This window comes from Calypte anna, chromosome 19 (assembly GCF_003957555.1).
Source record: "Calypte anna isolate BGI_N300 chromosome 19, bCalAnn1_v1.p, whole genome shotgun sequence".
Taxonomy (NCBI): domain Eukaryota; kingdom Metazoa; phylum Chordata; class Aves; order Apodiformes; family Trochilidae; genus Calypte; species Calypte anna.
Window position 1 is genome coordinate 9,298,239 of NC_044264.1, and position 137,699 is coordinate 9,435,937.

A 137,699-nucleotide genomic window follows, 5' to 3' on the forward strand; every position below is an offset into this window, starting at 1 on the left:
GAAACTTGGAAAGCTGAGCAGCCATCAGTTGCAGTGAATTGCAGCTGAAGGGGCTGGAGGAAGACTTCAACACCTCAGTGGTTTATTTGTATCTTTATCCTTTTGCTTTCCTTTTCCATCCCTGGAGGTATTTAAAAGTCATTTAGACCTGGTCCTTAGGGAAATAGTTCAGTAGTTAGCTTATAGTGTTGGTCAAAGGTTAGATTGGATCATTCTGGAGGTTTCTTCCAACCTAAAACATTCTGTGATTCCTTTGCCTTAGGGGGTTTTTTTCTCCCAGGATTTCTCCCAGGTTCAGCAGTGCCTGTTAGGACACAAAGAATTATGTTTTACCGCATGGAGAAAAGTACTTTTTGTAATGCTGAGAGCTTCATGTACAACACACTCAAATTATTCTCAGTTTTCAAAGATACAGCATTCTTGATAGAAAATGACTATGATTTATTTAGGGCTTTATCTTAACATCAGTACAATCAGCAAAATGTAAAGCTTCTGCCTTCCTTTCTCTCTCATAAATTCTTCATAACCACACATCTGGAAACTAATCAATCAAGATCTTTTGCTACGTGCTGGGAACAACGAATAGTCTTAGTAATGTGGGAAGTGGATGGGTGTTGGCATTATGATGGTAATTTCAGTCAGTGGAAACTAGGACATTTTTACAAGGTTCTCTTCACATCATAAAAAAAACGGGCATGGGACAATTCAGCCAGGAGGAGATCGATTATGAGAAAACAAACCCCACATTTATTAAAATAATATCAGCTGTTTTGTTTTGTTTTAAATAAGAACCATGTTTGAGTACTACATGTCTAAATAATTTCTGAAGATATTGGTAGGTATTAAAGAAGGAAATAATCCAAACTGATTCCAGTCTTATAGCTTTTGTGTGATAACTTTGAATGCAAATTTCACATAACTGCAAGAAGCAAAATGATATCTCAGAGGCATTTCAATTAATTGCTATAGTTAATTACACTCATAATTTTACTTGTGTGACTAATTATAATCATGTTTTATGCGTTTGTATGGATTTACTTCTGATACTAGAAGCGCCGAGGAGCATGTTATTTTTAGGAAAAAACATCTACACTTCATAATGAAAATGGCACGTTCGCATTCTCAGAGTTGTGTCTGTGTTCAGAAAGAGTTTGGGGGACATCAAGACAAAAAACTGCTCAGCCTGGCTGAGGAGGTCCCTCCCTTCCTCATGCTCCAGATTCTTTGGTTGCTTTTTCCCCTGCCATGGGCACTGGAATCGGCATCGCTGCTCCCAAAATGCTGCTTCTTGAGGTGCAACTCTGCCACCAAAAGCCCCAGGGCTACAATATCTCAACACACAGTGGAAAAGGCATCTCAGGGCTGGATTTTATTCAGAGATGGTCCCAGGAAAGGGGGCTCAGGGCTCCCCGGGCGGCTCGGGGCTCCTTGGGCTCCATTGCTCTGACTGAAACGGCTCCTCACAAGATGGCGGCCAGCAGCTGCACACAGCCTGTGGGTTCCCAACCCCTCACCTGCCGTCCCTGCCATGCTGAAAGGGTCTTTTTGTCTTTTCTCCTCATTCTTTCTTATTTTTTCCTCATTTTTTCTTATTTTTCCTCATTTTTTTTCCGTTTCAGTTAATCTTTTAACTGCCAAGCCTGCCCTAGCCTGGCACTTCAACCCAGTCCCTCACAAGATGGCGGCCAACAGCAGCACACAGGCTGTGGGTTCGCAACCCCTCACCTGCCATCCCTGCCATGCTGAAAGGGTCCTTTTGTCTTTTCTCCTCATTCTTTCTTATTTTTCCCTCTTTTTTTCTTATTTTTCCTCATTTTTTTTCCGTTTCAGTTAATCTTTTAACTGCCAAGCCTGCCCTAGTCTGGCACTTCAGCCCAGTCCCTCACAAGATGGTGGCCAACAGCAGCACACAGGTTGTGGGTTCCCAATCCCTCACCTGCCATCCCTGCCATGCTGAGAGTGCCTTTTTGTCTTTTCTCCTCATTTTTTCTTATTTTTCCCTCTTTTTTTTTTTTTTCCAATTAATTTTTTAAGTGGCAGGCCTGCCCTTGCCTGGCACTTCAACCCAGGTTTGATGACAGAGGGTGCCTGCCCCGCCGCCATTCTCACCTCAGAGTGGCCCCAGCGGGCATCCCGGGTGCATCGGCTGCTTGTTTGTGGGTGCTTCTCCTTGGGTTGAAACAGATGATTTCATAAGGTGCTGTACACAGCCAGGAAGGGAGACATTGGATGTGTGAGGTGGGTTTTAGATGCTTCTTGTGGAATAATCCCACAAAGCTGTGGTCAGCTTGTCAGGCTGGGTGCCATGGCCCGAGGCTGCCAGTCTCAGCCTCTTCATGTGTTTTAGTGCACCTCAGCTAGAGTTTTATTGGCTTTTCCACAAATACACATTAATTTCCTAGTAAACCCTGAACTTTTTTTTTTTTAATTTGTAAATTATTTTTTCCTATGGGAAATGTTTTCCATGGCCACCCCTGCCTGCACAGTGCTACCATGATGGGTTTTTCCTCTGTCATTTAAATCTCAACTATTTGTAATGCTTATTGGAAGAAAATCACCATTTTTGTTGTGGAGTGTTACCATCTGTGCAATGTAGGAGCTGTAGGAAATGGACTCCCCTGTCTCTGGATCAGAGGTGAATGATGTTACACCAGGTAGTAAGACATTAAACTTCAAAACCAGCCTGGGAAGCTAGGTAGGATTCTCTGTATCCTTTTTTTTTGACTCCAGGTGGATGGAGGGATATTTTATGTGGATTTGCTATTTAGCATAGAGAGGGATGTGGATATGGGTCATGTGGATTTGCTATATGATACCTGTTTACAAGGAAGGCTGCTGGCTTTGCCAGCAAATGCTGTCTTCCCTGTGAAATCTACTTCTGGATGGGCAAGGGAGGAAAGGAAGAAGCAGAAAGCTCTATGCTTTTCTCCAAGCAATCATGGAAAAATAATTTTTTACAGGAGAGAAGTGCATTTTGAGCTCATGTTGGTCAGAAGGAGGAGCTGACCACACAATGAAGCTGGCAAGTTTGTTGAAATTCTGTGTGGATGGTGTAAATATATTTCTTGTGAGTAATGGCTAGGTTTCCTTGTCTCTTTCTGCTTCCTGAGAAAATGTTTTGCTGCAAACATATTGTATTTGGGATTTTTTTTGTGTGTCTGCCCCTCCTGTCACCCTCCCCTGCTACTGTCAGATGATTGTGATAGGAGTGAAGCTGGACCTGTGCTGCTGTAGTAGATCTGCTCCTACACCTCTCAGACCTCTGAAGACCTTGAATCAAGGTCTGGTCCAAACCTGGAAAAGGACTGGTTTTTGGATGCTTTATGCACCACCATGTAATCTCAGTTTGGTATCATTTTAGAAATAGGGAGAACCTACTGAAGGCTGTTGAGTCCTTAGTGGTAGTTGAGCTTTTTGGTGAATGGGCTCTACCCTGACATTCATTACAGGTGAACCCTACACCAAGCTGCTTCCTGGGCTTTCACAAGCAAAGCTACATCCAGACTTGGATAATCTCCCAGAATGTTTTGGGATTAGTTAGTACGGCTGATTTTCTACAATCCAAATGTTAGCATACTCCTGCTGGTCTTTTTTGTGTTAAACCTAAAACATACATTTCTAGTGAATTTTATTTTCCAGGCTCCTTTAATTTTCTCTTGTACTCCAGTTTGCAGTCAGAGGAGCTAAGCTGTCTTCAACTCTGGCTCCAACATATGTGAAATGTATTAGGAAAGTTCTGTGTTAACTTTTCTGTACATGGGACAATGCTGGTCTTTTAGATACCTATGTTCCTTCCCCCACCCTTTCCTGTATTACCAGGGCTTGAGTATTTGTTCTTCAGGAGTCACTATCATTTCCTAGTGTCTTTGCAATCTAAGAAGTTTCATGCCAAATGTTGTACAGACAAAATTCTTGAAAATTTTGAAGGTACCTCTGAAACACTTTTCCATAACTATCTTCACAAAAGGGAACAATGTCCCACTTCAAGCCTGCTTGTACAGAGGAGTTAAATGGGTAAATCCACAGTGCCCTTTCTTTTATTGTAGGAAATTTGCCTGTCCTTTACCTTCCACCTTGAGAGGCTGGGTGTGTGTCCTGGGTCTGCTGAGCAAGGTGTCCCACACAAAGCAATTTTGCTGTGTACGGATAATACCATAATGACCCATGTGAAGTAAAATGTACTGCAAATCCCTCCCTTCTTCACATCCCCCACCACTAAAAAAAAAAAAAAAAAAAAAAAGTAAACCCAACCCTAAATGTTGTGAAGAAAACAGGGAAAAAAAATTGCATTACTTTTCTGATGGAGTGTTCTCTGGATTCCCCTGCAGCAAGGACAAAAAGAATAAAAACTCAAAGCAATCATAGGTCTCTGTTCAACTTTAATCCTTCATTTATGTTCCCTTCACAAAAGTTTTTCAGCTAGCTGAAAATACAGTTAAAGTCTTAATCATTCCTCTAAACTTAAAAAGGTGAACTTGTCTTCCTGTGTGGTATTGGGTTTTTTTTTTAAGCTTATATTATTGATTAAGTATGAAAATAATTTTTCACCCTGCATTTCCTCCTTTGGTGAGCTGTGGTTAATCTCACTGCTATTATTTGTCTCAAAATGGCCATAGAGCTGTAGCATAAAGTCATCTCTGCAAACCAAGCCCAAAAGAAAAAAAAATAAAATAAATATACAAGCCAGCTAATGTGAAATCCTATTTTGGTGTGGCCAAAATCTAAAATTCTTAAAGAAGCTGTAACATTATATGGCAATAGAAAACTGTTGTGTCTGTCTTCAGAGAGAGAACTGGAGAACTGGAATAATAAAAGGAAATCCCATTTCCCAGTATATTCAGTAAATAATTGGGTAAGATCTGAAGAAAACAGTTCAAATGACAGTCTTCTTGGAAAAAAGGTATGAAAACTGTTAAGGATCATCAAAGTCTGATGCTTCAGATGCAGCCCTCCAGAGAGAGGGAATTTCCACACATGTGCCACTGTGCTGAGATTCCCTTTATCTTTGTAGCACAACTTATTGGCCATGGGCATCCCAGAGTAGGATTCCATACTAGGAGAAATAAATAGTTTAGCAGAGAAGCCTGAAATCCAGAATCAGTAGATCAGATGAAAGGAATCCTGTATCCTCAGCTATAATTTAACTTTAAATATTCTGAAGGAAGAAGGGAAAACTGTGTTAGCACAGATGAAATCTGTCATGTATCCTTCACTAGACAGGATGACCCAGATGTTGCTGAGCTGTGTCAACAATTTTTCTTTGCTCTGTACTGTACCTTCATGAAGGACAATGTAGAGATGATAAGAATTACTCCACGTGTTACTGTCTTCCTGATTTGCAGTGTTGAATGTAAACATACTCCAAACAAAACCCTTTCTAGGCACTTAAAAACAGATTCCTCTTGAAGGTCCTCTGTATAATTTCTAGAATGTCCTCCAGTGTTAAAACTACAGGCTTGCAGTTAATCCATCCTAATGTTTCCTGTAGGTGTTTTTTGTGTTTGTTTGTCTGTTTTTTCTAAATTTGAATCTTCATAGCTTTCTCTTACATTTCCTTTGAATTCTTGTGATTTAGTGCAATGGGTTTCATTTTATATAGAAGCAGCAACAGAAGTCCTTGGTTAGTATCTGGAGGAGGACAAGGTTAAAGTCTCTATTGAGATAGGATTCAGAAGGCAGTAGTTAAGAGGCACTACTTGATACAAAGAGCCAACAACAAAAAAACCCTCCAAAAAGCCCAGAGCCTTGAATGAGGTGAGAAGTATTCACTGGAACAGAGAACTCAGGATGTAGGTGAGCATCAGGGCCAACATTAAGACCTTAGCAGGAGGCAGGAGCATGCTGGCATTGGACCAGTACACCTTGCGTTTGTTCAGGGACTGAGCAGGCCGGAAATTTTCCACCATGAAGGTTGAGTTCTTCCCTTCAAAGTGGACTGTTGAAAAACGAGAAATCTGCAGACACCAAAAAAAAAAAATTTTGTTAAATCCTTTTTCCACGGTACATTGGAAGTCATAATATTATATATGTGCAGTGCCTTAATCTGTGGCATTGTTTTGGAGTGTGTGGATGCATTAAACTTTGCAGGAAATAATGTGATGGAGGCCACTGCCAGAGGTCACCAACAGATGATTTCTTTCAGCCTTGCAAATCATGAGGACTTCCTTTCTGCATGAGCCAAATTGCTTTGTCCAGCTCAAGGGCCAGGTTACACCAGTCCTCCTGACGCACACAGTCCTGCCCTTGTCCATCACATCAGAGGGACACAAAGTGAGATGACTTGGATTTATTTCTTTGCTTCAGATTTCAAACTGCTTCAAACTGGGCAAAGCTGGCCCAGAGCATGCAGATGCTCACCCTTGTGTACTGTGCCATGCTGTGTGACTTAAGTGATTGAAGTGATTATGAGTACACTGCAGGTAAGGAACTAAAATGCAGATGCTGGCTCTGGCCCAGGCTATGCTGGCTGGTAGTATTGCTTAGAGATCACTCCAGGACATCTGAATTTTTTAATCATGTACTCTCTCAGCTGAACAATCTGTTTTTGAGGCAGTCAGTGGTTCAGTGTACTGTTCCTCCCTATAGGCCAAAAAGGGGTTGCTTAAAGGTGATGCTGGTAAACATAAAGTTTCCATTTTCAAGTATTCTGTTCTGGTATCCTGGCACTTAAAGCAGGAGGAGAAAAGCAGTGATCTTTGTGGGGGAGCAGATAACAGCAGTGGAAGTGGTGCTGACGAAGTGCTGAGCTAGGAGTTTACCTGTGGGATCTTTTGGCTTTCTTCACACTGTCATTTCCCTTTCCTGCCATTTTTTGAGAGATGATTTAGTAGAGTTGAGAAACTGGCACCAGGGACTATGTTTAGGTTAATGCCAAGAGTGTCACGGGAACACAGCAGCAGAGCAGCTGAGAAATCCCTGTTAAATTATGGGAATGAGCAGGCAGAGGAACAAAATAACCATCAAGAGACCTTCCAGTCTCTCTCCCCTCTGTGACTCACCTGGGAAATGCTGAGTTCAATTGGCTTCTCAAATATTGTCCAGATGACACCCTCGTGGCAGTCAGGAGTGGTGAGGGAGCCCTCATACCGATAGTACCTCCCAAGCTCCTCCTTGGGTGGGAGCAGAGAACTCAGTGCCAAAGCTTCCATCTGTGCTGTTTGCCCTAGACAAACCATGTTTGTTACTGCTGGTGACAAGGGGGGCTCTGAGTGCTTGAAAACCTCATCTTTATCATTTGGCTTTGAAATTCAAGTAACAATCTCTATTACAATTAGGACAGGATTGAACCACTTGATCATCTGTGTGCCCAGAATACATGTTGCAGTCTGACCAACACAAATATCTTACCTTTGTATTTAATGTTCTCTAATTCATTTATGAGAGATGCAAAGTTTTTGTTTTCTCCTTGAACCTGAAATGGAAATATTTGTATTCTGAATCATGTGCTTCTCAACAACTGGTCAATTTAAATGTGAATAAAACAGAAAAGAACCACAAGGCTTCAAACATAACAGCAAGCAGAATATGGAGAAGGATAAAAGAACTGCAGAAGATAGGGAGGCTTAGGTCTTGGACTACTATAACTTAAACAAAATTGATCACTCAGCCAAATTGCTGATAGATTTGAGATGAACAATCAAAAACTTGGCTACCTACCTTTATAAAGAATGCTAACACAGCCACCCCATCTGCATTTTTCTTTGCTTCTGTTATATCCGAAACATCATCTCTGATGTGGACAATATGAAGCTGTAACACAATAGTCAAGGCCAATTATTGTTCATTTTTCCTGTATAGTTTTAAGCTTCTGTTTTTTCCCACTGTTGGGATTTCATATGAGAAGTATCCAATAGGTTTTAATGCAACAGTATCTTAAAAAGCTAGAGTTCTGGAGTAAAAGCCAACAGTCTGACCTACCTCCATGGCTTGTTTTTCTCCATCTATGCTGTGCTCTGAGCCAGGCAGGTACTGTGACACCCCTTCAATTCCCCAGTGCAGGTGAAATTCTATTGCCTTGTATTTTCTTCCCAGACCACCGCCTCCAATTTTAGGGGATGTGTTTAATATTACTTTAACTGTGGAAAACAAATAGGGATTGTTTGGTTTTCTATTTAAAAAAAAAAATCAAATCCATATTAGTAGTATGTGAGAATAGAGAGATGCATTTTCTCAAGATTGACATTTATCCTGCTTTTCTTGTGTTTCCATACCAGGTCTTCCAGAAGTTCAAGGCTACAGAGGCTGAACTCTGACAAACTGTTGGCTGGGGTGAGTTCAAGAGGAACAGGAGAAATGTCTTAGTCCACTCTGCAGGGCTATGCAGTGTTTAGGAATCCCTTTGTGGTGCAGCCCTTGGTGATTCTGTTCCCAGTTCCACCTTGAACTTGAATGGCCTGTGTAGACCCTCACATGCTGGAGAGCTGAGCTACCCATTCATTCAGCTGAATATATAATAACAACTAAAATACATTAAGATATGGATCTCTTTTAGGCAGGGCTTAAAGATGTTCTGGTTTGATTTAGAGTAGCATTGCAACTTAAGCCTAAGCTTCTAAGTAATTTTATCTGCTTAATGTGATGCTTGATCCATTCTTAACAGCAAAACAACATTTTCTTTGGTGTTTTTCTAGCTATAAATCACCATCACTTCCTGTGCTTGAGACATTTGGGATATATTTATAAAATTTACTTATTAAGACCTCTACATTAAGCACAGTATTTTTCTTTCCATATGAAAAATTGTTTTGACCAAGATTGAAGCTCCAGAGATTTAATTTCTATTCTGAATTCCAAATGAACTGGAAGCTTGCATGAGTCACTTGGTTACTTTGCTTTTTTCTCTCTAAATGGATGAGCAACCTATCTTTGGCTTCATTTATCTGGATTGTAAGACCTTTGAGACACTGACCTTTGCTCTCTGCACATCACTGAACATAATGGCAGCCTAATCTCATGTAGAGCTTCTAATTGCAGATGTAATTTAAGCATTAACAACTCCAATGTTGTACTCATTGTAGCACAGGAGTTGGTTGCCCTCGGAAGGAAGACATTTTAAAAGCCCAGTTTAAAAAAAAACAACTTAATCCTTTTGCAGGGCTGAGAAAGATGAGTTCTGATCAATCCTTATGAATAATAATTTTTGTGTAAAAGAAATTTCTATGCACAGTTGCTATAATGTGGAGATTCTTGAATATCATCCTGTAATGGGAAAGTCATTAACCCAAATGCTAGTGAAAAGTCAAAACATGTCTTTTTCTCATTGTCTGTCCAAATGCCAGTGTTTTTCACTAGAATCTCTGGCCTTGAAAATCTGCCCAGCCTTCCCACCTTCCTACTTAAAGTTAGGAAAATACTTGCCACTTGCACCTTTCCATTTCAGGGAGTTGGCAGCTCAATCCCTCAGTGATTTTAAGAAGCTTAGATATTTATTTTCTAAAAAAGAACAACAGTTTTATTTTTAAAATTAGAGTAATTTAGCATAATACTGCTGAAGCATCATCATTGCTATTGATTTTACTGGAGAAAAGGGGAGGGAGTCAAACACTGAGTTCCTATTCACTGATTCCCTCCTTGCTTACTGACTTGTTATTCACTGGTTCCCTGTTTACTGCCTCTCTAAGAAGCTGATCAACAAGCCAACATCAGATTACTCCTGTTTGTGGAGAAAACAAGGTTTTAAGTAGCAGTAGTGATACCTAACAGCTTGTTAAGACACGGAAGAAGTAGCTCCAAGTGCAGGCACAAGTAAATCCCCTAGAACAGTAACAGTTTGACAGTACTTGCCTGTATGTCCATTATTTTCTAGGTTCCATTTTGAAGATCCCCTCACATCGTATCCTTCAAAATTCAGTGGCTTAAGGCTGTTGTCATAAATGGCATTTCTGGTGACAATATTGATAGGTGACTGCTTGTTTCCATTGCAGGTGACTTCTCTCAGATACCAATGCCGAGGATCTATTTAAGAATGAATAAAATAATTTTTCTCTGCAGACTGCAAATTCTTAATAAAGCCAAGCCACCCAACAGTCAACATATTATTGCATGGAGAACCATGCAAGACACTTTTGGAGAAAAGCTCTTTGGATGTTGGAATTTAATGCAAGAAGTTTCTTAGCATATAATTTTTTATACCTTTAAAAGTTTTAATATATGTCAAGAATGTTCTGTTAAGCATAAAAACATAATGGTTTAAAAATGGTTTAGCAGTACCTTCACAGTCTGGATGTTCATGTGTCTGTGAATAATAGCACCAGTGGCTTCCAACTAAAAAAGAAAAAAAAAAAATCATTGAAAACTCAGATACTAAAAAGCTGTGCAAATTGTCCCCCCAGTGAGCAGATGGGAAATGGATTTGCAGCTTGTGGATCAGAGAGTGATAGCTGGGTACCCAGTTTTGACATCACCTTGGTTTTGCCTGCCCAGCTTATTGAAGATGTTTAATTTCTTCCATATATAAACAAGAGTGGCTGGTAAGAGGTGAGTGCTTCAGCTGTAAAGAAATTTTCAATTGCTAAAGATTTCTTAGCAGTATGGAGCACACCATCCAGCAAGTCTGGCTGGGTTCTATTATCAAATAATTCCAAAGAGAACATAAAAATTCTGCAGTTGGCATCTCTGTCCACTCTCTAGGTGTCCTCCAGTCTTTAATGAATCAAAACACACCTGTTAATGCTCCTCCAGAAAACTGTGCTAGCAGGAAATACTGGAACTCTAAATGGGCTCCAGTTTTAAATAATTTGGTTTGGAAACCTTGGCTTCAGCAACTTCTTGAGCCAAAAGTTCCACATCTGAATATATGTAGTGCTAAAATAAATTTGCTTTTATCACTTCTGCACTTGCCATCTTTTCATGTACCTGTAAATTCACTTAGGCAAGAGAGCATCTTGCTGCTTTCCAGGAACTATTTTAAAATTACTTGGTACAATCAGGAAGAAGAAATAAAGATTCTCATTTCTGAAAGAAATGAAGAATCTTGCTTCTAACTCAGCTGTGATCCCATGCAGATGGCTGCAGAATTTTTCAATAGAACATCTGAATCTTACATTTTTGTTGCCAGAAGAAATACAAAATTCAGAGGGAGCTGATTTAACTTAAATGCTGATCCAGTCAGAGAAGTCAGGACTAGTCTGTTTATCCAGCATGCTGCAGTGGCAGTATATAACTAAAAGGAATTAATTATTGGATCAGTAACAACTCAAAGCCTCTTATGATTAATACCATAGTTCCTGTTTGTCTGTGCTTTATAGGCATCTTCCTAAGTAGCTAATCAGTTTTAGATTATTATGGAGAAGTCCTGGCATTAGATTGCTAATTACCATAATTTGTGCCCTTTTATAATGTGTCTGCTGGAAGGCTTATTGCTTTTAACACCTTTATATTCATATCAGTAACACAGCAATACCATCCAACCAGTACCATCTAAATACCATTTAGAGGTTATATAGAGAACCTTGGTATGAAATGTGGCTAGCTGCAACAGCAGAGGGAAACTTGGGTGAGCTTTTGGCAATTCATTTGATCTTAAAAATGGTACTTTTCTAGCTCCTCTCACAAAAAAACTAGATTTTTGCTGAAAATTATAAATAATGTTGACTCACTTTCTAGTTTAGCAATATTGAGATAAAATGCAAGCAACGTTGCTACAGTCGTATTGTAAGAACTGCAGTGACATCTACATTTGGTTTGTTATTATATTTAAAAAAATATTTCAACAAGACTTTATTTATTCCCACAGTTCTAAACAAACACCAAAGCCTGGCTCTAGGGCCTGCCATTTCTAAAACTTGATTGTTGCATTTTTTCAGCTGTGTACACAAGACACCAGCACCTCCAGCAGAGCTGAGCAATTTCTCATCTCCACGGGGAAACAGAACCAGAAGTTCCAAGCACAGAATGACACCAAGGGCCTTAATCAATATTTTAATCAATAAATGCAGAGCAAATACCAGGTAAGCCAATCTTCACATTGCTTGGTTATGTCTCATCTGTGGTAGTGTTTGCATGGGTGAATGACTGCAGACAGATTTTTGGCAACTGCTGTAGCCCAGTGGTCAGGGTTTGATTTAACAACTGCTGCACTAGCACCCTGTGACAAGTTGGATGTGCAAGAACCTTCAGAAGAAAAAAATGCTGCATTGTTGAATAACATGGACAAAAAAAAAAGGATTTAAAAGGTGAAAATATCTGCAGCATGAAAGGATGGGTACCTGCAAAGGTATGGGATGTGAGTTAAAGGAAAGAGGAAATTTGTCAGGTGAGAAATCAAGGTCAGTTGGTATTACACTGTGTTTACTGTCAATTCCTGGAACAAGGTCGACTGTTCTGGGTTTGTGCAGTGCCTTGCACAATGGGATTGTGATCATGCCTTAGACATCAAAGTGTTACTGTAATGCAAATCAAATTTTATGGTCAGTATGATTCACAATTAGGAGTGAGTGCAACAAGTGCATTGTTCACTGGGTGCAAGGCTGTGAACCTTTCAGACCATGACCACAGAACCAGGATAATCAGGGACAACCACAGGAAGCACTGAGGGAAGGTAAATATCACCAAATCTTCTTGTCAGTGGTCCTGATACAGTGGCTCTGTATCAGAGGGGTGAAGTAGAAGTCAGTTATGGAGCCTTTCACTGCTGAGTCTGAGTCCAACCCTGCTCAAACAAAGCAACCACTGATTTTTTTACCAGCTGAGAGGTGTTGGGCAGGTTCTCTCAACTAAGCTTGTGGGTTTCAATCATGCCTTAGTAGATTGATGCAGGAGCACAGGAAAGATCTTTCAGCCTGCTGGTCAAGATGATGGGAAGAAAAAATGGTTTTAAATTCAATTTTAAAAAATCCAGCCCTCAAGTGCCAGCTTACATCCAGCATCCTGGAGTATTCTTCCCTTCTTCTGTTGAATGCAGTGTACTCCAAATAATTAGTGTCTAATTTTTGTAGGCTTTCTGAGGAATTCCTGATGCCTACAAGCTAACAAAGAATTGGTGTTTTTCTATCAAGTGCTTATCACAGGTGTGGTTTAGAAGGTTGGGTGGCACCAGTGAATTAAACAGGATCTAATTTAGCAATTCCTATGAAAAAGGGCCTGAAAACAGTTAAACCTTAAACTGTGAGCTTAATTAAACATTGCAGAAGGCCTGAGCAAATAATGAATTAATGTTTGATGTCAACTAGATGTTATTTTATATTTGTGGTAACATAACACTAGATAAAAGGATCTTTTGTGTAGATGTTGCTCAGGAGGAACCAAACTGCCATACCCTGTGTGACAAGGAAAATTTGCATTTTATTTGAGTCCGATGCGATTCCTCCTTCTGTATGGAGACCTTGCAATTACAATGGTCCTTTTTTCCCCTTGGGCTTTATGGTTTTATTTCTGAAGCAAGAAGGAAAGATACTTGTCACATCCAGTCAGTTGTCTGTGGTCTTGGGCATGATTGCACCCTAAGGTATGCTGTGTAGTCTGCTTTTAATTGTCTGTGCGGCTCCTGCCACTTCCCTTAGGAGACTTTTCCACAGTCTATTAGCCTTCACTGTCAGGAAATGTTTCCTGTTTAATAGCTTACATTTTCCACTTGCTTATCTGCATCCCATCACTCCTAGAAATATCACTGAACCACCCTAAACAATTCTTTTCCCTCCCTGGTGTTTACAGCGTTCAAATAGTTGCTTCATAATCTGTAATTCCTGTTCCTGCTTCATCCATCCTTTGTCCCATCCCTTGACAATGTGCCCTTCACCTTCCTGCAGTCCCCTCACCTGACTGCTTTTTTGGTCAAACTTCAGTTTATGCAGCAGAGCATAAGGCCTTTTTTTGGTGTTTTGGTGGGGTTTTCTGTTTCTTTCTGCTGCTGAGGTGCTGCAACCATTGCTGTGACAGGAGCTGAGCTGCCTTGGGGTGGGTGAGAGTTTACTCCTATACCTGCTGAGGGGGGTGAGTTAAACCATGAGCATTCACAATTTGCTCAGAGTAGTCTTATTTGTCTAAATGTCATTAAATAAAGACATTTGCATTGTTGTCACCACTGGAAGTGTGTAATTCAGTACACTTTTACACCTAGAGTCAGAGTTGCTGGATTATCAACTGTAACTGCCCCTTAGGTTGTGTTATGAATTCTTGGTTCAAGTGGTGATACCCCATATTGTGGGTGTCACCTGGACTTTGCTGGGTTTTAATTTAGAGTAGGGCTGAACAGGGCTGGAGGCCTCCTCTTCCTTCACAAAGTTCAAGACAGTTAAATTTAGGGAGTCTCTCTTGGCAAGTAAGCAGTCCCACTTATCTCTGTTTCTTCCTTGTCAAATTTACAACTGGTTTCCTGACCAAAGCTGTTTCTTGGCACCAGAACAGCTGGAAAACAATACAATTACGTATTGTTTTCATTTTATTGTGAATGTTTTTGATTGTTTTAGCTATCAAGCCTAGCTTGGAAACTTGAGGCAAAAAAAATTCCTTCAGTTGAGAACTCCCTCTTCTGTTCAGTTAGGCAGCTGGACAGAGGACAGTGCATCTGGCTGGGAGCCAGCATGTCTGCAGTTTGCCAGTGTGCTATTGTGTGATCTAGGAAAAGACCCTTAAGCTCTTTGGACCATGGTCAGATTGCCTGAATTCCATAAAAGTTCCTAAATCTATTATTTGTTCTACTTGTTCCCTGCTTACTGCTCTGCTTGGACCTGCTGAGTGGCTGTTTGAAAGCTCACGTCTGCTCTGATTCAGTGCTGTGAGGCAGGTGGTGCTCAGGCCAGCTGGAAATTGTCAGTTTGTCCATCTGCACAAAAGAGCCACTAAAATAGGTTTTGTCCTTCTGGAGAAAGTGGTTGGAAATGTATTAAAAATAGCTAACTGCCAAAATATAAAATTATTAACTGTAATCTCTTGAAGTGTGAGTTACCTTTATGCCACTAACAAAAACCAGCCTGAAGCAGCAAGACAGAATATCCTCTGTTGCTTTTTAGTTAAAGTCTCTCTTTTAGTTAAAGACTCTTTCACTGACTGACTCCTTTGTTTGTCCCTCTTGCCACCCTCTTTCAGCCATGCCCTCTCTGACAAGCCCTTGTTTTCTGAGCCACCCAGCTGGGAGTGCTCCCCCTGCACTGCTGCTTTCCAGAAAGCCCAGCCTGCCCTCCCTGTCACTGTTCTCCTTTCTGCCCTCTTGTCCACCAGTTTCAAGTCCTTCCCTAGAATCTCTTTTGCAGCAGGGGGAAGGCAGCCTTCCCCATCAACATGACAAAACTTGTGCACTTTTTAGCTTGCTTTGTGAAACTTATTATTTTTAGTACAAGACAAAGTGACCTAAGTATGTGGAATCAAAGGCAGCTTTTCTAATTAGTGAGATTGCTGAACACAAACTGAGCAGGTAGACAGAAGTCTGTTTGTACATTCTTAAGTACTACACATCCTCAGAGAAGTCCTGATCCAACCCCTTTCACAGGCAAAATCAGTTCCAAATGCTTTTCTGGGTACCTATGCAAACCCAAATGTTTGTGTTCATTCATCTCTCTCCTGTTCACTTGTACCTGCACATTTTCTTTTCATAGTGATATACATCTATATGTACCTGCATTCCAAGATACTGTGGGGAGTTAATCTTGAAAGTAAACTTCACTGTAGTAGTGAAGCATTACAAATTACCACATCTGATCAGAGCACAATGTTTATAATTTGCACATGTATATATAAACTACGTGCTCAGTGAAGTTTTTTTAATACTAGAGGAAAAATCCAAAGAGATTGCAGAATCCTTGATAAGCCCTATAAACAATTTCCTTTGTGTCTGAGAGGGAGGAAAATGTTCTTAGTTGTGACCTGTGATACTGCTCTAGCCTCTGCCATATATATATGTGTGTGTGCTCATGAATTTGCTGTATCAAAGAAGGAAGCTGGCCTTTAGCAAAAATGACTATCCAGGGCTAAGGTGATTTGCATCTCTGGGCTATTTTGCTTTGCTTTGTTTGCAACAGAGGCAGAGCCAAATAAAATTCGGAAATCCTCTTTTAAGTGCTTTTAAAATTTAATTCAAACAAATTACTTTGTGGCTTTGCTCTCCTTTTGTTGTCTTCTGTGCTGGGTTTATGACGAGTGATCCTATGGCTAGAAATGTGACTTAAAAATGCAATAAGAGGCCATTAAATATATTCTGAAACATATCAAAGCATCCCCACAGAGGGGAAAAAGCCTGTTCTCTTGGAGACAGGCACTCACCTGAGAAACTGGACCCCTCAGCAGGTCTTGAAGACCTAAGTGTGCTCTTTTGGGGGGGCAGCTGAGAGAAAGGTGTTTCACAGCAGCATTTGTCTTTGAAACTGCTTTTCTGCTTTCAGTCTTGAAACCTAAATGTAAGGACTAGGAGAAACCATGGCTCCAAGTTTTTGAAGTGTTGGGGTGCACAACTTGAAGCACGTGTGAGATATTCCAGTTCTTTTGCTCTAGGAGAAAGGACACCAATTCTTAAGCTGAAGTAATGTCACTTCTCACTTGTGTCTGCCTCCTGTGCATGGTTTCTGCCATGCTCCTGTCCTTTCCCCAGAGCTGAGGTCAGGAGCAGCAGGGAAGCAGCCTGGCTTGGCTGCTGGAGAAGGATGAGGTGATGCAGCACACTGCAGTTCTGCAGGAGCTCAGCTAAACTCTGAGTTAACAGAAATTGATGACAATGTAGTGTACTCAGGCTGGGCAGGCTGAGCCTTAAATGGAGCATTAGTAATGTGATTGGGTCCACTGTGTACATGGAAAATTGCCCACTCTTTGCATCTCACCAGAAACAGTGATTTTGGGACTCAGAGCTCTGATGCCCTTGAATTCATCAGCCTAGTAAAAAATCTGCCTGCTCAAGACCCTTGATGCCTATCAGCACTCTGGGATGAAAAGTTGCATTTTCAGTTGCTTTAGAAATAAGAGTAATAACTGCAATATAAGACCTGGAACACAGAAAATGCAATAAGCCATAGCTGCTCTAGGCAGTAGTCCATGGGTACTTTAGGAAACTCAACTGAATTGCCCTCTCTCCACTCACCTCATCCAGCACATGATGAAATGGAACTGACAAGCTATCACTGACACTATCTCAAAGTAGAGAGATAGCTAGAGATGGAGATGGAAGAAGTTAAAAATCTCTTTTTATGGTGCTAATAGAGATATCAGGTGTATTTGAATGGCCTGGGGAAACATCAGACTGAGAATTAATTCTGGCAACCTCAGTGCCACCAGCATGGTTATGTAAATTTTATGTTTGTGAAAGTTAAAAGCATGTAAGTAGAAGTATAGAAAATTAGAGAAATCATGTTCTATCATGTATCAATCTTCTGGAGCACTAGAGCATGGACTGTGAGAGAATGTCTTTGCATGGCTGAGTCCTGGTCTGTGATAAAGAAAAAGGTTAAAAGTTGCTGGGGTTCATTCCATTCCTTTAAAAGAAAATTATTTTCCATTAACACATGGAGCATGCTGTAAACCCACTACAAAAGATGGATGTATACTACTGTCCTCTACAGCTGCTTTTCTCTGGTTGGCACTGGGCTGAATCTACCATTAATAAAACCTCTCTCAAAAGGTTTGAAATATTCCTGTTGGAACATTGCAGGCATTTTGCCTCTCATCTGCCTGTCTAATAGCAGCACCCGGGGGTTATTGATCCCCCAAAGGAATCAAGCAAGCCATCTGAGGTGCACCAGTGCAGCTATTAATGGAATATGCTAACTGAGAGCCAGCAAAGGCAGTGGAGGAGGTGCTGGACAGAGATTGAAGGTGGCTGGGTTCTGTTCTTGGTGCTGGCTTATCTCTGGCTGCACCACTGTGCCTCCATTTCCCTTCTGTAGAATATGGGGATAATAAAACTGGCTTCTTTAGACAGCCCTGTAAGGACTATCAGAAATAATTCCCAAACATAGGTGCTGTGATATTAAGGTAGGTCAAGGCTGAAAAGCAATTGGGAAGATTAGCAGTCAGCTGTATTGACAGATTTATGTAGGGTGGTGAGATTAGAAAAACAGCCCTGGTGTTTGTGCAATGAGCTGTATGGAGGTGTATGTGCAATGAGCTGGTAAGGTAGTGCTGGGCTAGTTCTAAACAGTGGTAAGATAGAAATTAAATCCTTATTTTTTTAACAAAGAAAGATACCTGCCAGATCTAACAAAAAATAATTTATTCTGACTCTCAGAAGCTGAGTTTTCTTGAAATGTGTAAGATTTTGCTGAGCAGAATGTATCCTTTGGAGCTCCTACTGCAAGTGAAAAATAAAATAGGGGGAAGAGGAGGTTTGTTGTGCATTAGTGACTCTAGTTGGCCTCTGCACTCAGGGAAGAAGATGGAAATAATTATGGCTGGGGAAAAGAGCAGCAAGAAGTATTCTATGCATTTCCTATCTTATTTCCATCTGCTAAAACACAAATTATTAAAGCTAATCTAATAAAGCCCATAAGGGTTTTTTAAGTAGTATCTCCAAATCCTGTAATAAATCCCTTAGTAGAGCAGTAGCTTTAGCAAAGTGTTAATCAGCCAGTAACAAATATCAAGCAAATTCTAGTTTTAGACTTTGGAAGAGTGAAGGTTCTTTGTATTCACCTGCACCACATGTAGGAAGCTCCAGAGACAGAATCTGCACAGAACACAAGCTAAAGAAGTGGGAAAGTGTTTGAACTGCCCAGTAAGAACTGGAAAAGGCAAGTTACTGAGCCAAGGATATGGAGAATTCATTCAGAAGAGAGAAATAAAATGTGGGAAACACCCCCATGTCCCTCAGGCAGAGCTTCTTAAGGCACTTTCTGAGCACCTCAGACCTCTGTGACTTTAAGCCTGGCAACTGAATCTTGATCTACCTTAAAACTGTCCCTCTAACAGGCTCCTGGTGCAGTGCTTCCCCGTGATACCTCTCATAATATTGTAGCTCTTTTTTTTTTTTCCCCTTAATGCACTCTAGTCTATTTTAGTGCAAACAATAAACCCTTCATTAGTACTAAGAACTGCAGTGTTTATCTTTAATTTTGAGGCTGTGTGCTGATATTTACATAGGAAAGGTAATTTATTCAGTGTTATAGGACTGCTGATCTAATAGAAGCATAAAAATATCCTCTGCATTTTTCAATCCTAATTATAGATTGCTGTTTAATCTAGGCATTGCAGGAGCAGAGGGTACTTATGTACATAGTGCACAGGCTGCAAAAATAGATGGGTCTGCTGGGCTGATGCAGCAGAGACACATTGTTCCTTCTCTCTCAGGAGGCAACCATAAGGATTTCATCTTACATCTTAAACAGCGAAGTGATATGAGTAGAAAACTAAAACAAGTTTAAAGAAGTTTACATATAGAGAAATTTTGGTTTTATCTTTTAAATGTACATCTATAATTAACTACAGAGATTGAGTCTAACTTCATTGATTTTTCTTGGAGGAGGAAGGCAATTAGAATCTCTAAAGGTGGGGGGAAAAAAAAAGCCCACTCGTTCATTCATTAGAAAAGTCTGTACTTGATATTTTACCCCAAATAACAGGCAGAAAAATAAACAGAACATTTTTCATTTGTCATATAGAAGAATTAGAGAGTCTGTACTGCAGGTACTGATACTCAGAAACAAATCATAAATAAAAGTAACCTTGGTGTACATAGGGTTAGAAAGAGCAGACAAGGACTTACCTAGTGCCTCTGTCTTGAGAATGTGCAGAGAGAACAGAACAAGGAACAGCAATTCCATTATCTATTTTAAATAGGCTCAGTGTTGACACCAGAATTGATTACGCTTCTTAGTATGTGATCATATTTCTGCTCTCAGTTTTATACTGGAGTAAGTAGTCCTGGACAGACCTGAAAGCCATAGCCAGGAAGGTGAACTCCTCCCCTTTGTAATTTCTCCAGATTGACCGTACTCCTCATTTGCCTGAATTTCTTCATTTCTCCAAAAGGAATGGCAGAAGGAACACAACTGTCCAGCCCTGTGCAAGCAGCCTGTAGAGAAGAGCTGGGACTTTGCAACCTATGCATGTTAAGTAACTTACTACTAAAATGCTACATTTCTCTGACAGCCCGGATGACATTCAGTTACTGCTTGCCTTGAGGTTAGTGTTTTGTTTCAAAAAACCCTCAATGAAACAAAAAAGCAACTTCCTCACTCCCCGTCCTCCCTGTTCCCACAACCCTCTGAACAGGACTGGAGTAATTTGTGAGGCTGGAAAATGGGACTTGTGCAGTAACAGGAAATGTTTATTAGGTGGCATACCAACACCTTCCTTATGTGTGCTTTTACACTTAGTGAATTAACTGGGAACACATCTCTGTTTTGGGAATTTTTTTTTGTTTTCTAAATACTGTTTTTTTTCTTAATTTTCCTGCCTTTAGTACTATAGCATAACATACAGAGATTTATATCTATTTTTTTTCTGTCCCCTTTGCATTCCTATCTAAATGCTTTAATCCCCTCTGTCTGATTCAGTGGCAAATTCAGGCTCTGAGGTCAACAAACAAAGGTGTGTACAGAAAACTGATAACTTTTGCTCTATATAGACACATGTTCATCTTTGCAGCTGGGGCTGGATTTTGACACAACTGAGAAAAACAGAAAAGGGAATGCAACTTCTTCATCCCCTTTCCCAATTCCTTCTCTCTCCAAAGGGGTGCAGCCCACGTGCTGGGTTGGGTGCAAGTAGAAGAGCAGGATACTCCTCCACAAAGGGCTGGGCAGAGGGGAGGCTTCCAGGTGAAAAGTTTGGGCATTCTGCTGTCAGTAGCAGGGTTGCACAGGATCAGGACCTGCAATAACAAAGGGAAATCTGACAGCTGGCTGATGAGCAGGTCATTTATTCATAAAAAGGGTGGCTATAAATAACATTCCAACAATGAAGATTTGCAGGGTAGTGTTTTTCCACCCTGGATTTAGGTAGATTAAAGCAATGAACAGATGATGATTTGCCTAACACATGGTGCTTAGATAAATAGTGACTGCAGTGACAAGAACAATGAGGGAATTTGTTGCATTTTTTTTCTCTCCCCAGTTTGGCAATCTCAGAGGAGGTGTCTGAGCAAGGTGCATGCTGAGCACGTAAAGACACAGGAACAGGCAGTGTCAGGTGGGGTCAGCCTTCAAGGGCATCTGCCAGACATTTTACTCTTGGGCTTTTCTCTTTTTTCTTTTCTGAGGATGGTCTTCAGTGAGGAGGCAGAACCAAAGCTCTTTGATTAAATTCTTTTGTTTTTAGTTCTCTGAAAGCCAAGACCCTGCTAGAAACCTAGGTTAGGTTTCTGTTTAGGACTGAAAAATCTGAGGGTTTGAAATTTTGAGCTTGAAATTTAGGATTCTTGGGGCTTTTTTTCTTTTGTACACCCTCCAGCCTGTCGTTACTAAAGTGGTAATAAATCACCCAGCAGTTATGTTCACTGTATCTTTATTTGTGCTGTAAAGTGAAAGCAAGCTCAAGGAAAGACATTCCCTTTCCTTATAAAGTCTGTAATCTAAATAAGCAGGGCAGATAGCATGTTAATTTTCTTTATTTTCCCCTATATAAACTTACCTGTCAGGTGCTTGGTTGTCAGTTTTTGATGGCATCTTTGCACTTAGGAATAGTTTGAAAGGGTTTTACACTGAGGGCTTTGGATGTTGAGCTGAAATACATATGAGGATCCTGGTCAGAGAAGCTGAGAGACAAAGTTATGCAGGGAGTCTGTGGCAGATCCCTCAACTCAGTAGTGGGTTTTTTTTCTGGAATAGTGATTGCAGTTGTGTCCATAGCTACAGAAGGGAAAATCAAAAAGGATTAAAACTACACTTAGTGAGAGCCACAGCAGCAAAAATTTTGGAGATCTTTCCCCCAGCCTGGTTTCTGAAATGCAGACCTGACATGAGCCTCTTGCTACCAGAAGGGCTTCACAGGAAGTTCAGAGGGGCTGACGTGATGGCTGATGAAGGTGTCTGAGCCAAATGAGCCTACCATGTGCTGACAGAGGATGTCCAGAGCTGTTCCTAACCTTCCAGCTGAGCAGCTGCTGCCTCCCCCGTGTTCCTGCAGGCAGGAGGGGATGGGAGAGCAGGCAGGCTCTGACTCCATGGGGCAAAATGCATGAGTCCCAGTCAAAATCAAGGTGGTGGCACAGCTCTTTGTGCTGGGAGGCTGAGTTGTTGATCTTCCAAGGAAGATCCAAGGATCCTGAGGGTGAGGCTGACTCAAGTACAAACCCTGCTCATGGATGAGCTGTCCTGGGAGGAATTGTCCCTGCAGTGGGAGAAGGAAGCACTTGCACAAGACTGAAACACAGATGGATTTTGTGATTAGTGACTTGGGAAACCTACTCTTCAGAGTGCAAGAACACTCTCATTTAGTTTGTGTGTTGTCATTGTCTTTGTTAGAGTTCCCTCACCACAGAACAGGCAATCTGGAATTTCATAGCTGTTGGTGAATCCCAGCATTAAGTCTTCATCTTTCAGGTGAAGATGGAGACTGGCTGTGATTCTCCCTGAGTCTCTTTGTTTGGCCTTCTGCTCAGCTCTGGTGCATGAACTGCATTTAGAGTTACACCCTGTCTATTATCCTCATCAGTAAAACTCAACTTCTCTTCTTTTCCCAGTATTTCTCTACAGTTCTCTTCTTTTTGTGTCTGAATAATCTTCATTTAGTGAGTGATGAAACACTAGCAACAACTCAACATTTCCTAGAATTGTGAAGAGGTGCTTAGGAGGACAGGGACCTCTGGGCTGTATATTTAGCTCTGTGTATTTATAGCCTTCAAAACTTCTGGTTTTGAAGCACACACTGTGCTGACCCTGGAAGAAGAGTCCTCACTGTGCCTCTGGAATTGTTCAGTTTAGGAGGATAATTCCCTTTATGTGGGCTGTTTCGTATCTAAAGGCTGCATTCTGGCTCCTTCACATATTACTCATGGGTGGAAGTCTTCATTTACCACCCAACCTCAGGTTTATCCAAGCTTGTCTCCATTTAGACAGCACAATACAAGTTCCTCAAAAGTTAAAATAACAATTCTGGCATCTGAGAGAAGTGTTCAGGCTCAGCACAGACAGGAGAGGGCCTGCTTACTGGGGAGGTTCTTGCAACAAGCTGCCTTTGCCATCATTTTGTGGCTTGTAGCTAACATGTCAAACAGCAAGGAGACATCCAAGGCTGATGAATTTCTTTGCTTGATGTTCTGGTGAGGGCCATGGCCACAGAGCTGGGATGTCAGATAACTCAAAAGCTGTAAAGCAGAAATTCCTCAAAGAGAGAGGGCGGAGGAGGAGCAGGGGGCTCTGTTTTGAAAACATCTCAGAAGAATCTTGGAAGGAGATCATACAACCCATTTGTGTCTTCCTCTCCAAAGAGGAAGACTTTAATCCACATAAATTAAATATAAATTGGATAAATAAGCTCCTTATTTGTATTACTCCCTTTCCTGAGTGTTCTTTATGTGCAGGCTTCGTGATGCCCACTGAAAGGCTGAGCAGGAGGATGTTCTGCTCTCAAGGCTTTGCTGCAGGTCCTGGCAAGCAGGAATTAACCTTCCTCAATACTTAGCCATGCTCCATGTCTCCTGACATTTTTTGGCTCAGGTTTTGTGCTGTCCACAGCCTGCTGTGGTGTCTGGTTGGAGTGCAGCTGAGGAGAAAGTCAAACTACTGCATTTCCCAACAAAGAAGGTCTGGTGTTTTTAAGAATGGGAGTAGGAACTGGACATGAGCTCAGGGAGAATGTGCTAGGAAAGAAACCAGGACAGAAAAATTCCTTAGCCTTTCTGTGTCTTTTTTTTTTTTTTTTTTTTTCCCCTCATATGCCCAGTGTATTCAGAAAGAACATGAAATCATCTGTAGCTTAACTGTGCTATTTTCATTACACAGGTGCAGCTTTTTCTCTGGTAGTTTCAGGCAGAACTCCAGTTTCTTGGTGGCATTATCAGCATAAAGGACATCAGAGAGAATAGCTGGTGCATTGTGCTAAGGTAAAAGTGTATGTTGTCCAAGGGTTATTACAGAGAACTAGGACTCTTAGCCCCTAAACCTAATTTCCTGTTTTGAAATGAACTTGAGCATGTCACAGCTGGGGTCTGTTGTTCTGAGAGCTGCTGAGCACTTGTGATTCCTGCTGGATTTGGAGGGGAGCTGCAGCTTACGGGGATTTTTGTAACTTCAGGCTCAGTTGGGTGAAGTTACATTTACCACAAGAGCCACTTGAAACGAGTGGCTGTTAAAAATTCAGCCTGAAGCTTCTCCTGTCCCTTTCTCAGTCTCCTCAACATGTTCAGTAATGATTGCCCTCCCTATAATCATCAGATAATTATTACTGAACTTTGAGATCCCGGACAAAGCAGCGCCGTTTCTTGCGCAAGGCAGCTACCAAAACATTGGCAATTGGGATATTCAGATAAAGAAATATAAAAACCAATTATGGAATGAAAAGGTGTTGTAGAAGATGAAATCTAGATAATATCACTCAGAGGTTTGCCAACAGCAGGGTACAGCTAGTGTTTTAAAGCCTGAGACTGAGATACGGAGATTAGATTCAGTTTCCTCAAACTGGGCTTCTGTGGGATCTTGAGCAAATAATGGGATTGTTCTTTGCCCATTGTAAAGTGTAGATAACCCTCATTCCTCACAGGGGTGTTGTGACTGTAAGTACAAGGAAGATTGTAAGGTTCCTGGAATATGGGAGTATAATCATACCTTTGGATCCAGATTGTTACATGTACAGATTTGGCTACATTGCAGCCCTCTGCCTCACACAGTATTTTCAAGCTGCTTTTCATCTGGTTTGGAGAGCTGAAATGTGATTACAGAGGGTTGGAATATACAAATCTGGGGCCTTGTGTATTGAAGCCCACTAGAAAAGCAGTTTCCACAATAATATTGTCTCCTTTAATCTAGCAGCATGGCTCTAATTTTAATGCAATCAAATGAAGGAAATAAGATCACAGAGCTTTTGTGAAGAGCTGTTTATACTACTTGATATCAATTTTAATTACGTTTTGATGTCATATTTTTTAATGTTTCATGTTTGAACACTGCATATTCAAATCAGAGAAATTTCAAGCAGCATTTTCAGGAATATCCAGGGCACTTTAGAACCCAGGTCTGTGCCTATACTTTCCTTAGTAACCAGAGTATTTTTGAAGCTGTTTCACTCTGTCCTCCATCACAGCCCTCACCTGCAGTTCAGAGATGTGGGAAACACAATCAGCAGAGATCAGGGGTGTGTGTGGCTTTGTCCAGTGTCCTCCTGAGCAGTGCTCAGCTGGGCTGTAGGTAACCTGACAGACTGGCTGGTGCTGAAAGGACTTGCTGACTCCTGGCACTGACAAAGTGACAGAAATTGAGCCCTTGTTCAGCAGCAACCTCGCACCAAAGGTGTGGCTGCTGAGCCTGGGTGAGCTGGGTGATAGGATGCAGAGGGTTGGTTATCTGGGACACTTGGAGAAAAATATTTGATAGGCTGTAACTTGATTAACATCTTTTCAGCCCCTGTTTATATAAAATAAGACTTTACAGCTCCTTGTGGCACCCAAAATACTCGTGCTCATTTACATGAAGTATTCTAGTATATAAGGAGTGCACTACTAATTGTGTACTAACCTGAATGTACTTTTATACACTTCAATAGAAAAAAAGAAGGTATAGGATTTTCCTTTTTAATCTCAACATATTAGCAGAGATTCCTTATGCTGTAAATCCTGGCAGAGCTATCTTACAGTTCACAGATTTACAGTTTGAGAGCTGAAATTGCTGTTTTACTGATCAGATGTCAGCACTGAAAGCCCAGAAACTTAGCTGAGCTGCTCTTGCAATAAATAGCATGGTATGAAATTGTTACTAATGCACTTTAATCCTTCGTTGGGGTAACAGTAAAAAAAAAAAATTAAAAAAAATTGGTATGACTTTGCAAGTAGCATGGCTTTACCTGGGTGATTTTGCTAGAGAAAAGCTGTTCAGTAGCAGATAGGCAGCAGCCAAATCATCCTGGAGATGTTGAAATCCCCATATTCCCCCTGGATGCTGTGTTTTTGTTCCAGCAGTGCCCTCTGCTGTCTGAGAGTGCTAAATCTGAAGTTAGGACTTGTGTCATCACTGAACTGGGGTCCAGGTTAGTGACACAACAGTGATATTCTTCTTTGGAGTCCATCAGACACATAGTCCCACCCTTCCAAAATAATTAAAAAAATACTGGTCTCCATTTTCAGACTCTAATTCCTTACCTATTTAATTTATTTATGAGTTAAAGCTGAATTTATATTAATTTCATTTTGGAATATCCTTAAAGACTTCCACACCACTGTTATGATCCATCATCTTCACAATGTTTAGCCAGACTTTGCTCTTGATAAAGGTCACTTGAAGCAGATCATCACCATAAACGTTTTTTCCAATTCTCTCCTAGCAACTAAAAAGTAATTGGCTATGCCCTGAGCTGGCAACCCAAATATTTAAAAGCACAAGTGGTTAAAGTTTAATCCACTGTCATGATGATGATGATGTGGCAACAGGAGCTTGGTGTCAGGATTGATCTTTCCCTGGGGAACCAGGTGGCAGTAACCCCCACGTCCTCTGGTCTCCTGCAGAGTATGGGCTGACTGAAACAGATCTCTTCAAGAGCTGAGAGTCACATTTTCCACCATGGATGGATACCCAAACTGCTCTGCTAACCACACTAACATCTGGAATCATTATTTAGTGCTTGCACTGGGCATCCCTCAGCTGACCATTAACATAACATCTGTGATCTTCAACTGCACAGTCATCTTCACCAGAATGGTGACAAAGGATCTGCACAAGCCTATCTCTATCCTCTTCTGCAATTTGGCCTTTTCTGATCTCTTCACCAGCTTCTCTGGCTTTTGGATTTCAGTGCTGTTCATCACCAATCCTGACATCACAATCTTTGGATCCCAGGACATGCTTGCACCTTATGCCCTATATACAACCTCCATTTTATCCACCATCTACAACTTGGTAAGCATTGGAATCGAACGCTATCTGGCTGTGGCTGAAAGCATGAGGACAAGATTCAGGGTTGCTAGAAGCCATTCCATAGCTGTAGTTTTAATTAACTGGGTCCTTGCTTTCTTGTTGGGCTGCTTGCCATTGATGGGGTGGAACTGCTTGCACATGGAAAAAAATCTCTCTGTCCTCTACAGCCCATTTTGTGTCAACTACCTCATCTTCATCACCATTCCCAACGTCGTGGCAGCTTTTATCATCCCTCTCTTCACTTACCTTGGGATCATCATCATCTTGAGGAAGAGAAAGCTGAGGATGAAAGCTTGCGGACAAACTACTGGCACCTACAAATCAGCTGAAATCCAGGTTGCCAGAACCAGCATTTTCATTTGGCTGCTGGCACTCATCTCCTACGCTCCTTTTTTCGCAGGAGTCATATTTGATGCCACCAACACCCAGTGCCAAATTGACCTCTACCCAGGTGTCTACATCTTCCGGAACTGCACGGCTATGCTGATCACCATCAACTGCTTGGGCAACCCCATCATCTACACCCTGAAATCCAAAACTCTGGGGACTAAACTCAAGGCTCTGAAATGCCACTCCACAGGCCGAGCCTGCACCATCGAGAACATCTAACAGGGACTGCAGCCTCAGGCAGTGGGACCAGAGCTGGCCACTGAAGCCTTTCCCAGCCCTGGGGTGGTTCAGCACCCAGTGAGCAAGCAAAATGTTATTTTAGAATCATAGAATCATAGAATTGGCTGGGTTGGAAGGGACCTCAGAGATCATCGAGTCCAACCCTTTTACCACCATTGCGGTTGCTAGACCATGGCACTGAGTGCCACATCCAGTCTCTTTTGAAATATCTCCAGACACGGAGAATCCACTACTTCCCTGGGCAGCCCATTCCAATGCCTGATCACTCTCTCAGTAAAGAAATTCTTTCTAATATCTAACCTAAATTTCCCCTGGCACAACTTAAGACCATGCCCTCTTGTCTTGTTGAAAGTCATCTGGCAAAAGAGACCAACGTCCACCCGGTTACAACCTCCTTTCAGGGAGTTGTAGAGAGTGATGAGGTCTCCCCTGAGCCTTCTCTTCTCCAGGCTGAACACCCCCAGCTCCCTCAGCCTCTCCTCATAGGGTCTGTGCTCGAGTCCCTTCACCAGCCTGGTTGCCCTCCTTTGGACCTGCTCCAGGACCTCGATATCCTTCCTGAACTGGGGGGCCCAGAACTGGACACAGGACTCGAGGTGTGGCCTCATTTCCAGCTAGTTTTATCTATGAATATTTGGTTAATTTATTACTGGGGCCACTGTTTTACTGTTGTGATTTTAGCTGCAGTACGTAGCTGGGTGGCGTGGTTCTTGTGAGACATTTGTGACTACACTTGTCATATTTCTGCTTATAAATAGAGGCAGGCTTGGGTCTGTGGCTTTTGAAACTTGCACTGTCCTAGGAGAAAACCTCACTTGAATCCTGCAGTATCAGAATTGCTGTCAAGTTTCCTGTACAAAAGAAAACAAAATAAAAATGTCAAGACCAAGTATTTAGTAAAAAGTAAAGGTCTTATCCCTTCCTTTTCAACTAGGAACTTGCTGAATCCAGGTCCATCAGATCCTTGGGGAGATGAATGATTATTTTTAGCTGTGCAGGGATATTGTCTGGAAGAATCTCACCTCTTGAACAGCTACCAGTCTGGAAGCCTTGCTGGAATGGCTCCTGGTGACACTGGCTCATCTTCCTGGTGATAATCATCTTCCAGTGTGACAGTCCCTGCTCTGGGGGTGGAACACACAGAGAGCCCAACCAAAATCAACCCTTCCAGTCCAGGCTGGAGTTCCCAGGGATTTCTTTCCAGATTGTTTGCTTTGTTGTAGTTGTTTCAGTGTTTCAAAAGGCTCGACTGAGCCAAGCTTCTTGATGTGTTCCTGAGCAGGTGTGAGAAATGTAAGAAACAGGCAAGTGCTTAATGAACCTGATACCTGGTGGTTTATGGTTATTGCCTTAAACCCCCTCTGCTGTGCTGTGCTGAAGAACTCGGGGGGAATTTCTTTTGTTTGAATTAAAATCCAGGCACAGAAGGAGATGGCCGGCACTAAACGAGACATGATTAAAATTAATAATTTAACATCGCTCAGACGAGGTGACTCCGGCTCCTTTTCAGCTTCTGAGCCCCGTGTCCTGTTCACACCGCTGCCCCCAAACCCGGGGGGCTACCGAGAGACCCCGACCCTGTGTCAGCCGAACCCAGAGCAGCTCCAACCCAACCCGTGTCAGCCGAACCCAGAGCAGCTCCAACCGAACCTGTCGGCGGGGCAGCGGCTGAAGCTCAGCCCGGTGCCTCTTTATTCCCTGATACTTTCCATCCTGCTCTCCCTTCGTCCACGCCGCTGCCTGACAACCGGAGCAGTTAATGCCGAGCCGATGGGCACCTCCGGAGCCGGGTGACAGCCGGGACCCTCCCGAACCGGGTCGACAGGAGGTTCCGAGACACCGAGACATCAAACTAACGCTCGGCCGTGGATTATCCAGCCTGGGTGGATGCTCTCGGCTCTCGGGCAGCGCCATGCGGGCTCCGCGGCCGTGCGGGGTGTGCGGGGCTGCCGGGGCCGCCAAGTACCGGTGTCCGCGCTGCTCCGCGCTATAGTGAGGGGCGGGACGGGGCCGAACGGGATGGGGAGGCGGTGGGGGAACGGGGGGATGGGGGGCAGCGCGGTTCCGGGGCCCGTCCCGGCGTTTCTAACGTTGGTTCTGTCCCCGCAGTTGCTCCGTGCCGTGCTGCAGGACCCACCGGGGTGAGTGAGTGAGTGCGGGGCGGGGGTGCGGGGGGGAACCCGGCTACCCCGCTGCTAACCCCGTGTGTTCCCGCAGAGCGATGCGCAGCGGAGCCCCAGGGTGCGGTGGTGGCGGTGGCAGCGGACAGGGCCTCCCCCGTCCGGCAGCAGGGAGGTAAGGAACGGAGGGATGGATGGGGCGAAGGGCAGCCCCGCACCCCTCCGCAACGCTGCTGTGCTCCCGCAGACAGCCCCTGGTCGGTGGAGGACATCCTGACGGCGGATGATGAGCAGGACCGCGTCCCGCTGCAGAAACTCAAGCTGCTGGGTAAGGGGCAGAAGGCAGAAGTGTAACGGGGTGGGGGCTCGGCAGCCTGGTTCATGAAATCATAGAGACCCTAAAGATCCGTAAGGGATCTTAAACTGAATGGTTCCACCCCCCTGCATGGGCAGGGACACCTCCCACCGTGACCACGTTGCTCAAGGCCTTGGACACTTCCAGGGAAGGGACAGCCTTGGGCAACCTGTTCCTGTGTCTCACCACCCTCAAATTAAAATATTTCTTCCTAATGTCTAACCTGAATTTCCCCTTTTCAAGCTTTAAACCATCAGTTCCTCCTGCAGCACTGCAGTTCACCCCAGGCAAACACATAATTGCAGGGCCTTAAAGACTTAAGTCAGGTTGCTGGCCTTTCTCCATGCCTATTAGAAAGTTTATTTGCAAAATAAGGGTGGTCTCAGCTGTGTTTGTAACTGTTTGACATCAGTGCTGATTCTTGTTTGTTTTTTTTTTAAAGGGGAATCAGAAGAACTGCGAGGTTTGCTCCTGAATCCACACCTCAGAGAGCTGCTTCTGACAATTGATCAAGCAGAAGATAAAAGCTCTCTCATGAGGAAGTACATGCAGGAGCCTTTATTTGTTGAGTTTGCAGACTGCTGCCTGAGGATAGTTGAACCTCCAGAGAAGGAGAACATTCTGCCAGAGTGAGCTACTTTGGGAACATTTTTCTTTCCTTCAGAGTTTTTCTCCATTCAGCAGCACCCCCTCCCACAGGGTGCAGCATTCTGTTTCCTCAAGGCTTGGTCGTGCTTTGTTTATGGATGTCAGGGCTTTAATTATCAATTTTGAGTTGGTAAACAGTGTCAGAGTGTTGGAGAGATTTCTGGATGCTAGGAATTAGAGTTGGTGTTCTGTAGACTTGTTTTCTGTTGGTACAGGATACTGCCAACCATGGGAAAGGTTACTTCCCAGTGACAATTAATATTAAATATATTTGCCTTTGTTTTAATCCACAAAGTAGTCTGGAATGTTTTTGTTTGTTAAACCTTGTTGTAGATGGTCAGACACCTTGACAGGGCATTTAACAGTTTTATTTAACAGTGGCATACAGAGAAGAGCTGAACATTTTCAAGACCCATGTAAGCACCAGGGATGGTGTAAAGTACCTCTGATGAGAACCTGGGCTGCCTGGCAGAGGGAATGGTGCTGGTGAGAGAGAGTTCATGTTTTGGTCCTGAAGATAAAAAGCAAAGAGTCCAGTCTTGCTTTTCCCTGAGACATCTGCTGTTAGTTCCAGCTGACTGCTAGGTACCTCCTGGGTCACAGTCAGCAGTTAGGGTGTTACTGAACCCTCGTGGTCAGTCAGAGTACTTGTGGTTGTAGCTCCTCACCAGAATCCTGCACGTGTCAGAAATGTTTGCCTGATTTGCTCTTACTGAAGCCTCTTGCTTCTCCCAGGTAGTGTCAAAAGTGTTCAGTTCAAGTATGTTTTGCTTGAAGCACCTGATCTATTTTAATTATGTTCTGTAGGACTGGTATTACCTCTGATTTGTGCATGAGTGTGAGAGGAGGGATGCTCCCCCTTGCATTCTGATTGTGAAGTATATTATAAGTACAATATCAATATGCATCAATATGGGAAGCTCTGAGGTAGCAGCAGATATGGACGGTGAGTAATTTAAAAGCAGCAGCTTGCAGACAAGTCCTTCCCTGCAGGAAAAAGTACAGAGGATGTGCTGATGGCCAGAAAGCTAGGTTGGAAGTAGTTCTTTTCTGTCCAATAAAATCTGATTAAATCCAGTGATGGAATAGGCATCCCTGTGAGGGCTGACATTTGCATAATGCAGGGGAGACTTCTTACAGTGAAACTTGACAGAGCCCTGGAAGAAGAAGAGGGGGACAGAGAGGTCAGTTGATGTTTTTGCCAGATTTTGAGGCACTTTGCTCTTTAAACTGAGTAATGCTTTTAGTAGATAACAGGGGATAGGAATAAGGACAGAGGAAGACCTCCAAAGGAACACATTTCAGAGAAAAGGAAGCCTGGAGCTTGAGAGCAGATTTCTCTGCTTGATAGCACGAGGTTCCTGCCCTCATGGCAGCTTAACTGTGCTGCTGACAGGAGTGTGAGAGGTTTGCTACCTGTGGGAGAGCTCTGATGGAAGTGATGCCACAGCCAAAGGAGCAGCTTTCCACCTTGTAGCAGTCGCTCTCCTGCAGTACTCTGAGGCATCCAAGCAGGCTCAGGTCTCTCCGAGGTCCCATGACAGTGACAGGAGCAGCAGCCAGGACAAGGCCAAGAGGCCAGAACTGAATTATAGCCTGCAGAGGCCACGCTGCTTCCAGAGAGCAAGGGGCTTTGGCTGGGATCACTGGAGCTCCAGGAACTGAGGAGAAGGCTTTTTCTTCACCCTCATCCAACTCTGCTGCTGCTAACGCAGCCATTTTTGCCTGACGAAGAGAGAGAACAATATTCTTGAAAAAGATTCCCAAACAACTTGGAAAAAAAAATTAAAACTCAAAACTAGGACCCTAAAAAAGAGCATCTCAAAAGAATAGGGCACCCTTTGGGATGTTTTCCCATTTTATGAAGGTAAGGAACAAGTTCCTTCTGCAGTCTCTACACTGCCACCCTGTAGAAGCAGTTGTACCAGACTGGCATCCATCTACTCTTGGGAAGATTTTTCTGGAGACTTGATAGACTTGACTTGTTTTGCACAGCTGCTTGACAGAGGTAGATTCTTCCTCAAACACTAAAAAACCTCTTTCACCCAATTTCAGTGCTTTCCTCTACCAAGGAACTTACTTTCCATTTCCTCCAGCCATGCTTGATCACACCCACAGCCCTGCGCATCCTCTGGAATCGAGTCCTGGCTAACCAGGAACGAACACCTGGAGAGGGAATGGAAAGGAATCTGAGCAGAAAGAATCTCAGAACCTCTTGCACACAGTGAAAAAGAGATGGCCCTTCAGCTTTCTCCATGTGCAATTAACATAACCACTCTGGCCACTTCTAACTATCTGGTGTAACTGGAAATGTCACTCGTTATATTGTGTTCAGCCACACCCTAACCAAATCACCTGTCTGGATGACAGTTGCAGCCCATCTCTCCTTGGCCACCTTCTTCTCCTTAAATCTTCTCCAGCAACACTGGATGCAGAATGCCTTCTCATTTAACACCTCTGCTCTTCTAGCTTCAAGGTGCTCCAGCTGCATTGGAGGGAAGAGCCTGCAGTTAACACTCAGGGACAGAGTCTGTGCACAACTCTCCCCCCCAACGGTCTCTTGGTGTTTGACAGAAAACCACATGCAGGTTCCATTCTCCTAAGACTGTTGGATTAGGCTTCAGCAGTGAGAGCACTTCATTAGTGCTTGTTAGATAACATGTAAAAGGAAAATAGAAGTATCTGGAGGGGGAAAAGAGTGTTGGAGGTGGGGAGGAGTGGCCACTTGCAAAGTCACAGTGGCAGATTACAACCAGCTCCATTGAAGAGGGTTCTGTTATGGATACCTCCTCCAGCACACAAGCTCTGCAAAAGTGCCTTCAGCTCCTTCACCTCTGTCACAAGCTCAGAGCAGCCACGTCTGTCAGCTGAAGCTCAGGAAAGTGAAACCTTTACTGGAACTGGGAGGATGCTGGCAGCACCAGAGGGAAGTGCAGCAGCTCCCTGCCTGTTAGCACCAAGGATGCCATTAAACAAAGTGCTTCCGATAGCTGAATTCCGATGGACGTTTGATTGAGTTCAATAAATTGAAGGAAAATGCCCAATTCTGGTCACACTGGAAGAAGTTACTTATCTCCTAAAGCATGCTGACAGTCTGTGCCAGAACCCCCATTACCCAAGCATGCTCCAGAACTCTTAGCCAAGGGAGCAGCCCTCTCTCTCACCACAGAGCTGCCCATGAACACTTTGGTTTTGCCGCAGTGCACTGAAGGGGTCCCTGCTCTGCTCCCTGATGGCTCAGCAGCAGCTTGTTCCATAAAAACATCCTGAAGGATCTCCAGAACAACAGAACGGGAGGTGTTGTCATCACCCACCACTGGAGCCCCACCTGGAAATGAAGGATTGAAGAGAAGGTGTCACCAGACTGGGAAAATGGGGACCATGTAATTGTCTTTACACTGAGACTTCTTGGACAGTTGGGGTGGGGGTTACACCTACAAGAAGAGGGGAAGAGGTGATGGCTGAGACATCACTGTCTCTAGCTGAAGGGAAAAATGAGAAAAATGTGAGCTTTCACCATGTGCTGGCCACTGGCAAACCATGGGGTGAGTTTTAACTAGGATGCAGTTTGGGTCCTCTCTTGTCACCTCTGTTATAACCTCTCCATGGGTAAGAAATGTCATTTTGGGTATTTAAGGAAGTAAACACAGAGGGCTCAGCTGTTCTCACATTGTTTAAAGCATCCTACATGGAAACGCTTGGAAGCAACAGCAAAGCAATTAACAAGAGATTCTAGCTGCTCAGACTAAATACTTAAAACTCTTGCATTAAATAACTAAAACTGCAGGAAACAAACAAAAAAAAGGGATAGATTGAATGTACCAGAAGATGCAGGAACAGAAAACAATTTCTACACAATTCTACAGCTTTCACAGGGCATCAGAAGCAGCTACAGGGACATGAGCTAAGCAGGAGTTTATTGCAGCAATAAGAGGTTATTAAAACCATTTCTGGGACATGGTGAAGAATTTTTTATGTTATAAGGCAAATGGGTTAGGCAGAATAATCCTTGGAAACAGAGGTAGACTTAATTCAGACCTGTCCTTGAAAGAGATTGTGCTGCTCAAGGCAATGCTGCCTGAGTTTCTGCATGCCCAGTGCTGGAACGTGATGGTCTTTCCCTCCTGGATACTGTTTGCTTTTCTGCTAAAAGTATTTCTAAGGAGATGAGAGCATTTTAAGGTCCTGAAAACAGATACAAGCAATTCTTGCTTACAGGAAGACATCTGGTGACTATGATGCTGTTCCTGGGGCTGGGCTGATAAGGGAACCAAAGCTTATCCCTGTGTTTAGGAAATTGGTTTGCTCTGTTTGCAGCTTGTTACCTGCTGAAGATAAAAGGGACCAGTGACCTATCACCACCCAGCATTTCAGCTAATGGCTTTATAACCCAGGGAGAAAGATCCAGTGGGTAAGTGATTCCCCAGCCTGCACTTTGTTACTCCATTCCATTTCCACAAGTGAACAGATTTCCAGCCATTTTCCTTATCTGACACAGGCTGGTACTCACTGGTCCTGCTCCCCACATCTAAACAGACCCAGCTGGTGCAGACAGGAGTCAGCTGGGAAAGAAAAGGGGGTGGCAAGAACTTGAAATATTAAAAGTCACCTCCTGATCAGCTCCTTCTTTCGGGGGTTCACACCAAAGATGTTACCTTGTAGACTGGATTGTGGTTTTTAAAGTCTGTCCTCCCTCTTGCTTAGAGAAAAGAATCACATGCAGGAGTTTGCAAAGGTAGAAGAAGCAGCAGAATCCAGGTTAAGCTGGAAGGTCAGCGTGTGCAGCAAGAAAACCAGGTGGGGAAAAAAAAGAAAGGAAAGAGAAGGAGTATAAGCAAAAAGGTAAGTAAGTGGTTTTCAAGTTTATTCAAGAACTAACTCTAAATCAAATTATTAACACGGGGGGAGCCCCAGACACCTCTGTAACTACTTGTTCTGCCCAAAAGGAGCACAGAAAAGAAGCAGTAAGATGAAAGCCTTGCACTTTTCAAAAGAGCCTGCTGAAAGTACTGGGCAGATGAGAAACTCACCTTGGTGGTAGATTAGAAAAATATTTAGAGACTAGTGGTGTCCCCAGTGCTGAATACAGTAATTGTACCTGATCTGTGTGATATCAGATGGGTGCAGTGATAATCTGACTTGACAGGAGAGGAATTTAGATGTACAGAAGCATACCTGCTTTCTCAGCAGTGTGGTGGTTGCTTTTATCCTGCACTCTGGTTTTATGGGACCCACAGGATTTTCTCAGAATTCCATAGCGCTCAGTGAAGCTCTGGCAAGGGATCCTGACAGACAAGTGCACAGTTAATGCCAGCAGGAGTCATTCACTCTGTGGTAAATAACCTCTCCTTTGAGGGAGAAAAACTGCAGAATGGCTTCAAAGATCCAGTGTGTGGAACACAAACAGACTGATGCCTCTGTGGTCACCAGCATGCAAAAAAATACAGACTTTGCCCAACAGCAGACAGTGAGTTGTGCCTGTAACAAAGCCTGGGCAGGAATTGGGCTTGTTTTCTGGTAACTGTGAGCTTCACCCCACCAGTGCTGTGCTGTCAGAATGTGACAGCTCAGGCTTTGCTCCCTCCATCCTCTAAAGGTGGTCAGGAAAGCCCAGCTGTGATGAGATGCTCAGCTCTGAGATGAGCCCTCTGAGATAAACACCATTTATAACTTCACTGCTGAAAATCTTACTGTGAAGTCACATTCAAACTGAGTTTTAGTACACTACACTCCCCATCAAAACATCTTTTTCCCAGCTGCTCAGGCTGGGAAGGTGCAGTGAGCTCTCAGACCAGGGGTGTGTTACACTTTGGTAGTATTTGGTGTGTTTTTAGGAATCCCATTGTGTTGAACACAGGTTGTGCCAGCACTTGTTGCTCTGCTGTTACTGCAGTCAGGCACTTGCTGAAGGACCTGAGCTGCAGTACCCAACACACTGAAGACCAGTCCAGATTTGTGACAGGTCTTTTTGTCTTCAAAACATGAGAGAAGTGCTCAAATAAACTTCAAGCAGTGAGAAGAATTCTTCAGATAGCTTAGAAAAAAATCAGTAGCTTTGTGGTGTGAAACAGACTGCAGAATACTTGGATTTCCTGCATCTCAGCTTTCCTGAATAACCAATAACCATCTATTGCTGGAGAAATGGATTATGGAAGCTGTTGCTCAAGAAATTCAGACTTACCTAACAGGGAAGCCTGCTGCACTGATGCTGATGGCTTCAACTATTCCACAGGCCTGAAGCTGGCTGAGAACCTGAGGCAGAAGTGGGGATGGTTTGGGTGACCAGTCTTATTCTCAGCCCAGCCCCAGGCAGCTCAGCTCAGCAGCCACACCACAGCCCTGCTGGAGCTGGGATGGGCTGGAGAGGGAGCAGAAAGGGGAAAAGCTGCTGCTGCTGCTTTGAGTGACAGCCAGAGCAGGGTCACAGCAGTGCTGGCACAGAGGGACAGTCCTTGTGTGTCCCCTCCTGTGGTACCCACACTGACTGAACACAGCAGGACAAGGAAATCCAATTTCAATGTAACTTGCATGCAACTACAGATTCTCTGAGTGTTTAAAATGAATGCAACCTCACTCCAGCTGCTTGGTTTTACATCAGATGAGGCTCTCTAGTCCAGGTCTCTCTAGAGCTTTGGCTGCTCTGCTCCCAGAGACCTGCTTGTTGGCTGATCTAACTTGTTCTAGACACCAGAAGCAAGCAAAGTTTTGTTATGAGAATTCATCATGAAGACAGCTGTGTGATCAGAGCTGTCAGGTCATCTCATTTAAGGGCTGGAAGGGCAGCAACCCAAATAACCCAGAAGCACTCTAGAAAGGGAATGTCTCATACAGCAACAAGGAAGCTGCAGCAGGCAGAACTCTGTGGCTACTTGCTCTGTATTGGACAAGCATCCTCAGTGACTCTGGAAGGAATGTTTAGCTTGGAAGCTCCAAAGGAGGAAAAGCTATTTCAAAACTAACTGTGAAAAAAGCTTTGCACATAACTGAAGCCCATAAAAGCCCCACCACCTCCAGGAAGGTTCTCACTGACTCAGTGAGGAAAGGCTTTGGAAAAATTACCTCTTCTCTTTTAAAAGTCCTGGCCTTGCAGTCAGCATTGGGTTTGATGCACCGGATGTAATGGGGTGTGGTGCTGGTCAGAATCTGCATGAGATGCTCCAGGGAACTCTGCAGAAAACCAAACACAGGTTTAATTAGGGACTCCCCCTCCACAGGTAGTTCAGCTCATCAGTGCTCTTCCATAAAAACTGTGAACTTGTTTTTTGCAAGGATGGCTTTAGAGGCTCAGGATTAGCAGAGCTCTTCTCTAAAGACAACTCGAGCTAAAAATTCACTCTCTGGATGCCTCTGGCCAATTGTGGATGGTGAATTCAGGAGTTTCCAAAATGACAGCAGGGCCACTGGTTGAGGCAAACCCCTCAATGTAGGAAGAGGCCTCAAAAAAAGCAGATGCCCAACTGGTAAAGGTAAAATTGGAGTGAGTTAAAATCCAGAGAATCTCAGGAGTCTGAAGCTATTTCTGTTTTACAGCTGTTTCATTTTAATAACCCTCACTCATCTTGGTCCAACTGTTGGTTTCTCATCCAGCTAGGAAGGTGGCAGCAGAAATCAAACACTTGACTAGGATGTACCTTGAACTTTGACACCACTGTAACAACAGCAGCTCTGCTCTGGGTTTTGATGTCATTTTGGTTCCTTTCTGTCACAGGAAATAATTTTTGAAGCAAAGGGTCCTTAGAGTTCTGCAAGACATGGACCAGCTCTGGTGGAATGGGGTCCTGCAAACACAAACACGACTCCTTAGTGGTCGGGTTTAGGCAGCACCTCCCACCTTGGAAAATGACTAAAAATTCCACATACACAGATGGAATCTTCCTTCTGATGCCAGCTTTGGTTTAACCAAACTGTAGTTTCAAACTTAACTAATTAATGAGGGTTCAGGAAAGGAAAACAATGTCTGGGTGAACATTTCCCAAACCTGATGTGCGACAGCTCCTCTTCTGCAAACACCTACCTTGTTTTTCTCCACCATTGCTGCCAGCTGATAGCAGACTTTGCCAGCATAGTGTGAAATAATGAAGTTAGGCTTCTTACTAAACTTGTTTCGACTTAAGCACTGGTTGTGAGACAGAGCTTTCTCAATCCGGGTCTGGAAGAGGTCAGGGTTGGAGGATCTGTTCAGGCGGCACTCCTGCACAACAGGGCAGACAGAATGGCAGCTTCTCAGGTTTGCCATAAACCACTGTCTTTAAAAGCTAAAACACTGCAAATTAACATGATCACCATTTTACTTTTGAGGTTGCTTTGAGTATGCAAGCCCTGAGATACTGTGAGGGAAAAAAATAATTTAAAAAAGACCAAAAAACAAGTAACTGAGGCTTCATGGTTGAATCAGAACATCCAGGAGGAAAAAAGGAAGAAACAGCATCACAGTTGTTCTGAAAAATAAGCTCTGCAGAAAAGTTATAACTGACAGGCTTCCTACTAAGTAGTGTTGGTGGTTTCTTTGGTGGCACGGGACAGAAGGCAAAAGCCTTAGGGGTTTAGAGCCACACTTACCTCATTCAGCAAAGAAAAAATGCTGAGAGGATTTCCCTCTATCAGGTCCAGGCAGTGCTGGTTATCCTGGTAGGTGATGAAGGACCACTGCAGGCCTTCAGCTGCATATTCCTCCTGAAATGAGAGAGCAGTTGTGCTGCAGCAGAAGGCAGAGCTCAAATAACTGTGTTTGCCTTTCTGCAGGTTGATGCAGCCACTGCTTAACAAGTTAATCCCAGGCTCAGGCTGCTCATCCACAGCTCAGCTCGTGTTCAGTGGCAATCTTGAGGAAAAAACAAAACAAATGAGGCTTTTCTACCCCAGGTAGCTTTTGAGTTTGTAGCAGCAGAGCCTGCTGGAACAATCTGTTTAGTATTTGGGAACCTCAGATTTATCAGGGAGGGCTGATTTACAGAGTAAACAGAGGCCACAGTCACACCAAGCCTCTGCTGGGCTTTGCTCTGAAGGTCAAGGAATGTGCAGAACTCCTTCCTTAGGCTGGGACATAGCCCCAACCCAACCACTGTGTTCCAGAACCAGAACCTGAACCAAAACCTGATCCGAAAGGAAGTGAAGACAATGGTTGAAATAATTTGTATGGTATTTCTGGTGAACTGCAGAAGAAACTGTCAGGAGTGTTTAACAAGCACAAGCTCTGGCCAGTTATTTTAAAGTCTCCTCCCCAAAGCTGGCTCAGCACTGCCACTAATGGCATTTAAGTGGCTTGGGACACAGCCAGATCAAGAGAGGTGAGAGGGCAGGCAGCAGGCAGGAGGGGGACTATAAACAGAGGTCATGAATCAGTTTCAAGTGAAATAATTGTGTGCTTGAACTTGGGTTCCATCTTCCCTGACCATTAACCCCTGGCTTATTGGTGAGGGCAGCAGGAAACAAACAGACTGGGCATCTGAAAGCACAAATTACAGCCACAGAGACACTTATCTCCTCAATAAATTGATTAAATTATGCCACGAGGCAGAAGGTGCCATAAAAATAATATCCCAGATTCCAGTTAATGGCAAAGAGCACTGTGGCAATGTGTGTGTCATGTGGAGGAATTCAGTGAGGACTGAAGTGCATCTCTTAGAGCAGCAGCCCAGGCCTGGCAGGGGCCCTGTAGCAACCTGAGAACTCAGATGAACTGGAATTAGCAGTGCCTGACCAGTTGGAAAAGGGACTGCAATGGATTTAGTGTGGTGCAAATACCTCTCCTGTGAAACCACACAACTCCTCTACCTCCTCCTCCAAAAATAAAAGCTGATGGATGGTGTCTTTCTGTCTCCAAAGGTACCAGCATAACAAATGGGTTTATGAGGCTGTTCTGCAGCAGCAGACCTTCACCAGGTACCACGTGGGGATGATGTGCAGGTTACAAGGTTCTGTGCTCTCTGTCTTCACACCAGATTCAAGCCCAGAAGCTCCCCACCCATTCAGGTATTTTACAGTTTATTTCCAGTACCCAGGAGAGAAAGCTGCCTCATTCCACAACTGCCCCACACTCCCTTCCTTAAAAAGCAAACTTTACTCATATCCCTCTGATATCTGTGGCATCAGTTACTCAACTGAAGGTTGCAGTCTGACCAGGAGCACAGAAATACAACTGAAGAGATAGAAGATGCTGTTATCAGGTATTTAAGATTCAGTCCTAGTGGGGTGTTACCTGTTGTGCCTTCAGGTAGTGTGCTACAAAGTGCTGCTGCAGTTTCTCATTGGCATAGTTAATACAAAGCTGCTCCAGGTTGTTTTCAGGGAAGGCTTCAAACCCATAAACATCCAACAACCCTGAGAGGAACACAAGAGGACAGTGTGCCCTTTGGTCTAGGAGCAACTCAGGGGACTTAAATATCCTCAGTTAAACCCAGGGATGGGTGAGCCATACCTATGAAGCTGGTCCAGACAGATGGATCTCCATAGATGCTTTCATTTATCACCAAAACAAGCCATTCAAACAACCTGCAGGGAAACAGCACTGATTAGTTGGGAAGTGCTTGCCAGCAATCCAAGCGAGTCCAAGCAGAAAGCCAGGGAAAATAAATAAATCCCTCTGGCCTCTCTCTTCCCTCACAAAAATCACATGGATTAGCAGAGCTGCCTGTGTCCTTACTTAGCATAGATGACTTTGGCAAGGCAGTCCCTCCTGGTCTCACACTCAGCCCTGGAGCATGGCTTCTTGAAGACTTGTTGTTGTTTTCCAGCAGTTATTGTACGAATTCTTAAGGATTCCAGTAGTTCCTCAACAGGTATCTTCAGCAAATCTCCAGTGGTCTTCACAAAATCTTGTTCAGGAAAAAAAAAAACAAACAACCCTGCAAGGTTATCTGGAGCATCAGCTGAGTGCAGCCCCTGTGAAGTTATGGAAGGTCCAGAGATGATAAAAGAAAAATGACACTTCCATAAAGCCACCAACCTAAGTGTGCCTTTTGGATCTTTTTTTTTGCCCAGATTTGGGAGAATGTTTAACAAGAACAGCCTCTTAACTTGGATCTGCAGTCCCCTGAGAACTGCAGGGACTCTCCTTCAAATGAAACAACACTGAGCCTGAAGTTTGCCAAAGCAGGGATTTTAGAGACTACTTTCTAGCTATGTCTGCACATCTTCCACCTGTTTTGTAGCAGAGACCTGTGATCCAGGCAGAGAATGTGAAGCAGAACATGACTAGGAAAAAACCCACAGGTTTTTGGGATAGTGAAAAATGTAATCTCTTCATTAGAGGAATGAGGATATTGTGTAGCCATGTAGGATGGATATTGTCTCTCAGAGCAAGGGAGCATTTGTTCAGCACTCTGAAACCAGGAGGTACTGAAAAAAACCATGGTTAAATTTGTACCTTAATAGTCTCCTGTCAAGCAGAAAAGTGTAGAAATCCTTTCTATTAGGTACCTGCACTAAGACACCAAGACTCTGGAGCATGAGGTGCTTATTGCCTCACCTTCGGCTTTGTCTTCTAGTTCACAAGGTTGAGATTCATCCACTGGATTAGAGAACTCCACGTTCCCAAGATGGAGAAGGCCTGACAGCACCTGAAATAAAATCAGCCCTTGAAGTTTCCTAAAACAGATCTCCAGACCCAGGCAGTATCCTCAGCCTTCCCTTAGCCACACCAACAGGACAAGGCAAAACATTTCTGCTCAAAACCAAAACCAAGTAGATTCCAAGCTAATTGAACTCCTAATGCTCCCAGGTGCCAGCTTTGCAGCCCAGTGTGTAGCTGCAGGCCCCCCACTCAGGAGTACCAAACACCCCACACTCTGTCCCTTGATACAGATTTACTTCTGCAGCAATCCCACACTGAAACAACATTCCAAACAGCAGGAGCAGTCTCAGGGTGACCATGCTTTGTGTCTGACCTTGAAAATATTGTTCTGCGTGGAGCTGTCAATGCCCAAGTGAAACATTGCATCTCTGGTCACCTCGAAGCAGTCCTCTGAAAAGCCAAACAGGTGCTGTTTAAAAAACAAAAAGCCATGCACACAACCACAGGCAAGCAGGACACCACACCACCACCAGTTTGGCATTGCCAAAGGAGAGCAAGGGAGCCAAATGGTTTTTTGGTAGATCCCTGACTACAAGCTGGAGAACCAAGTCATTGACTGAGCCCTGTGGGGCAGTTAGGCAGCAGGTTGCTGAAGAACAGCCCAAGACCAGGAAATTCCTAAGCAAAGCCACAGGGAGAGAGATGCAGATTCCCTAAGTCAGAAACCACTGCTTCAGCCTGGTGAAAACTCAGCTGAAAAAAAATGACATCAATGCAGGTGGGTTTGCAAAATGTCTGCTGTTGGCTGACCAGCCTGGGTATGGGATTTACCAGGGCAGACCCATTTCTGCCTGACTTCCTTCCAGCTGTTATTGAGGGGCAGTTTGTCAGACTAATTAATCTTTACCATCTAAATTTCTTTCAGAATTTGGCAGCCAGTGGTAGTCAGCCCCATCTGGGAGGTTCCATTCCAGCCTCTCCTCAGCAGTGGCACCTTTTGTGATCTGGAGACAGAGAACAAGGTAACAACTGAATTCACAACTCACAGACAGTGAAGAACAATGCACTGGGAGCATGATTTAATGTGGAAGCATGGCAGACAGGAAAACTTGAATATTAAAAGCTGTAACTGTGCTAAATCTGGTGGTTTCATCCTCACTGTTTGTCAGAAATATCTAGCAAAATTAACTGAAGGCAAACCTGATAAAAAATATGGAAGTTTCTTTCATTGGGGGCCTGATAGGCAACTCGGGTCTTCTCCAGAAGGAAAGTCTGAATGGAAGCACTACGCAGATGGTGGAATCTAGAAGGAGGGGAAAAAAAGCAAAGATTTCAACAAAACTTCCTCACAGAATCTGATAGAGGTGTCATGTTGTTGTGATACCAACTGACTATGAGTGCTTTGCAGTTTCCCTTCAGTTTAGTGCAAGCTTAATGTTGTATTTTAATCAGAGTTCTCAACTGCATCTCTGGTTTCCCATTGCTCTCTTTAAGACATCAGGCTGAGAGCATGCAGGAGAAATACAAAGATGTAACAATAATGTAAGCTGCCAGCAAGCCAAAACACGTTCTAATGACAGGTAAAATGTTCTGTGGTTGACTTCAGAAATGAGTTTGTAAGAACTCAGAGGCAGGAGGCAATAGGCAAGGTTTTCCCATCTCATTTCTTACCTGTCCAGCTGGAGCTGGATGTACTTCCCGAAGCGGCTGCTGTTGTTGTTCCTCAGGGTGCAGGCATTTCCTGTGGGACACAGCACCATCAGCATGGCTCCACATACAGATATTTATAAATAGCTCCAGCATTTGAAGAGTTTTTCTTTTAAGGAGAGGTCCTGGACTTGTGTGTCAGCAAAGAAAATTCCCACACTTGTCACTCCTTGCTATTACAAACCCCCCACTTACCAAATGCTTCCATGACAGGGTTGGAATCCAGCACTCTCTTCTCTATCCTCTCCACAGCTCCATTGCCTTTTGGAGAGATCACTGGAGCAGCAACAGAAGCATAAAATTTCATAAGGCAGCGAGATGTCCAGGTCTGCAAGAGAGAGGCTTGACAATAGGCTTTTGTTTTCCCCACTTGATTAGTTGTGGCAGTCAGTGGAACAGCAGCAGCTTCTGCAGACACATCAGCTGGCCAGGATGCTGAGGAGAGTCACCCTGACAGCTTTATAGCTCTAGAGCAGGGGGAATTCTCTGAATGTTTCTGTTTATATGCTATGGACACATCTTTAAATGCTACTGCAGTGGGGGTGCTCTGCTGAAAAGCAGTCTGACCAGGATGCAGCCAGCAGGAAGCTCAGCAAGCCTTCACAGCCAATATCTTAAGGTCAACTGAATATAAATGGACTTTGAGTCATTAACAATCAGCAAATCATTTTGTTCTCAGGCTTAAAGGCATCCTCAATGTCTTGCTGAACAAGGATGAATCCAGAAGGGCCTAGGGTAGGAACTGAACTCTCCTGCTGCTTCTATGTGTCCCACAGGGAATGCTGAGATCCAAACACTCCCTCCCTGTCAGACTAAGCTGAGATGTTAATTCCAGTCCAATTCCTGCTGAATGACTCAAACCCATCCCTCCCAGAAATTCCAGATGTCACCTGCAGAGCAGCTCTGTTCAGCAGTCTGTTTGACTGCAGCAATCACTTGATGCTGTACACGTATTTCAGGAGAGCTGTGCTGGAGCAGAGTGGCCACAGGAGCTCTCAGAAGTGGGTTTTTAATTCCTCTTTGCTTTTCCACTGAGATCCCAGCACTAGAGATCACCATTAAATCACAGAACTTAAAAGCAATGACAGGAAAATCTCTGCTTACCTTCCCAGCACCACTTTCTCCACTAACAATTATAGACTGGTTTGTGGGGTCTATCTGGCTGTGGATGTTTCTGTAGGTTTGTTCAGCCACTGCAAAGATGTGAGGTTTTAAATCCTGGCAGGAAAAGAGAAGATTCCTATTTCAGACAAATAATAATTACAGAGTTCAGTGGACAGCAAAGGTCTTCTCAGATTTATCTGAAAGCACTACTGCTCTTTGAACAGAACTCCTATCTCACTAAAAATGAGTGTTATCCTTCAGGATTATTTTGTTAATATGGATTTTGAAGAACTGGACACCTGGGTTCTGTGGAAGGACAGGTATTCCAAACATAAGGATTACCTGAGGATGAAGTGCAAGGTGATAATCTCTCATAAGCTCAGGTGAGTAGAGGCAGGAGATAGGCTGAAAAGGATTTAAAGCCACCAGGCTGCAGCCAGCATTGGTATAAAACAAGTTTGCTGCATATCTTGCTTGAAGACATTTCAGAACTGAAAGACACAACCTGTTAGCACCTGGGGAGAAGTGATTCTGACTCTTCCTGTTTGTAACATAAATCTTCAGCTTTGTCACCTATTAGGTTTAACAGAGAATGAGGTGATCAAGAGAGTGCTGTGGGGCTACTACACATAACCATGTCTTGAGGAGCTGCCCTTATTTTTGAAAATCTTAAGGGATCTGCTGACTGTTCCACTCAATACATCCTCAGGTTTCACACTGTCAGTCCTGGGAAGAAAATCTGTTCACCTGCAGAACAAAGAGAGCCAAGAACCCCCTGTCTGCAGCTGGCTTCTCTTAGCTGGAACATCTTTAAAAACTTGAGGAATTTACTTTTCAAATGCAATTTCATGGACATATTTTGAATCTAAGTCAGAGCCTCATATTCTGATCCATTCATGTAAGACCAAAGTGCAGTCAGAAGGCCATGCAGGAGCCCCTCAGCAGCCATCAGCTCTGGCTACCAAACCCAACAATGGAAATGCCAAGAGATCAGCATGGCTAAAATTAAAGTATTTTTTTTAATATTCATTTCAACCAGGCCAAATATGACTTTCTAAGGAGTGAATAGGATTTAATAGGTTTTCAATTTTAATTACTGTATCCATGACACTGTTAATGTGATGACAACAGTAACCACCATATGCCAGTAGCCACCAGGGCAAGTGCCTCCTCAGGAGCTGCTCCCCTGGCTGGCTGCTTACCTGTTGCAGTTGTCACTGGATTAACTTTTGTGAGGTCATCAAAAAGGTGAAGTTTCTCTTCATCACTGAGGAATGCTCTGACTTCTTCTTCCAGTGATTCACTGAGATCATTCTGGATGACAGACTCTTCTTTTTCTCCATTTTCCTGAAAAGCAGGAGAGATCAGCACCAAAAGCTCAAGAAGCACACACTGCAGCCAGGGGAGAGAAGCAGTGGTGTTCTAAGAGCTGGGATGCATCAGGTGAAGATTTGTCCCTTCTGAATCACTGGAAGTATTTAAATCTGAGCCTCTGGGCTCCCATGTCCTTGACATGAGTTGGAAGGACACACTTGTACAAACGTAATGGAAAACTTAGCCAGAAAAGAGATTTCAGGTCCTCTTTGTCATTTCTGAAGGAAAGGGGAGAGGGGCTGTGAGGGAAAATGAAAATGGAGAAAACATGCCAGTCCTGATTTGATTTTTGCTTTCTGAGTATTTCTCTTCTCCTTAACAGAAATTCCTTCAAAGTAAATTTGTGTTTAGTAGCATAAATCTGCAATTCTTTACAAGGTAACCAAGTCAGTGAGCAGCATCACCTTGGTAATAAAGTGTTAACTTCAGTGAGCAGCATTCTCACTACCTGAGCTATGCTCACTAATAGAAACATAATAAACATCCTGCAAAACCCCATGAACACACTTCTTACACAAATGAAAGCTACAACAATGAGCACACTTAGGAGTGTGATGATCTTTTTCAGACAGCTTAAGCAGCTCATTTCCAGAAATACAAAATTTTACACAGGAAAGGAGAAACCAGAAAGGTCAGCAGCACCCCAGCTGAGGTGGTGATGTCTTAGCCAAAAGAAAAACACTTTCACAGCACAACCCCTTTGATATTTGCACTGCACAGTGCATGTGTCCATTAATTTTACTGGAAAATTACCCTCAGGGATGTGCTTGCTCCATGCATTAACACCTGCCCCGTTATAGCTGAGGGCATAACACAGCTCAGAGCTACACAGTTAAATAGGTCCAGACAATTAATGAAGTAGGGGTGAAAAAAAAAAACCAACCACATTAGGAGTTACCTAATCTTGACTGCATGGATCCAAGCCAAGAATTCTTTTCTGGCAATAAAATTTTATTAGCATGCACAATTCCTGGTTTTCTTTTTACCTGTTTTGGCATCTTGTCCAGCTCTGTGGATGGGAATGCTGGGGAAGGCCTTTACTCTTGGGTCTCTCATTCAAGTCAGACTGAAGAACCCTTAAAATATATGTATAAAAAAATCAAACACCCTGCTTGTGCTATCAGAGTAGCAGTCATACACCCTTTCCTGCCCCCCTCCTGTAAATGAAGCTTATTCTGAGGTAATAATGTATTTTTCCTTACTTCAGGAATTAAATACTTTGCTTCTCTTGAATTATAAAGAAAGACTTCTTGGTTGCAACCAAATTGCAATACTGGTTTTGTTAAATTCCTCCTGTTGGGACAGGTTGGTGGGTCTGACAGCACTGGAGTTTTTGGTTTTGGAAAAGGAGTGACTTGGAGGAGATTTGTGTTGCAACAGAAACAGGATACACTTGCTTGGTGTCCTCCTCCTTTTTCCTCTAAAAATCAGTAGGAGCCAACCCAAGGTGAGTCAGGCTCACCCTCGGCATTCCTGTGATGAATCCAGTCACACAGCCAGGAAGAATCCTTTCCTCTTTGTGCTGTTACCTCTTCCCTGCCCTCCCCTCCTCTCCCCTGCCTTTGCCTTTGCCTTTGCCTTTGCCTTTGCCTTTGCCTTGCCTTTCCTTTCCCTACCCTTCCTTTCTTTTCCCTCCCTTCTCCTCCCCTTATCTTTTCTCTTGTCCTCTCTCTTTTCTCTTCTCTCATCTCTTTTCCTTTTTCTCTTCTCTTTTCCCCTTTCTCCCTTTTCTCTTCTCCTTTCCCTTTTCCCTTTTTTCCTCTTCTCTCTTTTTCCTTTTCCTTTTTTTTTTCTCTTCTCTCTTCCTTTTCTCTTCTCTCATCTTTTCCTTTTTCTCTTCTCCTTTCCCTTTTCTCTTTTTTCTCTTCTCTCTTCTTTTCCCTTCTCTTCTCTTCTCTCAGCTCTTTTCCTTTTTCTCTTCTTTTCCCTTTTCTCCTTTCCCTTTTTTTTTCTCTCCTCTTCTCTCATCTTTTCCTTTTTCTCTTCTTTCCCTTTTCTCCCTTTTCTCCTTTCCCTTTTTTCTTTTTTCTCCTCTTCTCTCTTCTTTTTCCTTTTCTCTCAGCTCTTTTCCTTTTTCTCTTCTCTTTTCCTTTTTCTCTTCTCTTTTCCCTTTTCTCCTTTCTCTTTTCTTTTTTTCTCTTCTCTTTTTCCTTCTCTTCTCTTCTCTTTCTCTTCTCTTTCTCTTCTCTTTCTCTTCTCTCCTCTCCTCTCCTCTTCCCCCCATTCCATCCTCCTCACACCAACACCCCAGGAGGTGAAGCACCGCTCTCCCTGCACACACAGCCCCCCCAGACCCCTCTCTGCCTCCCGCGGAGCTGCTGACAGCTGCCAGCAGACTTCTTTCTGCCCGGTCCCACCACCCCATCCCAGCGGACAGAGCTGCAGACAGGGCACACCCGGTCTCCTCCGGGCCCCAAGGTCGCTCCGGGGAAGCAGCTCCCTCACGGGGGTTGCGGGCGGGCGATCCCCGCGCTGTGCCCGGGCAAGGGCAGGGCAGAGCCGGCCAGGGGAGAACACACTCACCGCGGGCCGGGACAGAGGGAAGCGCTCGGGAACCGCTCGGGAAGTGTTCGAGAAGCGCTGGGGAAGCGTTCGGGAAGCTCTTGGGAAGCGCTGGGGAAGCGCGGGCCGGGACGGAGGAGGCGGAGGCTGAGGCGGGGTCTGAGGTAAACGGTGACGAATCGGCCGCTCCGGAAGCGCAAAGTGCTTCCCGCGCTGGCGAAAGTGCGGGTGGGGAGCACGGGCGCTGTTTACCTGTGGGGGTTTCGCCCCGACCTGTGAGCACTCCCGGGTCCGCTGGGCCCGGTACCGCGGGAGTCAGCGCTTAACCGGTACCGGGGACCTCCGGAGACACCGCAAGGGACGGCAGCGTTGAAATGCGGGTTTGTTCCCCCCGGTACCGCGCCGCGGAAGGTTGGGATTGCCCTAGGAGCGGCTGCCCGGCCCGGAAGAGCGAGTTCGGGTACCGAACCCGGTCCTGGTGCTGCCGGCACTGCGGGCTATGGAAAGGAAGCAGCAATTCTGACTAATGAATGCTTTTAACGTTGAACAGACTCTCTCGGAACAGGTCCCCCGGGCAGAGAGCAGAGCCCGGCTGGGCTGCGGAGAAAGGCGTTTCCATGGCAACCGGGGAGCTGGCGGCTGCGGGACCCTCATTAGCGTCCCGTTTGTACATTCCCCGTTAATTACGGGACAGCGGAGCTGGCTGGGAGCATCCTGCAGGCTCAGGAGCGGGGTGCTGGGTGTATAGCTGGATGGCTGCGGGCAGCTGTGGAGGTTTTAATGAACGAGTACAGAAGATTCATCAATTTCTACGGAGTTCTGAGACCCCTAAAGCTCAGTGTGGTTCACACGTGTGTCTCCAGAGGGAAGAAGAATGTCCCAAAAACACCTGAAAGAAGCTTTTGTCAGCAATTTAAATGGCACCACTCTGCTGGAAATCTCCCTGGGCTTGTCCCTGCCACCTCTCTGCTTGCTTTGCAGGGGGCTCCTCTTGGTTTTGTATCAGCTGCACTACGGGAAGCCTTTAACTTCCAGGAGATGCAGCCTGCTGCTGGACTTCCTTGTGCTGGTGTCTCCTCTCCTCTTCTCCTGCACAGTCCTGTCCCCAGTCCTGCCTGCTGTGCCAGCTGTCCTCGCAGCCTCCTGTGCAGGAATATTCTCCAAAATCTACAGCCAAAGAAAACCCCAGAGCAGAGTGCCTTTTGGGCAAATGGTTAAAGACTTCCAGAAGACATACTTGGATGCAGACTGCATTCCAGCAGTAACTGTGTTCCGTGTGTATCTCAACGTCCTGACATCCATCAGCATCCTAGCAGTGGATTTCCCCCAGTACCCGCGGCGATACGCCAAAACTGAGACCTATGGAACAGGAGTCATGGATCTGGGGGTTGGAGCTTTTATTTTTGGCAATGCCATCATCTGTCCCGAGGTCAGACAAAAATCTGGTGCCACACAACTGAAATTCTCCCATCTGGCCAGGCAGTTGTTCTCTGTCTGGCCCTTGCTGTTCCTCGGTGTCGGGCGCCTGCTCAGCGTTAAATCCCTCGAGTATCACGAGCACACTTCAGAGTATGGAGTGCACTGGAATTTTTTCTTTACCTTAGCATTTGTGAGGCTGGCAGCATCCCTACTTTTGGCCATATTTCCAAAAAACAAATCCTGGCTCGTTGCTCTCAGCCTGGTTGTGCTTTACCAGCTGACTCTTGACTCCACCTCTCTGAAGCTCTTTCTCCTGCAGGGCAGCGATGGCAGAGGCACTCGGGTTGGCTTCCTAAACGCCAACAGGGAAGGGTTGCTCTCTCTTTTTGGCTATCTGGCCATATATATGGCAAGTGTCCAGGTGGGCCTGTGGCTGCTGAGGTGCAGAAGCTCAGCCAGAGGCTGGGCTGAAGCAGGGTGTTCCCTGCTGCTCACTGTTCTCCTGCTCTTTGCCTGTCTGCAGGTGGTGCAGGCGGTGGTGGAGCCCGTGTCCCGCCGCATGGCCAACCTCTCCTACTGCCTCTGGGTGCTCGCTCACTCCCTGACTTTTTTCCTCTGGTTTCTGGGCACTGACCTGATCCTGGTGTTCACCAAGCTCCTGGTGAAAGGCTCCAGCCTGCCCTGCTGCTGGGAGGTTGTAAAACCCCCTACTACCAGTTGGAAGCAGGAGGGGGAGGTGGTGCCCCTGGGGAGGCAAGGCAAGCTGGAGCAGATTTGCCTGATTAGTGCTATTAATAAAAACCAGTTGTTATTTTTCTTGCTAGCAAATGTTATGACTGGTGCTGTGAATATGCTGGTAGATACAATCCACAGCCAGAGTGCATTTACATTATGTGTGCTACATCTGTATATGTTTCTTAACTGTTTGATTATGTATATATTGCAGGCCAAAAATATAGTATTAAAGTTCTGGTGAGTGCACGCTGTCTGGAGTGGGCTAGCTGAGCTTTCCTGTAGTTGAATAATGATATTTTATTAGAAAAATCATTTTTTTCCTTACACATATTGCAGGTTTTTCATGTAGCATCGCTTTTAAGGACTTAGTTTGTTTTTAATGGTTTGTTCCACTAAATGATACAGTTAGTGCTGGTTCCTCCTGGAGCTCTTACCCATTTTCCTGAAAATTTCATGTTTGAGATGGTTTGCTGGATACTCTGCTGCTCCTATGAACACTCAGGCAGAAGAATAATGTATTCAGACAGTAAACTGTGTTCAGACCCAGCTGCTGGCAGAATTAGCTAACAATGCAGAGCAGGAGCCAGATGAAAAGAAAGAAAATGAGTAATTACTGAGAGAGAGGCTTAGCTGCACAAAATTTACCTAGTTAAGGCCCTTGCATAAATAACAGATAAGAGCAATTCTTCATAGAAAGTGTCTTGGATAAGTGGATACTTAAAAGTGTTTTGGCCCCAGCCCTGCAAGATTGATGCTTGACTTTGATGGGAGTAATTGTATGTGGAACATTAAATCACATGCTGAAATCTAAATTAGCCTTTGAATTAAAGCTGAATTTTATTTTCCTCGTCCGTGATGAATATAAATGAAGACCCTGGATAAAGTGGGGTGCTCTGAAGGATAAAAGCCCTGAATTCATAAAGCAGTTGTTGGGATCTGTGGTGCAGATAATAAGAGCAGCGCAGCCTTCTGTAAGAAAATGCAAAGATCCCAAACTAATTCACCCCCAGCCTGAATACCAACAAGTTGTGACAGCTCCTCCTTCAGAATGCTGTAAAATACAGCTCTGTGTTACAAGTACTCAAGGCCCACCTGCTTGTCTGTAAAATCATTTGAAACAGCAGCTCATTTAGTGCTGTATTTTGACAGCTGAGATGTCTTTAAGTGGCAACATTTTGTGTTAATTTTTATTAAAAAACAGTGCAAATGGAGAGCAGCCTGAGGCAGGGGGTCAGGCAGAGCATCAACAAGAGATGTGCTCAGTTTCTCAGTCTTCCTGCAAGCCCTGGACAGAACAGTTCTTTATTCACTTTCCTAACTGTGCCAGTTCTTCCTGACCTTGTTAATTTGTTGAGAAATACATTTAAAAATCATGAGGAATTCAATTATTTGAGATAAAAATACTTAAGGAATAGAACACAAATGGCAGTTGATGGTAAATGTCTTGTGTCTGTGAAGTTACAGCAGTTCACATTTCTCCTTGCCTGTCAAATGTGATGAATCAGAAAACCTATGGAGATGAAGCCTCTGAATCACATTCCTGAAGGCAGACAGGGAATATCTTCAAGTTTATGATGTTCTCTTAACTGTTGGTGAGTGGAAAGACAAAGCCTGAAGCTTTGGTGCTGTGGCCATGCTGATTTCATACTTCCAAGTTGCAGCCATGTAGTCTTCAGAATTAAAGAACAAAAGGCCTGTGTTATTCTGGGGATAAATTCAATTAATTGGCAACAATGTCTTATAAACCCTGGTCACAGTTTACAGCAGACTCTTCTGGTAACTGGTGTATGTCTTTCTTTTAAAACATTTTGTAGTCTGGCCCAGGGAAGAAAATCCTCCATCGTGAACTGAACGGCACTCCTTGCTCATGCAAAATTACTCATGGATATTAATTTTTGAAATATTTTGAAGCACAAGATGTGCAGTGAGTCCTGCCTGTGAGCACAAGCCTGCCAACATGATTCAGGGTGCAGGCATTCACGGGGTGTGACAAAGCAGAGCTGTGTCTGGACAAGCAGCGCACCAGCCAGGTGCCAACTCCATTTTGTGAAGGAAAAAAAAAATAAAATAATCCCGTGGGAGGTCTGCTGTGTCTGTGCACAGCCCTGTTTGCTCCACAGGAACCCATTCCAGGTTTGCCACAACACAGCCAGCAAACTGGAGGGGGTGCACAAGCAGGGCCAGAGTGAGAGCACCCCACTTAACAAGAGCTGCCTGCTGTGTCCCGAGTCGTTCACCAGGGGATGAATCAGAGATAATTAATTCTCCTTGCTTATTGGCAATAACAAATGTGGCAAGCTCTGCCCCGAAGCAAGTTATTAATGCTGAAGGTTTAGACTAGGAATAGACACAGGTAATTAAGCATGGCTCTGAGAGGAGAAGTACAAGTGAGAGTTCTTGGATCACACTACCAGCAGGGGAATGAGTTTGAAAAGATGTGAGAGGAGTTAACATGGCACTGCTGGAGAGGCTGTCTGCACACTGACCCAGGTAGCTGTTAGCTCAGTGGTGGGGAGGAATCAGAACACCAGGTTTCATTTCACTTTGGGGTGTATTTAATGAGTAAGGTTGTACAGATCAAAGATCTATTTAAAAAAATATCAATCGAACTTTGAGCTGTTAAATAATTCGTAAAATTCAAAGATATTTCAATGAGTGAGGATTAAGTAGTTCAACCATAGCATGCCACCTGCTTCAATAGTAATAATAAAGCAGAGGACTGGGAAAACATAAATTTTGCTGCCATAATTCCACCAAATGACCTTTTTGTAGGGCTGCAGGATTGAAAAAAGGGTGGGAGAGTTGAGCTGATTACATTTACTCTTAACCTTGTTATTTGTTAAACATGAGTAGTTTCTTAGCAAAGCATCAGCTCCCTAGCATGCCTTTCCAGTGCCTCTTGATGTCAAACGTTACAGTAATGATTCCAGGCACTTCAAAGCCACTGCATCCTAAAGAACAGGTAATTCTTCTTGGGAGAAAAGCAGCATGCAAATGAACATCATGAAGGGGCTGCCTGTCTTTTCACCCTTTTGTAGATAACAAGCAAGCTGTGTGTTCTAGCAAATTAAGAAAACAACCCCACCATCTTCCACAGATAAAAATTATATGAAACGGAATGGTGGTTTTTTTTATCCTGAGAATACAAAACTTGGGGCATTGATGTTTTTGTTGATGTGACCCAGCCATGCTCTCTGGGAGAAGCAAGGAAGGGGAAGCCAAGGAGTGCTCCTCACAGCCTGCTGCACACAACCACCCTTTGGTACAACTCGACAAGGGGTTGTAGTCAGTTCAGCCTGACTTGGGCTGAAGGAGGGAGCCATGAGGATACACAGGCTACAAACTGTGCAGTGATGTGGCTCTGCACAGCGTTTCTATTAGAGATGTTGCACGATGAGTTTGAGTAAATTAACTCCTCTGCTAAAAATGATTTTTATGCAGAAACAAGAAGGAAATCTGAGGATTGTCAGGGTTGGAAGGGACCTTAAGGCTCATCCAGTTCCAATCCCCCTGCATGGGCAGGGACACCTCCCATAGGATCAGGTTGCTCAGAGCCTCATCCAGCCTGGCCTTAAAAACTTCCAGGGATGGGGCTTCGATTTATAAATCCCAAAATCCTAAACCCTTTGAAGTCAATAAATCCACCTACCGAGTTGCCGTCCCTGTGAGGACCTGACACACACCAAGTACTCTCTTATTTAATAACTCACCATCACACGCTGCCCCTCACCCATCCCCTCCATCCCAGGGGACAATTCCTCACCTCCCCCGGTGGACATGACCCCTTTCCCCCAGCTAATCCTGCAGATCCCTTCCATCCCGGCCCGCATCCCCTCAGGAGCGGGAAGGCAGCGGCAGCTCCCTCCTGACAGGAGCTGAAGACCCCAGGACCCCCCTTCCCGCCTTTCCCGCCCTCATCCCCCGGGGCCGCCGCCCTACCTCACCCTCCCGGCTCCTTGGATGGAACGCTCCGGATCCCCCCGGTCTGTGACAGCGGTGACCGCGCAGCTCCTCAGGCGGCCGAGCCCGGGGGGTGTCGGCCGGGAGGTAACGGGTGAGGAGCGGGCAGGTCCCGCGGGCAGCCCCGGGGCTGTGAGGCGGAGCTGGGGCCCGGGGGCAGCGCAGGAGGAGGAGGAGGAGGAGGAGGCGGCCGCGTTCTCTCGCGAGAGGAGGGCGGGGCGGCCCCGGGGCCGGGGTTGGGGCCACCGCCTGTGGGGAGGGCCCGGGGACGGGGAGAGGAAGGAGGCGGCTCAGTGGCGGAGCCTGAGGTGTCCGCCCGTCTGTCACAGCGCCCGGGCCGCCGACTCGCGGAGGAGCCGGTAAAGGCCCGAGGGGGTTGGGAGAGCGGCGGGTTGGGGAGCGGGGAGGAGAAGGAAAGAACGGGGCTGGGAGCTGCCCCCGCTCCGGGCTGCTTCCCCGCCATCGCCGCGGTGGCTGGAGGCCCGGTGAGGAGCGGGAGGAGAGGGATGGGTCAGCCTCGCAGCCCCTGGGTTCGCTCTCGTCCCCGGCCCGCCGGAGGGAGGAGGAGGAGGCTGCGGGCCCGCGGGTTCCGCCGATCCCGGGCTGCAGCTGAGGAGCGGGAGGGCAGCGGGACCCCTCCCCACGGCTGCGGGGTGCGGCCCCAGAGCAGCTCGCTCGGGGGGCAAGAGGCAGCTCCGCTTCGCAGGTGGAGCCCCCACCTCCCTCCTCTCCTCGTCCCAACGCTGCTCCGCTGCCTCCCCAGCCGCGGCGGGGCGGAGGAACCGTGCATCCCGCTCCGGGCTGGGCGGGTCCCCGCCGGGCTGTCTGGGCCGGTGGCGGCGGGGAAGGGGCGGGGGGTCGGCCCGCAACGCCCGAGCTCCATCCCCCGCCGGCCTCCGGGCCTTCCCTCCCCGGCTGTGCCCGGGTACGCTCCTCCCTTCCTTTTTTTTTTTTTCATCCATGTTCTATCGCGTTTCCCAGCCTGCCCACCTCTGGCACGGAGTCTTATTTTTTTTTAATTATTATTATTATTATTTTATTATTATATTATTATTTATTTATTAATTTATTTTTGAGTCCCGAGGCTGAAAGCGGCGGGGCCGTGGTGAATCAGGCGATGGGGTAAAGCAGGCTGTGTGGCGGGGTGGTGAAAGTGCCGGCGGGGAAGCGGGGTGGGTGTTTACCTCCGGCGGGTCTGGCTCCTGGCAGGCCGGATCGGTGAGGAAGCGGCAGCGATGGCGCGGCTGGTGGCGGTCTGCAGGGACGGCGAGGAGGAATTCCCCTTCGAGAAGAGGCAGATTCCCCTCTACATCGATGACACCCTCACGGTGAGTGCCCGCACACCCCTCTGCAACCTCCCGGCCTGTGTTGCAATGCTCAGGCGGGGCCTTTTCCCTGGATAGGGCCTCCCTTCCCCCCCCCCCTCACCTCACCCCTCAGGCTCCTCCTTGCAGCGCTGAGCTTTGGGACTTTGCAACACTTGGGGTTAACAGAGCTTAATGTGGAAACTTGGTTATTTTAATTTATTTTTTAAAAATCTGTTTCCCAGCTCTAAAGAAAAAAAAAACACCAAACCCCCACGTAATTAGAAAGTTATTGCTTGTGCTGGGGCCTGCACTGAACTTGTTTTATAAGTGACAAGCATGTGCTCCAGCCCAAGTGTGGAGCAAAGCCATTTTTCAGCTCGTAAGGAAGGGAGGGAGCCATGTTAACACCGAGCCCAGGCTCGTGGCTAGCTAAGGAATAACCATGCTTTTAAACAGCCAAGAAAAGGCAAAAGCTGTTTTTTTACAGCTTTGCCTTAAAGCAGGAGCTATCAGGTCAGTAACAACGTCCCCACAGCAACAAACCCCAGAGAGCTGCAGTTTATTATTCTGATAAACATGGGAGGTTTGCCATTTCCAGAAGATTCAGTGGGAAAATGAGCTTGGAGGCTCTCTGGTCTCTCCCTTCCTCACATGTCTGGAGGAAGGCTCAGGAATTGCATCATAGGTAACGCAGAGCAAACAGAGAAAAATTCCCTGACTAGCCAGTTGTCAGTTGTTGTATTTCCCAAGCTGTGAGAATGTTGGTTTGAAAGCAAAATGGGGCATTAATTATCCTGCTTACTCATATTTGATTTCTGTGGCTGTCAGTGGTGGGACAGTAACTCCTTGTACTTTAAATGGTGTCAAATACAGGTGCTTTAAATCCCTCATTTCACCCTTTGAGATGGGAGAATCCCTGACTTGCATCAGCCAGCCCAATCAACACTCTAAATGCAATTTCTTCCATTTTCCAGAGCAAAACACTGGAGTGTGGTCAGTGTCTAAACCCCTCATCACACTGCTAAAAGTCCTGCCTCAGTCCCTCCTGGTTTTGCTACACCTGAGGAGGTCTTTGCTGTATTTGAGGTTTAATCCTCTTAAATGCTACTTGATGACTAATTTACCATATTACTGATTTACCAGATACTGTCCCTGTTTCTTGGCTTTGCATTCTCTGTGTTTATGCAGCAATCAGAGTTTCCCCTTCAGTTGTCCAGAGCAATATTGAGCTGCCCTGGTATGGTTGGTTACCTGGAACCCCAGCACTGTGTAGGAATAGTGTAAATTTGGGTTGTTTGGGTTTTTTTTTTAATGTCTTGGCTATGCCATGGAAGTTCTTTTGCCCCTCTGTTTCCCCTGTAGCTTTAAGATCTTGGGTTTTTTCCCTTCTTTTTTTATTTTAATTTATTTTTTTTAATCTTCCACTGGACTCCCTGGTAACCACTGCTTGTTGGATTGTGTCAAGGAGCTTTACCCTGCTCCAAACCTTTGTTGTGGTTGGTAGGTTGAGGGAGAGAGAGAGTGAAAATTGGGCTACACCAGAAAACAGATGAAATTCCACTTGTGGTTTAGTTCCAGGCCTGAATTCCAGGCCCAGACTTTGTGCCTTTGCACTGTGTTGTCTCTGTCCCTCTGCTTTTCACACCAAAGGGTGGTTGAAGGGGTTCCTGGAGCTGTAAATCAGATCAAAGGCATTTCTGCCAGTGCAGATCCTCCTCACCAGGGAGGAGTCTTACCTCAGGTGGGGTTTTTTTTTTCCCTTTTACTATTAAAAAATACTTGGATTTTTAGGTGGTTTCTGGATGCTTTTATGGCATAAACCTGCAGAAGGCAGTGAATGAACTCTTAGCTTCTCAGTGTCTTCTATAATTTATTTTTTAAATTCTTAATGAGAGCAATTGCAAGGAGTGCAGCTGTCTGTCAAACACAATGTTTTACATCTGCAGCATTTAAGAAGCAGTGGTGTTTACTGGCAGGAACTGGCATGTGCTGGCTTCTTAAAAATCAGATTTTAAAACTAATGGGACTGGTTCTGTTAGTCAGGGCTTCATCTGGGCCTTAAATCCAGAAACACTCAGTCAGGGGTTGCAGATTAGTGGGGGAATGAACTCCTCAGCTTGTAACAGTGCCTTGGAGTGGCACAGGGAGCTGTGGAGGTGCAGAGTGATGCTGCTCCCCTAAATGGATTGTTCACTAGCACACTGCTGGCTTTCCAGTGCCTCAACTCGAAATCAAATGAAGCTTAAGTATTATTTAACCCTTTTTCATATCTTAAGCAGCTTTTAGGGTTTCTAGAAGGCATTGCATTTGATGTGGTGATCCAGGAATTTTTCCTTCCCGTTCAGGGTGTGATGGTGGTTGGTGTTTAACCACTTAATAAAATCTCATCAGACAGACACAGGAATTAATTTACTCTTTGATAGTTTCACTCTGCTGTACAGAACCACCTGAGGGTGTTGTCTGATACTGGGAGATGAAGGTGAGGGTGAAAAAAAAAAATAAAATGGAGATGTGTCTCTTCTCCATGGTATTAGCAGGTGGAGCTTTTACTTTTGGATGGAGCTCAGTGCACACAGAAACATCACATTAGCAGTGTAGGAAACCTGAAATTCTGCAGCAAGAACTTGTGCTGCTGCTTCATGTGTGTGGATCAGGTGCAGGGGAGTCTGGAAAAAAAATGGATGAGAGGTGAGGATCAGCAGTGGCTGTGGTGGTGTTCTGCACAGAGATAAGGCAGCTGTGCTAATGTTCCAGTTCTGGAACATCTGAGATCAAAATATTGCCTTGCTTTCTGGCCTTTGAGGCTGGGTGTTTATTTTTGAGCAATGTCAAGTGCCTGGAAAAAGTAAATGTCTGAGTTCTCTGGGGGGAGTGTCAGCAGGGAATTCTCTCCTTAGGAGACAACTGAGGGAAGGTAGGAGGAGAAAAAAGGATAAATCAGGCAATTTTTCTTGCTGTCAGTTAAAGTTATTAACCAAAGCTGTTGTTTTGCCTTTCAGATTTTAAGGTGAACTTTCAGTAGTCATGTTGATAAATTCTGTATTTCTCAGTTTGGACAAGACCAACTAACCCAGTTTTACTCTTTTTTTTGGTTCATTTCCCTGCAGGGTTTTAAAGTGTGGTTTATTTCTTTTTTTTTTTTTTTTTCACTGAAAAGTATTCTCCTGATTTCCCCCTCCCATGCCAAGAAATTCCCTTCTTTGTTGCTCAGTAATTGGAAAAGAAATATTATTAATTACTTACAAGTAATCACATTGTTCTGTAGGCTTAACATTTTCCTTTGAGCCTCTGGAGAGCTGCAGCTGCAATCTTACAAAACTAAGTATACCTTGGAGTGCCTTTTGGGGTTAATATGGTTATAAATTAGCCCTCCAAGGAGTCAACTCAGTCATTAAACTGTTGTGACTGTTTCTTCATTCCTTTATAAATTGAGTTAGGCCCTTGGGTCAGTTTGGAGCTCAGTGTGTTGAAGTACAGTTGTGGTTTTGTTCCTTTTTTGAAACTGAAGCAGCCTCCATTCATGCAGACAGTGTAATGTAAATCCTGATGTGCCATTTAGCAACCTCTGCTTGCTCTGTGACAGCTATTTAGGAGCTGCAATTTAGAAACTGCCTCCAGAACATCATATTAGGGAACCAGTTACTCTGCTGAAACACTCACTGTCTGAAACCTTTACTTTTCTCCTTTCCCAGGTTTCCAACAGTTACATGAAAAAAATGAGCATTTAAATTTAAACATAATTTGTCTTATTTGCCTCAAGAAAGCAAAATAAACTAATGCTCTGTGTGTGCCTTTTTTTTCTGAAAGCTTTTCATGTTGTTTTGTTCTTTCCCCTTGTATAGATGGTGATGGAATTTCCTGATAATGTGCTGAACCTGGATGGACATCAGAACAACAGTGCACAGCTAAAGCAGTTCATTCAGGTAAATACATCCTCCTGGTTTTTCAGCAGAGCCACGTGTGTCAGGTCTTAATTTCCTTGGGTTTGTGCTCTGGCTGCTCCAGGGGGTTGTCACTCCTGGCATGACTTAAGAGATGTCAGCACCTCTGCTCAGTTCTGACTTGGTACCACGTACAGCAGGTGGGTTTCAGCATTTACACCCTGCTGTGTGCTCAGGAGGCAGTGCCTGCATGTCTGGTTGTTTGGAGACTTGTAAAAATAACACACCTTCTGGGCACTGCCAGTTTGTACTAAGTGGAAGCTGCAGACTCTAAATACATTTTGATTTTTCTTCTTCTAAAGATTTTTAACTTCTTTTTGTGTGTTCTTTACGTTCTTATGATTAGCACCACACCAAGACAGAGTTAATGAGCCAGTTTATAGCTTAAATACAGTTGATTTGTGAGAGATGGTTCTGTGTTGCCCCTGAAGCTTTAATTGTAGAAACTTACCTGGTAACAGTGACAAAGAACCATGGTACAGTAACACCTGTAGCAGGTACAGGGTGACCACTGGATGCTCACAGGAAGAGGGCAGTTTGCAGCATTCTGCTCTGGTGGTTTGACAGCAGCACTCCAGACAAACACATAAAACATTTCTGTGTTGTGAAAATAGCTTGTTCCTGCTGTTGCTTTAACTAGAACTGTTAATTGCAGGGAAGAGGATTATTGCAGAGTGATTCTGCTTGTCAGATTATTTAATGTGCCTGCCTTTAGGAGCACAGACTTTAAATGTTATCTGATAATAGCTTTGCTTTTCATAACATATGTTGCTCGAAATCAGCTGAAAATATTCTTCTTTGAACTGATGTATCTGCACATTCCATGGGATGGATTAGCTGCCCATTGCTGCATGATCTTTTCTTGCCTTACAAGTTGTAATGAGTCATTTCTGCATCAGGAGTGCTGAAGTGATACAGATACAGCAGGAATACAGAAAATACAATCGTGGCAAAATACTCCCTGTGTAGATACAACCATGCTCACACAGCTACACTCTGTATAACCAGGGGAAAATGGCAATGAATGCCCTGACAGGTTGTGTGTGGAAGTAGGAGCAGTGCTGATAATCCCAGTGTAAGTGTGGTGATTGGTGGGTGAGGAAGGGACTCTCATCTCTGTAGCTGTGCTCATGTGTGCATGAAAATCCAAGCCAGTATTTTAGCAGCTAGAGGAAGAAATAAAAGGGCTTGTGCTTTCTGTCTTCATATGGGTGGGTTTGACAGGGGAGCCTGGAGAAAACTCCTGGAATTGTTTCTTGACCTGTTAAAAGGTGTTCCCTAAGGTGTTCTGTTGTTAGCACCCAGCAAGTGTTCACTGCCCAAGTAAAACCTCTCCCCCTGAACAGTAATGTGTGCTGCTTTTTTAATTCCAAGCACTAGAACTGTGCTGTCAGAGGGCATTTTGCCTTCCTGGAGATGGAGTGCTAAATTAGCTTGCTCCAAACAGGAGGAGTTTTGGAAACAGCACTTGTTGGTTGGAGTGCTGGGAGAGAACAAGAGGAGAAAAATAGGAGCTGCCTTCCAGAGGGCAGAGTGTAAGACTTGAAGCAGAGTTGATCCTGATAGTAGCAAGTATGGTTTTGTGCATGTTTTAACCATTTTAAGGGATGTACAATAAATCAGTGGCCTGAAACTCTGAGCTCTGTCTGCAGCTCCCAGTTCAGGGGGGTTTGGGTGCGGAAATGGGGTTGAAGGGGAAAAAACCCCACAGACAGGTTTTTAAGTTGTGTTTTTTCTTTATTTTGCATTATTTCATTTCCCTTTCTTTTTTTTAGAGACACAGCATGCTCAAACAGCAGGATCTGAACATTGCCATGATGGTGACCTCTCGGGAAGTGCTGAGTGCTCTCTCTCAGCTGGTGCCCTGCGTTGGCTGCCGCCGGAGCGTGGAGCGACTCTTCTCCCAGCTGGTGGAGTCTGGAAATCCAGCCCTGGAGCCCCTGACAGTAGGACCAAAGGGGGTCCTGTCTGTCACTCGAAGCTGTATGACTGATGCAAAGAAACTTTATACACTCTTCTACGTGCATGGGTGAGTCAGAGCTGGGAATAACAATAATCAATAATAATAATCATCTGGGGAAGAGGGCAGCGGGTGTCTGTGGCTTTCACCTTGCAGCTCTCTTGGCCACACTGAGTTGTCCCAAGTGTGAATTTTATAGCATATACTTGTCTTTTACAGCCATGTTAAACTAGTTATTGCCTAAACTGGGTAAAAAACCAACCCGACCCAAAAGACCTAAGCTTTCATATCATCAGTTGCAATGCTGTGGTTGCAATTGAAAGATACCACTGCTAAAATGTTCAGTTATTAATCTGAAAGAGGCACTGTGGGGTTTCCATCATCTCTGGAAGAAGAATGTTTCTTCACCTCCCTACTATGCATGTAAAATAAGGTAAAAGAAAAAAAAAAAAAGAATTGGAACCCCATCAGCCCTCTGCTCAACTTTCTGCTCTTGGGTAGAAAGGTAACACGTGGAAAGTGAAACCTTCTGGCTCTGGCTGGCACACTTGGTCTTGGTGCCATTTGTTTCTCAGCTGCCAGCAGACCAAGCAGTGAGTGCTCACCACAGTGTGCCTTTGCCTTCCAGTTGGCTTCAGCTCATCCTGCTTCTTGCTCCAGTTAGCAAGTCCCTGAGAAGCAGGAAAGGTTTGTGCAAAGCTTGGATATTAAGATTTGGAGGGTGAGGTGTGGTGTAACTTGATGAAGTGGTGCTGGTGGTTCCCTGAGCTTTTGAAATAGGTGTCATTGCTCAAAGTCTGTCCCTCATGGGGTTACACAACAGCTTACTGTATTTTTCTTGTGTGCTGCAGGGTTGGGTGTCATAAGAAGTGAAAATGGGGGACAGGAAGGAAGTTTTAGATTTAATCTTCCTTAGCAGACTTGTTTCTGAGATGTGAGCTGAATCAACCCCTTTAAAATTCCTCAGGAAAACCATGTTTTCAGAATACTCAGTTACATTTTTTTCCTATAGGTCCAAACTGAATGATATGATTGATGCAATTCCCAAAAGTAAGAAGAACAAGAGATGTCAGTTACACTCCCTGGACACACACAAACCAAAGCCCTTGGGGTAAGTGTTTAACGTGCTCAATTCTATATAAAATATTTTAAGGAACTGAAATATAGATTTACTTTGAAGTGATTTTATTTTAGAGAACAATTGCTGTGCTGTTATCTCTTTGCCAGAGCAGTCATCTCCAAGATAACAGACCCAAATGGTTGTGGGGGAGTGGGACTGAGGCATTCAGGAGTTTAAGGCTGCTGCATGGAATCAGCTGCTTCCCAAAACTTACTGAACCACTTCATTTAATAACTTCTCAGTTCTAGCTGTTCCATTTTTATCTCTTGGCTTTATAGGTCTTTTACTTGCTGGTGGGTTGTTTTATTTGGGGTTCTTTTATATAAAAGTAATCCATGTTTAATTTCAAACCCAGTGGCCAAAACCCAGCATGGCCATTACAAACCAGTGCTCTCTGATGTGGTTTTCATCTCTTGTCTGACATAACCTGGAATAGAATTGCTCAAGGCTGGGATGGCTTCTGCACTGTGATATACACCATGATTGTGATAGCTGCTTGGTGATATAAACTAAAGACAAAGTGGTTTTTGAGCTCTACACAGCAGTTTTTCTTAAATTGAGGTGAAAAGGTTCATACTAAACAAATAGATATCACTTGGTTTGGGATTATTAAAAATGCCTTGCATGACTGTTAATAAAGGGATTTATAGTGATTGAGCTGCAGGGTTTAAACTCTGTAAAATGTATTTTCTCTAGGTGTGACAGCATATTGTGAATACACCAGTGAAAAAGATGCATTTATACCTTTGTGTTTTGGAATTGGAATGGTTTATTCCAGCTGGTTAAGCAGAAAAACACTCCCTGTAAATCTCTTGTGGATTTGGGTTATTTCTCCTGTTTACAGGGTGTAAATTTATATTTTTTTTTTTAATATGAAGACCAGCAAATGAGACTGCTGTGCTTAGTTAGAGTGCCCAGGACCTTTTTTGGTTGATTATGTTCTGCTTTTGGTTAAGCATACAACCTGTGAGAGCTTGATCATGGTTTCCAGTTACAGGACTTGTATTTTTCTGAGCACACTTGAGTCTCTCTGGATTTAGATAAATCCTTTGAGATGCCAGGCATGTGGAATTTGACACTTGATGTTTCACTTGTGCTGCTTGAGGGTTGTGGTAGCTAATCATTATCTCTTATTATATTCTGCTTTTGTCTAATTAGTTTAAAGCTTCTGTTACACCAGCAAAAGATCATAGGGGTATAATTTTCTTTTTTTAAATAAAGCAAATTCAAAGCACTATGACTTTATTTTTTTTCTGCTTTAGTTTTAATAAGATCAATCTTTTCTGTGTAAGAACTTTTACCATACCCAAATGTATATTGTGAAGTTTTTTTAACAATTTTTTAAAGTTTAATTTAGGGTGTTTTATGCCTTCTCTTTGATGGTAGATATGTGGAAGTTTGGAGGTTATGTTTTGCTTATTTCTTGGGAGGTTTGGGGTTTTTAGAAATTTAACCTGTCTCAGCTGTAACTTTAAAAAGTCATTATAAATCCAGGTTTACAAATATGGACAGTAAAACCTATATCTCATGTATTACCCTGTGAGTTAAGGCTTAACCTATAAAAGATTCAAAGTAAATTAAGGAACACAATAACGTTTTCATAGCAGTTGTTTAAAAAAATAAAATAGTTCATAATATATATGGTGTAGGTGTAAAAAAAAATGTTTTTTAATACTGTGTGACAGTGAAGGGAGCAGTAGCACACTCAGTACAGAGAAATTAAGTGCAGATAAGAAAAATAGTGAAGACAGCAGAAAGGAGAGCAAGTGTAGCATCACTTTCCACTATGGACCTTTCCAGGGACCAGTCAGGTAAACTAACAGTGCTTTTTTATTTTTATTTTTTTTTCCCCTTTGCTTTCTGAGCTGCTAACAGGATAATGTGCAGTCTTTGTTCCTTATGTTGTGGTGTTCCTTCTTTTTGCAGGGGTTGTTGGATGGATGTGTGGGAGCTCATGTCCCAGGAATGCAGGGATGAAGTAGTTTTAATTGACTCTAGTTGTCTTTTAGAAACATTAGAAACCTATCTCCGAAAACACAGGTATGTTCCTGGAGCAAAATCTTCCATTTGAGGAATGCATGCTGCACTTTTGGGTGAATAAATATATTTTGGTGAATAAAAATATATGTAGAGTTCACACAATGTTTAAAGTGATGAGATGGTGAAACAGTCTTTGTGTTGTACCTGTTGTTCTGAGTTATGGTAGGGGAAATGCAGAGACCTCAGATGAAGTCATACCTCCTTGTCTTAATCCCTTTGGTTAGGATTAAATTAAAATTTATGATTTTATTGTTTAAAACTGTACATATTCACTCTTGCACAAGTACCCTGCTCTGTCTGGGACTTGCCTTACTTCAGGCTTTTGGGGAGTGTGTGCAGTTTCAAAATTAATGTGACCTAAAGTAACAGAAGCAGATTTTAGGCTTGGTGTTGCTTGTAAATCACTGTTTTAAAACAGTTGCTTATGACTTAGCAGTGCTATTGCTCTCCTGTCTCTCTTGCAGGCAAAAAATAGGCCACAAAATGACTGTTGTGTGTGTGGGGTAGCTGCTGTGCTGATGAAAAAGTTCTTCATTTCCAGTAGTCTCACGGTTCTCATGCAAACTGTGGGGGCACAGATGGGTGCGGGGGTGGCAGTGGTGTGGAAATAACACTTTGGAAACAAAATAACTTTAATCTCCTGTGACATTAAACATGGTGTTGGCAGCATTCCTGCTGCTAACCTGCAATAATATTGCTGTTTTCTTTCCTTTCACCACAGAAACTTAACCAGTTATCCTAGCTCTATCAAACATCAAAATAGGTTTGACTTAGTGTGGTCCAGTGACTGGACAAACTAGGGAAGGGAAAAGCACCATCCAGAGATGGCATGAGGAGCTGGAAGCTGAAATGTGAGCAGCTTGTCTGACTTGCATTTTTAGAATAATTCAGCAAGAGGTTTTGCAGCTCCTTGAAGGTTGCTCCTCTTATAAAAGAGAACGAGCTGAACTTGGTTGTATTTTGATTAGAAGAGATTTCATAATTGTACTCTTCTCATCTTAGTTATCTGAGCTGCCACATGTTTAAATTAGAATCACAGAATTGTCAGGGTTGGGAGGGTATGCATTGAGTATGTTGTGTTATAAATAAACCTTGTTTGGCTACCTGTGCAGCAATCTAGTAATTCAGAATATGGTTAAAGGTGTTTGTAGTGAAAACATCTCTCGTACAGCAGGCAGCAGGAGAAACTTTTTAGTCTTCCTGCTTATCACTCACTTGAGTATGCTTTAAATAATTGCTATAAAGTAACTTGGAGTGTGTTACTGGAAAGGAATTTTGTCCAGGCTTGTCCTGGTGGTTCAGTTCCTTCACTGTTAGACTTCTGATCTTCGAGTGAATATGGAATCGTTTCTCCATGTAGGAATTTCTTTGGATTAACAATTAGCCTGGCTTATGCCTCGAAGCATGAAAGTTGATACTCAGACTTGATCTATGGGAGGTAGTCTAACACAGGGAGTAAACCTGGGTGGCTTGCAGCCAGAGCCTTGCTGTGTTACTCTGTGGAGTAACAAGAACCTGACCCGTGAACACCTCACACACCTCTGGCCGGGGCTGCGGCTCGCGATTCCCTCCCCGACACCCGACTCATTCCCTTTCTCATTCAACCCAGGTTTTGCACTGACTGCAAGAACAAAGTCCTCCGGGCTTACAACATCCTGATAGGGGAGCTGGACTGCAGCAAGGAGAAGGGGTACTGTGCTGCACTCTACGAGGGGCTGCGCTGCTGCCCCCACGAGCGCCACATCCACGTCTGCTGCGAGACGGATTTCATCGCGCACCTGCTGGGCCGCGCCGAGCCCGAGTTCGCAGGAGGGTATGAGTATGTAATTTGCTAGAGTGGGCTATCTAGCGCTTTGCTTCTTTATTTTATTGTCCCCTCTCTTTTTGCACAAGTCAGTTCTGCCTCCTCGCTCTGCACAGTCAGCTTCTGGACATAAACACCCGCTGTGAAGGCACCCCCGGCAGGGAACGCTTCGCAGCGGCGAAGGTGTCGCGTGTGCTTTCTGTCCTCCAGCTGCACTGAACTCTGAAGGCTGGAAAAAAATGCCAAATGTCTTCTGGTTCATTTGGGTGCTCACTAGAGGCTGCCTGCTTTTCCACCAAAATATGCCAAATAGAAAGAGAACCTTGGCTGCCAGTTTCACCAGGTTTTACCAAGTGTTCAGTCTGGCGTTGTAGCTGTTTGTGTAGTGCAGTCATTTCAGAACCTGTTTGAGCATCTTAAACTCTTCCAATGAAAAGCACAATTCTGAGCCTGGTATCTTAAGAATTCAATTGGTTCATAATTGGTTAGGAGGGTAAATGCTTTTATAATAATTTTTCCCTACCAAATGATAGCAATTAATACTGAGATATTCTTACTTTTTACAGTAAGTACTATATAAATTTCTCCGTGTGTTTATTCACCTTCAGTTACCTGACACATAAAGCTTTAGGAAGCTGAAATATTTGCTATATAAACTAGATACAAATTCCAGGAAACCAAGCAAATGGCTGCATCTCTTTGGTGTTAAAACTCTGGTGGTCCCACCTGTAGGAGGAAGCAGAGACCCATGGGGCAACACCCTCAGCAGTTGGAAGGCAGAGTGCAGCTTAGCAGTGCCACGCAGAGCTTAGTGCCTCAGGAGCGTGGTGGTGGCTTTGACCTGGTCCTTTCTGTTTTGCATCTGCATGCAGCACAGCAGAACTCGATTTTAAAAGCTGCTCAGGCACACATCTCTTCAGCTGGATGTCAAGAAAAGACGTCATTAACTGCTTTGATCTCTTGGTAGGCTTCCAGCTCCTTTAACCACGCTGTCCTTTGGTTTACTCTCCCTTCAGACGAAGAGAAAGGCATGCAAAGACAATAGACATAGCCCAGGAAGAAGTTTTGACCTGCCTGGGTATTCATCTGTATGAAAGGTTACACCGAATCTGGCAGAAGTTGCGGGCTGAGGAACAGACGTGGCAGATGCTTTTCTACCTGGGTGTTGATGCTTTACGCAAAAGTTTTGAGGTAAAAAATCACATTTTCTCTATTTGAGTTGCTGTAGGAACTGTGGGTGTTCTCCCTAAACTATTTTTCTGCTTCTTACTAACCTTGGGCTGGAAGGAGCTGCAGGGGTGTTGTGTGCAGTCACTTGTTGCCTGCACAACCGAGCTGCATTCTGGTGTGAAGTTTGCTGGAACGCAAAAGGTTGAGGTTTGCTTTTCCCTTTGATGGATCTTCTGTGTTTTTAATTCACAGCAAAGGTGTTTCCCCCTGGTAGAGTTTAAATAGCTCTGGCTACAACAGTTTTATTTGGTTTATTAATAAAAATGGAGGGGATGTGCTTCTGAATTACAAACACAACTGCTAACTCTGGCATTCAGCATGTTCCAGAAGCACCTTAACTTTATTTTAATGTATTTGATTTTATTTATTAGGACCCCCCAAGTCCTGTGGGATCTTGCACTTCAGGCAGAACTCCTTGGAGTTCTTTTAATCTATGCCACTAGTGTACATCCCCTTTGGCATGGAATAAAACCTTTTTTGCTTTGTCTTCCATTCGTAATGACAGTTTTCTCTAAAAACTTGTAAAAATCAGAGGAAGAAGAACAAAATCAGTTTGGGAAAGATCACAACAGGACCCTAGCCTAGTTAGTCCTTGGAGTTTTTGTTTACAAGGAATTGGTTTAAAGAGTTAGTGCTATGCAAGTGATGTGGGGCTGGGTGCACTGTGGCATTTATTCAGTTTTGATGCGATGGGTTTTTCATCTTGTAAAGCATGGCATTTAAAATCAGTTTACGTTGTAAAACTCAGGTAATTGTACTGGTGTGCAAGGTTGGCTGTGAATTTGAAGTTTTGTCTTTATATGGAGTCCTTTTCTAGGGTGAGTGGGAAAGAAAGTGGCTCATTTGAGTGTAAGGAGTTCCCAGAGTGACCTGGAAAAAAGCCCCAAGCCCCCTGTTAATTTACTTCTGAGCTGTTTAGGAGCATTGATGCAGAATAGTTTACTAGTTTAACTATACTTATTAACTGTACGTAGGTGTGTCATTAGGATATTTGTTCTAAATTTAATACTAAAGAACATGTTTAGATGCTGTGCTGTGTTTTGAGGTAGACCTCTGCTTCAGAATCAGAGAATCAGACCTTTCACTGGTTACCCTGAGACAAAATGCTGCAGGAATGCTGGAGCTGTGGTTCTGGTGTGATTTTTCTGTGCAGTTTATGTTAGATACTGAGAGCATCTGCCAGATAGACATTCAAGTCTGCAGATTTACTGAAAATGGTGAATTTGGGCTGTAAGTTAAACACAGTGTTCCTCCTGTGCCACCCAAATTGAGTGCCTTGGTCTGGATGGGTGTTTCTCTCCTGCAGTCAGTAGTTGTCTTGCCGTGACTTTTACAAGAAGTACTTGCCAGCTCTTTTCCTCCTCCTTTTTCATAAATGTAAAAGCTTGAATTGTGTAACATCTATAAATAGATCTAACCTCTTATAAACAGATGGCTGTGGAAAAAGTGCAGGGTATTAGTCGACTGGAACAGCTCTGTGAAGAATTTTCAGAAGAAGAAAGAGTGCGAGAGCTGAAACAAGAGAAGAAACGCCAAAAACGGAAGAACAGGAGGAAAAATAAGTGTGTGTGTGAGATCCCTGCTCCTCTGCAGGCAACAGAAGAGAAGGAAATCAACCAAGTGAAGGTAAACACAGCTAGCAGTGGGGTTTGCTGCTATTAAATACCTGCACTTCTGATTTGGTGCTTCATTCAGCAGCTCACTGTACAATATTGGGCTTCCTGAAGTTTTTACTGCAGTTTTGGGAAGTTTTTGATGACAGAATTTAGGACTCCTTTAGATTAGGACAGGCTTAATGTAAAGTAGCTGCCTGGAACTCCTTAGTTTTGGGGGGGTTGGTGTTTGTGGGGGGGGTCAGGTTATGTGAGAATATTTTTCAGCTCTCATCTCAGAGTGTGGTTCATCAAATGCAAGTTGCAGGCAAATACCATTAATTTTTTGGAAAGGGGAAGTTTCAGTTGACTAAATGCAATTATTATTACTCTGGATCTCTTGACTGAGCCCAGTTGGCAAACTGCAGGCCATGTTATTATGGGAAAAGTAGTTGGGTTTGTTGGTTTGTTTTGGTTTTTAAGTTATCTTGTACTTAAGAATTACAAGCAGTGCTGTGGCTGTTATCAGTTAGTGTCAGCTGTTTTTTCTCATGAGAAGCATCCTTTAAAAAGATCCTTCACTGCTTTTAGTGCTTGCAACTATTTTTTTTTTTTTATCTTCAGGAAAATTCCAACTTCACAGAAAGCAGCTGCAAAGCCTGTGGTAGCACTGAAGAAGCTAACAACTGTGTAGAAGTAATTGTAACTAATGAAAGCACTTCTTGCACCTGCCCTAGTAGTGGTACTCTATTAGGTTCACCTAAAATCAAGAAAGGTAAGTTCAGTGCCATTCTCCCTGTTAAAATTCCAGCATTTATGGGGCAAACACTGCTGTGCACCAGCTGCTCCAGGTGACCCTGATTTTCCCCCTGCCTCAGGTTTATCTCCACACTGTAATGGCAGTGACTGTGGGTACTCATCCAGCATGGAGGGCAGTGAAACAGGATCTCGAGAGGGATCAGACGTGGCCTGCACTGAGGGCATCTGCAACCACGATGAAAATGGTAGGTTTGGGAAGAGCACAGTGCTGGTTTTCAGTACCCACAAAACTGAAGGATCCGAGAAGAAAGTTCCCTGTGTTTTTCAGGAGATGATCCGTGTGTCCATCGCTGTGATGACAAAGAGGAGGATGGAGACAGCTGTGTGGAGTGTTGGGCTAACTCAGAAGAGAACACCACGAAAGGCAAAAACAAAAAGAAGAAAAAGAAAAGTAAAACCTTGAAGTGTGAGAATGAACATGTAAGGAACATGGCTCTTCCAGAAGGCTTCTTCCAATGCATTTGTTGTAAAGTAGTTACCAAAGTATTCTGGATTTTGATTGTGACTAATGGTGTGAATGGGGCAACAAGGATTTTGTTACCTCTCCATTGAATTCTGAAATCGAGGTGCTTCCTGGAGCACTGGTGGAAGGAGTCTCTTCTCTCCAGTGCTCCTAATCCTGTGCACTCTCAGTGAATTAATGTGCCATTCCCCCTCCTCCCCAGCCACACGTATTTAACACATTTATATCCTTGCTCTCCTTTTGAACCCTGCCCTTTCCACTTTCCCTCTGCTTCCATCTGAAGCCTGAATCTTTCAGGTTTCACACTGCTGATAGTTCATTGCTGGCTCTTATCAATTTTAGATCCAGAAACTTGGAAGCTGTATGGCAGATCCAGGTAGCAGAGAGAGCTCAGGAAATCTCACGCACACAGAGTTTCATCGCGACAAGACCAAAGACACACATGCTGAAAGCTGTTGTAGCTCAGAAAAAAGTGGGCAGCAGTTGCCTTGGTTTGAGCATATGAAAAATGTGTCACAGTTTGCAGAATCCACAGAAATGTCACTTGTTCCTGATTCTGGAAAAGGTGCCAAGAGCTTAGTGGAACTCCTTGTAAGTAACCGTGTCGTTTGGGCTGTAGCATACAGTTCTAAAGCTTGGGTTTGAGGGCTGGGGTTTAGAACTTGAATATCAGGGAAGAGCCCTTACAAGAGAGGATGTGACTGTCCCTGCCAGTGCAGCCTGCTCTCCCCAGGCTCAGTTTGTTTGCTTTTGCTCCTTCTCTGCAAAGTCTGTAGCTTGGGTGCTTTGCAGAGGAGGAGAAGTTGCCTGTCCCTGGAATGCAGGAGACAGAACATGTATTATAAGTGCTCATTATCAAGGATTGCATTATTGCATACAATGAAGCCTGCATTACTGCTGCCTTCATGCCTCAAATACTACTTCCCACCACAGACTTGTTGGACAACTTTCTTCTCTTTCCTTTTCCTTCCTTTCTCCCTCTCCCTTGCTGTACATCCTTTCTTCTCCTCTTTTCCCTTCCTTCTCCTCTCCTCTTTTCCCTTCCTTCTCCTCTCCTCTTTTCCCTTCCTTTTCTCCCCTTTTCCCTTCCCTTCCTCTTCTCCCCTTTTCCCTTCCCTTCCTCTTCTCCCCTTTTCCCTTCCCTTCCTCTTCTCCCCTTTTCCCTTCCCTTTCTCTTCTCCCCTTTTCCCTTCCCTTTCTCTTCTCCCCTTTTCCCTTCCCTTTCTCTTCTCCCCTTTTCCCTTCCCTTTCTCTTCTCCTCTTTTCCCTTCCCTTTCTCTTCTCCTCTTTTCCCTTCCCTTTCTCTTCTCCCCTTTTCCCTTCCCGTTCTCTTCTCCTCTTTTCCCTTTCTCCCTATTTTTTTCCTCCTCTTCTCCCTTTAAAAAATAATGCTCTAATAGAAGCCATTCACTTGCAACAGAAATGTGCTAAAACTCTGAAACTTTTCTCTGGTGGGATTCCCAGCTACCTCTCACCCCAAAACCCAGCAGAGCCTCGTGTGTGATTTGTGGGGGTGGCTTTTCCAGCTCAGCCTTGCAGCCTGGTGACCTGGAGGAGCCCTCTCCAGGCAGCAGGTGCCGAGCACGGCGCGAGGTCTTCCCTTGCCTCTTGTCGTTTGCAGGACGAGTCCGAATGCACTTCTGATGAGGAAATCTTCATCTCCCAAGACGAGATACAGTCCTTCATGGCAAACAACAAGTCTTTTTACAGCAATAGAGAACAATACCGACAGCATCTGAAGGAGAAGTTTAATAAATACTGCCGCTTAAACGATCACAAGAGGCCCATTTGTAACGGTTGGTTGACAACAGCGGGAGCGAACTAAACCACAATAAAATAGCTCTGTCTTTCACTGAAATTCTCCAGATGACTACTGCGCCTTCTCTTTCAAAAACTTAATTTAGTGACTTATGGCAAAATTTTATCTTAAATTAATGTGATTTTTTTTTTCTCTTTCTTTTTTTTTTCCTTTTTTTCGGGCAGGAGGCTGGTGGAGGTGATTTCATTAATTTTGTTCTTTCTTCAGGCTTGTATCTTTAGTTGGGTAGCTGTGCAAGCCTCTCATAATTTAAGCCATCTCTTTTCATTAAATGTTTCTCTTACTGTGAGACTTACAAAAAAAAGCAAACTAGTGGCAAAGTAATGTTGTACCTATAATTCTGTACAGAATGACAATGAGCTGAATATAAGATTTTACAAAGTAGACATCCATTTGCAGAAGATGTTTTGGATGTAATATGTTAAAGCGCAATGTGCAAAATTTAAATAAAGAATATTTATTAATATGCATAGTAAAACCCTGGTGTGCACGTTTCTGCTTGAGCTCCTGGATTTGGGGCTGTGGGGATGGACAGCTGTCACTGCTGGGTGGGGAGGAAGGGGAGCCCTTATCCTGGTGGGTTCTTTAATCAAAGACTCCATCAGCTGCAGGGAAAACGTGGGTAACTTCAAAGAGCAGAGCTGCTTGAGATGTGTCCTTGGTTAGGGTGGGAAGCAGCACTTTTAAGTGGAGTGCTCATCATTTTGTGCTTCACCAGGAGCTGAAATCAGGGGGGGAGAAAGGAATGAAGGTGACTTTGCTTTCAGTGCTGACAGGGAGAGCTGTGAGTACTGGAGCTGCTGTGTGTACCTGGGCTGTGTTCCTTGCACAGTGACTCTGTCCCCACTGCCCCTACAGATCTTCTGATGGCTGCAGGGCCCTTTTCACTGCACCAGCTCCTCCGTGGAGCCAAAACTGTGTCATCTCCCCCATTTCATCTTAATGAACCGTTTTCCTGTTATTATTTACCCCCACCCATCTGTGTTTGTTACCTGGGATATCACCAGGAAAACAAACCCTCCCTTCCACACCATTTCACCGCAGACACCCGGGGGACGCTTCAGGGAGAGAAAAAAACCAGAACCCAAACCCAAACCTCGTCCCCGTCCCCGCTCCCCTTTCCCGCTGAGCCCTCGTCGCTTCGGTGCATGGAAGGCGGAGGGGGCGTGGTTTAAATGGGCGTGGTGTTCATGGGCGTGGCCTGGATGGGCGTGGTCTGTATGGGCGTGACCTCGGGGTGCGGGCGGGCTGCGCATTGTGCGAGGCGGCGGTGGCGGGGCCGAACCGGGGCCATGGAGCGTTGGACCGGGCGGGTCGCGTTGGTCACCGGCGCCTCGGTGGGGATCGGGGCGGCTGTAGCGCGGGCGCTGGTGCAGCACGGGATGAAGGTGGTGGGGTGCGCTCGGAGCGTCGATAAAATCGAGGTACCCGGGGCTGGGGGGAAGGGATGGGCACCGCACCGGGGACATTTCCCTCCCTCCCGGTCGCCGGGGCTCTGGGGATCTCACGGAGCGGGGGGAGGTTGGGGTGGGGGCCGCTTCCCTCGCTCCCAACCGGGGGTTGGAGCCGGAGCCTCCCCGGGCAGCGCCGAGAGAGGAGCGGCCCCTCCGGAGTCCCCTCCCCGCTGCCCGGTTGGGTCCTCGGGTCCGAACGCCTGCGAGGGGGCAGCGGGAGGCGGGGACCGGCCCTTCACGGAGCCTCCTGGGGGTTTTATCCCCTCCTAAAAGGAGCCGGGACAGTGGGTTGGGAGTTGCCTAAGGAACAGGTTCCGTTTTGGGGGGGTTTTTTGGTTTTGTGAGCGACCTCTTCTCCAGGGTAAAAATAGCATCCCCTGTGCGGGGGTTGTGAGGAGGAGAGTGATGAAGGTGCCATAAAACCCCGTGGGGTGAAGGCGAAATGGGGTCTGGTCTGCATGCGGGGTTACTGCAGGTGGGGTTTCTCATCAGCTCCACTGCAATAGGAGTTTGGTTCCTGTGTTACTTGATGAGCATCTCCAGCTGGAGGTCAAAAACCTCAGGGTGCTGGGTTGGAAATAAAAGATGCTTCAACGAAATAGTTTCTGTGGGATGTTGTTTGGTAGCTGGATGTGTCAGTGGGCAGCGGTGTGAGCTGCAGCTTCTTTGCCTTTTAAAAAGTTTCCACTGGGGGAGGAAAAAAGTTCAAATCAACGAGTTTAAGTATTTTCACCTGGGTGGTTTGGTGCCTGCCCAGCCAAAGGGGATCTGTACCAACACCCAGGGTTTGCCTTTCCTTAGCAAAGGTGGTAGGGAATCACTGCTACAGGGGTGACCACACCAAGAACAAATTGTCCCAAAAAATCGTGGAAAAAAAAGGTTTGACATTGCTGGTGTTGCTGAGATGGGGGGTTAAATAAAGGAACTTTTTCCATGCTTTAGTGTGAATCAGAAAGAAACCAGAGAGGAGAAAATACACCAGGCAGCCTTATTTAACTGTCCTTGGGGGATTGCTTCTAATTTTGGACTTCCTGACGTTTTGATACCACGGTTTACAGGGAAAGCTGAGCTCTCCAGAGCCTTTCCCACGTGTGCCTCAGGGTGGTTAGGGCACTTTCAGAGCCAGGTCTCAGGAGGCTGTTTTAGCCTCACAGGACCTGGTCAAGGATGCTGTAAAGGATGCTGGTGCTTCCCATTCCCCTCCAAAAAGGTCTGAAAAATATTTTTCAATATTGGTATTTCCAGGATTGCCTTTTCTTTGGTTTTTCTCATTTTTGGTAAAGAATATCAATGTAACTTTTATTTTCTTTGGGTGCTTCAGAGGGGTTCACTTCCTTTCTGAGACTTCTCTGGCAAAAACACAGTGTAGGTTTCAGACAAGAGTAATGAGGTTCTGTGGTGTGCACATGTGCTGAATGTTTGGCACCCTCTGTTACTGTTGGGTTTCAAAACCTTGTGCTAAATACTGCAGATGATGTTTGTCCCTGCTTGGTTTTTAATCCTCTCCCCTCTAAGGACTGAGCTGTGTTTGCACCACAGGGTCGTTTGTTTTGCTGGGTGCCTGGGCTGTGTTTTGCTCTGTTGCTGTTCTGGTTTTCCTTATTGTGGAGCTGGTTTCCTTAAAGAGGAAGGAAAGCCTGGAGATGCTGCTGGGAAGGTGATGGAGCACGGGGTGGTGCAGGGACTCTGGGAACATGTCCATCACCTCAGCCTGGCTGCCAGGGATGCTGGGTTGGCTCAGGTGACTCCTGCTGTGCCTTCAGAGCAGAGTTTATGATAATTAAGCTTTCCTCCAGGAGGTTCACCTTATGCTTTTGTTCCTAGTTTAGTTTATTTTTTTAAAAAAGGAGGAAAATGCTCAGGTTTTGGAGCACTGAGCTCAGGCTGGCACTTGGGATTTTGGCTGTGGCCATCCCTAGGAGCAGGAATTGGTGTTGTGTGTGTGTGTGGGGTGGCTGTGCTGAAGCTGCCATGGTGGTGATGCAGCCAGAGCACATCTTGGGAGCTGCCAGCCAGATTCCTGCCCACTGGAAGGGCTTGGGATGCTCGGGGCAGTGGGAAGGGAATGGGGAGGGCTGTGCTGAAGATGCTCCCCCAGCAGCATGTCCTTCCCTTGAGTAGTTACTGTGGCACCAGATCTCCCCACAAAACACACTCTGTTCTCTCAGGCTGCTGGTTTTCCAAGCTGTTGTTGGTCAGGAGGAGGATGGCATCCTCGGTGGGGATTCCAAGGATGTGCTGAGTTGGGGAGAGGGGCTCGTGCAGGATGGGCACAGTGGCAGAGGGATGAGAGCAGGATGAAGGAGCAGAGGGTTTGGGGTTGTCAGAGGTGAATAAAGGAGAGGTTAGAGCATCACATCTGTAATTGCTGCAGGATAAACCTGAATAAGTTGTGAATGCCACTGGGGATAATGGTGTACAGAGGAGAGAAACCCAAAAATAAATCCAGGCAGCTTGAAATGGAAAGAGTGCAAATGGCAGGGTTTGAAACCAGCAATGCAGGCTCATTTGTTTTCATTAATGCTCTGCACTACTCATCCATTTTAAGGTAAAGTGGCTGGAACCATTCTGTGTGGTGCTTTTATAACCTACAGGAAAGTGGTGACTGAAAGAATATGTTGTGTGGATTTGAACTGGGGCAATAAATGCTATGTCAAGATTTCTTAATCTCTTGGAAGATCAGATAAGGGCTTGAGGCAAGATAATGAGGGAATTGCAAAGTATTAAACTTGTGTCATAACTCCAGTGCTCCTTATTTGACTTTTGAAATTAAAATGTTCATGGCTTACAAAACCTACAAGAATATCTTCTGGTGTTGTTTGGGGTTTTTTTCCCTCTGTAGAAAAGCCCCGTGCTCACCTTGCCTGGAGTTATTGCTCCAGCTGACCTCAGTGCTCCTGTTTCCCAACTGGATTTGGATTTCCTGGTCACAGTTTTGTCTGTGCAGGTGCTGGGGGCTGGGATTCCCCCCTCTCCTCCTGCCTCTTGTGACCCTTGTGTGTTCCCTTCTTGTGCCACTTGTGTGTGTGTGTGGGGACTCTGTGTGTGGCTCACCCAACAGTAACTTCAATATTCCAACACCAAGGATTAGAATGGATTTATTTTACTTTTGCATGCCAGGAGATAATTTGGGCTGGAAGCTTGTTTTAAATGAGGAGCCTGGAGGTACTACCAGCTGTCACAGGCTTTTTGGTGGGGGCTTTTTTACTGAGTCTTGTCTGCTTTTCAGATACCTCCATGTGTTCCAAGCCAGGACCAAGCCTCAGGGCCTTAATCAGGTAGCCAGGAGAGGTTTTTAGCAGCCCAAGCTTTGGTGAAAACTGCTTGCTGAGCACTTGGCTCTCCAGCCTGCAAGAGGACTTGCTGTGATTTCATGACTTCCTTACCTGGTGCAGAATCCTGGACAGGAGGCAGAGAGTTGCTTTTGGTGCCTTCACTACAAACTCTTCAAATTTCTCTTTTTCCCTGATGTTTTCCCTAAATTTGTATTTAATGCCTGACCCCTTGGAGCAGCACAAAAAAAGGGAGAGCACGGGACAGTGTTTCCCCTGCCCCAGCTGGCAAACCACTCCCTGGGCTTCTGTTCCTGAGTTTTATTTTGCAGAGTTCTTCCCCTGGTGTGAGGGAAGAGTTGGAGGGGTTTGTGGGGAATGCAGGGGATGGCTCTGGGGTAAAGGCATGGGGGAACTGGAGCAGCAGAAGGTAGGAGACAGGGAGCTGGTTCCAAGGAGTTTGAATTTGATGCTTGGTATTATACACTTTTTTTTTTTTTTAATTTTTTTTAATAGTTGTAAAGAGGGACAAAAGTGGTGTCAGGTCCCATTGCTGGCTGCCTGGGAGGAAGCTCCAGTTGGGTCAGTGCCTCCTGCTTCAGGTCAGGTCAGGCAGCACTCAGGTTTGCTGGATATCTTCCAGCAGCTCACTCATCCCTCCCCTACCTTGCTGTAAGGTGGCCAGAGGCATCTGTTACTTTATTTTTTTTTAAATTATGTGTTTGTTTATAGATTTTTTTTTCTTCAGTGCCCTCTGGTCTGCTTTGGGAATGTCTTGGTTCTGCTGGAGTTTTATTGGGAGTTTGGAGACACCAAATAAAGTGTCTGGCTGCTCCCTGGAAACCAGAGAGCATCCCTGGGGCAGCAGCCCCTGGGGCAGACCCAGAGGGGTGGGATGATGGTGAGGGAACCCTCTGCCCTCCCAGAGCATCAGGAGGAGGTGGGGACCCTCAGGTAATGGTCTGCTTCAAGGCATTGGAGAGGTTTAATCCTGATGTAATGTTTAAAAAAAAATAATAAAAAAAAATCCTTTCTTTGTTAAGAGAGCAAGCTGTGCAGGGAGCAATAAATGTGGTTTAAAAGACAAGGTTTAACCAATTAATTGTAATGCATTGGTGACAGGTATTGATCAAAGGTAACATTTATAACAGGGACTGTGTTGTCAAGGTTAGATCTTGCTCAAGGAGCAGCCCCTGATAAGCAGAGCTCTTGGCTGCAGGTTTGAGCAGAGCAATCTCTGGAGGTTGCTGCTTGTTCCAGGAGAAAGAGCTGGGCTGGGAGGAGGAGGAAGGAGCCGCTGAGCCTTCCTCCCAGGAGCTGAGCATCCTGAGGAGCCATGTGTGGGGCTGCCTCATCACCCCCCTGCTTAATTCATGGCAGAATTGTTGCTCAGTCCCTGAATGTGGAGCTAAATTACTTTGTGTGCAAATCACATTGATGGTGTGGAGCTCAACTGCCTGGAATTTTGGTCTCCCAGGTGGGATTCCTCTGCCTTACAGCCAGGGCTGGCTTTCAGAAGGTGCTCCTAAAAACCCAGGTTTTCCTCTGAGCCCACACTTCTCTCTTTTGTGCCTTACACCTATGTGGCTGAGTGTGAGAAATGTGAATTTTGGTGCCTGGCTCCCACCCTCCCCGTGCCAAAGGTGGAGGAGCTGCTGGTCACACTCATCATGGACCTCACTGCCCCCTCTCTCCCATCCTTCTGGTGTCCTGCCTGGTAGCCTGATAAATGATTTATTTTTTTTTTTCCAGGCAGGAGGAGCAGCTCCAGGCAGGAAAATCCCAAGCCAAGGTCCCCCTGTAAATGAATGAGCTTCAGAATCTCCTTGGCCTCTGGAAGGGCTTGTTTTGTGTTTGGTCTTGCCTCAGGACTGGTGGGTACCCATGGCCTCTGAGGTGCTTTTATTGCTGCTTGGCCCTGACCAGATCCTTCCCTGATAAATATGAAAGAGATCCTGTAATTGCTGGACTGAAGAGTGGGAACAAATGCTTTGCTGTCCCTGTGGTTTTCCTCAGACCTGAAGCTCAGGAGGCACGTGGGGAAAGGTTGCTTTTAAACTTCCCCCCCTAAATGTGCTTTTAAAATGTTTTATTGCAGCCCTCCCCTTCTCTGCTTCTCCTTGGGCTTTGCAGTGATACCAGGGTATGCTCAGAGCCCTAAAAATAAGGAATAGCTGAGCCTTTGCTGGGCTTTGGGGGATGTGGTAGGGCTCTTGCTCAGCCTCTGCCTTCCTTGGAAACAGGGCAGGGCAGGCAGCAGTCCTGTGCCTCAGTTTCCCTGTGTAACACCTGCCCTGGGAGCAGCAATCAGACATGGGAGGGATTTGTTGTTTGTTTGTTTGATTTTTTGGGGTTTTTTTTTTTTTGGTCTGATCTGTGTTTCAGGTTTGTAACTCTGGTGGTGGTTTTCCTGGGGCTTGTTAGAAAGCTGAAGCTCTGCAGAAGGCAGTGGCTGTGCCAGGAGTTTTATCCCTCTGGGTGTCCCTGGGGGAAGTGGTTGGGGTTGTCCTGGAATGAGGAGCTCCCTGGTGGGTTGTCATCTGCTGCTGCTTTGTCTCAGGGGTGGGGACACCAGGGCTGGGAAGAAGGAAAGGCCCTGATGAACTTGTGACGGAGCTGAGAATGGTCCTGAGTGTCCTCAGGATACTCCTGGCTCTTTCCCACGAGGGATGGTGATGTACTCAGTTATCACACACTTATTCAGGGTGGACTGATGGTTTCCACAGCCCTCTGCTCACACCCTGGATCTTCAGGGTGTCCCCATGCACCCCAGACCTCCACTGCTGCACGGTCAGGTGGTGCTTGATTTAATTAAAAGGAATAAATAGGTTGGTTTGGGGGTTTTTTTCAGAGGTGGGTTTGGCTGTGGTGGGGGTGACACAGAAGGCACATGCCATGATTTGTGGCATCTGCCCTCCAAGGGGTGTTGTTTGCAGAAGTCCCTGCTGGAATGGGCAGCAATCCAAGAGGGACCATCAGCCCTGCTGTGTGCTGGCCCTCAGGTGTCTTGGAGCAGCAACGTGGTCCTTGGCCCCTGGATGTAATGGCAGCTGAGATGGCAAGATGCAGTCTTCAGGCTTGGAATGAGAGTCCCAGGTTTTTTAGGGAAGGGAAGCATCTCCCTGTGGATGTGTGTTGGAGCTGAAGAGCAGGCAGGCACCTGGGATGCTTGGTTTAGGCTCATCACAGCTCAGAGGAAGCAGGAGAGATTGCTCTAATGAGCTGTCACCCTGGGAGTGGTGTGTTTCCTCCTCCCCCATGCCAGCCTGGAGCAACGTGATCTGAGCAAACAGTGGAAAAAAAAAAAAAAAAAAAAAAAAAAGAAATAAATCTTTAGTGCCTTCAGCTCTGAGGGGTAAGGAGTGGTTGTCTGGGTGCCTGAAGGGAGCAGCAGGGATGTTGGGGCAGTTTGGTTTGTGTGTCATTGTAAATGTAAAATAGAATGAGCTAGGAAAAAAATATCTTGGGTGTTTAGCTACTGAAAAAGTGCAGGGAACAAAGAGAGTTGGAAAAAAGCAGCAGGAATCTGGAGCAGTCTACTGGGAAGATGTGACCTCTGTTTAGCAGGGGGATGCTCTGAAACTGGTGCTGCTCCTTCTCCATCCATACTAGGTCTGGTTTGGGTGCCTCCAGCTGAGTACTGCGTGTTTGTTCTTCCCTATAAATTCTATTTTCTGAGCTTTCCCATCCCCAGCCTTCTGCTTTCTGCTCTGGAGCAGGGACAGATCTGAGCTGAGGAGCATGGATTGGTGACAGTCAGCCCACAGCATGGATTTCAAGCTCACCTTAGGAGAATCACTTCATTTGAAACCTTCTTTTAGATTCCTGTCTGGGCACCCAGAGCTTGGCAAAAGAATCTGGAGGAATTGTAATATTCCTCCCTGGATCATAGGGAGGGAAAAGGCCCCAGGTCCCTGGCAGCAGCAGGAAGGGGCTCAGTGTGATTATCTGCATTTTACAGATGGGGAAGCAGCTCTGAATCTTGCCCCTGGTCACAGAGCACACTATGGAAATAAACCCCAGTCTGGGGCCTTATTCACTGGATATCTCTTCCTCTATTATGCTGTTGCACTGGTATTAAATCTTAATTAAAAGAAGCCTCAAACTTGCCAATCAGTCAAATGAAAGGATTTGTAAGCCCCCAGCTTTATTTCACAACTGTGATGCTGCTCGTTGGGATTTTTCTCCTTCATTTCCTTTAGATGGCAAAAGTAATTGGGGTGACTTCAGTTTCTTTCCAGTTGGTTTCTTGGTTTTAAACATAAGCTGAATCAGTAGGATGCAAGAACCTGTGATGAGTGGCAGGCTAGATTAAAAATTACCTAATGGCTCTTCTGGCTTTAATCTCTCTGAACTAAATGTGGCTGAAGTTAATAGGATGGTTTCCCAAATAAAGCCCTACGTGACTCTTCTTTTTTCCCTATCCTTAGGAGTCCCTTTAAATGTTTTTATCAATTAGTTTTGTAAAATCATTTTGCCAGGACTGAATCCAAACAGGTGGCACTGTGCCCTCCCCAAGTGTCCTGCATGCAAAGAGCATTAACCCCTTCTTGGGAGGGCCCAGGCACTGTTAACACGTGGAAAATGGACTGTAAATGAAAGAAATCCTTTTAGCCCTTTAAGAGGAACTAAAGAGTGTACAGGTAGCAGTGTGACCAGGTATTTTTCTTTGTCTGTCTTATATGTAGGTAGGTGCTGGGTGTTTTGAGGCTCAGGTCTCCTTTCAGATCTCCTTTCAGATCTCCATCTGCAGGGGCACTGGCCCACTGCTCCTCTTCTGTGTTGCAGTTGCTCTCAAGTTGTTTATGAAATATAGAAAAATAGCTTTTTTTCTTTTATTTTATTTTCCCTTCTTGTGTGTTTGGTGTGCCTGAAGTGGATTGAGCAGTAATTAATGCAGGGGGTGCTCTGAAAAACTATTGCAAGCTCCCAAATTCAGGGAGTTGCCTTGTAGAAGTTTTCTCTTGCAACCCTTGCCTGCAGTTGATGTTTCTTTGAAGAGCCTGTGATGATTCTTTCTCTCGAGGTGGCTGAAGCACGTTCAGCTCTGCCTGGGTGTCAGTGGTGTTCAGCACTTCACTTTCAAAGAGAATTTGTTAACACAAGTGTAGGCTGGGAGATGAAAGGATCCACGTTGAGGCTCATTTGAAGCTGTGAGACACCAGACAAGAAGAGAAGAGATCTTGAGGGATACTTGATTGCTCTGGTCAGTTGTGGCAAAGAGCTTTCTCTTGGTGTATCCAAGGCATGAGCCAAGGAGGATGCCTGGGGGAAGAGGATGGGCAGCTCCACCACAACAGCCACTGCTGTCCTGAGCACCCCTCAGCTCGTCTGCTGCTTCATCCCAGTGGGGTTGAGGCCCTGTCTGTCCCCACTGAGGGGACAGCTGAACATGGAAATGGAAATATTAAAGACAACATTTCCCTCTGGGATGGAGGTGAGCTTGTTTGCCCTTTCCCATCCATGCTGATGAGCCCTCCTCCCTTCCAGCCAGCTCTCCTCTTCTGGGGAGATTCATCCCAGTCCCTCGTGCTTGTGTTTCTCATCTTTTAAAGTCATTGCCATTGCTTGATCTGAGTTCAGCTGGAGCAGTTCCTGCCACAAGCTGGAAGGTGTTTCCTCCCTGCTGCTCTGGGATGCAGGATGCTGCTCAGTGATGCACCAGCCCTCCTCCAAGAGCAAATTAAGATCATACTTCTGGCTATGACCTGGTGAACAAAGAATCAAAAATACTAGCCATGAGGCAGGGTACTTCACAAGCAAATAGTGAATGGGATGGATCCCTTAGTGGAGTGCTTGAGTCTGAGCACTGGGGTGGAGAGAGCTCTGAAGCTGTTACCTTGATGCCAGGTTCTGAAGAACATGGCTGAAGGGCTCCTTGGCTATTTTTCCCTCCTCCATCCATCCCTGGAGTGGTGTAGCACCTTCCAGCAGGTCTCCAGACTGCTTTCAAATTTCTAAATGCTGCTCTTGCAGATTTTCCCCCTCCCTAAATGTTTTCTCAAGTGTGTGCTCTGATCATGAAATAGTGTCTATTTTTCTTGTATTATCAGCACACAATCACCAAGATTGCATGCACAGCACAGTAAAACCAGACCCAGAGGGGTACAGAGAGGCTCAGTTCAGTCCCAGGGGCATCTTAGTTCTCCATCAAGCAGAGATATTGTCAAGCCCAGCCCAAGCAGAGGTGTCCAGAGTGTGTGATGCTGTTGGGCTGTATTGATCTCCAGGCTGATCTCAGCATCTCAGTCCCCTTCTTGCCTGGTGATGTGAGCTATAATAATAATAATAACAATAATAACACCACTAACAACCCTTGTGTTGCTGCAATGCCTTCCCTGAAGCTGTCCCCTCCAGCACAAGCTTCTTGGTGGTGTCTCAGGTGGCCCTGGGTGCTGTGGCTCCTGGTCCAGTTTCCCCTTTCTGGCTGAGCTTCAGGGTAGGTGCTGGGCTGGGGCTGGGATATTCAGCAGCCACTTTTCTTTGCTGTTCCTTGCTCCCAGCCTCGCTCCTCCTTTTTCTAACCAGCTGTGAATAGTCTTGGCATGCAGGAGGGGAGGCAGAGCAGCCTCTGGCACCAGAGCAGCTTTTATTGCACCCCCCGAAATGTCACGGCGGCGAAGGCGTTGCAGGGATTTGGTGGAGGTTTGTAGCCAGGGTCCAGCTCTCCCCAGGAACCAGACATCACGTGGCTCTCTCCTGGCGCTGGGAGCTGTCACTGTCACCAATATGACACATCAAGGGATGAGATGCTGCTTCTCATTAGCATCAGGGGCCACAGGGCATCCTCGGGAGGATGCGGCGCTGCGGCTGTTGCGTCGGCAGCTCTTGGCCTTTCCTTTGCTTGGTGTCACTCAGCCTCCTCAAAGACCTGGATCTTTGGGATAATGGTTGGGAATGCCTAACGAGGAATTGCCAGGCATGCCCTGTTTGAGTGGAGCAGACCTGCAGCCCCCTGCCCTGGCTGTATTTCTTTGTGTTTTCCCAGCACCTGCTCACCCCAGTGCTGCCTGGGGTGCTGGGTGGGTGCAGAGGGTCCTCAGGTTTAATAACTGGGAGGCTGAAGGGCTCAGGTCCTCATCCATATTGAGGCTGCTTTTTTAGTTCATTAGCATTTACAATGATTCTTCCCCAGTGCCTGCTCTTACAATGGGCTCTGCAGGAAGCTGCTGGGTTTTGTTAGCCCTGGGGTGTGTTTTCAAGCAACTGGCAGGAGAGGAGGAGGCTGATGGTTGGTTCTTTTTTTTTTTTTCCCCTTTTCCCTAGAAATTGGCAGCTGAATGCCAGAGCGCCGGCTACCCCGGGACCCTCATCCCATACAAGTGTGACCTCTCCAATGAAGAGGAAATCCTTTCCATGTTCTCTGCCATCAGGACCCTTCACCAAGGAGTTGATGTCTGCATCAACAACGCGGGGCTGGCTCGCCCAGAGCCCCTGCTCTCAGGGAAAACAGAGGGCTGGAGGACAATGATAGATGTGAGTAGTGCCTCAGGAACTGGGCTAGGGTTGTATTTCTTCTGGACAGCAGCACCAATGTCCTCACCTGCTGATTTCACACCTGCAGAGCTGAGGAGCTGCTTCCCACCTGGCTCTGGCATGGCCCAGCTTGGCTGGGGAAGCAGAAAGATCTCACACTTCTGAGCTACTTGCCTTCACCTGGGAGTATGGAAACACTCAAAGCCTTCAGTAGCACTTTTTCCTTGAGTTCAGTGGCTTTCTAAAGAAAGAGTGATGAGCCTCCCATTTTTTTCTTCACTAAAACAGGAAATTGAATGTCAAGGACTGGCTTCTGTAGCTAATCCTGTTAGTTGTAGCAGTGGGCTGTAGAATGGGTGGATTCATTTTGGTTTCAAAACCTGCAGTGTTTTTTGTCTTTATAGCTTAATTTTCTGCCCATAATCTGGTTAGAGCTGGGTGTGAATGAAGCAATTTCATACACCAGGCTGGGAGCTGATGCCACCAGCACTGCTCCCTGGGTGCTGCTGTCCTGAGGTGCTGCTGCACATCTTTTGGGGACTTCTCCACCTTTTATCATTATGTGGTGGCCCTTTTCTGGACATGGCAGCCATGGCCTTTGGTATGGCCCATTCTGCAGCTCTGGCTGGAACAGGAGCTTTTCACAGAGGGGATTTTCCCCTCCTCCTTTTGCATGGTAAAGTTTCATCCATGTCAGAGCAAGGGCTGAACTCAGAGCTTGCAGTAAACCTTGGAGCAGCTGTGGCAGCTTGTCCCAGGGAAGGAAAAGACATCCCTGTTGGAAAAGCAGAGTGAGCTGGGACACTCCTGTGGCATCCAGCAGCAGCTTCAGGGGATGAGTAAAGCAAACCAGAGAGGTACAGCAAGGCCCCAAACTCCTGCTGCCAGGGCAAGAGCTGCCACATCCTGGCTGATTAAGTTCTTGTTAGGATTTTTAGGCCAGTCTGCTGGCTGCTCAGCTTTGTCTGCCCTGGCCAGGCTTTTGTGGGTTGTCCAGCCTGGGTCACTGCACAGCCCTTTCTCCCTGTCCCCTGTTGCCATGGAGTCTGTAAAGAAAATGAAGTGAAGTGTAGCTGAGCTGAGCTGCTGTGAAGCAGAGCACTTCCCAAGGTTGTTTTGCTGCCAGCCTGACCCTCTGGGTCACCTGCACCTTGTAAATTCCTTGTCCTGGGATCTTGTGTGGTTTCTGCATGTCCCTCACCCCAGGTTCTCTTTGTTCTGCTGACCTTTTGTTCTTTGGGAGGTGGGCAGCTGGGGGACACCTGGGGCTTTCACCTCCTGAGAACTCTTCAGTGCTCCTTTCCTTGGCTGTGAAGGTGGGAGCTCCCATGGCCTCACCCTCCACCACTTTTAGGGAGCAAGATTTTGGGACAGTGATTGTTCTGTGTGAGATGCTCCCAGGTTTGGTGTGGAGTGCCCTGAGCTGGGGTTTGAGAGCCTGTGGGTGCTGCTGTCTGCACCCTTCATGGTGATGGATGGGTGGGAGGGGAGGCAGCTTCACAAAGGCAGGGTGAGGAATCCAGGCTGGGGAATGTTTTATTCCCAGGGGTGAGCTGTGTGGCTGTATCTGCTCTCATTGACAAAAATGCTTTTGTAGCCCTGGGAGCAGACTGAGACACCCCAGCTTCATTTCCTGGCAGGTTTTTTTTCCTCCCAGCAGCTGCTGGGGTTGCTCTTGGTTTGTGTGTAATTCTCTGAACAACACTTACACCTTGAAGGTGAAGACCCTCCAGAGCTTCACCCACCTCAGCCTACACAGCCTGGCAAGCCTGTGGTTTGCTTTTCAGCCTGGTGGGAAGCAGCAGAAAATAGCTCAGGGATTTTCCTTTTGCCATCTGGCCTCAGTTTTGTGTCTGGAACCTCCCAGCTTGGGAATCTTGCTCTCCAAGCGTGGGCAGAGCAGGGTGCAGGGAGGGATGTGCAGTGACAGGGAAACACTCCAGCCCCAGGGAAACACTTGCCAGGCCTGATTTTTTCTGCATGCTCTGAAGCTCTCAGAGGGTCAGGACAGGGGAAGGTTGCCAGCACTTTTCACGGGCCACTGGGCTTTGCAGAGCTGAGTGGGAGCAAGGAGGCTCCTGCCAAAGGTCCCTCGGAGCGTGTTGCAGAGCAGCAGGGTGGGAGATGCTGCTGGAGAGTTTCTGTGTGGGCTCTGCAAGACAGCCATCAATCTATTGATTGAGGAGGCATTAGGGCTTTAAATTAAAGGCATTTTTTTTCTTTTGGGGAGATCAGTTTTTGCTTCCATGCATTTTTTATGAGCTTGGAGGCTTTGTCTCCTTCCAGGCTCTCCTCTGGGTACACATATCCCATTAAATTTCTTTCTGTACATCTAACAGTCAAAATCATCTTATCATGTACTTATTCATCCTCTTTTTATTTATTTTTTTTAAATCCATTTATTCATTGTCTGGTACTTCTTCCCATGGGGCAGCTGCATCTCCTGTTGGGAACTGGTGTGTGCCAGGGAGGGGGCACAACCCCAGCCCCTCATCTTTAGGGTTCTTAGGGTTCTTTCCCCCTTCCCTCTCTCTGAGTTTCTGAGCTTGGGCTTGCCAGGAGGCTGGAGCAAAGTCCTGATCCGTGCAGGAGTAGCTGTGTACACACTGACTCCAGACTCTGGGATTTTAACAGCTCCTTCACATTTTACCTACTGACCTTTACAGCCAGGAATTCCAGCTGAACTTTCTGTTTGTGCTGTTCAGGGCACAAAGCACTGCAGCACACATCCTCTCACTCCTCTACACACTAAATAGGTTTGTTTCTTCTCAGGATAATTCACTGACCAGCAAGGCTCTGCTCTTCTTGCTTTTATCCACCAACTGTGCTGAGATGTTTCCTGAAACCTGTGTTTTAATGCTAAAATAATAAAAAAACCCAACAACTAGGAGCTGGGATATTAATTTTGATGCCTTAGAAAAGGCTGATTCTGGGAAGTGAAGAGGCTCAGCACTTCCAGGCACAGGATCTTTTATGTTCTCCCAACCTGGCAATGGGAAGTCATTAATTCCTAGGAAATTTGCCTTCATTGGTGCTGCTGGGCTCACACAGGTGGCAGCCACAGCCCTGCTGCCCTGTGCCACATGCTGGGTGAAGCACAGATTGCCCTCTTTGCTAAGGGACCTTTGAGCCTTTTGTTCTTAAAATAGGAACAAGGCTGAAAAAAAGTCTTGCCCTGGGTATTTGTAACCCCATAGCTTTTAGATTGTGTCTCCCAAAGTGACACAGCCCTAGGACCTGCTCATTCCCCAGGCCTGCTTGAAGGTTCCTGAGTGCCTGTACTGCATTTTAAAATGGGATTTCACCCAAGAATCCTCTGGATGCTGTTGGGAAAAGGCAGCAAGGCCATCCCAGGCTGTTGTTGTGTTGTAGCAGTGTGTTACACAGGCTCTGGACTTCCCCTTGTGGCTGCTGAATAGCATCTTGCTTTACCAGCAGTGGAGATGTTGTAACTCTGCTCCCAGAAGGGATCAGTGCTCAGTCTGAGCTCAGGCTTTAGGTGATGTTACCCTCTAGTGGCTACAGGTGGAGCCTCCAGAGATGCTGTTTCTGCTGGGTTCAGAGTGTCCTGGGGCAGGAGGGACACAGGGATGTCTTTTGCCATGAAGAATTTTGATGCTAAGAGCTGCCAGGATCTGTACCTGAACGGGCTTGGTTACCATAGGCTGGAGCAGGTTACTCCTCCTCTCCTTGACCTTTCCCAAAGCCTTCAGATCCTCTGCCTGCTCAGGGCTTCACTCCAGTGCTGGATTGATCATAAGATCAATTCTCCTGACATGTCTGCTGTGTGCACACACACATCTTTGACTGGTGCCAGGGGATTTATCTCTGTAGTTCAGGTATGATGGCTGAGAAATCCAGTGGTGACTGTGCTCAACCCAAGTGCTCTTGGATGAGGGTGATGATTCTGCTTGGTGTGTTCCCTGGGTGCTCCAGGAGCCAAGCAGGATGCTATTTATCTGGTGCCAAGGCAGAAACTTATAAGCCCTGCCTCTTGGAATGAGCAGAAATAGTGTCTGAGACCAAAGCAGTGACCAGAGGATCTGTCAGCTGAGCCTTGCAGAATCACTGCACCCTCTGAGGCCTTGCAGTACTTACACCTCTCAAATCCAGCCCTTTCTGCCTCTTGTTTTCTGGTCTCCAATCTACTGTTCTTCTCCTGCATGTCCTTTGTGCCTCATTCTAGTTTATAATTTCACAGCAGGGGTAGCCAGCCCTCTGCTCCAGCCTTAGTTCACTCTCCCCATGGCTTTGTTCCTGCTGCTCCTCCCATTTGTAGTTGCACCTGACTTCTGATTCACCAGAAATTTGATATTTAGTTCACAGTGCTGTTTTCAGACTTGCCTGGCCTGCTCATTTTGCCAGGAATGTGTTAAATAGGCCCTGCCAGTGTGTCCTGCCTTGACATGGTTCCATCCTTTCTAGGAGGCTTTGGCAGACACCTTCTATTTTTCAGCTGCTTTTCCAGATTTAAACCACTGGAAGCTTGAGCAATGAGTGCTGGGGATGAGAGATCTTGCACTCACCTCTGGGTACTTTGATTTCCCTCTCTCCATCTTCCTGGGAACTTTGACTCCCTGTTTTATGGTCAGCAAATGCTGGAGGCATCAGTGTGTTAGCAGTGGCACATGGCAGGGTGACAGAGCTGAACCCAGCTGGGATGTGCTGAGCAGTGCTGGCCCAAAGAACTCTGGAAAACTCTGGGTCCAGGTGCCAGGGAAGGGCTGCAGGTCCTCAGTGTCTGCTGCTTTTCTCTCCTCTTAGGTCAATGTGATGGCTGTGAGCATCTGCACCCGGGAGGCCTACCAATCCATGAAAGAGAGGAACATTGATGATGGGCATATAATTAACATTAACAGGTATTCAGGGGGCAAATCTGGGGTCAGCCATATGTACTTTTGCCTCCCCAACTTGCAGAGAGGATTTGGGTGGTGAAGCTTTAACCTTGGAGTGGACTGATGGTGCCCAAGGAAGGGTTTTCCAAGGATTGCAATGGTTGATTTGCCAGTCTAAGTGAAAGAAAAACCAAACCAGGGAGAAAAGGATAATGCCAACCACTTGTGGTGACCCAGGGCTGAAGACTGAAACTTCTTGACCAGCTCCTGACAACATCTGTGCTGAGAGGAGCCTCTCCTGATGCCCTTTCCCTGCAGGAGGGGGGAAATCCTCACCTCTCCCCCGTGTCTGTGTCCAGGAGGATGGTTTAGCATCCCTTGGGTTGTTTTCTCAGGACCCTGCTTTGCCTCCCCAGTGCTCAACACCTCCCTTTCTGCTCTCTCCTCAGCATGAATGGCCACAGTGTTGTGCCCCAGTCAGTGGTGCATTTTTACAGTGCCACCAAGTATGCAGTCACAGCCCTGACAGAGGGGCTGAGGCAAGAGCTCCGGGAAGCCAGGACCCACATCAGAGCTACAGTGAGTACCCAGGGCTCCCCTCCTCCTGGCTCCATGGGACAGGGCTTTTCCCTCTGGAGAAAATTAAAGGTACCTGTCCCAGGAGTTGTTAAGGCCAAACCTGCTCTCTTAAACCATTCCCCTAGAAAAAAACAGTGGAGAAGGTTTTGGGTTGGTTTGGGGATTTTTTTTTTTTGGCTTTCCCAGTGCTAATGATTTCTCTCTTTTTTTTTTTTTTTTCTGATTCTTTCACTGAAGGGGAATTACAAATCCTATTAGGATGTGCTCTGCTCTTTTCCAGTGTATATCTCCAGGACTGGTGGAAACAGGCTTTGCTTTTAAACTTCATGATAATGACCCCGAGAGAGCTGCTGCCACCTATGAGAGCATCCGGGTAGGACATGGAGAAATGAAAACGGAGGGAAGTGGCTCTGTCTGTGGCTTAACAGCCTCTCTCCTAGTTACTGTCACAAGGAACTAGTTCTGCAGAGTGCCCAGTGCTTTCCAGGTTGTAATAAACATTCCCAAGGTCTCAGCACTCAACCCTCTGATTTACACACTTACACACTATGTAAATCTTCATTCAGGTTCAGTTTCCAACTCCCTGTATTTTTTCCTTTACTTTTGATGTCCTATCAGCCAGCTTTGACACTTGGCAGTAAATGACTTCTTTATTGAAGATAAAATAAGCAAACATCCCTGCACAAGAAGAACTGTGTTGTCTTGCAGGTGGCTGGCACAGGATTCCTTGTGCTCCTCTGGTAATTCTTGATAAGGATGGTGATGCCTGACCTGGCAGAATTACTGTGACAGTAGTAAGATTATTCACAGCAAATGGAGAATTATCACACCAACCACATCCTTTGTTAAGTTTGCAATGGGGTTTTTTTTTTTTCCTGCTTGCTTGCACCTTTCTGCCATGCCCCAGTGACATCCCCATTACTGATGGTTGGGAAAGAAGTGATCTTGGGGTTAACTTCCTGAGGAGCCCTTGGACTAAGGATCCCTTTCCTGTCTTTCCAGTGTCTTAAAGCTGAAGATATGGCTAATGCTGTCATATATGTCCTCAGTGCCCCCCCTCATGTACAGGTAAGCTGTGGCTGGGGTGGGCTGGGGGGTGGGTGCTGAGGGAGCTGCTGCTGATCAGGGGTTCAGGTGCTGTGTCAGCCCTGGGCTCAGTGCAGATATCCCCAGGCTGGGGATTAGCAGTGATGATGTTTGCTCACACTTCCCTGATGGCAGCTCTGGGATTGGGCTGCCCAGGCTGCTCGTAGCCCTCTGGATCCAGCAAAAGCTGCTCTGAGCCCAGGGAAAGCCTGCACAGGGCAGAGAGGATGGGATATGGACATGTTGGCTGGGTTTGGTACCATCTGAGGTTTGCTGGCACTGTTACAGCAGAATCAGGTCTCAGCAGCTGCCAAATGCTGTGTTGGGCCTGATCCTGCCAAGTGCTGTGCCCCTTCCCAAGGGGGGTGTGAGGTGCCAGAGGGAATTCCCTGCTGGGAAACAAGGAATGAGTGAAGAGCTTTGATCTGGAGGCAGGAGCAGACAGGAGGCTGTGTCAGAGTTTAGTGTAGGCAACATAAAAGCTCCTCTTGCAAAAAGCAAACTTTGGTCACGAGAGGTTCAGCAGCCCCTCACGTGAACTCTGCTCCTTTGGAGCTGTGCTGTTAAGGAGGGTAAAGGAGTTTGGCAGGGAATAAATCCAGCTGAGGCTCAGATATTAGAGGAGCTGGGGGCAGCTGGGTTTAGGTTCTGAGTGGCAGCCAATTCCCCTGGAGTAAGCTGGAAAACAGGGGTCTGGATGCAGGATTCCCACCACCTGAGTGAGGAAAGGACCAAGGACACACACTGGGGTTTGGTCATGCTCTGTGATTTATGAACTCACTCACCAGGTTCATCAACACTGTGATCCATTAAAACAATAGCATCCAAGTCCTTTGGATTGTCAGAGATGGCAAAAAGCAGCACGTGGAAAATACTGAGGAATCTGCAGAGATTTCTGAGGGAATGGGGGGAAACCTGGTCAGAAACTGTGGGTGTAGAGATTTATACTGTAAAAGAGACTCCCCAGAGGTAAAGGGAAAAGGGGTAAACTGGTGGTGTTCAGATCTCACCCAAAAGCATCCCACTGGGGGGGAAGAGAGGCTCAGCCTCCTGACTGATCCCGGGGGTCAGGGCTGTCCCTGCAGCAGTGTCTTCCCTGGCATCTCTCCCCACACTAACTATTTTTATACTATTTTACCTGGCAGGTGGAGCTTGAGTGTCTCTAGCCAAGCATATCTTTATTGTGGTTGGTGCCAAGTTCTCTCACTTCACGTTTAAAGGGATAGGCAACAAAAAAATTCAGTGCACAGCCTCCCCCAGGGGTGGAGGTGGGTGACTTGAGGGATAGAGGTGTGGGGTTTGTACTAAAATGAAATGAGAATGAGCAACATCTATGGTAGTCATGCTCCAAATGCTGTACCTTTATTAAAGAGCACAAATGCAGCCTGGGCCATCTCTAGCAATTATTCCCCAGGAGCAAAACGTGGGCATCCTGACACTGGCTCAGCAGGGATAGCTGAGCTGACCTCTTTGTCTTAAGAGGATAAAAAGTCCTGCCTGGGGCTGATCAAGCAGTGCTTCTGCTTGACCCTCCTTGAGCAGGATCAAACTAAAGACTTTTGACCCATGGGAGTCTGTAATCTGTGTCATCTCACACCCCTTTCTGCACGAGGTTGTGCTTTGATCCCTTCTGCCAAAGGCAGAGCACTCACATTCACCTTTATTTATTTATTCATCTCAGGGAGCTCAGGAGCTTCCTTCATCTGCAACATGGGAATGCCCAGTGCAGGATTTAAGCTGGACTCAAGTGCTCCAGTAAAATCCTGTGTTTTTTCCAGATTGGAGATATACAGATGAGGCCCACAGAGCAGGTATCCTAGCAAAGGAAGAGGACCAGGAGCAGCACTGTGTATCCACTCCACTTCAAACCCTCTGGCAATTGGAGTTCCCTTGGTTGGCTGGCAACGTTGGAATCAGAGGATCACCTTGGAAGAATTATTTTTCTCTCCCTCTCTCTGAGCTGGTGCTGGTGCTGAGCCAGTTTTACAAAAAAAAAAAAGAAAAAAGAAAAGAAAAGAAAAAAAAGTGGGTCTCTTTTCTTCCCCACTCATTTCTGCAGCTGTAAAACGTGTTTGAAAATAATGCAGGGAAGTGGTTTGGGGAAGGTTGTTGTATCCAGGCTGGTTTATTCTGCCTTTTGCTTTCTTTTCAAGGTTTGTATGATCTCATTTGCTGATGCTGTGTCTGGACATAGGTGAAGTGGCACGAGGTGTCTGCCAGCTTCAGTGTGCTTAGGGTCTGAGATTTTCAGTGGATGTTGTACCTGAATCCATCTGGTCTGGGGGTTTATTTTCCTGGGGCTGATTCCTGATGGTAACCACGCATGTGATATTTTCTACTTTCATACTCCACTGCCCTAAACCCAGTGTCCAACCTCAGCCTCCTCCCCAGATCCCCCTTCCCTCTTCACATGGATGATGCCTGCCAAGCTGGAGGAAGTATAAATGTGTGTGCTTGCTGCTTCTCTTTATTTCTAGGTAGGTAGGTAGGTAAATAGTTGGAGGAAACCCACCTGTACCCCTGCAGGTTAGGATGATCATTTAAGTGGCATAGTTACAGTAAGAGTGAGTTGTGTGGTACTTTTAATAAAAGCTAAATGTGTGCTGTCTTGTGATCACCTCTATCCTTGGTATCATCTCCCAGCACTCTTGGTGGTTTTGTGGGTGCTATTTGCATGCATTGACACTTTTCTGGAAGTATTGGTCAGTCTTAGAGAGCTGTATGGTGCTGTGGAAATGCTGAGGAGCTGAAGTGTTGGGAGTTTATGTGCAGAGATAAAAACTCAGAGAGAGGGAGAGAGAGAACTGAACTGAAGGTGCCCAAACTGAGAAGAGATCAGCAGGGACATTTCCCTCCAAAGCAGCAGGTAAAGGGTCTGGTTCAGATCTTGTACCTGGTCCTGCAGCCTCATTGTCCTGCTCTGGATTTATTCTGACTCCAAGGAAAAGACATCCAGGCTCAAAGCTGGCAGCTGCAGGGCCACTTGGGTTGTCTTGAGGCTCTTGCACCCATCTGTGAGGTGCTCAGGGGCTGCAGAGCCCTGGAGCTGGTGATGGAGACGTTGCCTTAAGTCTGCAGGCTGAGTCCTGCAGTGCTCTGAGCTGTGGGGATGGCCAGAGGACTGGGAACAGGGAATTTTGGGCTGGATTGTTCTGCTGACACCAGTAAAGCTCTGTGGGAGGTGATGTGTTCCACCACTGGATGGGGGAGCAGAACTGGGCTGCTGTTCCCTGAGTTTCAGCTCCCTGTGAAGCCTTGGGCAAGTCACTTTACCTCTCTGCCTCAGTTTCCCCATCTGTAAAATGGGGATGACAATACTTACCTACCTCACAGGGGTGTTGTGAGGACTCACAAACTTTTGTAAAGCACTTTTGAGTCTGAGGAGCGCTGTGTTGGTGCAGAGGGTTGATATGAAGTATTAATTATTATTATAATTATAATTATTAATTAAATCTTGTGACCTGTAGAGTTCCTTGTGCCAAAGGTGAGCAACCCTAGAAGGATACAAGGAGAAAAACTGGTAAACCATTCCTTTGTCATGGCAGAACAAAGGCAATTTGCCCTTTTTTTTTGGTTTGGTTTGGTTTGTTTGGTCTGGTTTGGGTTTTTTTTTAATATAAAAACATGCTCCTGGTGTGTTCTGTCCATTCCTCATCTGGCAGTACTTCCTTCTGACAGGTACACACAGCCTTGTCTCTGCAGGAGACTTTTTTTTGGCCTTCCCACTCCCTGGGGGTGAAACTGATGCCTCACACCACTGTCACCCTCATCACCTTCCTGAGGCCACTGGGACCTTCCGTGGGGAGGCACCAGGCTCAGGGAGGCTCCAGCACCCTGTGCTTGTTTAATAATGATGTTCAGAGAGATGGGATGTGAAAATTGGTGTTTTCTTTTGCAGCAGCTTGTCCAAACTCAGTGCTGGGTGCCATGGTTTTTTTTTTTTAGAGAAAATGCTTGAACCAGGAGTTACAATTAAAAAAAAATAAATGAAAATAGTGGAGAAATTCTGAGCAGAAAAAAAAAAAGATCAAGGATGTGAGTGACAGTGGTGAAAACCTCTGAGCTGGCAGCCAGTGTTGTGTGGAACTGGATGGCTGAGGAGGGAGCAAACTTATCTCAGGTCTGTAAAAGGAGGCTTGGGAGAGAATTGCTGAGTTTGTGTGGCCTTGAGAAGGGCCCAGTCTGGGGAGCTGCTCCCTGCAAATACAACCTGGCTGACCTGCAAGTTTGTTTTGTGGGGTGGTTTTTTTTTTTCTTTTTTTTTTCTCCCAAGAACATTTATAACATCTGCAAGTCTATAAATAACCTTGAAAATGGTACCCTCTGTATTTTTCTATTCTGGATGTGTTTTCAGGGGACAATTCCTGCTGCCTCTTAACCCCCTCTCTGAGATGTGGCCCATGAAGGGGTTTGGGGGGAGTTGTTTGGCACCTGGTGGCACCTCCAGCCCCTTTTCTGGGATGAGCTGGGCCTTGAGGCATTCAGAAACCCCAAACTGTGTAACTGATCAGTAGGTTTCTATTTGTGAACTGTAAAATAAAGAATAAAAAGAGAGGCACCCTGTGGTTCTTCTGTTGTGCAAGCTGCAGGGTTGGTTTTTTATTTGTGTGTGTGTTGCAAAATCCTTTTCCCTGTTTGCAGGGGTTCCTTGTGTGAGGGGTTCAGACAGAAACCTGTGGGTTTGGCTCTTCAGGAGAAAAACTTTTTGTTCCCCAGCCCCCTGGCAGCTTGTCCCAGTGCAGAGGCAAGTCCTGAGCTCAGGTTTGCTGATAAAATACAAGGTTTTTTGGGAATAAGTAATGAATAGCTGAGCTGGCTGCCACTGCTGAGTTTGAGGCATATTTTGGATACAGATAGAGAGCATTTATAGAATTAAAAATTATTTTTTTTCCTGTCCTTGTGCTTTTCTTGTACACAGTGAGTATCACCAGTTGTGTTATCAGAGTTGCTGAAGTACAGAAATCTTACCTGGCAGCTGATGTGACCTCAGGGGCCTCATCTCAGGGCTCATTTTTTCAGGGGGGAGGAACCAGGAGCAGTTTGGGCTCTGGGCAGGAGCAGGACAAAGAGGATTTCACTCCAGTTCTGAGCAACAACTCCTGAAGCCTGGTGGAACTTCTCAATGCTCCAGCCCAAAAGTCGATAAAAAAAAGAACTGAAACACTTTAGCTACTCTATGCAAAACCCTTTCAAAATAACATTGTGCTGGTTTGTTCCCCCACAACCCATGGACAAGGGATAAATCCCTGGAAATCTGAACCCTCTTGGTGTGAATATCCCGGTTCCCTGCTCTGCGCCCTTCCCTCTCAAGCTCTGCAATTAGCAGGGGGCTATAAACCCCCCCCTAATTACCAGAGCAGCATGGGGGGAGCTTCCAGGGGGTCAGGGCCCCTGTTTGGAGATGCCCATTGCAATTCCAGAGCCAGGGAGGTTTTTCCAGGCTGGAATTTTGGGCATTTCCAGCGATCCGGTGCTGTTCGGACACTTTGCATCCTCCGGGGGGTCTCAGAGCTGAGCACCCCGGGGGGGTTACCCCATGCCTGGGGTAACTGCGGCTCAAGCATGCTTTAATTAATTTATTTTATTTATTGATTTATTCATTTTAATTTATTTTGGTATTTTTTTAATGGGCTTTAAAAGCCCCGGTCCGTGCGGGATGCCCGGAGGGGGGTCTGTGTGTTTAACCCTTTCCCCGCCTCGGGGCTGCACCAACCCGGGGCAGGAAGCCCCATTCCTGCCAATGGAATGATCAAGGGAGGGGTTGAGACCCGAAGCGGTTCCGTTCGCCCCCCGGCACCGGCACCGACACCGGCACCGGGAGCAGGGCCCGGCACTGCCCCCGCCCGCCCGCCAGGCGGCGCTGCGAGGCGGGGCGCGGCTCCCTCTGTCCCTGCGTCTCGGTGGTGCCTCCACACGGCGGTGTCTGCCGCGGCCTCCCCGCCGCTCCCCGCTCCCGCCGTGTCAGGAGCTCAGCTCCCCGTTCCCCTCACCCTGGGGCCTCTCCCCAGCCCAGAGCCGTCCCGTGGGCAGCCGCCGGTGTTTTCTGCCGCCTTCCGATGGAGCGGGCGCTGAGGGCCGTGCTCCGGTGTTGTGCCCGGGGCGTTTCCCCCGGGCCGTGGTGGGCTGAGGGGCTGAGGTACCGCTCGGCTTCCCGCGCTCCGGCAGCTGCGGGGGGGGATGAGGAGAGGCCGGGCCCGGAGAGGAGGGGTGGTGGGCAGCTCCCTTCAGCAGTCCCCCGGGGGGGTCCTCAGGACCTGACCCGCTCCCCCCCGGGCCCGCGGAGCCGCCCGGCCCTCTGGCACAAAGGGTACGAGAGGGACCCCAGGCCGGCTGGGAGGGAATCGTGGAGCTGGCGAGAGGGAGAGTGCTCCAGGGTGAGGAGGAGGCTGGAGCAGAAGCCTCTGGCTGTCGGGAGGACGAAAGGCTCCGAGATCCTGTTTGGGATCGCGCCGTGCTCCCTGGCGCTCTCTCAGTCGAGGAGGGAGCTGTTCAGGTTGTTCCTCAAGCAGGGCAGAGGCTCCCAGCCCCTGGTTAGGAGTGAGTTTGTCCTTCAGGCCACGGCCAGGGGGGTCCCGGTGCTGGAGGTCAGCAGGAGAGAGCTGGATGCTCTCTGCAGGGGTCAGGTCCACCAGGGGGTTTGTTTGGAAGCCACCCCTCTCCGTTTCAAGAGTTTGGAGGAAGCTGAGAAGCCTGAGCTGAAGGATGAAGAGAATCCCAGCAGAGAGCTGGTCTGGCTGGTGCTGGAGCAGATCCAGGACCCCATGAACCTGGGGGCTCTGCTGCGTTCTGCCTATTTCCTGGGGGTGGACAGAGTGGTGACAAGCCAGAGGAACAGGTATGGCCTTGGTTAGCTGCTCCTGCAGCTTTGCTCTTCCTTTTCCTGCTGGCTCCCAAGGCTGCTTCCAGCCTGCATTGGTTGACAGCTTCTTTTTCTTGCCAGCTGCATTCTCTCTTCTGCTTTGTGCTGGGCCCTGCAGCCTCCTGCAGGATGTGGTGTTCCAGCCTAGCAAAGAACTTCCCTGAGGATTTTTTGTTTTAACCCATTTTGTGGTTCAGCTGTGCACAGAGCTGCTGTAACTGAGGTAAATTCTGAGCCCACCACCTCTCCATAGGAGAACACATCCATGTAGAGAGCAAAGTCTCAATGGACTAATGCAGAGCTGTGTTGCAGAAGCAAGGAAAGCAAACACAGAAACAAAAGTTCTCCTGGATTGCCTTTTTTGCTCTCGTTTATAGCACTTTTCATTTCTTTTTCCCTTGCAGTTGTCCCTTGACTCCAACAGTGAGCAAAGCCAGCTCTGGAGCTATGGAAGTCTTTGATGTCTACAGCACAGATGATCTCCAGAGCTTTTTGAAGGTAGAATGAGCCATGGTTCGTTTGGTTTTTGTTGGGTTTTTTTTTAATTTCTTTTCAAGAAACCTCAGATATTCCCTGTGTTGCTCAGAGAGGAGGCCCTGGAGGAGAGCTCTGCCCTGAGCTCTGCATTCCTGCTTGCTGCCGGGTGTCTGTGCTGTTGCACCGCCTCTCAGGGGCACTCACAGTCCCGATCCATCGGGTCGGGGAACAGCTCCGTGTCTGGAAGCTCCGTTTTTTCTGGGAGACAGCAGGATAACACCGTGTCCATCCCCGGGCTGCCAGCTCGGTACCACAGGATCTGTCTCTCCCTTTCTCTCCATGGGGACCAGGGATAGTTGTTGGGTTTTTTTATATGGATAGTTTGGTTTTTTTGTTCTATCCATAAAATAATTTTATAATTCATTGGAACAGCAGGAAAAGTCACTTGGTTACTGTTTGAATTATTAACCTTTTAGCCATTGTTTAATAGGACCCAGGTTAGACTCTGGCCTAACCCTTGGCATTGCATGGCCAGGGTAAATTTGACCCAATATTGTGAAAAAAGTGCCAGTTTGGCAGGAAATGGAGCTGGCAAGAAGCACCTGCTCTTACAGTTTTAAAATGCATTTCCAAGAGGAATAATAAATGTTCTTTTCATGCATGTGCAGGGTGGTTCTCTGGCTGTGCACAGCACTGTGTGGAGTGCCCTGCCTTTTGTATGAGCTGAGTTTTGGCATCTTGAGCTTGAAAACATCCACTTGTGTTTGCAAATGTTACTGTGGGCTTCTGGTGGCTGAGTCTGCCCTTGAGAACTTCCACTGCATTGCCCTGTGGATTAGTTTTATGCTAATTTGTCCATCTCTACTCATTTCAGATGCTTTCTTGGCAAAAACCTTCCTAGAACTGTTGTATGGGGAAAAAAAAAACCCAACAAAACTCAAAGTGCTTTTTCAGTTTTCAGTTGTTTGTTTGGGAATAAACAGCAGGAGTTTATTTAATTCTTTTGTGTGTGAAATCAAGAGTTGTGTGCTGGTGCTGGGAGGACTCTGGTGGTGAAAGTCCAAGGGATACAAAAAAAAACCCCTGGAGAAGTCAACTGAAAACGTGGAAAGCAAGGAAAGTGTGTGTGAGGGGCTGAGTTTCATTCTTTCAAAGCCTGGTTTTTAACCTTTTTTTTCCTTTTTCTTTCTAGACTAAAACTGCAGAAGGCTGGGAAGTGGTGGGCACAGTCAGCAGGCCTGAGGAGGTGGAAAATGTTCCTGTCATCAGTTGCTTGGAATTTCAGTGGGAGAAACCTCTTCTTGTAGTCATAGGTATTGCAAGGGAGAGCTGGGGGCTGGAAGTGCAGGTGGGAGGGAAGGAGCAGGGTGATGTTTCACTCCCAAGCCTCTTGCAGATCTCTTGGTCTGGAAAAGCCCAGCTGGGAGAGAAGCTCTGGGATGATCTGGCTGAGAATGAAATGGGGAGCCAGGAGAAACAAAGAATCCTCCCTAGAGCTGCAAGAACCCAAGCAGTGTGTGTGGCTGAACAGGGAATTTAGCAGCTGCAGAGGCTCTAGATGTCAGATTTCAGTGTCAGGACAGGTTGTGTTGTTTCACAATGTGTTGTGAGGAGATTTTGATCCTGTCCTAGAGCCCTCAGCCTGATTTTCCAGGAGCTGATTGTTTTCTCTTGCTGCCCTGAGGCTGTCAGGGTGAGCTGTGCCTTGTCTTTGCTCTCTCATGTTTCCTCAGGGCTGTATCTCCATGCCCAGGTCTGGAAGCTCATCAGAAGCTGTTGCTGGGGATGTTCTGAACACAAAACTTGGGCTTGGTGGCACAGATCCCATTCAGTGCCTGCATTTCTGTGCCCAGGAGAAGCCTGGTGTGGCCTCTTCCCTGCCAGCCCTGGGCACTGCTTGAGCAATGGGTGCAGAGGATACTTCTGGCTGTTGGTTGTGGGCAGAGTTTGGGGCTGTGCAGCTCTTCACCTCTCAGGAGGTGAAGAGAAGAAAAAAGGAGTGAGGGCCTTGTGGTGGGTTTGAGCTTTTACACTTGGAAATAGCATCAGGCTGGCCAGGAGCCATGGAGGGGCTGTAATCCTGCCCTGTGCTGCTGTTTTCTTGGCTCAGCAGACATTCCTTTTAATTAAAATGTTTATTGAACTCCTGGAAATACTGACAAGACTATGCCACCAATCTGGCATCTCTGCAAGATGTGTGGAGCTGGATTGTGAAGAGAGAGAGGAGGGGAGGCTGGCAGCCCTGCTGATGGACCACAAAGAAATGCATCCCAGAAACCATGACAATGGGGAATGGAAGGGGGGAGAAAGTGACAGTGGTGTCATTACCTTGAATTATGAGAGATTTCTCCAGGAAAAAAAAAAAAAAAGAAAAAGAAAAAAAAAGTCCAAGTATCTTTTTGTCAAGGGATATTGGAGGCTGATTGGTAGATGCATGAGGAGAGCTCCCAGACCTTGCAGCAGTAATGATTTCAACTCTCTGCTGAGCACTAACTCTTCACTGAAAAGAAAATTGAACATTACAGTTGTCTGGTGCTGGGGTTGTTGGGAGAAACATCCTAGATCTGAATATGTAGCCTAGCTGCAGCTGCAGGGAGCAGCAGAGATAATTTAGCATGGTAGGAGTGAGCTCCCTCCTAGCACTGCAGGGGCTGCAGCCTGGGGAGCTGAATTCCCCCTCCTGGCATCCTCACTGCCTTGGACATCCCAGCTTCACATTGCTCTGGAGCTACTGCAGGGGCCAACAGGCTGGGAGCTTTGTGTGAGCAGGAGCAGAGCAGGAGCAGAGCAGGAGCAGGGCAGGAGCAGTCAGATCCCTCAGCCAAAGTTCCTGATGAATTTATTTGTTCTTACACTCTCAGGCTTTAGCTCGGGGCTGGGTGGGTTTTTCTGTGGTGCTCAGTTTGGGAATTTCTCCAAGCTGCCAGCACAGGTGTTTCTGCACTGGAAAGTGGGGTTGTTGAGGGGCAGGAAACCTGTTGAAGCATTTCAGCCAAGCTCTGGGCTCTGCAGCCTGTCAGGGAGGGCCAAAGCTGAGAGGGGGAAGTCAAAGATGTGAAGGAGAAAGTGTCTTTTCCCCACTGGCATAAACCAGGAGTTCAGCTGATGTGGTCAATACTCCCTCCCTTGTGTCACACTCTCTGCAAGTCTTTTTGCCCTGAATTTATGGCTCCTAATTATTTTAAGCAGCCAGAGCCATAAAAAGCTTTGTAAAAGCTGGAAGCAAATTGCTGCCTTTATTAGGAACCATAAGACCCTTATCAGAGAGGAGAGGATTGCTCCAGGAGTTGTCACACCTCTGGCAATAGCTGCTGTCCCAGTTGGAGAGTCCCATGAGAGAGTGGTTTGAGCAGCTCAGGAGCCAAGGATGGCTGTAAGTTGTAGAACTTTTCTGTGTTCAATCATTAAAAAGTAGGATAAGCTTTTTTTTTTTTCATTTTTTTGTTCTTGAAGCATCCCTAGAGAGCCACAGTCTGGTGATGGAGAGGAGGGGTTTCTGTTTTCTTTAGCCAGTGTGGCTTATTTCAGGTGGGAAGGTGATGCATTACCCAAAGCACTGCACAAAATGCATCTTGCCTGTTAGGTCAGGCCACTAAACAGGAGGACAGGGCTAACACAGCTTTCCTAGTGTAGCTGGAGCAGTGTCACACAGGTCAGAGCAGAGGGAAAGGACCTGCTGGGACATAAACAACAGCAAGAATTCTGTGGCAACTAACTCAAGCAAACAGGCAGCTTGTTTATGGAGTCTCCAGTGGTATAGGAGGTGCCTACAGCTGAGCAGGGCCTTGGTGACAGCACTGATCCCCCAGGCAAAGGGTCAGAAGGCCCTGGTCAGCAGCTTTGTCCCCCTAGTGCCACCCCAGGATGAGCCTGGGGCTCAGCTAAGGTCAGGGTATGGCTGTTGAGAGGGAATGTGTGGCTTCTAGCAGGCTGAGCCTGCTTTGTCAGGGGGTGAGCACATCTTAGAGATGAGCTGGGTGTTCTTGCAGCCGTGTAGCTGTCTGTGTAGTTCTAAATAATGAATGTGGAACAATTCTTTGGGGAGCCAGGCAGGCTGGGAGGTCTCTGGGCTTCTGCATTTTCACTTGTCTGCCCACAGGATTGTTTAAAGCCTCTCCTTTTCCATTTCCCTTCGTGACAGTGTGAGTCAAACAACTACTAATGACCTGGGATAGATTTCAACTCTGTTTCACCAGTGTATCAGCCCAAACATATCAGGGCTGTTGGATGGTTTAACAACTAATCAATTGAAGCCTCTGGTTAAACTCTCTGCATTCACAAGTTGCACCCAGCTGGTGGTACCGTGTGCTGGGAAAGCTGAGCCCAGCACTAGCAGTAGGGATGTGGGATTTGCTGGGGGAGATCCAGCCCCTCAACTCCTCCCTGCCTTGTCCCTCAGGCAGCAGCCCCTGCACGTGGGCTGCTTGCTCCAAGGGCATCTTTGCACTCAGGTATTCCTCAAAAAAACAAACCTCACAGTGGGCCAGGAAGGGAAGGCAGGGCAGGTGCTGGTAGTTGTTGGCTCTCGTTTCCTCAGAGGCCGGGAGGGTGTAATTGTGACAGAGCAGTAGGAAAACTGGACTGTGGAGGGGAAAAAGGGATGTGGCTACAAGCTGAGCTGAACAGTGTGTGTCTCCTGCAGGCAGTGAAGGGGATGGACTTTCCCTGGAGACACAGCTCCTGTGCCACAGGATGTTGGCCATACCCCCCGGCCGGGCGCTGCACCCCGGGATTGAGTCGCTGAACGTCTCTGTTGCCACTGGTAAAAAGGGTTCTGAGCACAAAGGCCTTGCAGCCCAAATGTCTGTGTTTAAAAAAAAAATAAAAATCAAACAGTCAGGCCCACAGAATGATTTGTTTATTTTACTTTCCTTCCAGGTATTCTCCTGCACTCCATCTGCAGCCAAAAGCAGCGCCAGGGTGGTTGAATCCTTTTCTTATTGTGGCTCTGCTCTCTCCGTGTGGATCCAGAGTTGCTCTTTCCAGGGTCCTCAACTTGCAAGTTGCAGGAAGAGCCCTTGACCTGAGCTGCATCTTGGCTGGTACACAACACCACCAGAACCCTGGTTTGGCTCTGAAGTCAGGCACATCTTAGGTAACACCTCCCACCAGCTCCTTGGAGGAAGGGACACAAAACTTGGACAGCCAAACCCTTCTGGTTTTGCAGTAGAACACTCAGTGATGGCTGCAAGCTTTGTGCTTGTTGCACAGAGGGGACTTTATACATTGCCTGAGCTGTGGAGAGAATTTAGGCAGTAGGGGAGAAACAGTTCTGAGGTGAAAGAGCAGCCATGCTCCATGCCCACCCTGTGCCCACAACCCCCTTAGCAGCCAAGAGGGTGCTGGTGGGAGCTAGGTATGATTTGGGACTGCTCAGCAGCAATTTCTTCACAGTGAGGTGGTTTCTCTCTCCCATATTGCTGTAGTGGGAGAAAAAGCAGCCTGGTGAAATAAAGGCTTGGTAAAGGTTGGCTGTAGACTGGAATCAATCCTTTCTGTGTCATTTGTAAATCCAGAGGGGGCTTAGTGGAACTTCCTTCAAGTGGGGAAGGAAATGAGGTGTTTTTTTCCTCTTCTTCTGAGTTTCCTTTCTGTGTTGGGCCACTGCTGTCCCTGCTGATGGGTGTGGAGGGGGTGAGGATGGCTTCATTGGCAACTATCCCGGCTGAAAACCAGGCTGGTGAAGTTATTGAGAACCAAATGAATGTTATCACTTAGCACCTTAATTATTTTATTTAGCTACTGTGGCCCTTTGCATAGGATTCCTCATTAACACTTAATTTACAGTGCCCTTTAGGGATAATGTCAAACAATTCAGCTTAGTCTTTCCCTTCTTCCCCTTCCAAATGAAAAAGTAAATCACTCTGAGTGACTAATTAGGACTTTCCTTTGAGCTAAATGAAGTCTGTAAACCAGTCAGTGAATGTGGAGGGCTTTCACATGAGTCCCTGGGAGGGCCTGGCACCTTGTGGGTGCTGCAGGGCTGGGGACACCCCAGGTGCCCAAGATGCAGCTCCTCAAAGATGTTGAGGACTCAGTGCTGTGGCTGTGATGGTGGCACAGATCCTTAGCTGGGATCCTTAGCTTTGGGGATCCTTTTTTTTTGTGTGGAAAAGGACAAAACCCAAACCCCTCCCAAACCCCTCTGAAACGTGGGACTCCTGCCTGATCTGCTGGTCACTGAATAGCAGTGAACTGGTGCATTGCTGGGGCAACAGCTCTTGTGTTTTATGTGCTGAATGTGTCTTTTTTGGGTTTTTTTGTTTTTTTTTAAATACTGCTGAAATAAAAAGGCTGGGGGTCGGGGAGCTGCTGTGGGTGCCCCAGCAGAGGGGGCCCGTGGCTCAGATTTGCTCATTTTTCAGTGGAAGGATTCAGTGCTTGGGGCTAACAGAATCCTTCCTTTCAAGCAGCAGGGATGAGGATCAAACCAATCCTTCATTCTTGACCTGTAGCTAAGTGTATGTATTTTTTTACATTTCATAGGAACTGGAGTTTCTCCTATTTATTTGAGCAGTACTTTAGAAGTGGAGGCACCTCACTGGCTTAGCTTGTGCCCCAGAAAGCCAGGTATCCTCAGACAGTGCTTAGCCAAGCCAGCTCCCCCCTCTGTAAGAAGGCAGGTGAGTAACCTTGGAGTAGATACTTTATTTCCTTACTATTACTCCTTATTGGAACAACCTCGTTGCCCAGGGCAGCTCTGCTGAGGGGGTGAGTGAGGTGGCTGGAAGTTCCCACAGTCACTTCCCTGTCACTCCAGCAGCCATCCCAGCTCCTCTGCTCATTTCTCTGCTGGAATACACAAGGCACCTCTATTTGTCACTGGAGTATCAGACCAGGCTTACTGGGAGTTGCAGGAGACTTGAACTGGAAGAGGCAGGAATTTGTGTGCACAGCTAAGGGCTGCTGCTCAGACTTTTGGCTTGGAGCTGTGATGCAGGAAACCCTGCTCTGCTGGTTGCATTTCACCTGTTTCCCTCCCTGGTAACTTCTGGCCTTACTTTACTTCACTGGGATACCCTTCCACCATCACCTGCCCAGCTTTGGGATGTTTCTCCTTCAGCCCCAGCTCCATCCTGCTCTGGGCTGAGACCCCCAGGGTGCTCTGCACCCTCACACCTTGGAGGTGGAGCTTTGTGCTGTCTGATTTGCCACGATCTAATAAATGCAATCCATTAATTGGCTCATTGCCTGCTTCTGCAGTTAATTTTCTGGGCATTTTTAAATGTTAAGATGTAGTTTTTATAGTCTTTCATTATTTTTTAGCCTTAAGCTTTGGCTGTAATCATCCCCGTAATGTAACTGTAAGAATAACTTAAGAGTAACTGGGTTTATATCATAAAGGCAGACATTAATTGTCATTTTTTGTGTACATCAGCAAGATCAAAACATGCTTCCTGATTACTTCTGTTTGTACATACAGCCTCTTTGATATTTAGATATGAGTAAAGTGCTTCTGTGTAATTTGAAAGTCAATTCTTCCCTCCCTGCTGCTTGTCATGGATTCCTTTCAGAGGCTTATTTACCAAATTGATTTTAAAATGTAGTAATTGCCCTTCCAAAATGATTTCTTAAATAATCAAAGTGTCTCTGAGCACAGTGGCAAAATATTTGTCCTCCTTGGTTCAGAAGATGCACTCCACACCTTGGCCTTTTTCTCCTCAGATGAGGATGAACACAAACCTTTTCATCCCTCCCCCAAAATCAACTCCAGGGAGAACTGGCTGCCAGAGATGCTCAGCTCACACCCTAGGTTTCACTTTTATGGACAGATTATCAACACAAATGAAAAAAAAAAAAACCAACCCCACACCATTCCAGCAAATCCACCTGGATCCTGACAAGGTTTGTTGAGGCTGGAAGGACTTTGGGACAGAGAAATCTCCTTTTGTCTTTGCAAAGCTGGAGGTGGGACCAAGAGCAGAAGGGAGCTGCTCCTGGCTTCCCCAGTGCTGGAATTGCTGCCCCAGGAGCACCTTCCTCACCAGCAGTAGGGAATCCTCCCCAGCCCTTATCCCAGTTTGTAAATGTAATCAACCTTGAGGTCTTGTTACTTCCACAGGTGCAATTAACATTACCATCTGCTAATCCGTGATTAACGATGTTTACAAATATGCTACAACATGTTAAAATGTGCCAGCACTTCTTTTTTTCTTTTTTTTCCCCCTTTTTTCCCCCTCCCTCCTCTCCCTCTTCCAGCACTGGGGCTGTGCCACCAGGGGCTTCCCCAGCAGAGGGTTCCCCAGATCCCTCCCTTCATTTTCCAAACATTTTGTTATTTCCATGATTTAAAAGTGCTGTTAAACTCCAAACCAGCTGTAGGAATGACAAGTTCAAACCCGAAGGTCAGTGCTGCTAAATGGGATTTAATTGCACGGGGGCTGAGGTACAACTTGATGAAGCTGAATAATAAAAACTTTGTGGGGAGCAACATATGGCACAGCTTAAAGTAAATTTTTATTGCTCATCCCACAAGTGACGTGTTAATGGGATGGCAGCCCTGGCTTTGGGGTTGATGGTGATGTGGAGTTTTAATAATGTCACACAGGAATATTGTGGAGGGGTTTATAATTTTTAAAAAAAAAGTGTTTTCTATTAACTGCCTTTTTCTTCTTAACACAGGGAGGAATACATTATATCACTACTGCATGTCCTCCAGATCTAGGTTACATGTAATTGCTCAGTAATTGGTAGAACCATGTAAAAGCCATGGTATTTTCCAGTAAACCCTCCTAAGTTACCATGAAATTGAAGTGTGATATTTATTCTCTGCAGAAGTTGCTGCCCAAATATCATCTCTGATCGGGTTTGGTGACCGTGGGGGTGTTTCTGCAGGGGCTGTGCTGTGGGTAATACCTGCATGGCTCTGATTTTGCCCCCTTAAAACTGGGGAAGGTTCTGACTGGGAGGTGAAAAGGTTATTTTTCTATTTTTTTTTTGCTATTTTTTTGGCTATCATTTTGTTATTTCCAAGGGAGGATGCTTTAACCTCAGTTGGGCTTCAGTCATGGGATTATTAAAGATGAAATGGCTTCAAGTTGTGCCAGGGATGTTAAGATTGGATATTAGGAAAAAATTCTTTGCTGAAAGAGTGGTCAAACATTGGAAGAGGCTGCAAACATTGGAAGAGGGAGGTGGTGGAATCACCATCCCTGGAAGTGTTTAAGAAACATGTAGACATGGCTCTTCAGGACATGGTTTAATGGGCATGGTGGTGTTGGGTTGATAGTTGGATTTGATGATCCTAAAGGTCTTTTCCAACTTGAATGATTCTATTTTAAGGCCCAACTCAAAATGAAGGAGGTAGCTGAGGAAGTTCTCATCATGTTTTCAGTGGGACTGGAATAACAATGAAGTTCATGATGGTTTTTGAAGCCTCTGGAGAGAAAGTATTTGTTGGCACAGGGGGTACCTCCATTGCCTGCCTAGATGTTCTTTAAGGCCCCTTCCAACCCAAATCAGTCTGTGATTCTGTTGTTCTGCAAGCTCCTGCTCCAGATGTGTTTTTCTCCCTGTTCTTCAAGGTTCTTCAGGGTGGTGGTGCTGGACATGGGCACCTCTGGTTGCAGATTTCCCCAGGCAGGATGGAGGTTGTCCCAGGAGGGCTGCAGCCACGTGTCCCTGTGCAAGGTAGGGTCTGGCATCACATGAACCATGAGTGCTGCAGAGTTACAGCAAGGAGGGGGTTGTCCCTTTGCCATTTGGGATCCTTCCTGGCACACAGGCTCCATCCCATGAGTGGCAGCTTGGGGAAGGAGGGGGATCAGGGGGCTTGCAACCCCTGACCAAGCTTCTTGCAGGGTCTTGTCCCTGTCTGCTGAGGATGGAGCAAGTTGGTGCCATGAAACCATCCCAAGCAGAGCCCAGAATCAGCTTAGAAGTGAGGGGGAGGCAAGAGGGATGGGTGAGGGTCAGCCTTACCCAGCAGGATAACTGAGGGGGGGCTTGGGGGGACCTTGGCATCTTCCCAGCCCTCATTAGCACCTCTCAGCAGCACCCAGTCTGCTCCAGCCACGTTGCAAGTCTTTTTCTGGAGGTTGCATCTGGGCCTAATCTGCATTTCTCTATAAACAAGAGTTGTAAATGGCCTTTCAGTTCCCTGGGTAATGTCTTGTTTTAATGGAAGGCCCTGAATTAAGAACATGTATATATGACTCTAAGAATTTTCTAAGTGATATTGAAAACCTATTGTAAAGTAGGATTTCTTCCTGCAAAATTATTTTAATGAGGTTCCAGTTTATTTTCTGGCTATATTTTACTTATTTAATCCTCCAGAGGGGCTTTTCACAGGCAGCATCTCATTTTCAATGCAACTATTCTTAACATTAGGGGAAAATACCTTTCTGAAATGCATGAAGGTAAAAAAAAAAAAAAAAGAAAAAAAGAGCCAGAGGAAGATGTACCAGATAAGAATAAACTTGGAAAGCTTTGAGGTGGTTTATGGCTTCTCTTGAAAGAATAACAGTTCATGTATTTTTGTTATGGTGTGGTTTAATGATGCTTGCAGGAAAAAGATAAGGTAGAAATGGAAATATAAAATTAAACCAGCAAAGTGAATGTGATTATTTTAGTTACTAGTATTACCTGGGGAAAATGCTCTTGAGGTTTGGTTTTTTTTTTTAGTTTTTTTTATCTAGACTTAATATTTGCTTTTCAAAAAGAGAAGTCCCTCTGCATCTCCTGGGCACTTCCTGGGTGGGAAGGGGAATTTTCCTGCATGTGTGGGAGGACAGTGGTGACTGTCCGAGCCCATCCCAGGGATGGGGTTGGATCTTCATGGTCTTTAAGGTCCCTTCCAACCATTCTCCATGCTTTGCTGGGTTTGCCAGGGTTGTGCTGGGTGCCACCAAGGGGAGATGACCCCAAGAGGGACTTCACAGCCTCACTTGCAGGGTGCAAGTGATGGGGGGACACAGTTCCCAGCAGCCAGGGCTTCATGCTGGGTCTGGAGGAAGATTCTTCACTGGAATCTGGGCATAGCTAATCCCAGCATGGGGGTGTCCCCTCCTCTCTTATGTCCCATCCCTCCCCTCTCAATTCCCCCCCTCCCCATCTGTGGGTGCAGTCCTGCTGAGACCTCCAAGGTCCCCATCCCTCTTGCCTTCCCTGGGCTTCCCAGGCCAAGCACTCACTGGGATCAACCAAATCTGGAGTCAGCTCCAATGCAACAGGCAGAACCCCGTGAGCAGAGCCCTGAGCATCCCCCTCCAGCCAGCCCAGGGCTGCCAGAGGTGAAAATCACCAATGAATGAAGGCTGAAATGTGGCCTTGAGCTTCACTGGGTAGTTAATTTTTCAATTTCTTTCCTGGATCTGGAATAGCAAAGAGTTTGTTTATAATTACAGTACTTGAGGATTTCTACTTTAATTCAAATAGCTGAAAAGAAGCAGTTTCTGTGTAGGTTTCTTCACTATCAGAATCTAAAACAGATTATTATGTAAATTTTATCCTAAATTCATTATAATATTCAATTTCAAGAAATGCTCTTGACCATCTGCTGCTGCTCTAAGAAATGAGTCTTGGAGATTGTTTACTACCAGAAATATTGTAGGTATTTAGGGTAGATCACAGTGGAGTGCAAGGGCAATGAACTGATTTTGGAGGCTGGTTATATAAAACTGCAGAGCTGATGCCACGAGCTGAGCTGAGCCACAGAGTGCAGCTGCAGCAGTGACAGCTTCTGCTCTGCCAACATCCTGGCTTGGCCTGGCCTAGCCCAGCTTGTCCTGCCTTGTCCCAGCTTGTCCTGCCTTGTCCCAGCTTGTCCTGGCTTGTCCCAGCTCCTGGTGGCAGTGCCACCCCCATCCCTGTCACCTGGGAGTGGAGGACAAGGCAGGGTGAATTTATCCCTGGTCTTGGTAGCAGTGCTGTGAGATCCCTGGGATGGGCAGAGTGGTGACAGCATCACCTGCCACTTACTGTAACCTCCCAGCTTGCCAGGAGAAGCCACCTGCTGATCCACAGGGACCTTGGGCTCTGGATGATTAAAGCAAGAGGGGATGACAAGAGGAGGTGAAGTCCCCATCATCCCCCCGGGCACAGGACTGGGAGCCCAGCGCTGCCAGCGAGCTGGGATCAGCTTTCAACTCGTTTGGTTTTTTTTTTCTTTTTACAGCGCATTTTAATGTGAAAACCTGGGTGTTTTACTGTGAAAACCTTGGCGTCGAGTGCCACGGATGGAGCCCCAGAGGTCCAGGATGGCCCCGTGTCCCCACCCTCTGTTCCTCCTCCCCAACCCCAGCACTTCCCTGCCTCTGGCTATCGATCGGGGCCCCCCGGCGACTGCACACGGTATTGACGGATGGAAGCGGGCAGTGGGAAGCAACCGGCTGCTGGGGGGAGGCAGGAGGGGGCTGGGGTGAGGGTGTCCCCAGGGCTCACCCTCCATCCGGACCCAGCATCCCCCCCCCAGCATCCCCCGAGCATCCTCGGGATGCGGCTGCCCCACCACGCCGGGGACACGGGGCTGTACAGGGAATTGTTAATCCTGAGCATTCCAGGGGGGGTTTGGAGTGTGTAAATGGGGTGGGCTGGGCTGCAGAAAGGCTCTCGTGGCCAGCGTGGGAGTGTCTGCATGCAGGGGAGGCCCACGAGTGGTAGGAGTAAGTAGTGAGTAAGTAGTAAGTGCGAGGCTCAGCAGGCCTTGGATAAAGAGCAGCATGTAGGGTAGGACAGAGGGGGTTTGATTCCTGTTGCTCTTCAGTCAGGTATAAAGTAGTGTTTGCTGCAGGATCCAGCCCTGCCAATCACTAATCTCCTTACTTCCCTCCTTCAGGGGGACTTCAACTCTTGTCCTCTGCCACCGAGGAGATCTTTAAGCCAGTAATAACGTGAGACAGAGGGAAATGAACAGCCTTGTCCTGCCTCTTCCCTGGCTGAAAAACTACTGAGGAATTAAAAAGGGATAAATTTGCATTCAAATGATTTCCTGCTGGTGAGGAGCTTGTATTTTAATGGGGTGCAAGGGAAGGGGTGTACACCTTGGGCCATCACCCTTCCCTTTCTGCTCTCTGGGGCAGCTCAGTGTTTGTGGGATTAGCTGTAGGGCACAAGAACCTTTGTGTTTGTGGGATAAGGACCCCCTGGTGCTGGGACACCTCTGCCCATCCAAGTCCCCAGAACCTCTCTGGACAGGATCTCCAGGCCTGACAGCCACTCTGCTGGTTTGTCCCCCTCCCACATCCTCATTTCCCTTGGTGACAGGGATGAGAGGGGTGGTGGAAGTGCTTCCAGGGGTGCTGCATTTGAGGGGGTGCAGGGGGTTCCAGGGCTGTGTTGGCCTTTGTCTGCTTGTGCCAAACAGATGTGAACAAACCCGAGTTCGATTTCCAAGAGTGCCTGGGGAATATTGCTAACTAATTATAGAAAACAGAAGATGCTCTCCCCTCCTCTTGCATTTTTTGATAAACATTGTCTCCCCTCAACAGCTGAGTATTTAATTAGTGTTGATTGTTGTTCCCGTGTTCAATAACCACTCATCAGGAGGGGGGGGTTCCGCCGGGGCAGTGTGGCCTGGAGCACAGAGGAGTGGAGGGTGTTCATAATTAAGGATGCAATTTATTTGAGTAAGTCATGTGTGCAGCACCCTGTGTTTTAGGTTAATTTTCAAGGTGAAAGGGTAAAAAACAACAACAAGGAAAGAAAGGCTCACAACTATAGAGGACGAGGAGCAATGGCAGTTGGGCCCTCAGCACTGAGAGATGTACAGGGAGATAGGAAAGAAAAATAATGTATACCCACAGATATATACATCCTGCAGCCAGGGTTCTGAGTGTCTCTGGACACGTGGCTGCACACGTGCTCCTGCAGGAGCCATCCAAGTGGTCCCAGTTCTCTTGCCCCAGTGACCACGCTCCTGTTGGGCTTGCACTGGTGTCAGGAGCAGGCAGTGAAGTTTTGGAAGCAGGGGGAACACCACGGTCCCTCCCCATGGCTTTAGGGCCACCAGTGTCACCGTGTGTGACTCCCCCCTGGGGCTGGGGACAGGCACAGCCCCATTGCCTGCACAGCCCTCTCCAGCTGGCAGGACGAGCTGTGTGTGCAGCAGCTAAAAGACTAAACAAGCGAGAGGCTGTCTTCTCCCTGCATGGTTTCCCCTTTATTTATTTATCTGTTTATTTTGCTGTGCTGCCTGCCAGTGGTGATGGAGCTGTCATGCTTTGGTGGCCACCAGCTCATGAGCCAGCACCTGTTCTCCCCACGTTAATCTCTCTGCTCACACAGAGCCCATACATAACCCCCAGCCCTGCAAAACACGAAGGAAAAAATGAAATCTAATTACATGCCATTGATTTCTTTCCAAATTTGCTTCTAATACACTTTTTTTGACTACTCCTTGATTTTTCTTTTTTTTTTTTTTTTCTATTTTTTCCCCCACTTTTCCTTTCTCCTCTCCTTCCCTGTCCATGCAGGCAGCAGCAGCCTCCTCCCAGGGAAGCCATCCCCATGCTGGACACACCGAGCCCTGCAGCAGTTTGGAAATGCAAAGCCTGGAGTGATTTTTTTTTTTCTTGGCTCTTAATAGGCAGTAGGGATGATCCATGCACTGAGCCTCTTCCTACAGGACAGGTAGGACCCTTCATGGCTTTTCCCCTTCTCCTTCTCTTCTTTTTCATAAGCCTGACCTTGGTTTTCCGAGCCAGCATTGCCAGGGCAGGGACTTGGGGCAGAGCTGTGGCCACCAGAATCTCCTCCAGCTCCCAGGGGGGTGCTCAGGAGGTGTCATTGGGTGCCCAAACCTTTGGGGGTGCCCTATGGACCAAGTCCCAGCAGGCCCAGGTGTTTTGGGGGGGGTGATGGGGATGTGTGCTTGTCCCAGGCTCTGTCACCCCTCAGGGTGGCTGTGGAGCAGCTCTGGGTGCCTGTGCCCAGCCATGGCCATGTCCTGGGACACCAGCATTGCATGGGGACAGCCTGGCAAGACCCCTGGGGAGATGGGGGTCAGCATGGGTAAGGCTGGAGGTGCCAGGGAGCTCTGGGCAGCCACTGAAGGGTTAAAGGCATTGGGATGCAGAGGCACTGGTCACTGGGCTGGAGCTTTCCCTTGTCCATCAATATATTGAATATCCTCTAAGCTGGCTCCATGGAAACTGGGTGCAACCCATGTCCTGTCCTCAGGGTGACACAGGATGGGGGGGACACATCCTGACCATGGCCCCAGTGTCACCACTGCCACCCTGCATCTGTGGCACTCCTGGAAATAGCCAAGAGCATGGCCAGATGTATAGTGTCAGGAGATGTATTTAGTCCAAAGACAGTTCAGTTGTGTTAATTACAAAAAACCTAAAGATAATCTATACTTAATGTCAACTTTTCCTCAAATTTACTCTGGAATGAGGAGAATATAAGCACGTGATGACATTTAAATGAAGAGCAAGGTGCAATTAAACTCCAAAACGTACAGTAGACTAATTGGGAGAGGATGACAAATATAGTTATCATCAGCAACTAATTAGGGACCTGCTTTAGCTTCCCCTGCTTGATTAATCTTGACTAGGTGCTAATAAGTTACTCAGGCCTGGCCATAAGTTGTGAGTAGGCTGTTTGTTGCTCCGTCTGGCGTGGCAGGGAGGTGGTTGATGTTTGCAACACAGAGGACCTCCCAGGAGGATGCTCAGTGCTGACAAAGGATGTTGGTGTTAAGGGGGGTGGTGGTGTTTAATTTGGGGTGGGAATGGTGGATCCTGGGTGCTGTGGTGGGGCCAGGTTTTGATGGTGGGGTCACCAGGTAGGGGACATCTTGGTGAGCCCCAGGTTGGGTATGTGGAGGGAGGAGGATGAGGAGTGGTGTTCAGGAGTGCTGGTTGGGTTCTGTTGACACATCCCTTGTCTCCTAGATTTACACTCTTATCTTTTTGCATTGAAAGGTAAGAATAATAGTAAAATGTTAATGCCACACTCTACATATAATAGTGTACATAAACGGGTGACATGACATGGGAGACAGATAAATCACCACCACCTTCAGACAATAATCTGCAGGAGACAGAATAAAGCATGAGTTCTGCCAGCAGAGGAATCTGCTGGGGGGGAAAAGGGGGCTTGACAGCTGGGTTTTACTGGTAGGTTTATTAGGGCTCAGTTTATGAAATTAATTCTATTTTCAATCTGTTCCGTGCTCCTAATGAGAGCCTGGAAATCCTGGCAAGTAAATGGCTGCAACTGGGTGCCCCTTATAGCCAGAGCTGGGCTAAAATGAGGAAGAAAATGCATATTTGTTTGGGGGGCACCTCCCTGGCATGGCTTTCCTTGGGGGCTGCACTTTGTTGGAGCTTCCCAGGAAAGCTGCAGCCTCCTCAAGCCCTGCTGGAGGGAGCTTCCCACGTGGAGCCCGGATGGATGGGCTCCTACAACCATCCTAGGAAATAGAAAAGATGAAAATAGTCCTAGAAAATATAAAAAGCAGTATCATGTGCTGGTCCTGCTTGCTGAGGACCCTTCCCACCTGGAGACCCTTTGGTGGGTGCCAGGATGGTGCCACCACTCTATAACCACAGCACTTCTGCAAAAGCCACCAGGAAAAAGCCTGGGGAGGTTTCTCCAGCGTGGTCCCAGGTGGGGTGGGGTGAGGAGGTGCCACTGACAGACTGAAGGCTGGTGGCTTTTTGGTTTGTTTTGTTTTTTCCCCCAAGAAACAATCCCGAGGGGTGGTGGGAGAGCAAAGCCATTACCGTGGAGGATGAACTTGGCTCGGTTGCCATGGAAACGCTGGCCGGCCCCGCGCCGCTCGCCTGTGCGCCAGGCCCGTTGACCTCACTTAGAATTATTACCTTTAGCCAAATAAAATAATTTGTGTTAATAAAGAGACCATTTTCTCTCAGCTTCCAAGCGAGCCTTCCCCAGAAGGCAGAGTGACTCCTTAATTACACTTTTACTGCCAGGTGATTAATGTTCAATATGTGATACTCCGTTTAAATAAGTCGCTTATTAACACCTTTAATATGTTTTAATTTTTTTTTTTTTTTCCCCTTTTCCCACCCCCTCCCTTCCTCCTGGCCTTAGCAGGCTGGGCTGGCAGGGGGGGGCTGAGCAGCACTAGATGGAGCTCTGATATTAGACATGGACACACGTGGGCACCCACAGGCACCCATGGACGTTCTGTGGTCTCCCAGAAGGACAAAGCAATGAGAAGCAGGAGGGGAAAACTCAAAGCTTGAGGTCCACAGCAGCAAAAGTTATCTGGGGAATCCCACTTTGCTTTTGGGTGATGTGTGATGAGCTTGGCAGGGCTCAGCCCGCCCTGGGGACAGGGCTGTGGCACCCAGGCAGTGCTGGCTGAGAGCTGCCAGGGTCAGGGTGGTGTCTGCTAGGTGCAGAGATTCAGTAAAACTGCAGAGAAAGGAATGATTTCTAAAGCAACTTGTGGCTGAATCCCCCAGGGCTGGGAGGAGGCACTCAGGTGTTCCTGGTTTTCCAGAGGTTATCCAGCTGCTTCCCCAGCCTCCTCCAGGGTTAGAAAAGCAGCTGAGCTGCTGCACTTCTCTTCTTGTCTCCCATCAGCTCAGAGCCTGCTGAAGGGGACTGGAGGTTTTCTGCTGCCTCTGCAGGGGTAGGAGCCACTCCTTTGGTTACTGATTTTATTTTACTGTGCTGGGTTTTTTTTTTTACTGACTTTTTCCTTTTCTTCTTGCAAAGAGGTGTTTTACAGGGGGGCAGCCCTGCCACCCCAGCTCTGCTCTTCTCCTGTGTTTGCCCTGAGTTCCTTCACTCACTTAAAAAGTGCTAAGAAGTGGGAGGAAGCAAACTGAAAACAAGTTGGTGTTATTTTATTTCTTAACCAGTTTGCCCCCTTTGGTTAAGGCTGGGAATAATCTATCATCATGTGATGCTAACAATTCTATTACTAGCAAATGCCTGGTAAAACCCCCTAAGAGGAGTAATACCTCTGGTTTTTCTTTTGCTCAGTGTTTGTTGTTTAGTTTTTTGTTTCTTTTTTCTGGGGTGAGGAATGTTTGTTGATTTGATTGTGGTTTTGTGTCTCCTTTGAGTAGTTCCAGGAGGAACTTTGCTTAGGTGCAAGCTGTGAGGCTGCTAAAGCTCTGCTAGAGGACTGGCTGCTTAGCTGGGGTAAATTCTGGGAGCTGCCTTAATTTCAGGCCTAAATTAGCCATTTTCTTAATTGTTTGTCCTGTCAGCCACCTCTCCAACAGGCCAGCACCTAACACCCCCCAGGCTCCTCCCCTGCACTTCCCCACCAGGTATTTGGGAATTCATTAGCTCAGAGGGCTGAGCCATACATCATCCAGCATTTCTTAATAGTCATCTATTTCAGGGCTAATTCCCATTGAAAATGAGCTTTGATTGCATTAAATAAAACTTCAGGTAATTCTCAGAATAATATTTCTCTGATGTTCAAGACCCAGGGAGAGGCTGCAGCCAAGTGGATGAAGCTGTGGGGCAGGCAGTGTGTTCAGGTTCCTCCCTCCCCACCTCTTCTTTATTTTTTTATTTTATTTTCCATCTTTACACCTTTAGGATCATTTTTGCTCACAGCCAGCTATTTTGCTTTGTCATTTCTTTCCAACTCAATGGCAGGAGATGGGCTGTCCCCAACCCTGGTCCTTCAGGGGGTGTTTCTGATTGCTCCTGGTGTTGCTTCTCTCCCAGGGGAAATGTTTAGCATGGAAGGAATGGAATGGGAAGCCCCAGTGGTGGTGGGTTTGTGTCAGGACCATGTCCTGGTTGTGCCTGGTTGGTGGCATCCTTGGGCTTTTGGCAGCAGTGGGAGACTTGCTGCAGGCAGAAAACAGAAGGTTAATCAGGGCAGGAGACCTCTGAAAGAGGAGGAAAATGTTCAGGGGTGGGAGGCTGGGACATGCAGGAGACCTTGAGCAAATGCAGCTTGGAGGGGGAACCCCAACCTCTGCCACCCCTGGCAGGAACAAGACCAGCAGGGCCCCCAGCCTGGGGAAGAAAGTCCCCATTTGGGGTCAGTGGCAACCCTTTTGGCCCTGCAGGTATCCCACCAGCTTCTGTCCCTTCCCTGGTATTATCAGCATTGTCCCCAACCCCGCTTCTCCTCCTCTGTGGTGGCAGCAGGGAGAGGCAGCACCTCCCTGGGGTGTCCACAAACTCCTTTAAAACTTAACAGTGGCCAGTAATGAGCCAGCAAAGGTTTATTGCCTATAAAGGATAAAATTAATGTAAGTTAGCCTCATAAACACCCCTGATTTGTGCTGGGCCTCTCCAGTCTCACTCCCTGTCCTCAGCAGCTCTGAGGCTGGGATAGAACCAGTCAGTACCAGCCCTGAGCTGGGGGGCATCTCCCCAAGGAGCCTGGGGTGTTCCCCTGGCCCCCATCCCTGGGCAGAGCAGAGCCACAAATCACATTTTTCTTTCAGAGGCCTCCACCCTAGGACACAATCTTTGCTAAATAGGTTTTTCTAATGCTGGCAGGACCATAAGTTTGGGGTTTTTTATTGCTGTTGGTCCCCTCTGTGCTCCTTCCTCTCCCCCTACCTTAGTCATGACTTATCCTGAAGTCTTGTGAATCATTCTTAAGGAGGAGGTAAAAAAAGAATAAAAATCACACGTAGTTTTTGCTTTCTTCTATTTCTGTAGTCAATCCTCACCCTGCAGTTTGGCTGCTGCCAGCCTGGGGTGTGAGGGCTGTGATCATGGGGACCTTTTGTGTGGAGAAAACACCTCCCAGCTCCTTGGCCTTGGTGCCCTCTTCTGGGCTTGAAACTTGCCCCAGATGATGCAGAATTTAAGAAAACCTTGGTGAGGAGACCACCTCTCATTGCTGGGGTGGCAAGGGGAGGGTGAAAGCTCAGGCCACCCATCACCAGTCTGACCCTGGGCACAGCTCCATGGCTCCTGGGGTGTTTGCAGCTCTCCTGCCATGGGATTTGCAGCCCTAAAAACTGTAGTCTCCAGGACAAAAATAGCAGCATCTTGTCACTCAGTGGGTTTTTTCCTGTTTCTTGTTTAAAAAGCCAAGCCAGCCAACCTCAGGAGACCCCAGAGGTCAGCGTTTTTAAACACAAATGCCATTTTTGTTAGCACTGAAATAGAGGGCAACCTGCAGAAAAGCCACAAGCCCCTGAGGACAAGTGCCAGGAATTCCTTGGTGGCTTTGACAACCCTGGCAGAGCAGGGAGGCACCTTGGGAGGCAAAGCAGGTCCCTGGAACATGTCCCCAGTGAAGTGAGAGATGCTGGGGTTGTTTCTTTTCTTTCCTTTTATTTTTTATTTTTTCTTTTAAGTTTAAAACAACCTAATTCCAAATCCCACTTTCTGGAAAAAAAAGGAAAAGATGGAGTTGACTTCCCACAGCAGGTCTGTGTCCTGTTTGGCAGTTTGGGGGGGGCCATAGACCTCCTCACCTTGCCTCCCTCTACCTATTTATGATCCCAAGAGCTGAGGCTCCGTGGGATGTGGCCCCGTGGCAGCTCTGTTACAAGCAGTTGGGCTGCAGGCCCACAGTGCATTTATAATTTTTATTGTTATATCTTTTAATTTTATTTTGCTTTCCTTGCTGTCTGGGAGCTGGGAAGATAGGAGTCCATATTTATTACAGAGCAAACGATCTACCTCTGCAATGTATGTATCAGTTAATTTAATCTCCCCAGTTTTATTTAAACTGTTTTTCCTTCCTTTCTTTACTTCCCTCCTCCTATCTCCCCCACCCCTTTTCCTCCTCCTCTTGGTGCAAGGTGATCAGTTTGTTAAAAAAAAAAAAATATATATATATATAAAAGAAGCTGGAAAGTAAAACTATCCCGTGCCTTTTATAATCTGTACTGAAAAGGCTTTTTCTGGTTGCCACGGAATCCTGTGCTCTGCCTTTCACTGCTTCAGCCTCTGTGCCTCCCCTGGCCCCCGTCTGATTGACATTTACAAATTACCAAGCTGAGAGTGTTCAATCTTTGACCCGTGTGTTTCTATTCAGCAATGAGTGAGATTTGCAAGCATTTTGTCATATAATTACTGCAAATCCCTTGAAAATTTCCACAACAACGCCGAGATGAATGGTAATTTGTGCAGACAGCCACTGATGCCTTTACAATACACCAGGATGCAAAACACTCTCCTTTCCTTATTTATTTATTTACCCCAAGATTTCTTGCCCGGGGGGGGGGGGGTGGGTGAGAGGGAGGGGAGGAAATTGTTCTGCATGTGAGCGTGTTGTAAAATATTTGGATTGCTGGATTTATTTGCTTACACAGCCTGTGTTTGTGCTGATTTTATTGTATTGACTGTATGCATTTTTTTTCCTCCCATTCTACAGTTTTATTGTGCCTTGGTCATATGCATACATCACCAGCATTGTTCTCTGGGAAATTTATTCCACCTTTCAGCATGCTCTTGATAGGACTTATTGCATTACTAGTTAAGTGCTGAGATTTGCTACTACAAAGGGTTGAAACAGCCCCTTGCAATGTTTATTTGCCAGCCAGGGGCTGAGATCCTGCATTTTCATAACACTTGGAGCACATCTGCATGTCAGGAGCTGGCAGGGCTGCTCCTCTGAGATGGATTTGGTCCCTTTCTCACCTGGGGAGCCAAGGGGAAGAGCATCAAAGACCCAGAAGGAGGTGGGTGTCCAACACCTGTTGAAACAATTCTACATATTATTTAGTCATGGCTTACCCATACACATCCAGCTACGTGTTGGGCAAACTCATCCAGCCAGCAGCTTCAAAATTAGTGGCAAAATGGCACAAAGCACCAAGGTCCCCAAAGCCTGACCTGTCCCAGGGATGCAGCACTTCCCTGGGGACCAATGGGTGCAGAACCAGCACCCAGGAGCTTACAGGGTGCCAGGGAGGGCTGAGCTGTGCTCTGAGTGGGGAGAAGGCACCAGAGTTGTGTCCAGCCTGGAGTGAAGGGTTTAGACCTTGCTTGTAGGAATTCTGGAGCTGCAATCAGTATTTTAAAATAAGGTTTTTTTGTCAGTGATGTTTTGATGGAGTTGAAGTTTCTGCCTTTAAGCAACACTTCCAGTTCATTTCAGTCACCTTCTCAGAATTTCCCTTCACACATGCACGGGTCTATTTCTATCTATTTAGATATGTATTTTATCTCTCTCTATATTTATATGTCTTTATGTATAGTGGGAGCCTTTGGAGGCTTCAGCTCTTAGAGGGCCCCGTGCTCACTGCCCAGTATGAGAGTCATGATTTATATTTTGGTTTTGTTTGTTAAAAACAAAACAGCATTAAGAATCCTCAGAACCAAGTTGTGGTTTGGTGTTGCTTTTGTTGTCTGGCTGGGTTCCTGGTACCAGCTGGTACCAGGCAAGAGTGGAAATTTCTGCTTTTTGTGGTTTATTGAGGCCGAGTGCTCCTTGTGTCCCGCGCTGGTGCTGCCACTGCCCTGGTCCCACATATTCTTATTTATTATTGCTGGGATATTCTTGCAGAGTCAGCCCTGCCTGCGTGGCCGTGTTTTCCCTTGCCTGAGGAATTTCCTCTCTTGTTTTTGGGAGTGGTTGCCCCCAGCCACAGCAAGGAGCAGTAACCCACAGCTTTTAGGCTTTGGTGTCCGTAATTGCGTGGCCGCTTGTGCCAAACCAGCTTTGCTGGGGCCTTGGGAGGGTTTTCTTTGGCCACTCTTAAATTTTTTGTCCCAGTGACCCATGAGCACCCTCACCCTCAGCTTCTGGGAAGCCAAAAATGATGGGGGGGGAAAGGGTGGGCTGGGGAGAGAGCAGTGTGATATAACTCACAAAGTATTGTTGGACTCGAGGTGTTTTGCGAGCCCCGGGTCACCGCGCCGGATCGGAGGAAGGGTTCAGGGAGTGCAGAGTCTGAACAAACCTCTCCTGTCATTAGGTTGGAAATGTAATCTCTGCAGAAGAAGAGGCTATGGTAGAGTTAGCAAGAGCTGTTCACGTTATGGGAATTTAATGCACCTGGTAGAAACTAACTGCAGGTCATCAGTTTTTATTGGCACGGTGCAGACATGCAGTGTGATGAACTGATCTGGCTAAACATTAACAAAGATAAAAAAAAAAATAAAAAATAAATCCTAGATGGGGTTTTGTAGTGGGTATCATCGAAATCAGAGCAAATGCTGCTCTTCAGATACTTGTCTGTTCATCCCCTGTAATTTCTGCTGCTGATACAGATGGTCTTTTACACCGAGTTCGCGGATAAATTTTTGTCTGACACATATCTAGAAGTTCTGCAGTCACCTGCTAATTTAAACCAATTTGCCCTAGGTGATGGGTGAATACACTTGAAAATTAAATGGGTCTGATTTAAGCATCCCTTCTCTGAAGCCAAAGATTATATAATTAAATTAAAAGAAAATGTGTTTTATAATAAACTGTATTTCCTCTTGGCAAAATCCAATTTTGAAACAAGATTGTAATATCATATCTAAAAATGTTTTCCCATGGGTATTACCAGTCTATTTCGTTTAATTGTTTTCACCCATCATATTATGAGCTCTCCAAGTAGTGAAATGAGTGTGGTTTATACAAAGAACCAGCAATGGCAAGGAGAGGGAAGTCTGGCTCCTTCCACAGGGTGGACACCTCCTTGGCTGCCCCAGGACAGACACTCACAAGGTCCCTGGACTCCGTGGCTTTTCAGTGCTGGGGGTAAAATGCCAAACTCAAGGAGAGCATCAAACCAGTGCCAGCTGCTTGGTGACATGCTGGCTGCCCAGGGGCATCTGGAACCCTCCAGAATTCAAGCCACCTCCAGGAGGCTTCCTGGGGCTGCAGCACTCCTTGGGCTGCTGAGAGCCTCCGGAGTTTTTCTCCAGGATAAAGCCATGGACTTTCTGGGCAGATGTTGATGGAAGCACCAGGGAGCAGGAGTTGCAAGGCTAACATGAGGAGTTTTAGCTGGTCAGGGTGATGCTTGCCCGAGGTCAAATAATCTGGAGCTGAAGAGCTGTGCTAAGTGAGGTGGTGGTGGGGCTGTCCCGGGATGCGGGGCAGGGAGCCGGAGGGAGGGGAAGGATGAGGGGATGGAGATGGGGGAAGCCTTTGCTGCAGGCATTTGGCTGCTGTCAGCCATTTTAGGTTTCTGAATCCTATTTCCCTGGTGCTTCCAAGAGAAAGCTTTTGGGGGAGTCCCCAGCTAAAACTCCAATTTGCATTTAAATGGAGATTTTTTTTTTTTGTTTTTTTTTTTTAATGAGCAGGATGCATGGGAGACTAAGACTATTAGGTTTCCTTGGGGGAGAGTGCAGAATTCTCTCACCTTTTACATCCCAACCCCCTTTAATGCACGCTTGAAATTAGACATTAAAAAAAAAAAATAGTGTGTCTTTAAGGAGAATATAATCATAAACAAATAAGTCTCGTTGCCCTTGCAGCAGAACTAATCTTCCCTCAGCTGAGCTGTGATATAGATCAGTAACAAGAGCCACGAGCAGGGGGTTCCTTTGAAATGCATAATACCTCCTCCTATAAATTGGAGTTGGTGTGATGGAGCTGTGAGATGACATATTGTGGCATGACCCCTCTCCACTGATTGTGCCTGAACCCTGCAAAGGTAAATCTAACACGGCGCACACATCAGACAATTTCATTTTCATCACCCAGGGACAAAAACATAGCAACAGAATCTTTTCAAATGATAATCTGCATGCTGGGTGGAATATTTTCCCTTCCTGCCTGCCTTTTTTTTTTTTTTTTTTTTTGTGTGTGTGTTCAATTCATGATGTAGGTGAAAGGAATTATAAATTGCTTCCAAAGTTCATTCATTCCCTTCTTCTCATTCTTCCCTTTTTCTTCCTTCTCTTGCTTTTGTTCTCTCTCCCTCTCTCTCTTCCTTTCTTTCTCTGCCTTTGTCTCCTTCTTTTTCATTATTTTGAATCTTTATTTTATTTTTATTTATCTTTTTCTTCTTTTTTCCCCTCTTCTTTCTTTTTTCCCCTCTCCTTTCTTTTTTCCCCTCTCCTTTCTTTTTTCCCCTCTCTTTTCTTTTTCCCCCTCTTTTCTTTTTCCCCCTTTTCTTTTTTCCCCTCTTCTTTCTTTTTTTCCCTCTTCTTTCTTTTTTTCCCCTCTTTTCAATATTTTCTTCTCCTTTCCTTCCCCATTCTCTATTTTTCTCTTTTTTCCCCCCTCTTCTCTTATTTTTTCCTTTCTCCATCTAAAAGTTTGGTGTTCTGTGTGTGTAACTGATTCATCCTTCTCATCCCCTCAGGGACATTCCAGTAATAATGATTTATAGGAGTGCAAAAATCTCTGCTCTTGTTGTTACCAACTAATATCCCTCCTACCCTCCAAAAAGGGAGTTTTCTTGTACAAGATCTCTCTTATGAAACCTCCCCTGCTTCTCTCTACTCCCCCCTTTGCCTTCCTGCACTTTTCCATTCAAGCATTTGGAGCAATCAGCTGCTTTGCATCACCCTCACCAGGGATATATAGTCCAGCAACACCATAGCTCATTTAGAACTAGTTACAAGTCACTAAAGTGATGCTCAAACCCTTCTTTGTTCTTGTCTCCAGCAGGTTGGTGTCTCAGCCTTTATTCTTTGGAGGCTAAGAACAGTTTAGAAAAAAAAAAAACCCAAACTTTCCAGGTGATATCTCTGAACTTTCCACAAGCCTGCATGAATCCAGGGGTTTGCAAACCATGTCAAGTGCAGCTGGTGTGTGCACTGGGTGGCTTTGAAGCCTTGCTGAGAAGTCAGTGGTCCTGGCACTCAGCCAGCCCCCTTGCCCAGCTGGTTTTTCACTATTCCTCCCAGGAATTAATTCCTCTGCTCAGCTTCAGGCTTTGGGCTGTGATGCTCTGGGCCCTCCCCTCCTGCCTTCAGTACCCATAAGGTGTTGGGGATGTTTCTCTGGGAATCAGAGCCATCTCCTCTCTTTATTTTGTGGGTTAGTTGTTGCACAGCTGGAGCAGTTTTGGGGCTGAGCATCACAAAGCTCTCCTGGAGTTCTGTAGGGGCAGGGAGACACCAGCCCCACTCGGGAAGGAAAACCAGATGGAGGATGTAGGGTTTTTTTTTTTTTATGCAGTTGGCATGAGTGGGCTCATAATGAAATAACCCCACCCCAAGCTGGCCCAGAGAGCAGTGGGAAGGCTTAAATCTGCTCCCAGGTGAGGGCCATCAGGGGCCCAGCATCCCCTCCCCACTGCCTTGTCCCTGATGCCGAGTGACACGGCGATTGTACCCGTAAGGGAGTGACACTGAGATGAGTTTGTCAGTTCCACCTAGTGTGATTGCCATTTTCTCCTCGCAGAGGAGAGGAATGAAATTGAAGGAGAAAAGGTCAGAAAGCCCTGGTCATCCTCTTCCCCTTCTCCCAAATCACTTGTTCCTCTGGATGGAAATGAGAGATGACAGCTCCCCGCGCCGCTTGGGATGCAGGCAGCCCCAAGTGCAACAAACAGGAATGCTGGTGGGAGCAGGGCTGGAGAGCAATGAATGTTGCCTCTTAATAATGCATTTCAGAGGCAGAGCATCCTGGTTATTGTTCCTGGCATCTGCTAACACCAAAGTGACAGTGACAAGTTCTTTGATTAGAAAGAGGTCCCTGCCACCTCCTCCCTCCCACCCTACCGGAAGGGTTTGTGGAAACCACCACCCTCTGCCAAAAATCCCTGCTGAATGCTACTGAAGCATGGGCAAAGTGGCTTTTTTTTTCTTCTTCTTCTTCTTTTTTCCACCTTAGTGCAGAAATGCCTCCACTCAGACCCAGGAGAATCACACTTTTCTAGTTTTTCTCTTTCTTTTCTTCATTCCCCACAGATTTTTTCAAAGGAGGAACCATGAGACCATCGATCCTCCTCATAATTTCAGTGGAAATCAGAACCCACTTTTTACATCCCAGGGCACGTGTTAGGAGCTGCAAACAAACACAGCTGGTGGCAGCATCCCTGAGTAGCCATTCACCCTGTTTTGGGCAACCTCCACTGCCTAAGTGGCTGGTGCTGGGATGGGGCTGGGAGCCGTGCTGGCAGATGCTGCTGGGTTGTATTTTCTAAGGTGGTGAATTAATTTTGGGGGTGTTTGTGTCACTGGTGATTCTTTGCTTTAATTGCTGGCTAATCACTTGTTCCACCTGTGCACATTTTGAGAAGGTTGTGCAGAGGGTTTCCTAGGGCAGGTGGGGGAAACTCCTGCAAACTACAGTTTGAGGGTGCTTGGGAGGTCAAGGCAGCATCCGTGTCCTCCTGCCTCAAACCTCCACCTCCAAAAAACCCTTCTGAGCTGTCCCCCACTTTTGAGGTGTCTTTCACCTCAAAACCAGTTGACTCCCCTGCAGTTATCCCTGTGTGAGGATCACCTTCCCATGAGAAGTGCCATCAGTCTGGTCTGGTTTGCAGCCTGGGTGCTGCTGTTTCCACTCCAAGCTGTACGGTCCCAGATTTTTAGATAAGGAGCTTTTCTTCCCCCAGTTCTCCGTGGCCATTTAGCAGCTGCTCTGGCAGGCCTGAGGCTACTCTGGAAATTTCCTACAAGTTCCCATTTTGCAGATGCCTCGCCAGCCAGCCAGCCTCCCTCCACCTGAGCCTATTTACTCTCTTAGGGATCTATTTTTAAAAGTTATTAGCAGATTACTGGTTTTCTATCAACCTCAGGCACCAATCTCCCAAAGATACCATTGTACTTTAATAAGGTGCATTTGATAATCCTCAGATAAAGGCATTGGAAGCAGTGGGGAGGAGAGGGAGAAACCCTGGCACCGATTCATCCAAGGGACAGGGGCTAGAAAAGGGTTAAATGTACTCATGTTTCTAAATGGCTGAACTACTGTATGTTGTAGTTTTCAACTGCAAATCATCTTTAATAGCAGACATCACGGGATGGCTCATTACATTAAGCTATTTTTCATGCTATCTCCTGTAATATCCTTTAATCCAATGCGTTTCAAATCACCTCGGGCTAAAATAAGAGACATAGCAATGTAATAGCCTAGTGTATTAGTGGGTTAATTGCCCTGTTGTACTCTCTAGTAGATATCTTTGGAATGAGTTCTATATTAATTGTAAATTGCTTAATACATTTAACTCCTTGAGCAGCTTGGTCCTCTGCTATCTCTTGAGTGAACAAGAAAAGTTTTTAAGTTGTAAATAGTTGTTTCCTCCTGGACAGTGCCTTGGGATGCCTGCTCCTTCCCCAGCCAGCACCAAGCATGAGCATCATCCTCTCAGCACTCAGAGAGAGTCAGCCTGGAGCACTGGAGGGAAATTATTGCTTTTTCTGGGAAGGTTTGAAGTTCTTCTCCAGCCCTGCAGCCTGCAGAGGCACTGGGCAGCACCCAGCTCAGTGAGGAGCAGCTTCCAGCTCAGCATCCACCAGGGCTGCAGAGACACAAGTACATCACCTTCTGGCTAGCCCCAAATTGGACAAGTGGAGATGGTACGGGGGGGGGAAAGAGAAAAAAAAAAAAAAAAGGAACGTTTAAATAGTACATAACATTTCAGGCTCTCATCTTGCCAGCACTGTGGCCAGAAAGAGAAGACAAATGAAATGCTCTGCAGCTCTGTCAGAGGATGCAGCAGTTGGGTCACTGACACGTACAGCTCTCAAAGTATTGCCCATAATGTGCAGGAACTAGTTTTCTAAAATTACTTTTGCAGCACTAGGCAGACATGTCCACAGATTTGCAGTCACTTTTCTGAAGATTGGAACATAAGTGTCACTGGGCTACTGAAGGGTAATGTCACTAATTTCTTTGGATTGCTCCCAGTTTGTGTCAGGGAGGGGTGGTGGAAGAAGGAGCAGGCAGAGTGGAGATCAGAGGGGGTTGGATAATTTGCAGGTGAGGCATTCTGTATTCATTTCTTTTGGGACATTTCTGGTTTCTAAAAATTCTGGCAAAAATGTTACTGTTGATTTACAGGAAAGGCACAGAGGAGGAATGCTGCAAAGCTCTGTGCTCTGCAAATTTAGCACTAACTCTTTCCTTGAAGTGCCACTGAGTGCTTGAAAGCAGCATCTTGGCAGCAGTGTGGGGGGGAGATGCAGGTCAGTGGTCTGGATTGGGAAGTCCCCTCCATCTGATCTCCCTGACTGGAGAGATGCAGCTCAGGCTGATCCCCAGTGCAGTGTGGCCATGCTGCAACACAACTGACTGGGTTACAGGTCCCTTTCCTCTGCCTTACATCCCAGAGAGATGTAAAACTCAGAAAGATGCAATTCAGAAAGCCTTTTATCACACACTTAACTTCAAACATATGCTCAGGTTCTGGTCCTTTTAGAGGAGCAGCATTTTAATGCTCCTTTCAGCTGAAGTATTTAACAGAAGAGATGCTTTGCTGCTGGGTTTGTGAGGGGGGAGCTCAGCCAGGTCTGTCCTTGTGCTCCAGCTGATGGAGAGCCTGAGCAGGGAGGCAAAGGGGTAGGAAACACCAAGGCTTTTATCCCTCCCAGTTTCCTGGAAGTTCTGACTGTACTTCCAGGTGGACATTGGGGGTGGGGGTGCAGGATTGCTCCACGTTCTGCAAGGAGAGATCTGGTGTTAAGATAGATGATAGATGATGGTAGAGATCATCACCATCATGTTTGGCAGCTCAGAGATTTAATTTTGGGTTTTCTGAGCTGCCCTGTGCTGACTCTGCACCCTGCAGGTGTGCAGGATTATGATTATTATTAACACTCACACAACTCACCTAACTTCAGGGGTGATTGCTGGATATTAAAAAGAAAAAAACAAGTAGAAGTTTCCATTGCTAACTGGAGAATGTCAGGAGGAAACTCCTGTTCTGGAGACTGGTTTGGAAATGAAGCCTCAGTGATGCTCTTTGTCCTTTGCAGTGATGCTGTGGGATGGGGAACTCTGGAGCTGGCAGCAGGCAAGGAGCACGGGCTGGTTCAGGTGGAGTCAACCAGGAATTCCCTTGGAAATCAGCACCTCCTGTTACAAACACAGCAGAACCCAAAGGTCAGCTCATTCCACTGCCATTTAGGCAGTTTTAATTTTTATTTTTTGCTGTAAATTAGTGCTGGCTTCAATGGAATTCCTTCTGATTGATCCCTTGGGAAGTGCAGGAGGAGCCTGACACCCCAGGGAATTCTGCCTCTACCCTCTAACAATTCCTCACCTTCACAGGAGTGCTTAGTCTGGGCCACAAGAAATAGGATTCTTCTGCTTCAAGACATAAGGCAGAGATATTTGTGAGGCAATCTGCAAGGAATTTTTGTGACTTGTAGAGGGAAATCTCTGTGAAACTAGGGAGCCAGTTGTTCTGCAAAGGAAAGACACAAAGTGCTTAGACTGCTGGAAAAAAAAATCCATCAAGTAATTCTCTATCTATAAAATAGGTGGTAATGCAACCCGAGCTTAATTTTGATGGCACACTGTACTTCATAACAGTGACAACACCTTAAAAAATGTAATGAAAGGGCTTGATTTATTACTGAAATAATCCATTTAGCAGTCCAATAAATAAAGGGAGAAAATACAACCAATGTTTCAGCAGAAGGGAAAAAAAAGGGAAGAGAGAAAAATTGAAAAATTGCAATGCATGGCAGTTTGCTGTAAATGCATCCAGAGGCTGCAACCATGTGTTTGGGGGCTGATTATTTTTCTGAAGACAAATATAAATTCAAAGTTAGAGTTGAGATTGAGGCTTGATGTCCACTCTGCATTTGATGTACTTTTAAAGCAGCAGCCCTGGGACTTGGCACCCCAAGGACTGCTTTTGACTGACAAGAGGGAGGAGAAAGGGAGGAGAAAATGCTAACTTACTGCCTTACAAATATCTGAGTTTGAATATGCTCTCTTAGCTCTTACTAAGTGCAGAGCAAACATATTTTTCTCCTCATGCCAAGTTTCTTTTAATAACATGATGTTATTTTCTGCAAATGTCAGCTCCAGCCCCTCTCTGTTTTGGTGGCCCTTGGCCCATGGTGAAGCCTGGCAGGTTTTATACTCCCTCTACATCACTTGTATTAATTTATTTTATTATTAACTTGTATTTAATTTATTTTATTTAATGCTGCAGGACCTGGCAGTGACAGTGACAGCCAAAGCAATGAAATCCTCCCGTGGCAGATGTTGGCATTCAGGTGCAGACCATGCTGGAGAGAGGAGCTGCCATTCCACTGGGAAGCACAGGAACAGTCACCCGGGGAGATGGGCTGACCACGGAGGGTGCTGAGCTCTGACACCCAGAGTTTTATGGGACCATGCTGTGAGGAGGGATGCAGAATGGGTGCAAGCATTGCTCTGCAGGTTCAGAGGATCACAGAATGTTTAGGGTGGGAGAGACTTCCAAGAACAGGTTCTGCTGCTTCCAACAAGGAATGGCATTAGTGGTGACAGCCCCCATGGAGAGGTTCTCCTGCACGTCTCCAGCATCATGGACAACATAAAGCCATGGCTCACATCCTTCTTCTTCTGGGGACATCCTTCTTCTGGGGCAAGACTGAGAGACATGGGCTGAGGGGCAGAGCATTTTGTGTCCCCCTCTCCCAGCCCAGACCTCGGGGTGTTTGTCCCAACTGGAGCTGCTCATCATTCCTGGGATCAATGGGAACGACCACAGGTGAAAAACTAAGGGTGAAAAAGACACAAACTGCTGCCACGTGGCCCTTTTTTTGGGAGAAATATTTTGCTCTATGGCCTCAGAGCATCCTCCATGGGTGGCTTTGTCCCCTGTGCCCACAGCTGGGGTGGCTGAGGCTGGAGGAATGGCCCCAGCCCCTGCATCCCACTGTGCCCTGCCCTAATTGCCCTGTTTGGTTTGCAGTGAGTGATTCCTGCCTGTCTTGGGGTGGATTGTTTTTTCACACCATTAAATGAAGTTCTGCTGTATTGATCCCTGTTTTTCCAATTTGAAGCCTGAAAAGTGATGAAGACATTTTCTTGTTTTCTCATGTACTTTTCCCTCAGTTCATTTAGGTGACCTGTCTTGAGTTCCTTGCTCTGCTCCCTGTAATTGCTGCTTCAGAGTGATGCTGCAGCTGGGGGATGGCTTCATGGAAGGAAGGAAGGATGAAGGAAGGTGAGGGGGAAGTCCTCAACCAGTGTTAACTGGGGAAGGTTTGTCAGAAATGACATCTCAACAGCACTGTCCCCTCAGTAAAACAGGACCATGGGACAGCTCTGTCCCTTCTGTCTGATTGATGTTTTGCTTGAACGACAGAAACACTGTGGAGCTTGAGTTTTCTTTGGGTATAGATATTATTTCTGTGAAAAATCTAAATACTTGAATGGCTGCATTATATTTTGCCAGGGGTCTGCTTCTGTTTAGCACTAATTTAGGAGGTTTGTTTGGTTTTTTCCAGAAGAGATGGATAGAGCCAGTGCTGACCTCACGTTTTAGTGGTGTGTTTAATTAATGAAGGAGCAATTGTTGCTCCAGTGCAGCCTCACTCACAATTAATTGAAGTGTGAGGTCTATACTGAGTCCATACACACCAAGAAATCTTCAGGTGGCTTCAGTAGGCTCCAGACTTGCAGACTTTGCTGATGGAAACCAGAATTCCAAGTAATATATAACAAAGCCAAGAGATGGGGGAAGGGATGCAGTGGAGAAACAAACTTGTACAATGTATTTTTTCCAAGAATAGCAAAAAAAAATAAATAAAATTCCAATGTGCACTTGGAGAACATGGTGCCACCCAGACATCTGGGGGGCAAACCTTGGAAATAATCTCCACTGGATCTGAATTCCATGATACATTTCCAAAGGGTAACTGCATTAGGCAGAGCAAACAGCAGAAAATATAAGGACAAGGAGCCCTTAATAATTTCTTTTGTTCTTCTTCTAGTATAAAAATCTTGGAAAAAGGCTAAAAATTAGGCAAGGGGGTAGTTTGCAGGAATGGATGGTCTTGTTCATCACCTAAGTGATAGGACAGGGTTTCTTTTTTGATTATTATTTTTTTTTTTAACTGTAAACTACCTTATGACAATTGGTGATAAAAGAACAGAGCCTTTCAAAAATCCATTTTAATAAAACACTCCATGACCTCATAGATATGCATAGGATTTAGAAATAACATGGATTTTAATGAAGGTACTTGAAAGGTATGGTGCCATATTGCAATTTTATGGAAGATCTTAGATTAATGAAATTAAACGTGAACTGCATTGTTTAGATGATGAACTTAAGGTCATATCTGCAGCATTTGAAAGAGAAACCTTGAGTGGAGGGTGTAGAATCATTGATTTAGACCCTGGTAGACAGCTGAATAGCAAGCATTGAAGCATGAAGGTAAATTCCCATATTTCATTGTTAGAAGGTTAGCTGGTGGCTGCCAGCTTTTCAGTGATAATCACCAACCAATTCCACCCTGTTTCAAAAAAGATTTTGCCTTTGTGTGCTGAGGCACTTTGAGAACCCATTACTGCTCAAAGCAGGGGCACAGTGTTTAAAGAGAAGCTATTTCTGCAGAATGCAGGATGGCAAGGGGTTGCTGCTGTCCTTGGGCAGTGGTGCTATTAAGTTCATTAGGATCAGCATCCATTTAAAATGCTGATGGGGAGAAGTGAGACTGTTTGCTGGGGATGCCAGAGGCCCCTCCTACTGCAAGTCACAACTTGGTGTCAGCAGTAATTAGCTCTTTTGCTTCCCTAAGATATTTTTTTTGGTCAGACAGTGTCCCTTTCAGGTGTAAGTACTGGTTTGCTCCCCAGACAGACAGACAGACAGACACAGAGGGAATAAATGCATGCACATGCACACGTGTTAAACTAATAGGCACAAATTTGTACAACAGGAAAATTGCAAGGAATTAAATCCTCAGGCCTTAAGAATAAGTGATAATGGAATGATACTGCCAATTACTGCTGGAGAACAGTGTTGTCACAGGGAATAGCTCCTGGAGATGGAAGGATGAGGGGCGGGGAGAAGATTCCCTTTTGACAGTTTGCCATTACAGGGAATTTGTCAAGGATGTTAAAATTAGATCTAACTGGGCCAGATCCCCAGATGACATAAATCAGCCTCTAGACCTCAAACCACGATCTGGCCACGTCCTCCTCTTTGTTCTTTCTTCATCTTTATTATCTGCATCATAACACTGCCTGAAAGCTGCACGGATGCTTTGAGCCCCATTGTCCTAGTGCTGCTCAGATGCAGAGAGAGAGGAGGCATTGCCCTGCTTTCAGCTGCTCTGCACAGAGCCTTTTCTCCTTTAGAGCATCTGAGGGTTTCACAAAACCTCCTAAATAAGTGTGGGAGATGGGGGCCTTGCCTGGGCTCCAGGCTGTGGTGTTGCTCTGGGTTAGTTCTGACCTGCTCTCAGTCTGGGTGAGATGAGCTCCTTCCCACAGCAGCCAAGTGATGGAGTTGCCTTTAATGAGGGCTCTTAAAGAGGGAGAAAACTGAAAGGGGAATCCATCATCCTCCACCCAGCCCAGCTGATGGGAAACAGTCAGGGAGCCTTTAGCTCCTGGAGTGGCCTGTAGGGTGCACCCTGTCTGGGTATCAGGGAGGGCAGAGCTGGAGAAGTTGCTCTGATATGGGGAAAGATCTCACTGTGCATTTTCTTCCAGCCAATTTTGTTTTTTTGCAAGCAGAGCTAAACTCTGCCACACCATGAAAGCTGCCTGAAAGCTGCCAGTAAGGAAATTAGAGAAGAAATAGTGCTAGATAATTGTTGTGAATGCCTTATGATCACTCCTTTCATTAGAAGCTTCCTTGTTCTCTCCCTGGTGTACACCCCAAACAGCTTGCACATGATTTATCTGTGTGTGTTTGGGGAGGAGAGGCAAAGAGAATAAAGTCTTAGCCATTAGACATTTAAAAAGGCAGTTGGGAGATACAGAGACATGATGTGTATTAAAATAAATGGAAGCTGTGTGTCTAAATCCCCTGGTCATCCTTGAAAGTTGTGTCCCCACTCTTTATCTTGCAGTCACTCCCAGCCAGGGCATTGCACAGCCCAGCTTTGCTTTTTTGCTTTTAGTGTGTGTCTAAGTGCCACTGGACAGGCACAGCAGGAGCTGTGCCCAGCTCTGTGCCAGGTTCTGCTTCATGTGCTGAGTAAGGAGAGCAGAAAGCTGTGAGATGGTGCAGGGCATTTTCTGGGAAACTCTCTGGAGATAAAAGTCCCACAGAAGTTAAAGGGATGTGATTCCCCCTTCCCTTTCTCAGAGGTTGGTGGGAAGTACAGCTCTGGGCCTCAGACAGACTGACCCTGCTGTGTCCACTTCTGGGGAGCTCATTTGCTGAGCTTTTAACAGATTCATAACTTTCCATCTGGCTGTAAATCTTCCAACAAATATTTTTTCATTTTTAAAAGTGTTTTGGTGTTGGCCACTCCAGGAATGCTGACCCATGGAGCCTAAACAGTGAAGTTAGGGCAGGTTACATATCCATTGATTATAAACCCCATATTAATTGATGTTTAACAGCTCCACTAATGGAGAGGAGCTCATTACATAGCAGTTAACCCTCAACGCATATATATTAAATAATCAATTAGTATTTATTTAACATACAATAACCTCCCTATTAGAGGTAAATTAAAAGCCTCTTTATGGAGGCCTTGCAGCAAGCACTGCACTGTGTGAACCTGGAGTCAGGAACTGCATTAACAGCCTGAGCCTTCCTTAGCTCTGGTGCCCTCAAATTGTACCATGTGAAGTGAAAAAGGGGAGGGGTTGTGTTCATGACCAAAGTTCTCTTGGTTCTCCAGCACGAGGTGTTCTTGCAGGCACATCCCAGTCCTGTGAAAGGCCAAGAAGTGGAAGAAGAGAGAGCCTGAATTTCTTTGTGGAAGACAGATGGAAAAGTTTGCTGTGCCAGAGACCAGGCACAGGGACTTTTGCCAGGAGGCAGGAGAACCTTCCAGCATGCACAGATGCCACCAGGCTCTATCCCTGGGGACACTGGGAGGCCAAGGAGGCATCCAGGGTCACTCGCCCCATTGCAGACAGACCATGAGATGTAAGTTGGACACAGGGGCTGCTCTGGCCACTGGGTTTGGTGTTTCTCCCAACCCCAAACCTTCAGTCTGGTGAGACTGTGCTGGGCCCTGTGGTGCCTGGCAGGCAGGAGTGAAGGCTGGGGGGATGCTGGAGGGATTAAAGCTGAACCCAAGCTAAAGCTGATTTACCCCCCTCTGGCAGTCTGGTGCAGGATGCTCTCACTGCTGCTGTCACAGAGTGCAGGAGCTGTGCAGTTTTAACACCACAGGAGTAGAATTTTCAATGGAAACTCTTCCTAAATGCTAGGAATTGCAGCACTTAACAGCAAAAAAGGTGAGTCAGGTTTCTCCCGCATAAACAGTGCCAAAAGAGCACACAGGTGTGAAACAAATGCTGTAGGGCTGCATGGAGGGAGAAGAAATGAGGAGAGGAACTCTCCTGAGCATGATTCAGCAGGAGAAAGGCTGAAGGGACCCCTCAGCAGAGGAGGGAGAAGTTGGGGAGTGGTGGTCCCAGCAAGATGCAGAGACCCAGCAGAGGATGGGGGAGAGGGAAGCAGTAAAAGCCCCTTAGAAACTGAAGAAAAGCTTTTTTCAAATGGAAAGAAGGAGAGGGCTGGGCAGACAGCAAGGCAATACAGAAAGCAAAGAAATGGCATGGCTGGGTAATGAAAATTGGGCAAACTGGGGAGCTCAGGAAAGGAACAGCTGAAGTTAAATTGCTCCAAATGAGTCTCTCCTGTGTTATGTTCTGAGCTGCCATTTATATCTGTGTGGTGTATGGAATATTAGCACATGGATTTACTCCCATCTCTCCCTGGTGCAAAAAGAGTGGCAGAGTTGAGCAGGGAGCTGTCTGTTTCCCTTGGAGCCTGGGTGAGTTTTGTATTGGGGTTTAATGGGCCCAGAACCTATTCAGAGCTAAATTGTATCACCCCCACCCTATGCATTCATCTGGGAAAGCTGGGAAATCAAGCAGCATCTCCAGAAGTCAATTTTGGTTCTCAAAATGGAGCCAGCTTGAGAAATTGTCATTGATCCACTTCTGAACTTGGAGCAAATTTCCATAAAAATAATCAGATCATCCCAGCTGCTGGAGTTTGTAATGCCACGGGTTTCACAGGGTGGGATGGGCAGGGCTTTGGTTTCAGGTCTCTCCTCTTCAGGGTACCAATTCCACCCGGGGAGGGAGGGAATGGGAGAGGAGGTCTTCACCACCCTCTTTGTACTGGTTAAACATGAACAAATGAAAGCAGGTTTGCTGTCTGATCCTCAGCTGATGGAAACGGGAGCAGCCCTATGAGCCTTAAAAAAAACCAATAAAACCTCAATTAATTTAGGCTTCAAGAGGTGTGAAGAAAGGAATATGAGGAAGAGGAGGGCCCCTGTGGGGCAGTCCTGCTGGTCTGGGGTGTTCACACATGTGTGTAAGGGGGTACATGTCACCCCACTCCTGAGGGAGAGCCCCAGCTTCTGGGGGGAATGGAACCAGGGCAGAAACAGTCAAATAACTCTGGCTTTAAAATATTCACTGGAGGAGTTTATTGAAGGGATAAGCAAAATAAAACTGGGGGGTACTGGCAGTGCTGCTTGAAGGGGAATAATGAACCTGACAGAGCTGCTGTGACCATTTTGGGTCTCAGGAAAGACCCCAACGTGGTTTTATTGTATTGAGAAAATGTAATTGTGTTTCTGTGCAGCCCTGCTGGGGGGCACACTGCAGGCACATTCCAGTGCCTCCCCCTCCTGAAACTCAGGGAGGACTTTGCTGTTTACTGGAGTAGAAAGAGACCTTCGTGGGCTTTTCCCTGCAAGGACAGCACCAGTCCTTTGAGCAAGTGATGGTCACCTGCATTCACAGGTGTATGATGTATTCTTAGCACTTGCTATAAATTACTTCTTTTTTTCCTTCCAGCTTCTGGAAGCATTCCCAGTGCCTGGCCTCTTCATCAGGATTGATACATTTTGGCTGCTGAAAAGAGGGAAGTGCCTTTTTCTTGCACTGTTTCTTAGCATGGACCATAGGGTGAGGGACTGTGTCGGGGAGGGGAACCCCGTTGTGAGCTGCACTGGGTAAACACAGCAGTGACAGTCCTCATCACTGAGTGTTAGCAATCCAAACACCCACATCAGGCAAGGAATTTGAGAGCAGGGATGTAACACAAGCAAAAGGGAGAACGTGACAAACACCGAGCCAATTGCATGATTTTTTTTCCTAGGTGTGTTCATTCGTTAAGTATCTTGAAGGGAAATACAAAAAAATTTTATCCTGGGCTGGTCTATGTGCAAGCTAGGTGTGTTGGAGTTTTAGATTAGATATGCAGAATTATTTTTTTTCTTTTGTAGAAAGAGATAACCAAAGGGATTTTTGAAAATCTGAGGATATTATCAAAGCCTGGTTTAGCCTAAAGGCACAGGGGATGTATCATTGAGCCCTAGGGAAGGGCAATATTTTGCTTTTCTATTAATAATAAGCAGAAGACAGTAGTGAAACAGAAGCAGTAGAACAAAAACAAACCAAAAAGCTTCACCAAATTGATTTTACAAGGTAAAATTTTGGGTTAGTTGGAAGGTATTAATGTTTCCTAAACCACCTGATTTAATCGATGTTACTGCAAAGGTAACAGCAAACTTCAACTTAGGAAATTAGGCTAAAAATTTTCTGTTACCCTGATATTTTGCCTTAGAGAAATGCTAACACAGAAGGAATTTCCTTGGGAAAGAAATGAGTACAAGATGCTGCACAATTTAGTTAAACCAATGATGAATTCTGGGGCAGGACAATAAGGGAACTCATACAGGAATATTAATTCTGCTTCCAGTCATCCAAGGAGTTCAGT

The 137,699-nt window shown here is 46.1% G+C and overlaps 8 protein-coding genes and 1 long non-coding RNA gene across 10 annotated transcripts; 7 read left to right on the forward strand and 2 right to left on the reverse strand.

Annotated features, from left to right (window-relative positions):
• Positions 1–4,362: 4,362 nt before the first annotated feature.
• Positions 4,363–20,030, reverse strand: CA4 (carbonic anhydrase 4). Its single transcript, XM_008492333.2, has 8 exons — positions 19,619–20,030; positions 10,210–10,263; positions 9,784–9,954; positions 7,918–8,075; positions 7,657–7,749; positions 7,348–7,411; positions 6,999–7,162; positions 4,363–5,954 (listed from the first exon to the last, which is right to left on the reverse strand). Exons 1-8 carry the CDS (start codon positions 19,674–19,676, stop codon positions 5,766–5,768), a joined length of 951 nt encoding a protein of 316 aa, XP_008490555.1. The 5' UTR covers positions 19,677–20,030; the 3' UTR covers positions 4,363–5,765.
• Positions 20,031–26,487: 6,457 nt separating this feature from the next.
• Positions 26,488–27,675, forward strand: LOC103527192 (lysophosphatidic acid receptor 1-B). Its single transcript, XM_008492360.2, has one exon. It carries the CDS (start codon positions 26,565–26,567, stop codon positions 27,525–27,527), a length of 963 nt encoding a protein of 320 aa, XP_008490582.1. The 5' UTR covers positions 26,488–26,564; the 3' UTR covers positions 27,528–27,675.
• A 1,403-nt stretch (positions 27,676–29,078) lies between these two features.
• ZNHIT3 (zinc finger HIT-type containing 3) lies at positions 29,079–30,965 on the forward strand. The gene is made up of 5 exons (XM_030462190.1): positions 29,079–29,540; positions 29,658–29,689; positions 29,766–29,843; positions 29,916–29,996; positions 30,466–30,965. Exons 1-5 carry the CDS (start codon positions 29,308–29,310, stop codon positions 30,654–30,656), a joined length of 615 nt encoding a protein of 204 aa, XP_030318050.1. The 5' UTR covers positions 29,079–29,307; the 3' UTR covers positions 30,657–30,965.
• Positions 30,966–31,017: 52 nt separating this feature from the next.
• MYO19 (myosin XIX) lies at positions 31,018–49,114 on the reverse strand. The gene is made up of 25 exons (XM_008492332.2): positions 48,892–49,114; positions 47,355–47,444; positions 46,197–46,341; positions 45,337–45,485; positions 44,995–45,108; positions 44,086–44,218; positions 43,855–43,924; positions 43,384–43,486; positions 43,091–43,187; positions 42,557–42,633; positions 42,139–42,229; positions 41,314–41,485; positions 41,089–41,162; positions 40,870–40,991; positions 39,231–39,344; positions 38,686–38,862; positions 38,303–38,449; positions 37,731–37,838; positions 36,853–36,923; positions 35,847–35,956; positions 33,836–33,999; positions 33,027–33,156; positions 32,752–32,837; positions 32,088–32,396; positions 31,018–31,828 (listed from the first exon to the last, which is right to left on the reverse strand). Exons 2-25 carry the CDS (start codon positions 47,364–47,366, stop codon positions 31,700–31,702), a joined length of 2,904 nt encoding a protein of 967 aa, XP_008490554.2. The 5' UTR covers positions 47,367–47,444; positions 48,892–49,114; the 3' UTR covers positions 31,018–31,699.
• Positions 49,114–51,826, forward strand: PIGW (phosphatidylinositol glycan anchor biosynthesis class W). Its single transcript, XM_008492331.2, has one exon. The coding sequence runs from the start codon at positions 49,745–49,747 to the stop codon at positions 51,263–51,265; it is 1,521 nt and encodes a 506-aa protein (XP_008490553.2). The 5' UTR covers positions 49,114–49,744; the 3' UTR covers positions 51,266–51,826.
• A 3,410-nt stretch (positions 51,827–55,236) lies between these two features.
• Positions 55,237–73,549, forward strand: GGNBP2 (gametogenetin binding protein 2). Of its 2 annotated transcripts, none has more exons than XM_030462518.1 (14): positions 55,237–55,343; positions 56,194–56,312; positions 60,134–60,214; positions 62,008–62,261; positions 63,205–63,303; positions 65,239–65,352; positions 66,962–67,171; positions 68,173–68,347; positions 69,818–70,012; positions 70,603–70,753; positions 70,857–70,982; positions 71,066–71,217; positions 71,603–71,851; positions 72,882–73,549. In XM_030462518.1, the coding sequence occupies exons 2-14, from the start codon at positions 56,220–56,222 to the stop codon at positions 73,083–73,085; spliced, it is 2,103 nt and encodes a 700-aa protein (XP_030318378.1). In that variant the 5' UTR covers positions 55,237–55,343; positions 56,194–56,219; the 3' UTR covers positions 73,086–73,549. The 2 variants fall into 2 exon arrangements, with proteins under 2 accessions (XP_030318378.1, XP_030318379.1); XM_030462519.1 differs by having other exon boundaries at positions 55,249–55,343; positions 66,962–67,165; positions 72,882–73,123.
• An 821-nt stretch (positions 73,550–74,370) lies between these two features.
• Positions 74,371–93,665, forward strand: DHRS11 (dehydrogenase/reductase 11). Its single transcript, XM_008492329.2, has 7 exons — positions 74,371–74,503; positions 85,072–85,281; positions 90,046–90,140; positions 90,566–90,695; positions 90,976–91,068; positions 91,698–91,763; positions 93,560–93,665. The coding sequence occupies exons 1-7, from the start codon at positions 74,372–74,374 to the stop codon at positions 93,599–93,601; spliced, it is 768 nt and encodes a 255-aa protein (XP_008490551.1). The 5' UTR covers position 74,371; the 3' UTR covers positions 93,602–93,665.
• Positions 93,666–97,717: 4,052 nt separating this feature from the next.
• Positions 97,718–104,594, forward strand: MRM1 (mitochondrial rRNA methyltransferase 1). Its single transcript, XM_030462605.1, has 5 exons — positions 97,718–98,616; positions 99,045–99,138; positions 100,310–100,430; positions 103,760–103,879; positions 103,996–104,594. The coding sequence occupies exons 1-5, from the start codon at positions 97,838–97,840 to the stop codon at positions 104,043–104,045; spliced, it is 1,164 nt and encodes a 387-aa protein (XP_030318465.1). The 5' UTR covers positions 97,718–97,837; the 3' UTR covers positions 104,046–104,594.
• Positions 104,595–108,660: 4,066 nt separating this feature from the next.
• Positions 108,661–111,971, forward strand: LOC115599382. The gene is made up of 3 exons (XR_003988374.1): positions 108,661–108,747; positions 111,233–111,408; positions 111,893–111,971. It is a non-coding gene; the product is annotated as an uncharacterized LOC115599382 (long non-coding RNA).
• Positions 111,972–137,699: the final 25,728 nt, after the last annotated feature.

What these genes read in the sequence shown, in the direction of transcription:
- MRM1 (XM_030462605.1), top strand. Translation starts at nt 97,838, where the DNA reads ATGGAGCGGGCGCTGAGGGCCGTGCTCCGGTGTTGTGCCCGGGGCGTT. An exon ending in GTGACAAGCCAGAGGAACAG is followed by an intron (nt 98,617 to 99,044) that starts GTATGGCCTTGG and finishes TTTCCCTTGCAG; the next exon opens with TTGTCCCTTGACTCCAACAG. An exon ending in ACCTCTTCTTGTAGTCATAG is followed by an intron (nt 100,431 to 103,759) that starts GTATTGCAAGGG and finishes TGTCTCCTGCAG; the next exon opens with GCAGTGAAGGGGATGGACTT.
- LOC103527192 (XM_008492360.2), top strand. Translation starts at nt 26,565, where the DNA reads ATGGATGGATACCCAAACTGCTCTGCTAACCACACTAACATCTGGAAT.
- GGNBP2 (XM_030462518.1), top strand. Translation starts at nt 56,220, where the DNA reads ATGGCGCGGCTGGTGGCGGTCTGCAGGGACGGCGAGGAGGAATTCCCC. An exon ending in AGCTAAAGCAGTTCATTCAG is followed by an intron (nt 60,215 to 62,007) that starts GTAAATACATCC and finishes TCTTTTTTTTAG; the next exon opens with AGACACAGCATGCTCAAACA. An exon ending in CACAAACCAAAGCCCTTGGG is followed by an intron (nt 63,304 to 65,238) that starts GTAAGTGTTTAA and finishes TTCTTTTTGCAG; the next exon opens with GGGTTGTTGGATGGATGTGT.
- DHRS11 (XM_008492329.2), top strand. Translation starts at nt 74,372, where the DNA reads ATGGAGCGTTGGACCGGGCGGGTCGCGTTGGTCACCGGCGCCTCGGTG. An exon ending in GGAGCGTCGATAAAATCGAG is followed by an intron (nt 74,504 to 85,071) that starts GTACCCGGGGCT and finishes CCTTTTCCCTAG; the next exon opens with AAATTGGCAGCTGAATGCCA. An exon ending in CCACCTATGAGAGCATCCGG is followed by an intron (nt 91,069 to 91,697) that starts GTAGGACATGGA and finishes CTGTCTTTCCAG; the next exon opens with TGTCTTAAAGCTGAAGATAT.
- MYO19 (XM_008492332.2), bottom strand. An exon ending in CAATGGTGGAGAAAAACAAG is followed by an intron (nt 38,450 to 38,685) that starts GTAGGTGTTTGC and finishes TTGTGTTTGCAG; the next exon opens with GACCCCATTCCACCAGAGCT. An exon ending in ATGGCTGGAGGAAATGGAAA is followed by an intron (nt 32,397 to 32,751) that starts GTAAGTTCCTTG and finishes TCTCTTCGTCAG; the next exon opens with GCAAAAATGGCTGCGTTAGC.
- CA4 (XM_008492333.2), bottom strand. Translation starts at nt 19,676, where the DNA reads ATGGAATTGCTGTTCCTTGTTCTGTTCTCTCTGCACATTCTCAAGACA. An exon ending in TGAACATCCAGACTGTGAAG is followed by an intron (nt 9,955 to 10,209) that starts GTACTGCTAAAC and finishes ATTCTTAAATAG; the next exon opens with ATCCTCGGCATTGGTATCTG. An exon ending in AGAGAACATTAAATACAAAG is followed by an intron (nt 7,163 to 7,347) that starts GTAAGATATTTG and finishes TGGTTTGTCTAG; the next exon opens with GGCAAACAGCACAGATGGAA.
- PIGW (XM_008492331.2), top strand. Translation starts at nt 49,745, where the DNA reads ATGTCCCAAAAACACCTGAAAGAAGCTTTTGTCAGCAATTTAAATGGC.
- ZNHIT3 (XM_030462190.1), top strand. Translation starts at nt 29,308, where the DNA reads ATGCCGAGCCGATGGGCACCTCCGGAGCCGGGTGACAGCCGGGACCCT. An exon ending in CCGCGCTGCTCCGCGCTATA is followed by an intron (nt 29,541 to 29,657) that starts GTGAGGGGCGGG and finishes CTGTCCCCGCAG; the next exon opens with TTGCTCCGTGCCGTGCTGCA. An exon ending in GTGCTGCAGGACCCACCGGG is followed by an intron (nt 29,690 to 29,765) that starts GTGAGTGAGTGA and finishes GTGTTCCCGCAG; the next exon opens with AGCGATGCGCAGCGGAGCCC.